At 41.0% G+C, this 144179-nt stretch overlaps 6 protein-coding genes and 1 non-coding gene across 9 annotated transcripts; all 7 read right to left on the bottom strand.

Annotated features, from left to right (window-relative positions):
- Positions 1 to 33101: 33101 nt before the first annotated feature.
- fndc4a (fibronectin type III domain containing 4a) lies at positions 33102 to 56164 on the bottom strand. Its single transcript, XM_020091668.2, has 6 exons — positions 55385 to 56164; positions 47378 to 47493; positions 46095 to 46299; positions 39820 to 39909; positions 37481 to 37614; positions 33102 to 34405 (listed from the first exon to the last, which is right to left on the bottom strand). Exons 1-6 carry the CDS (start codon positions 55458 to 55460, stop codon positions 34364 to 34366), a joined length of 663 nt encoding a protein of 220 aa, XP_019947227.1. The 5' UTR covers positions 55461 to 56164; the 3' UTR covers positions 33102 to 34363.
- A 7762-nt stretch (positions 56165 to 63926) lies between these two features.
- On the bottom strand, positions 63927 to 71249 carry blk (BLK proto-oncogene, Src family tyrosine kinase). The gene is made up of 14 exons (XM_069515595.1): positions 70996 to 71249; positions 69919 to 70016; positions 69724 to 69820; positions 69315 to 69345; positions 68838 to 68931; positions 68653 to 68751; positions 68452 to 68555; positions 68200 to 68346; positions 67672 to 67824; positions 67397 to 67576; positions 66544 to 66620; positions 65513 to 65663; positions 64902 to 65033; positions 63927 to 64716 (listed from the first exon to the last, which is right to left on the bottom strand). The coding sequence occupies exons 3-14, from the start codon at positions 69817 to 69819 to the stop codon at positions 64511 to 64513; spliced, it is 1470 nt and encodes a 489-aa protein (XP_069371696.1). The 5' UTR covers position 69820; positions 69919 to 70016; positions 70996 to 71249; the 3' UTR covers positions 63927 to 64510.
- A 4684-nt stretch (positions 71250 to 75933) lies between these two features.
- On the bottom strand, positions 75934 to 95503 carry rp1l1b (rp1 like 1b). Of its 2 annotated transcripts, none has more exons than XM_069515266.1 (4): positions 95311 to 95503; positions 92659 to 93274; positions 89971 to 90136; positions 75934 to 89406 (listed from the first exon to the last, which is right to left on the bottom strand). In XM_069515266.1, the coding sequence occupies exons 2-4, from the start codon at positions 93127 to 93129 to the stop codon at positions 76784 to 76786; spliced, it is 13260 nt and encodes a 4419-aa protein (XP_069371367.1). In that variant the 5' UTR covers positions 93130 to 93274; positions 95311 to 95503; the 3' UTR covers positions 75934 to 76783. The 2 variants fall into 2 exon arrangements, with proteins under 2 accessions (XP_069371367.1, XP_069371368.1); XM_069515267.1 differs by lacking the exon at positions 95311 to 95503 and adding an exon at positions 94079 to 94188.
- Positions 95504 to 99004: 3501 nt separating this feature from the next.
- trnal-cag (transfer RNA leucine (anticodon CAG)) lies at positions 99005 to 99087 on the bottom strand. Its single transcript has one exon. It is a non-coding gene; the product is annotated as a tRNA-Leu (tRNA).
- A 6571-nt stretch (positions 99088 to 105658) lies between these two features.
- sox7 (SRY-box transcription factor 7) lies at positions 105659 to 109354 on the bottom strand. The gene is made up of 2 exons (XM_020091867.2): positions 108878 to 109354; positions 105659 to 107980 (listed from the first exon to the last, which is right to left on the bottom strand). Exons 1-2 carry the CDS (start codon positions 109107 to 109109, stop codon positions 107004 to 107006), a joined length of 1209 nt encoding a protein of 402 aa, XP_019947426.1. The 5' UTR covers positions 109110 to 109354; the 3' UTR covers positions 105659 to 107003.
- Positions 109355 to 111998: 2644 nt separating this feature from the next.
- Positions 111999 to 131903, bottom strand: pinx1 (PIN2 (TERF1) interacting telomerase inhibitor 1). Its single transcript, XM_020091868.2, has 7 exons — positions 131820 to 131903; positions 130685 to 130794; positions 130495 to 130587; positions 129608 to 129689; positions 128897 to 128986; positions 124746 to 124828; positions 111999 to 113515 (listed from the first exon to the last, which is right to left on the bottom strand). Exons 1-7 carry the CDS (start codon positions 131836 to 131838, stop codon positions 112817 to 112819), a joined length of 1176 nt encoding a protein of 391 aa, XP_019947427.1. The 5' UTR covers positions 131839 to 131903; the 3' UTR covers positions 111999 to 112816.
- A 5116-nt stretch (positions 131904 to 137019) lies between these two features.
- On the bottom strand, positions 137020 to 142999 carry tdh (L-threonine dehydrogenase). Of its 2 annotated transcripts, none has more exons than XM_020091956.2 (9): positions 142820 to 142999; positions 140815 to 141006; positions 140406 to 140448; positions 140233 to 140303; positions 139345 to 139494; positions 139063 to 139235; positions 138864 to 138954; positions 138320 to 138589; positions 137020 to 138099 (listed from the first exon to the last, which is right to left on the bottom strand). In XM_020091956.2, the coding sequence occupies exons 2-9, from the start codon at positions 140996 to 140998 to the stop codon at positions 137960 to 137962; spliced, it is 1122 nt and encodes a 373-aa protein (XP_019947515.1). In that variant the 5' UTR covers positions 140999 to 141006; positions 142820 to 142999; the 3' UTR covers positions 137020 to 137959. The 2 variants fall into 2 exon arrangements, with proteins under 2 accessions (XP_019947515.1, XP_019947514.1); XM_020091955.2 differs by lacking the exon at positions 142820 to 142999 and adding an exon at positions 141787 to 142156.
- Between the last annotated feature and the right edge of the window lie 1180 nt (positions 143000 to 144179).

The following is a 144179-nucleotide window of genomic DNA, read 5'->3' as shown; positions in this document are numbered from 1 at the left end:
GAGCAAGCAGCGCAGAGTTATTCCAATTAATCCCTAATATGGGTTAGGGTTGCAATTAGGGTTAGGGTTAGGGTTGCAATTAGGGTTAGGGTTAGGGTTGTGATTAGGGTTAGGGTTAGGGTTGCTATTAGGGTTAGGGTTAGGGATGAATACCCATTGGAGCTCAAGATATTCTTCAATAACTTTTTTTCTGTAGGTCATAGAGACTTGGAAGTTGGTTCCATCTCCACTAATGTGGCTATGCCCGATCCATTGGTACCACCCCCGAGCTTCTACGACCTTTGGAAGGGGTAGGGTTAGGGTTGTGATTAGTGTTTGATTTTTTGGTTGTGATTAGGGTTAGGGTTAGGGATGAAAACCTATAGGAGTTCAAGATATTGTTCAATAACTTTTTTTCTGAAGGTCATAGAGACTTGGAAGTTGGTTCCATCTCCACTAATGTGGCTCTGCCCGATCCATTGGGACCATCCCCGAGCTTCTACGACCTTCGGAAATGGTGGAACCACCAAATCTATAAAAAAAAAGTACAAGATATTTTTGAATAACTTTTCTTCTGAAAGTCCTAGAGACTTGTGCATTTCATGATTAATAAAGGGTGGCCTGCCACACAACCACACCGAATTTCAGCACATTTCGAGCAAGCAGCGCAGAGATATTCCAATTAATCCCTAATATGGGTTAGGGTTGCAATTAGGGTTAGGGTTAGGGTTGCAATTAGGGTTAGGGTTAGGGTTGTGATTAGGGTTAGGGTTAGGGTTGCTATTAGGGTTAGGGTTAGGGATGAATACCCATTGGAGCTCAAGATATTCTTCAATAACTTTTTTTCTGTAGGTCATAGAGACTTGGAAGTTGGTTCCATCTCCACTAATGTGGCTATGCCCGATCCATTGGTACCACCCCCGAGCTTCTACGACCTTTGGAAGGGGTAGGGTTAGGGTTGTGATTAGTGTTTGATTTTTTGGTTGTGATTAGGGTTAGGGTTAGGGATGAAAACCTATAGGAGTTCAAGATATTGTTCAATAACTTTTTTTCTGAAGGTCATAGAGACTTGGAAGTTGGTTCCATCTCCACTAATGTGGCTCTGCCCGATCCATTGGGACCATCCCCGAGCTTCTACGACCTTCGGAAATGGTGGAACCACCAAATCTATAAAAAAAAAGTACAAGATATTTTTGAATAACTTTTCTTCTGAAAGTCCTAGAGACTTGTGCATTTCATGATTAATAAAGGGTGGCCTGCCACACAACCACACCGAATTTCAGCACGTTTCGAGCAAGCAGCACAGAGTTATTCCAATTAATCCCTAATATGGGTTAGGGTTAGGGTTGCAATTAGGGTTAGGGTTAGGGTTGTGATTAGGGTTAGGGTTGCTATTAGGGTTAGGGTTAGGGATGAATACCCATTGGAGCTCAAGATATTCTTCAATAACTTTTTTTCTGTAGGTCATAGAGACTTGGAAGTTGGTTCCATCTCCACTAATGTGGCTATGCCCGATCCATTGGTACCACCCCCGAGCTTCTACGACCTTTGGAAGGGGTAGGGTTAGGGTTGTGATTAGTGTTTGATTTTTTGGTTGTGATTAGGGTTAGGGTTAGGGATGAAAACCTATAGGAGTTCAAGATATTGTTCAATAACTTTTTTTCTGAAGGTCATAGAGACTTGGAAGTTGGTTCCATCTCCACTAATGTGGCTCTGCCCGATCCATTGGGACCATCCCCGAGCTTCTACGACCTTCGGAAATGGTGGAACCACCAAATCTATAAAAAAAAAGTACAAGATATTTTTGAATAACTTTTCTTCTGAAAGTCCTAGAGACTTGTGCATTTCATGATTAATAAAGGGTGGCCTGCCACACAACCACACCGAATTTCAGCACATTTCGAGCAAGCAGCGCAGAGATATTCCAATTAATCCCTAATATGGGTTAGGGTTGCAATTAGGGTTAGGGTTAGGGTTGCAATTAGGGTTAGGGTTAGGGTTGTGATTAGGGTTAGGGTTAGGGTTGCTATTAGGGTTAGGGTTAGGGATGAATACCCATTGGAGCTCAAGATATTCTTCAATAACTTTTTTTCTGTAGGTCATAGAGACTTGGAAGTTGGTTCCATCTCCACTAATGTGGCTATGCCCGATCCATTGGTACCACCCCCGAGCTTCTACGACCTTTGGAAGGGGTAGGGTTAGGGTTGTGATTAGTGTTTGATTTTTTGGTTGTGATTAGGGTTAGGGTTAGGGATGAAAACCTATAGGAGTTCAAGATATTGTTCAATAACTTTTTTTCTGAAGGTCATAGAGACTTGGAAGTTGGTTCCATCTCCACTAATGTGGCTCTGCCCGATCCATTGGGACCATCCCCGAGCTTCTACGACCTTCGGAAATGGTGGAACCACCAAATCTATAAAAAAAAAGTACAAGATATTTTTGAATAACTTTTCTTCTGAAAGTCCTAGAGACTTGTGCATTTCATGATTAATAAAGGGTGGCCTGCCACACAACCACACCGAATTTCAGCACGTTTCGAGCAAGCAGCACAGAGTTATTCCAATTAATCCCTAATATGGGTTAGGGTTAGGGTTGCAATTAGGGTTAGGGTTAGGGTTGTGATTAGGGTTAGGGTTGCTATTAGGGTTAGGGTTAGGGATGAATACCCATTGGAGCTCAAGATATTCTTCAATAACTTTTTTTCTGTAGGTCATAGAGACTTGGAAGTTGGTTCCATCTCCACTAATGTGGCTATGCCCGATCCATTGGTACCACCCCCGAGCTTCTACGACCTTTGGAAGGGGTAGGGTTAGGGTTGTGATTAGTGTTTGATTTTTTGGTTGTGATTAGGGTTAGGGTTAGGGATGAAAACCTATAGGAGTTCAAGATATTGTTCAATAACTTTTTTTCTGAAGGTCATAGAGACTTGGAAGTTGGTTCCATCTCCACTAATGTGGCTCTGCCCGATCCATTGGGACCATCCCCGAGCTTCTACGACCTTCGGAAATGGTGGAACCACCAAATCTATAAAAAAAAAGTACAAGATATTTTTGAATAACTTTTCTTCTGAAAGTCCTAGAGACTTGTGCATTTCATGATTAATAAAGGGTGGCCTGCCACACAACCACACCGAATTTCAGCACGTTTCGAGCAAGCAGCGCAGAGTTATTCCAATTAATCCCTAATATGGGTTAGGGTTGCAATTAGGGTTAGGGTTAGGGTTGCAATTAGGGTTAGGGTTAGGGTTGTGATTAGGGTTAGGGTTAGGGTTGCTATTAGGGTTAGGGTTAGGGATGAATACCCATTGGAGCTCAAGATATTCTTCAATAACTTTTTTTCTGTAGGTCATAGAGACTTGGAAGTTGGTTCCATCTCCACTAATGTGGCTATGCCCGATCCATTGGTACCACTCCCGAGCTTCTACGACCTTTGGAAGGGGTAGGGTTAGGGTTGTGATTAGTGTTTGATTTTTTGGTTGTGATTAGGGTTAGGGTTAGGGATGAAAATCTATAGGAGTTCAAGATATTGTTCAATAACTTTTTTTCTGAAGGTCATAGAGACTTGGAAGTTGGTTCCATCTACACTAATGTGGCTCTGCCCGATCTATTGGGACCATCCCCGAGCTTCTACGACCTTCGGAAATGGTGGAACCACCAAATCTATAAAAAAAAAGTACAAGATATTTTTGAATAACTTTTCTTCTGAAAGTCCTAGAGACTTGTGCATTTCATGATTAATAAAGGGTGGCCTGCCACACAACCACACCGAATTTCAGCACGTTTCGAGCAAGCAGCGCAGAGTTATTCCAATTAATCCCTAATATGGGTTAGGGTTGCAATTAGGGTTAGGGTTAGGGTTGCAATTAGGGTTAGGGTTAGGGTTGTGATTAGGGTTAGGGTTAGGGTTGCTATTAGGGTTAGGGTTAGGGATGAATACCCATTGGAGCTCAAGATATTCTTCAATAACTTTTTTTCTGTAGGTCATAGAGACTTGGAAGTTGGTTCCATCTCCACTAATGTGGCTATGCCCGATCCATTGGTACCACCCCCGAGCTTCTACGACCTTTGGAAGGGGTAGGGTTAGGGTTGTGATTAGTGTTTGATTTTTTGGTTGTGATTAGGGTTAGGGTTAGGAATGAAAACCTATAGGAGTTCAAGATATTGTTCAATAACTTTTTTTCTGAAGGTCATAGAGACTTGGAAGTTGGTTCCATCTCCACTAATGTGGCTCTGCCCGATCCATTGGGACCATCCCCGAGCTTCTACGACCTTCGGAAATGGTGGAACCACCAAATCTATAAAAAAAAAGTACAAGATATTTTTGAATAACTTTTCTTCTGAAAGTCCTAGAGACTTGTGCATTTCATGATTAATAAAGGGTGGCCTGCCACACAACCACACCGAATTTCAGCACGTTTCGAGCAAGCAGCGCAGAGTTATTCCAATTAATCCCTAATATGGGTTAGGGTTAGGGTTGCAATTAGGGTTAGGGTTAGGGTTGTGATTAGGGTTAGGGTTAGGGTTGCTATTAGGGTTAGGGTTAGGGATGAATACCCATTGGAGCTCAAGATATTCTTCAATAACTTTTTTTCTGTAGGTCATAGAGACTTGGAAGTTGGTTCCATCTCCACTAATGTGGCTATGCCCGATCCATTGGTACCACCCCCGACCTTCTACGACCTTTGGAAGGGGTAGGGTTAGGGTTGTGATTAGTGTTTGATTTTTTGGTTGTGATTAGGGTTAGGGTTAGGGATGAAAATCTATAGGAGTTCAAGATATTGTTCAATAACTTTTTTTCTGAAGGTCATAGAGACTTGGAAGTTGGTTCCATCTACACTAATGTGGCTCTGCCCGATCTATTGGGACCATCCCCGAGCTTCTACGACCTTCGGAAATGGTGGAACCACCAAATCTATAAAAAAAAAGTACAAGATATTTTTGAATAACTTTTCTTCTGAAAGTCCTAGAGACTTGTGCATTTCATGATTAATAAAGGGTGGCCTGCCACACAACCACACCGAATTTCAGCACGTTTCGAGCAAGCAGCGCAGAGTTATTCCAATTAATCCCTAATATGGGTTAGGGTTGCAATTAGGGTTAGGGTTAGGGTTGCAATTAGGGTTAGGGTTAGGGTTGTGATTAGGGTTAGGGTTAGGGTTGCTATTAGGGTTAGGGTTAGGGATGAATACCCATTGGAGCTCAAGATATTCTTCAATAACTTTTTTTCTGTAGGTCATAGAGACTTGGAAGTTGGTTCCATCTCCACTAATGTGGCTATGCCCGATCTATTGGGACCATCCCCGAGCTTCTACGACCTTCGGAAATGGTGGAACCACCAAATCTATAAAAAAAAAGTACAAGATATTTTTGAATAACTTTTCTTCTGAAAGTCCTAGAGACTTGTGCATTTCATGATTAATAAAGGGTGGCCTGCCACACAACCACACCGAATTTCAGCACGTTTCGAGCAAGCAGCGCAGAGTTATTCCAATTAATCCCTAATATGGGTTAGGGTTGCAATTAGGGTTAGGGTTAGGGTTGCAATTAGGGTTAGGGTTAGGGTTGTGATTAGGGTTAGGGTTAGGGTTGCTATTAGGGTTAGGGTTAGGGATGAATACCCATTGGAGCTCAAGATATTCTTCAATAACTTTTTTTCTGTAGGTCATAGAGACTTGGAAGTTGGTTCCATCTCCACTAATGTGGCTATGCCCGATCCATTGGTACCACTCCCGAGCTTCTACGACCTTTGGAAGGGGTAGGGTTAGGGTTGTGATTAGTGTTTGATTTTTTGGTTGTGATTAGGGTTAGGGTTAGGGATGAAAACCTATAGGAGTTCAAGATATTGTTCAATAACTTTTTTTCTGAAGGTCATAGAGACTTGGAAGTTGGTTCCATCTCCACTAATGTGGCTCTGCCCGATCCATTGGGACCATCCCCGAGCTTCTACGACCTTCGGAAATGGTGGAACCACCAAATCTATAAAAAAAAAGTACAAGATATTTTTGAATAACTTTTCTTCTGAAAGTCCTAGAGACTTGTGCATTTCATGATTAATAAAGGGTGGCCCGCCACACAACCACACCTAATTTTAGCACGTTTCGAGCAAGCAGCGCAGAGTTATTCCAATTAATCCCTAATATGGGTTAGGGTTAGGGTTGCAATTAGGGTTAGGGTTAGGGTTGTGATTAGGGTTAGGGTTAGGGTTGCTATTAGGGTTAGGGTTAGGGATGAATACCCATTGGAGCTCAAGATATTCTTCAATAACTTTTTTTCTGTAGGTCATAGAGACTTGGAAGTTGGTTCCATCTCCACTAATGTGGCTATGCCCGATCCATTGGGACCACCCCCGAGCTTCTACGACCTTTGGAAGGGGTAGGGTTAGGGTTGTGATTAGTGTTTGATTTTTTGGTTGTGATTAGGGTTAGGGTTAGGGATGAAAACCTATAGGAGTTCAAGATATTGTTCAATAACTTTTTTTCTGAAGGTCATAGAGACTTGGAAGTTGGTTCCATCTCCACTAATGTGGCTCTGCCCGATCCATTGGGACCATCCCCGAGCTTCTACGACCTTCGGAAATGGTGGAACCACCAAATCTATAAAAAAAAAGTACAAGATATTTTTGAATAACTTTTCTTCTGAAAGTCCTAGAGACTTGTGCATTTCATGATTAATAAAGGGTGGCCTGCCACACAACCACACCGAATTTCAGCACATTTCGAGCAAGCAGAGTTATTCCAATTAATCCCTAATATGGGTTAGGGTTGCAATTAGGGTTAGGGTTAGGGTTGCAATTAGGGTTAGGGTTAGGGTTGTGATTAGGGTTAGGGTTAGGGTTGCTATTAGGGTTAGGGTTAGGGATGAATACCCATTGGAGCTCAAGATATTCTTCAATAACTTTTTTTCTGTAGGTCATAGAGACTTGGAAGTTGGTTCCATCTCCACTAATGTGGCTATGCCCGATCCATTGGTACCACCCCCGAGCTTCTACGACCTTTGGAAGGGGTAGGGTTAGGGTTGTGATTAGTGTTTGATTTTTTGGTTGTGATTAGGGTTAGGGTTAGGGATGAAAACCTATAGGAGTTCAAGATATTGTTCAATAACTTTTTTTCTGAAGGTCATAGAGACTTGGAAGTTCGTTCCATCTCCACTAATGTGGCTCTGCCCGATCCATTCGGACCATCCCCGAGCTTCTACGACCTTCGGAAATGGTGGAACCACCAAATCTATAAAAAAAAAGTACAAGATATTTTTGAATAACTTTTCTTCTGAAAGTCCTAGAGACTTGTGCATTTCATGATTAATAAAGGGTGGCCTGCCACACAACCACACCGAATTTCAGCACATTTCGAGCAAGCAGCGCAGAGATATTCCAATTAATCCCTAATATGGGTTAGGGTTGCAATTAGGGTTAGGGTTAGGGTTGCAATTAGGGTTAGGGTTAGGGTTGTGATTAGGGTTAGGGTTAGGGTTGCTATTAGGGTTAGGGTTAGGGATGAATACCCATTGGAGCTCAAGATATTCTTCAATAACTTTTTTTCTGTAGGTCATAGAGACTTGGAAGTTGGTTCCATCTCCACTAATGTGGCTATGCCCGATCCATTGGTACCACCCCCGAGCTTCTACGACCTTTGGAAGGGGTAGGGTTAGGGTTGTGATTAGTGTTTGATTTTTTGGTTGTGATTAGGGTTAGGGTTAGGGATGAAAACCTATAGGAGTTCAAGATATTGTTCAATAACTTTTTTTCTGAAGGTCATAGAGACTTGGAAGTTGGTTCCATCTCCACTAATGTGGCTCTGCCCGATCCATTGGGACCATCCCCGAGCTTCTACGACCTTCGGAAATGGTGGAACCACCAAATCTATAAAAAAAAAGTACAAGATATTTTTGAATAACTTTTCTTCTGAAAGTCCTAGAGACTTGTGCATTTCATGATTAATAAAGGGTGGCCTGCCACACAACCACACCGAATTTCAGCACGTTTCGAGCAAGCAGCGCAGAGTTATTCCAATTAATCCCTAATATGGGTTAGGGTTAGGGTTGCAATTAGGGTTAGGGTTAGGGTTGTGATTAGGGTTAGGGTTAGGGTTGCTATTAGGGTTAGGGTTAGGGATGAATACCCATTGGAGCTCAAGATATTCTTCAATAACTTTTTTTCTGTAGGTCATAGAGACTTGGAAGTTGGTTCCATCTCCACTAATGTGGCTATGCCCGATCCATTGGTACCACCCCCGAGCTTCTACGACCTTTGGAAGGGGTAGGGTTAGGGTTGTGATTAGTGTTTGATTTTTTGGTTGTGATTAGGGTTAGGGTTAGGAATGAAAACCTATAGGAGTTCAAGATATTGTTCAATAACTTTTTTTCTGAAGGTCATAGAGACTTGGAAGTTGGTTCCATCTCCACTAATGTGGCTCTGCCCGATCCATTGGGACCATCCCCGAGCTTCTACGACCTTCGGAAATGGTGGAACCACCAAATCTATAAAAAAAAAGTACAAGATATTTTTGAATAACTTTTCTTCTGAAAGTCCTAGAGACTTGTGCATTTCATGATTAATAAAGGGTGGCCTGCCACACAACCACACCGAATTTCAGCACGTTTCGAGCAAGCAGCGCAGAGTTATTCCAATTAATCCCTAATATGGGTTAGGGTTAGGGTTGCAATTAGGGTTAGGGTTAGGGTTGTGATTAGGGTTAGGGTTAGGGTTGCTATTAGGGTTAGGGTTAGGGATGAATACCCATTGGAGCTCAAGATATTCTTCAATAACTTTTTTTCTGTAGGTCATAGAGACTTGGAAGTTGGTTCCATCTCCACTAATGTGGCTATGCCCGATCCATTGGTACCACCCCCGACCTTCTACGACCTTTGGAAGGGGTAGGGTTAGGGTTGTGATTAGTGTTTGATTTTTTGGTTGTGATTAGGGTTAGGGTTAGGGATGAAAATCTATAGGAGTTCAAGATATTGTTCAATAACTTTTTTTCTGAAGGTCATAGAGACTTGGAAGTTGGTTCCATCTACACTAATGTGGCTCTGCCCGATCTATTGGGACCATCCCCGAGCTTCTACGACCTTCGGAAATGGTGGAACCACCAAATCTATAAAAAAAAAGTACAAGATATTTTTGAATAACTTTTCTTCTGAAAGTCCTAGAGACTTGTGCATTTCATGATTAATAAAGGGTGGCCTGCCACACAACCACACCGAATTTCAGCACGTTTCGAGCAAGCAGCGCAGAGTTATTCCAATTAATCCCTAATATGGGTTAGGGTTGCAATTAGGGTTAGGGTTAGGGTTGCAATTAGGGTTAGGGTTAGGGTTGTGATTAGGGTTAGGGTTAGGGTTGCTATTAGGGTTAGGGTTAGGGATGAATACCCATTGGAGCTCAAGATATTCTTCAATAACTTTTTTTCTGTAGGTCATAGAGACTTGGAAGTTGGTTCCATCTCCACTAATGTGGCTATGCCCGATCCATTGGTACCACTCCCGAGCTTCTACGACCTTTGGAAGGGGTAGGGTTAGGGTTGTGATTAGTGTTTGATTTTTTGGTTGTGATTAGGGTTAGGGTTAGGGATGAAAACCTATAGGAGTTCAAGATATTGTTCAATAACTTTTTTTCTGAAGGTCATAGAGACTTGGAAGTTGGTTCCATCTACACTAATGTGGCTCTGCCCGATCCATTGGGACCATCCCCGAGCTTCTACGACCTTCGGAAATGGTGGAACCACCAAATCTATAAAAAAAAAGTACAAGATATTTTTGAATAACTTTTCTTCTGAAAGTCCTAGAGACTTGTGCATTTCATGATTAATAAAGGGTGGCCCGCCACACAACCACACCTAATTTTAGCACGTTTCGAGCAAGCAGCGCAGAGTTATTCCAATTAATCCCTAATATGGGTTAGGGTTAGGGTTGCAATTAGGGTTAGGGTTAGGGTTGTGATTAGGGTTAGGGTTAGGGTTGCTATTAGGGTTAGGGTTAGGGATGAATACCCATTGGAGCTCAAGATATTCTTCAATAACTTTTTTTCTGTAGGTCATAGAGACTTGGAAGTTGGTTCCATCTCCACTAATGTGGCTATGCCCGATCCATTGGTACCACCCCCGACCTTCTACGACCTTTGGAAGGGGTAGGGTTAGGGTTGTGATTAGTGTTTGATTTTTTGGTTGTGATTAGGGTTAGGGTTAGGGATGAAAATCTATAGGAGTTCAAGATATTGTTCAATAACTTTTTTTCTGAAGGTCATAGAGACTTGGAAGTTGGTTCCATCTACACTAATGTGGCTCTGCCCGATCTATTGGGACCATCCCCGAGCTTCTACGACCTTCGGAAATGGTGGAACCACCAAATCTATAAAAAAAAAGTACAAGATATTTTTGAATAACTTTTCTTCTGAAAGTCCTAGAGACTTGTGCATTTCATGATTAATAAAGGGTGGCCTGCCACACAACCACACCGAATTTCAGCACGTTTCGAGCAAGCAGCGCAGAGTTATTCCAATTAATCCCTAATATGGGTTAGGGTTGCAATTAGGGTTAGGGTTAGGGTTGCAATTAGGGTTAGGGTTAGGGTTGTGATTAGGGTTAGGGTTAGGGTTGCTATTAGGGTTAGGGTTAGGGATGAATACCCATTGGAGCTCAAGATATTCTTCAATAACTTTTTTTCTGTAGGTCATAGAGACTTGGAAGTTGGTTCCATCTCCACTAATGTGGCTATGCCCGATCCATTGGTACCACTCCCGAGCTTCTACGACCTTTGGAAGGGGTAGGGTTAGGGTTGTGATTAGTGTTTGATTTTTTGGTTGTGATTAGGGTTAGGGTTAGGGATGAAAACCTATAGGAGTTCAAGATATTGTTCAATAACTTTTTTTCTGAAGGTCATAGAGACTTGGAAGTTGGTTCCATCTACACTAATGTGGCTCTGCCCGATCCATTGGGACCATCCCCGAGCTTCTACGACCTTCGGAAATGGTGGAACCACCAAATCTATAAAAAAAAAGTACAAGATATTTTTGAATAACTTTTCTTCTGAAAGTCCTAGAGACTTGTGCATTTCATGATTAATAAAGGGTGGCCCGCCACACAACCACACCTAATTTTAGCACGTTTCGAGCAAGCAGCTCAGAGTTATTCCAATTAATCCCTAATATGGGTTAGGGTTAGGGTTGCAATTAGGGTTAGGGTTAGGGTTGTGATTAGGGTTAGGGTTAGGGTTGCTATTAGGGTTAGGGTTAGGGATGAATACCCATTGGAGCTCAAGATATTCTTCAATAACTTTTTTTCTGTAGGTCATAGAGACTTGGAAGTTGGTTCCATCTCCACTAATGTGGCTATGCCCGATCCATTGGGACCACCCCCGAGCTTCTACGACCTTTGGAAGGGGTAGGGTTAGGGTTGTGATTAGTGTTTGATTTTTTGGTTGTGATTAGGGTTAGGGTTAGGGATGAAAACCTATAGGAGTTCAAGATATTGTTCAATAACTTTTTTTCTGAAGGTCATAGAGACTTGGAAGTTGGTTCCATCTCCACTAATGTGGCTCTGCCCGATCCATTGGGACCATCCCCGAGCTTCTACGACCTTCGGAAATGGTGGAACCACCAAATCTATAAAAAAAAGTACAAGATATTTTTGAATAACTTTTCTTCTGAAAGTCCTAGAGACTTGTGCATTTCATGATTAATAAAGGGTGGCCTGCCACATAATCACACCGAATTTCAGCACGTTTCGAGCAAGCAGCGCAGAGTTATTCCAATTAATCCCTAATATGGGTTAGGGTTAGGGTTGCAATTAGGGTTAGGGTTAGGGTTGTGATTAGGTTTAGGGTTAGGGTTGCTATTAGGGTTAGGGTTAGGGATGAATACCCATTGGAGCTCAAGATATTCTTCAATAACTTTTTTTCTGTAGGTCATAGAGACTTGGAAGTTGGTTCCATCTCCACTAATGTGGCTATGCCCGATCCATTGGTACCACCCCCGAGCTTCTACGACCTTTGGGAGGGGTAGGGTTAGGGTTGTGATTAGTGTTTGATTTTTTAGGTTGTGATTAGGGTTAGGGTTAGGGATGAAAACCTATAGGAGTTCAAGATATTGTTCAATAACTTTTTTTCTGAAGGTCATAGAGACTTGGAAGTTGGTTCCATCTACACTAATGTGGCTCTGCCCGATCCATTGGGACCATCCCCGAGCTTCTACGACCTTCGGAAATGGTGGAACCACCAAATCTATAAAAAAAAGTACAAGATATTTTTGAATAACTTTTCTTCTGAAAGTCCTAGAGACTTGTGCATTTCATGATTAATAAAGGGTGGCCTGCCACACAACCACACCGAATTTCAGCACGTTTCGAGCAAGCAGCGCAGAGTTATTCCAATTAATCCCTAATATGGGTTAGGGTTGCAATTAGGGTTAGGGTTAGGGTTGTGATTAGGGTTAGGGTTAGGGTTGCTATTAGGGTTAGGGTTAGGGATGAATACCCATTGGAGCTCAAGATATTCTTCAATAACTTTTTTTCTGTAGGTCATAGAGACTTGGAAGTTGGTTCCATCTCCACTAATGTGGCTATGCCCGATCCATTGGTACCACCCCCGAGCTTCTACGACCTTTGGAAGGGGTAGGGTTAGGGTTGTGATTAGTGTTTGATTTTTTGGTTGTGATTAGGGTTAGGGTTAGGGATGAAAACCTATAGGAGTTCAAGATATTGTTCAATAACTTTTTTTCTGAAGGTCATAGAGACTTGGAAGTTGGTTCCATCTCCACTAATGTGGCTCTGCCCGATCCATTGGGACCATCCCCGAGCTTCTACGACCTTCGGAAATGGTGGAACCACCAAATCTATTAAAAAAAAGTACAAGATATTTTTGAATAACTTTTCTTCTGAAAGTCCTAGAGACTTGTGCATTTCATGATTAATAAAGGGTGGCCTGCCACACAACCACACCGAATTTCAGCACATTTCGAGCAAGCAGCGCAGAGTTATTCCAATTAATCCCTAATATGGGTTAGGGTTGCAATTAGGGTTAGGGTTAGGGTTGCAATTAGGGTTAGGGTTAGGGTTGTGATTAGGGTTAGGGTTAGGGTTGCTATTAGGGTTAGGGTTAGGGATGAATACCCATTGGAGCTCAAGATATTCTTCAATAACTTTTTTTCTGTAGGTCATAGAGACTTGGAAGTTGGTTCCATCTCCACTAATGTGGCTATGCCCGATCCATTGGTACCACCCCCGAGCTTCTACGACCTTTGGAAGGGGTAGGGTTAGGGTTGTGATTAGTGTTTGATTTTTTGGTTGTGATTAGGGTTAGGGTTAGGGATGAAAACCTATAGGAGTTCAAGATATTGTTCAATAACTTTTTTTCTGAAGGTCATAGAGACTTGGAAGTTGGTTCCATCTCCACTAATGTGGCTCTGCCCGATCCATTGGGACCATCCCCGAGCTTCTACGACCTTCGGAAATGGTGGAACCACCAAATCTATAAAAAAAAGTACAAGATATTTTTGAATAACTTTTCTTCTGAAAGTCCTAGAGACTTGTGCATTTCATGATTAATAAAGGGTGGCCTGCCACACAACCACACCGAATTTCAGCACGTTTCGAGCAAGCAGCGCAGAGTTATTCCAATTAATCCCTAATATGGGTTAGGGTTAGGGTTGCAATTAGGGTTAGGGTTAGGGTTGTGATTAGGGTTAGGGTTAGGGTTGCTATTAGGGTTAGGGTTAGGGATGAATACCCATTGGAGCTCAAGATATTCTTCAATAACTTTTTTTCTGTAGGTCATAGAGACTTGGAAGTTGGTTCCATCTCCACTAATGTGGCTATGCCCGATCCATTGGGACCACCCCCGAGCTTCTACGACCTTTGGAAGGGGTAGGGTTAGGGTTGTGATTAGTGTTTGATTTTTTGGTTGTGATTAGGGTTAGGGTTAGGGATGAAAACCTATAGGAGTTCAAGATATTGTTCAATAACTTTTTTTCTGAAGGTCATAGAGACTTGGAAGTTGGTTCCATCTCCACTAATGTGGCTCTGCCCGATCCATTGGGACCATCCCCGAGCTTCTATGACCTTCAGAAATGGTGGAACCACCAAATCTATTAAAAAAAAGTACAAGATATTTTTGAATAACTTTTCTTCTGAAAGTCCTAGAGACTTGTGCATTTCATGATTAATAAAGGGTGGCCTGCCACATAATCACACCGAATTTCAGCACGTTTCGAGCAAGCAGCGCAGAGTTATTCCAATTAATCCCTAATATGGGTTAGGGTTAGGGTTGCAATTAGGGTTAGGGTTAGGGTTGTGATTAGGGTTAGGGTTAGGGTTGCTATTAGGGTTAGGGTTAGGGATGAATACCCATTGGAGCTCAAGATATTCTTCAATAACTTTTTTTCTGTAGGTCATAGAGACTTGGAAGTTGGTTCCATCTCCACTAATGTGGCTATGCCCGATCCATTGGTACCACCCCCGAGCTTCTACGACCTTTGGAAGGGGTAGGGTTAGGGTTGTGATTAGTGTTTGATTTTTTGGTTGTGATTAGGGTTAGGGTTAGGGATGAAAACCTATAGGAGTTCAAGATATTGTTCAATAACTTTTTTTCTGAAGGTCATAGAGACTTGGAAGTTGGTTCCATCTCCACTAATGTGGCTCTGCCCGATCCATTGGGACCATCCCCGAGCTTCTACGACCTTCGGAAATGGTGGAACCACCAAATCTATAAAAAAAAAGTACAAGATATTTTTGAATAACTTTTCTTCTGAAAGTCCTAGAGACTTGTGCATTTCATGATTAATAAAGGGTGGCCTGCCACACAACCACACCGAATTTCAGCACATTTCGAGCAAGCAGCGCAGAGTTATTCCAATTAATCCCTAATATGGGTTAGGGTTGCAATTAGGGTTAGGGTTAGGGTTGCAATTAGGGTTAGGGTTAGGGTTGTGATTAGGGTTAGGGTTAGGGTTGCTATTAGGGTTAGGGTTAGGGATGAATACCCATTGGAGCTCAAGATATTCTTCAATAACTTTTTTTCTGTAGGTCATAGAGACTTGGAAGTTGGTTCCATCTCCACTAATGTGGCTATGCCCGATCCATTGGTACCACCCCCGAGCTTCTACGACCTTTGGAAGGGGTAGGGTTAGGGTTGTGATTAGTGTTTGATTTTTTGGTTGTGATTAGGGTTAGGGTTAGGGATGAAAACCTATAGGAGTTCAAGATATTGTTCAATAACTTTTTTTCTGAAGGTCATAGAGACTTGGAAGTTGGTTCCATCTCCACTAATGTGGCTCTGCCCGATCCATTGGGACCATCCCCGAGCTTCTACGACCTTCGGAAATGGTGGAACCACCAAATCTATAAAAAAAAAGTACAAGATATTTTTGAATAACTTTTCTTCTGAAAGTCCTAGAGACTTGTGCATTTCATGATTAATAAAGGGTGGCCTGCCACACAACCACACCGAATTTCAGCACATTTCGAGTAAGCAGCGCAGAGTTATTCCAATTAATCCCTAATATGGGTTAGGGTTGCAATTAGGGTTAGGGTTAGGGTTGCAATTAGGGTTAGGGTTAGGGTTGTGATTAGGGTTAGGGTTAGGGATGAATACCCATTGGAGCTCAAGATATTCTTCAATAACTTTTTTTCTGTAGGTCATAGAGACTTGGAAGTTGGTTCCATCTCCACTAATGTGGCTATGCCCGATCCATTGGTACCACCCCCGACCTTCTACGACCTTTGGAAGGGGTAGGGTTAGGGTTGTGATTAGTGTTTGATTTTTTGGTTGTGATTAGGGTTAGGGTTAGGGATGAAAATCTATAGGAGTTCAAGATATTGTTCAATAACTTTTTTTCTGAAGGTCATAGAGACTTGGAAGTTGGTTCCATCTACACTAATGTGGCTCTGCCCGATCCATTGGGACCATCCCCGAGCTTCTACGACCTTCGGAAATGGTGGAACCACCAAATCTATAAAAAAAAAGTACAAGATATTTTTGAATAACTTTTCTTCTGAAAGTCCTAGAGACTTGTGCATTTCATGATTAATAAAGGGTGGCCTGCCACACAACCACACCGAATTTCAGCACGTTTCGAGCAAGCAGCGCAGAGTTATTCCAATTAATCCCTAATATGGGTTAGGGTTGCAATTAGGGTTAGGGTTAGGGTTGCAATTAGGGTTAGGGTTAGGGTTGTGATTAGGGTTAGGGTTAGGGTTGCTATTAGGGTTAGGGTTAGGGATGAATACCCATTGGAGCTCAAGATATTCTTCAATAACTTTTTTTCTGTAGGTCATAGAGACTTGGAAGTTGGTTCCATCTCCACTAATGTGGCTATGCCCGATCCATTGGTACCACCCCCGAGCTTCTACGACCTTTGGAAGGGGTAGGGTTAGGGTTGTGATTAGTGTTTGATTTTTTGGTTGTGATTAGGGTTAGGGTTAGGGATGAAAACCTATAGGAGTTCAAGATATTGTTCAATAACTTTTTTTCTGAAGGTCATAGAGACTTGGAAGTTGGTTCCATCTCCACTAATGTGGCTCTGCCCGATCCATTGGGACCATCCCCGAGCTTCTACGACCTTCGGAAATGGTGGAACCACCAAATCTATAAAAAAAAAGTACAAGATATTTTTGAATAACTTTTCTTCTGAAAGTCCTAGAGACTTGTGCATTTCATGATTAATAAAGGGTGGCCTGCCACACAACCACACCGAATTTCAGCACATTTCGAGTAAGCAGCGCAGAGTTATTCCAATTAATCCCTAATATGGGTTAGGGTTGCAATTAGGGTTAGGGTTAGGGTTGCAATTAGGGTTAGGGTTAGGGTTGTGATTAGGGTTAGGGTTAGGGATGAATACCCATTGGAGCTCAAGATATTCTTCAATAACTTTTTTTCTGTAGGTCATAGAGACTTGGAAGTTGGTTCCATCTCCACTAATGTGGCTATGCCCGATCCATTGGTACCACCCCCGACCTTCTACGACCTTTGGAAGGGGTAGGGTTAGGGTTGTGATTAGTGTTTGATTTTTTGGTTGTGATTAGGGTTAGGGTTAGGGATGAAAATCTATAGGAGTTCAAGATATTGTTCAATAACTTTTTTTCTGAAGGTCATAGAGACTTGGAAGTTGGTTCCATCTACACTAATGTGGCTCTGCCCGATCCATTGGGACCATCCCCGAGCTTCTACGACCTTCGGAAATGGTGGAACCACCAAATCTATAAAAAAAAAGTACAAGATATTTTTGAATAACTTTTCTTCTGAAAGTCCTAGAGACTTGTGCATTTCATGATTAATAAAGGGTGGCCTGCCACACAACCACACCGAATTTCAGCACGTTTCGAGCAAGCAGCGCAGAGTTATTCCAATTAATCCCTAATATGGGTTAGGGTTGCAATTAGGGTTAGGGTTAGGGTTGCAATTAGGGTTAGGGTTAGGGTTGTGATTAGGGTTAGGGTTAGGGTTGCTATTAGGGTTAGGGTTAGGGATGAATACCCATTGGAGCTCAAGATATTCTTCAATAACTTTTTTTCTGTAGGTCATAGAGACTTGGAAGTTGGTTCCATCTCCACTAATGTGGCTATGCCCGATCCATTGGTACCACCCCCGAGCTTCTACGACCTTTGGAAGGGGTAGGGTTAGGGTTGTGATTAGTGTTTGATTTTTTGGTTGTGATTAGGGTTAGGGTTAGGGATGAAAACCTATAGGAGTTCAAGATATTGTTCAATAACTTTTTTTCTGAAGGTCATAGAGACTTGGAAGTTGGTTCCATCTCCACTAATGTGGCTCTGCCCGATCCATTGGGACCATCCCCGAGCTTCTACGACCTTCGGAAATGGTGGAACCACCAAATCTATAAAAAAAAAGTACAAGATATTTTTGAATAACTTTTCTTCTGAAAGTCCTAGAGACTTGTGCATTTCATGATTAATAAAGGGTGGCCTGCCACACAACCACACCGAATTTCAGCACATTTCGAGTAAGCAGCGCAGAGTTATTCCAATTAATCCCTAATATGGGTTAGGGTTGCAATTAGGGTTAGGGTTAGGGTTGCAATTAGGGTTAGGGTTAGGGTTGTGATTAGGGTTAGGGTTAGGGATGAATACCCATTGGAGCTCAAGATATTCTTCAATAACTTTTTTTCTGTAGGTCATAGAGACTTGGAAGTTGGTTCCATCTCCACTAATGTGGCTATGCCCGATCCATTGGTACCACCCCCGACCTTCTACGACCTTTGGAAGGGGTAGGGTTAGGGTTGTGATTAGTGTTTGATTTTTTGGTTGTGATTAGGGTTAGGGTTAGGGATGAAAATCTATAGGAGTTCAAGATATTGTTCAATAACTTTTTTTCTGAAGGTCATAGAGACTTGGAAGTTGGTTCCATCTACACTAATGTGGCTCTGCCCGATCCATTGGGACCATCCCCGAGCTTCTACGACCTTCGGAAATGGTGGAACCACCAAATCTATAAAAAAAAAGTACAAGATATTTTTGAATAACTTTTCTTCTGAAAGTCCTAGAGACTTGTGCATTTCATGATTAATAAAGGGTGGCCTGCCACACAACCACACCGAATTTCAGCACGTTTCGAGCAAGCAGCGCAGAGTTATTCCAATTAATCCCTAATATGGGTTAGGGTTGCAATTAGGGTTAGGGTTAGGGTTGCAATTAGGGTTAGGGTTAGGGTTGTGATTAGGGTTAGGGTAAGGGTTGCTATTAGGGTTAGGGTTAGGGATGAATACCCATTGGAGCTCAAGATATTCTTCAATAACTTTTTTTCTGTAGGTCATAGAGACTTGGAAGTTGGTTCCATCTCCACTAATGTGGCTATGCCCGATCCATTGGTACCACCCCCGAGCTTCTACGACCTTTGGAAGGGGTAGGGTTAGGGTTGTGATTAGTGTTTGATTTTTTGGTTGTGATTAGGGTTAGGGTTAGGGATGAAAACCTATAGGAGTTCAAGATATTGTTCAATAACTTTTTTTCTGAAGGTCATAGAGACTTGGAAGTTGGTTCCATCTCCACTAATGTGGCTCTGCCCGATCCATTGGGACCATCCCCGAGCTTCTACGACCTTCGGAAATGGTGGAACCACCAAATCTATAAAAAAAAAGTACAAGATATTTTTGAATAACTTTTCTTCTGAAAGTCCTAGAGACTTGTGCATTTCATGATTAATAAAGGGTGGCCTGCCACACAACCACACCGAATTTCAGCACATTTCGAGTAAGCAGCGCAGAGTTATTCCAATTAATCCCTAATATGGGTTAGGGTTGCAATTAGGGTTAGGGTTAGGGTTGCAATTAGGGTTAGGGTTAGGGTTGTGATTAGGGTTAGGGTTAGGGTTGCTATTAGGGTTAGGGTTAGGGATGAATACCCATTGGAGCTCAAGATATTCTTCAATAACTTTTTTTCTGTAGGTCATAGAGACTTGGAAGTTGGTTCCATCTCCACTAATGTGGCTATGCCCGATCCATTGGTACCACCCCCGAGCTTCTACGACCTTTGGAAGGGGTAGGGTTAGGGTTGTGATTAGTGTTTGATTTTTTGGTTGTGATTAGGGTTAGGGTTAGGGATGAAAATCTATAGGAGTTCAAGATATTGTTCAATAACTTTTTTTCTGAAGGTCATAGAGACTTGGAAGTTGGTTCCATCTACACTAATGTGGCTCTGCCCGATCCATTGGGACCATCCCCGAGCTTCTACGACCTTCGGAAATGGTGGAACCACCAAATCTATAAAAAAAAAGTACAAGATATTTTTGAATAACTTTTCTTCTGAAAGTCCTAGAGACTTGTGCATTTCATGATTAATAAAGGGTGGCCTGCCACACAACCACACCGAATTTCAGCACGTTTCGAGCAAGCAGCGCAGAGTTATTCCAATTAATCCCTAATATGGGTTAGGGTTGCAATTAGGGTTAGGGTTAGGGTTGCAATTAGGGTTAGGGTTAGGGTTGTGATTAGGGTTAGGGTTAGGGTTGCTATTAGGGTTAGGGTTAGGGATGAATACCCATTGGAGCTCAAGATATTCTTCAATAACTTTTTTTCTGTAGGTCATAGAGACTTGGAAGTTGGTTCCATCTCCACTAATGTGGCTATGCCCGATCCATTGGTACCACCCCCGACCTTCTACGACCTTTGGAAGGGGTAGGGTTAGGGTTGTGATTAGTGTTTGATTTTTTGGTTGTGATTAGGGTTAGGGTTAGGGATGAAAATCTATAGGAGTTCAAGATATTGTTCAATAACTTTTTTTCTGAAGGTCATAGAGACTTGGAAGTTGGTTCCATCTACACTAATGTGGCTCTGCCCGATCCATTGGGACCATCCCCGAGCTTCTACGACCTTCGGAAATGGTGGAACCACCAAATCTATAAAAAAAAAGTACAAGATATTTTTGAATAACTTTTCTTCTGAAAGTCCTAGAGACTTGTGCATTTCATGATTAATAAAGGGTGGCCTGCCACACAACCACACCGAATTTCAGCACGTTTCGAGCAAGCAGCGCAGAGTTATTCCAATTAATCCCTAATATGGGTTAGGGTTGCAATTAGGGTTAGGGTTAGGGTTGCAATTAGGGTTAGGGTTAGGGTTGTGATTAGGGTTAGGGTTAGGGTTGCTATTAGGGTTAGGGTTAGGGATGAATACCCATTGGAGCTCAAGATATTCTTCAATAACTTTTTTTCTGTAGGTCATAGAGACTTGGAAGTTGGTTCCATCTCCACTAATGTGGCTATGCCCGATCCATTGGTACCACCCCCGAGCTTCTACGACCTTTGGAAGGGGTAGGGTTAGGGTTGTGATTAGTGTTTGATTTTTTGGTTGTGATTAGGGTTAGGGTTAGGAATGAAAACCTATAGGAGTTCAAGATATTGTTCAATAACTTTTTTTCTGAAGGTCATAGAGACTTGGAAGTTGGTTCCATCTCCACTAATGTGGCTCTGCCCGATCCATTGGGACCATCCCCGAGCTTCTACGACCTTCGGAAATGGTGGAACCACCAAATCTATAAAAAAAAAGTACAAGATATTTTTGAATAACTTTTCTTCTGAAAGTCCTAGAGACTTGTGCATTTCATGATTAATAAAGGGTGGCCTGCCACACAACCACACCGAATTTCAGCACGTTTCGAGCAAGCAGCGCAGAGTTATTCCAATTAATCCCTAATATGGGTTAGGGTTGCAATTAGGGTTAGGGTTAGGGTTGCAATTAGGGTTAGGGTTAGGGTTGTGATTAGGGTTAGGGTTAGGGTTGCTATTAGGGTTAGGGTTAGGGATGAATACCCATTGGAGCTCAAGATATTCTTCAATAACTTTTTTTCTGTAGGTCATAGAGACTTGGAAGTTGGTTCCATCTCCACTAATGTGGCTATGCCCGATCCATTGGTACCACCCCCGAGCTTCTACGACCTTTGGAAGGGGTAGGGTTAGGGTTGTGATTAGTGTTTGATTTTTTGGTTGTGATTAGGGTTAGGGTTAGGAATGAAAACCTATAGGAGTTCAAGATATTGTTCAATAACTTTTTTTCTGAAGGTCATAGAGACTTGGAAGTTGGTTCCATCTCCACTAATGTGGCTCTGCCCGATCCATTGGGACCATCCCCGAGCTTCTACGACCTTCGGAAATGGTGGAACCACCAAATCTATAAAAAAAAAGTACAAGATATTTTTGAATAACTTTTCTTCTGAAAGTCCTAGAGACTTGTGCATTTCATGATTAATAAAGGGTGGCCTGCCACACAACCACACCGAATTTCAGCACGTTTCGAGCAAGCAGCGCAGAGTTATTCCAATTAATCCCTAATATGGGTTAGGGTTAGGGTTGCAATTAGGGTTAGGGTTAGGGTTGTGATTAGGGTTAGGGTTAGGGTTGCTATTAGGGTTAGGGTTAGGGATGAATACCCATTGGAGCTCAAGATATTCTTCAATAACTTTTTTTCTGTAGGTCATAGAGACTTGGAAGTTGGTTCCATCTCCACTAATGTGGCTATGCCCGATCCATTGGTACCACCCCCGACCTTCTACGACCTTTGGAAGGGGTAGGGTTAGGGTTGTGATTAGTGTTTGATTTTTTGGTTGTGATTAGGGTTAGGGTTAGGGATGAAAATCTATAGGAGTTCAAGATATTGTTCAATAACTTTTTTTCTGAAGGTCATAGAGACTTGGAAGTTGGTTACATCTACACTAATGTGGCTCTGCCCGATCCATTGGGACCATCCCCGAGCTTCTACGACCTTCGGAAATGGTGGAACCACCAAATCTATAAAAAAAAAGTACAAGATATTTTTGAATAACTTTTCTTCTGAAAGTCCTAGAGACTTGTGCATGTCATGATTAATAAAGGGTGGCCTGTCACACAACCACACCGAATTTCAGCACATTTCGAGCAAGCAGCGCAGAGTTATTCCAATTAATCCCTAATATGGGTTAGGGTTGCAATTAGGGTTAGGGTTAGGGTTGCAATTAGGGTTAGGGTTAGGGTTGTGATTAGGGTTAGGGTTAGGGTTGCTATTAGGGTTAGGGTTAGGGATGAATACCCATTGGAGCTCAAGATATTCTTCAATAACTTTTTTTCTGTAGGTCATAGAGACTTGGAAGTTGGTTCCATCTCCACTAATGTGGCTATGCCCGATCCATTGGTACCACCCCCGAGCTTCTACGACCTTTGGAAGGGGTAGGGTTAGGGTTGTGATTAGTGTTTGATTTTTTGGTTGTGATTAGGGTTAGGGTTAGGGATGAAAACCTATAGGAGTTCAAGATATTGTTCAATAACTTTTTTTCTGAAGGTCATAGAGACTTGGAAGTTGGTTCCATCTACACTAATGTGGCTCTGCCCGATCCATTGGGACCATCCCCGAGCTTCTACGACCTTCAGAAATGGTGGAACCACCAAATCTATAAAAAAAAAGTACAAGATATTTTTGAATAACTTTTCTTCTGAAAGTCCTAGAGACTTGTGCATTTCACGATTAATAAAGGGTGGCCTGCCACACAACCACACCGAATTTCAGCACATTTCGAGCAAGCAGCGCAGAGTTATTCCAATTAATCCCTAATATGGGTTAGGGTTGCAATTAGGGTTAGGGTTAGGGTTGCTATTAGGGTTAGGGTTAGGGTTGTGATTAGGGTTAGGGTTAGGGTTGCTATTAGGGTTAGGGTTAGGGATGAATACCCATTGGAGCTCAAGATATTCTTCAATAACTTTTTTTCTGTAGGTCATAGAGACTTGGAAGTTGGTTCCATCTCCACTAATGTGGCTATGCCCGATCCATTGGTACCACCCCCGAGCTTCTACGACCTTTGGGAGGGGTAGGGTTAGGGTTGTGATTAGTGTTTGATTTTTTAGGTTGTGATTAGGGTTAGGGTTAGGGATGAAAACCTATAGGAGTTCAAGATATTGTTCAATAACTTTTTTTCTGAAGGTCATAGAGACTTGGAAGTTGGTTCCATTTACACTAATGTGGCTCTGCCCGATCCATTGGGACCATCCCCGAGCTTCTACGACCTTCGGAAATGGTGGAACCACCAAATCTATAAAAAAAAGTACAAGATATTTTTTAATAACTTTTCTTCTGAAAGTCCTAGAGACTTGTGCATTTCCTGATTAATAAAGGGTGGCCCGCCACACAACCACACCTAATTTTAGCACGTTTCGAGCAAGCAGCGCAGAGTTATTCCAATTAATCCCTAATATGGGTTAGGGTTAGGGTTGCAATTAGGGTTAGGGTTAGGGTTGTGATTAGGGTTAGGGTTAGGGTTGCTATTAGGGTTAGGGTTAGGGATGAATACCCATTGGAGCTCAAGATATTCTTCAATAACTTTTTTTCTGTAGGTCATAGAGACTTGGAAGTTGGTTCCATCTCCACTAATGTGGCTATGCCCGATCCATTGGGACCACCCCCGAGCTTCTACGACCTTTGGAAGGGGTAGGGTTAGGGTTGTGATTAGTGTTTGATTTTTTGGTTGTGATTAGGGTTAGGGTTAGGGATGAAAACCTATAGGAGTTCAAGATATTGTTCAATAACTTTTTTTCTGAAGGTCATAGAGACTTGGAAGTTGGTTCCATCTCCACTAATGTGGCTCTGCCCGATCCATTGGGACCATCCCCGAGCTTCTACGACCTTCGGAAATGGTGGAACCACCAAATCTATAAAAAAAAGTACAAGATATTTTTGAATAACTTTTCTTCTGAAAGTCCTAGAGACTTGTGCATTTCATGATTAATAAAGGGTGGCCTGCCACATAATCACACCGAATTTCAGCACGTTTCGAGCAAGCAGCGCAGAGTTATTCCAATTAATCCCTAATATGGGTTAGGGTTAGGGTTGCAATTAGGGTTAGGGTTAGGGTTGTGATTAGGTTTAGGGTTAGGGTTGCTATTAGGGTTAGGGTTAGGGATGAATACCCATTGGAGCTCAAGATATTCTTCAATAACTTTTTTTCTGTAGGTCATAGAGACTTGGAAGTTGGTTCCATCTCCACTAATGTGGCTATGCCCGATCCATTGGTACCACCCCCGAGCTTCTACGACCTTTGGGAGGGGTAGGGTTAGGGTTGTGATTAGTGTTTGATTTTTTAGGTTGTGATTAGGGTTAGGGTTAGGGATGAAAACCTATAGGAGTTCAAGATATTGTTCAATAACTTTTTTTCTGAAGGTCATAGAGACTTGGAAGTTGGTTCCATCTACACTAATGTGGCTCTGCCCGATCCATTGGGACCATCCCCGAGCTTCTACGACCTTCGGAAATGGTGGAACCACCAAATCTATAAAAAAAAGTACAAGATATTTTTTAATAACTTTTCTTCTGAAAGTCCTAGAGACTTGTGCATTTCATGATTAATAAAGGGTGGCCTGCCACACAACCACACCGAATTTCAGCACGTTTCGAGCAAGCAGCGCAGAGTTATTCCAATTAATCCCTAATATGGGTTAGGGTTAGGGTTGCAATTAGGGTTAGGGTTAGGGTTGTGATTAGGGTTAGGGTTAGGGTTGCTATTAGGGTTAGGGTTAGGGATGAATACCCATTGGAGCTCAAGATATTCTTCAATAACTTTTTTTCTGTAGGTCATAGAGACTTGGAAGTTGGTTCCATCTCCACTAATGTGGCTATGCCCGATCCATTGGTACCACCCCCGAGCTTCTACGACCTTTGGAAGGGGTAGGGTTAGGGTTGTGATTAGTGTTTGATTTTTTGGTTGTGATTAGGGTTAGGGTTAGGGATGAAAACCTATAGGAGTTCAAGATATTGTTCAATAACTTTTTTTCTGAAGGTCATAGAGACTTGGAAGTTGGTTCCATCTCCACTAATGTGGCTCTGCCCGATCCATTGGGACCATCCCCGAGCTTCTACGACCTTCGGAAATGGTGGAACCACCAAATCTATAAAAAAAAAGTACAAGATATTTTTGAATAACTTTTCTTCTGAAAGTCCTAGAGACTTGTGCATTTCATGATTAATAAAGGGTGGCCTGCCACACAACCACACCGAATTTCAGCACATTTCGAGCAAGCAGCGCAGAGTTATTCCAATTAATCCCTAATATGGGTTAGGGTTGCAATTAGGGTTAGGGTTAGGGTTGCAATTAGGGTTAGGGTTAGGGTTGTGATTAGGGTTAGGGTTAGGGTTGCTATTAGGGTTAGGGTTAGGGATGAATACCCATTGGAGCTCAAGATATTCTTCAATAACTTTTTTTCTGTAGGTCATAGAGACTTGGAAGTTGGTTCCATCTCCACTAATGTGGCTATGCCCGATCCATTGGTACCACCCCCGAGCTTCTACGACCTTTGGAAGGGGTAGGGTTAGGGTTGTGATTAGTGTTTGATTTTTTGGTTGTGATTAGGGTTAGGGTTAGGGATGAAAACCTATAGGAGTTCAAGATATTGTTCAATAACTTTTTTTCTGAAGGTCATAGAGACTTGGAAGTTGGTTCCATCTCCACTAATGTGGCTCTGCCCGATCCATTGGGACCATCCCCGAGCTTCTACGACCTTCGGAAATGGTGGAACCACCAAATCTATAAAAAAAAAGTACAAGATATTTTTTAATAACTTTTCTTCTGAAAGTCCTAGAGACTTGTGCATTTCATGATTAATAAAGGGTGGCCTGCCACATAATCACACCGAATTTCAGCACGTTTCGAGCAAGCAGCGCAGAGTTATTCCAATTAATCCCTAATATGGGTTAGGGTTAGGGTTGCAATTAGGGTTAGGGTTAGGGTTGTGATTAGGGTTAGGGTTAGGGTTGCTATTAGGGTTAGGGTTAGGGATGAATACCCATTGGAGCTCAAGATATTCTTCAATAACTTTTTTTCTGTAGGTCATAGAGACTTGGAAGTTGGTTCCATCTCCACTAATGTGGCTATGCCCGATCCATTGGTACCACCCCCGAGCTTCTACGACCTTTGGAAGGGGTAGGGTTAGGGTTGTGATTAGTGTTTGATTTTTTGGTTGTGATTAGGGTTAGGGTTAGGGATGAAAACCTATAGGAGTTCAAGATATTGTTCAATAACTTTTTTTCTGAAGGTCATAGAGACTTGGAAGTTGGTTCCATCTCAACTAATGTGGCTCTGCCCGATCCATTGGGACCATCCCCGAGCTTCTACGACCTTCAGAAATGGTGGAACCACCAAATCTATAAAAAAAAGTACAAGATATTTTTGAATAACTTTTCTTCTGAAATTCCTAGAGACTTGTGCATTTCATGATTAATAAAGGGTGGCCTGCCACACAACCACACCGAATTTCAGCACGTTTCGAGCAAGCAGCGCAGAGTTATTCCAATTAATCCCTAATATGGGTTAGGGTTAGGGTTGCAATTAGGGTTAGGGTTAGGGTTGTGATTAGGGTTAGGGTTAGGGTTGCTATTAGGGTTAGGGTTAGGGATGAATACCCATTGGAGCTCAAGATATTCTTCAATAACTTTTTTTCTGAAGGTCATAGAGACTTGGAAGTTGGTTCCATCTCAACTAATGTGGCTCTGCCCGATCCATTGGGACCATCCCCGAGCTTCTACGACCTTCGGAAATGGTGGAACCACCAAATCTATAAAAAAAAGTACAAGATATTTTTGAATAACTTTTCTTCTGAAAGTCCTAGAGACTTGTGCATTTCATGATTAATAAAGGGTGGCCTGCCACACAATCACACCGAATTTCAGCACGTTTCGAGCAAGCAGCGCAGAGTTATTCCAATTAATCCCTAATATGGGTTAGGGTTGCAATTAGGGTTAGGGTTAGGGTTGCAATTAGGGTTAGGGTTAGGGTTGTGATTAGGGTTAGGGTTAGGGTTGCTATTAGGGTTAGGGTTAGGGATGAATACCCATTGGAGCTCAAGATATTCTTCAATAACTTTTTTTCTGTAGGTCATAGAGACTTGGAAGTTGGTTCCATCTCCACTAATGTGGCTATGCCCGATCCATTGGTACCACCCCCGAGCTTCTACGACCTTTGGAAGGGGTAGGGTTAGGGTTGTGATTAGTGTTTGATTTTTTGGTTGTGATTAGGGTTAGGGTTAGGGATGAAAATCTATAGGAGTTCAAGATATTGTTCAATAACTTTTTTTCTGAAGGTCATAGAGACTTGGAAGTTGGTTCCATCTACACTAATGTGGCTCTGCCCGATCCATTGGGACTATCCCCAAGCCTCTACGACCTTCGGAAATGGTGGAACCACCAAATCTATAAAAAAAAAGTACAAGATATTTTTGAATAACTTTTCTTCTGAAAGTCCTAGAGACTTGTGCATTTCATGATTAATAAAGGGTGGCCTGCCACACAACCACACCGAATTTCAGCACGTTTCGAGCAAGCAGCGCAGAGTTATTCCAATTAATCCCTAATATGGGTTAGGGTTGCAATTAGGGTTAGGGTTAGGGTTGTGATTAGGGTTAGGGTTAGGGTTGTGATTAGGGTTAGGGTTAGGGTTGTGATTAGGGTTAGGGTTACGGTTGCTATTAGGGTTAGGGTTAGGGATGAATACCCATTGGAGCTCAAGATATTCTTCAATAACTTTTTTTCTGTAGGTCATAGAGACTTGGAAGTTGGTTCCATCTCCACTAATGTGGCTATGCCCGATCCATTGGTACCACCCCCGAGCTTCTACGACCTTTGGAAGGGGTAGGGTTAGGGTTGTGATTAGTGTTTGATTTTTTGGTTGTGATTAGGGTTAGGGTTAGGGATGAAAACCTATAGGAGTTCAAGATATTGTTCAATAACTTTTTTTCTGAAGGTCATAGAGACTTGGAAGTTTGTTTCATCGCTACTAATGTGGCTCTGCCCGATCCATTGGGACCATCCCCGAGTTTCTACGACCTTCGGGAATGGTGGAACCACCAAATCTATAAAAAAAAGTACAAGATATTTTTGAATAACTTTTCTTCTGAAAGTCCTAGAGACTTGTGCATTTCATGATTAATAAAGGATGGCCTGCCACACAACCACACCGAATTTCAGCACGTTTCGAGCAAGCAGCGTGGAGTTATTCCAATTAATCCCTAATATGGGTTAGGGTTGCAATTAGGGTTAGGGTTAGGGTTGCAATTAGGGTTAGGGTTAGGGTTGTGATTAGGGTTAGGGTTAGGGTTGCTATTAGGGTTAGGGTTAGGGATGAAAACCTATAGGAGTTCAAGATATTGTTCAATAACTTTTTTTCTGAAGGTCATAGAGACTTGGAAGTTGGTTCCATCTACACTAATGTGGCTCTGCCCGATCCATTGGGACCATCCCCGAGCTTCTACGACCTTCGGAAATGGTGGAACCACCAAATCTATAAAAAAAAAGTACAAGATATTTTTGAATAACTTTTCTTCTGAAAGTCCTAGAGACTTGTGCATTTCATGATTAATAAAGGGTGGCCTGCCACACAACCACACCGAATTTCAGCACGTTTCGAGCAAGCAGCGCAGAGTTATTCCAATTAATCCCTAATATGGGTTAGGGTTGCAATTAGGGTTAGGGTTAGGGTTGTGATTAGGGTTAGGGTTAGGGTTGTGATTAGGGTTAGGGTTAGGGTTGTGATTAGGGTTAGGGTTACGGTTGCTATTAGGGTTAGGGTTAGGGATGAATACCCATTGGAGCTCAAGATATTCTTCAATAACTTTTTTTCTGTAGGTCATAGAGACTTGGAAGTTGGTTCCATCTCCACTAATGTGGCTATGCCCGATCCATTGGTACCACCCCCGAGCTTCTACGACCTTTGGAAGGGGTAGGGTTAGGGTTGTGATTAGTGTTTGATTTTTTGGTTGTGATTAGGGTTAGGGTTAGGGATGAAAACCTATAGGAGTTCAAGATATTGTTCAATAACTTTTTTTCTGAAGGTCATAGAGACTTGGAAGTTTGTTTCATCGCTACTAATGTGGCTCTGCCCGATCCATTGGGACCATCCCCGAGTTTCTACGACCTTCGGGAATGGTGGAACCACCAAATCTATAAAAAAAAGTACAAGATATTTTTGAATAACTTTTCTTCTGAAAGTCCTAGAGACTTGTGCATTTCATGATTAATAAAGGATGGCCTGCCACACAACCACACCGAATTTCAGCACGTTTCGAGCAAGCAGCGTGGAGTTATTCCAATTAATCCCTAATATGGGTTAGGGTTGCAATTAGGGTTAGGGTTAGGGTTGCAATTAGGGTTAGGGTTAGGGTTGTGATTAGGGTTAGGGTTAGGGTTGCTATTAGGGTTAGGGTTAGGGATGAAAACCTATAGGAGTTCAAGATATTGTTCAATAACTTTTTTTCTGAAGGTCATAGAGACTTGGAAGTTGGTTCCATCTACACTAATGTGGCTCTGCCCGATCCATTGGGACCATCCCCGAGCTTCTACGACCTTCGGAAATGGTGGAACCACCAAATCTATAAAAAAAAGTACAAGATATTTTTGAATAACTTTTCTTCTGAAAGTCCTAGAGACTTGTGCATTTCATGATTAATAAAGGGTGGCCTGCCACACAATCACACCGAATTTCAGCACGTTTCGAGCAAGCAGCGCAGAGTTATTCCAATTAATCCCTAATATGGGTTAGGGTTAGGGTTGCAATTAGGGTTAGGGTTAGGGTTGTGATTAGGGTTAGGGTTAGGGTTGCTATTAGGGTTAGGGTTAGGGATGAATACCCATTGGAGCTCAAGATATTCTTCAATAACTTTTTTTCTGTAGGTCATAGAGACTTGGAAGTTGGTTCCATCTCCACTAATGTGGCTATGCCCGATCCATTGGTACCACCCCCGAGCTTCTACGACCTTTGGAAGGGGTAGGGTTAGGGTTGTGATTAGTGTTTGATTTTTTGGTTGTGATTAGGGTTAGGGTTAGGGATGAAAACCTATAGGAGTTCAAGATATTGTTCAATAACTTTTTTTCTGAAGGTCATAGAGACTTGGAAGTTGGTTCCATCTCCACTAATGTGGCTCTGCCCGATCCATTGGGACCATCCCCGAGCTTCTACGACCTTCGGAAATGGTGGAACCACCAAATCTATAAAAAAAAAGTACAAGATATTTTTGAATAACTTTTCTTCTGAAAGTCCTAGAGACTTGTGCATTTCATGATTAATAAAGGGTGGCCTGCCACACAACCACACCGAATTTCAGCACGTTTCGAGCAAGCAGCGCAGAGTTATTCCAATTAATCCCTAATATGGGTTAGGGTTAGGGTTGCAATTAGGGTTAGGGTTAGGGTTGTGATTAGGGTTAGGGTTAGGGTTGCTATTAGGGTTAGGGTTAGGGATGAATACCCATTGGAGCTCAAGATATTCTTCAATAACTTTTTTTCTGTAGGTCATAGAGACTTGGAAGTTGGTTCCATCTCCACTAATGTGGCTATGCCCGATCCATTGGTACCACCCCCGAGCTTCTACGACCTTTGGAAGGGGTAGGGTTAGGGTTGTGATTAGTGTTTGATTTTTTGGTTGTGATTAGGGTTAGGGTTAGGGATGAAAATCTATAGGAGTTCAAGATATTGTTCAATAACTTTTTTTCTGAAGGTCATAGAGACTTGGAAGTTTGTTTCATCGCTACTAATGTGGCTCTGCCCGATCCATTGGGACCATCCCCGAGCTTCTACGACCTTCGGGAATGGTGGAACCACCAAATCTATAAAAAAAAGTACAAGATATTTTTGAATAACTTTTCTTCTGAAAGTCCTAGAGACTTGTGCATTTCAAGATTAATAAAGGATGGCCTGCCACACAACCACACCGAATTTCAGCACGTTTCGAGCAAGCAGCGTGGAGTTATTCCAATTAATCCCTAATATGGGTTAGGGTTGCAATTAGGGTTAGGGTTAGGGTTGCAATTAGGGTTAGGGTTAGGGTTGTGATTAGGGTTAGGGTTAGGGTTGCTATTAGGGTTAGGGTTAGGGATGAATACCCATTGGAGCTCAAGATATTCTTCAATAACTTTTTTTCTGTAGGTCATAGAGACTTGGAAGTTGGTTCCATCTCCACTAATGTGGCTATGCCCGATCCATTGGGACCACCCCCGAGCTTCTACGACCTTTGGAAGGGGTAGGGTTAGGGTTGTGATTAGTGTTTGATTTTTTGGTTGTGATTAGGGTTAGGGTTAGGGATGAAAACCTATAGGAGTTCAAGATATTGTTCAATAACTTTTTTTCTGAAGGTCATAGAGACTTGGAAGTTGGTTCCATCTCCACTAATGTGGCTCTGCCCGATCCATTGGGACCATCCCCGAGCTTCTACGACCTTCGGAAATGGTGAAACCACCAAATCTATAAAGAACATTACAAGATATTTTTGAATACCTTTTTCTCTGAAAGTCATAGAGACTTGGGCTTTTCATGATTGATAAAGGGTAGCCTGCCACACAACCACACCGAATTTCAGCATGTTTCGAGCAAGCAGCGTGGAGTTATTCATCCTATGGTGAATATGGGTTAGAGTTGCAATTAGGGTTAGGGTTAGGGTTGTGATTAGGGTTAGGGTTAGCGTTGTGATTAGGGTTAGGGATGAGTACCCATTGGAGATCAAGATATTCTTCCATAACATTTTTTCTGAAGGTCATAGAGACTTGGAAGTTGGTTCCATCTCCACTAATGTGGCTCTGCCCGATCCATTGGGACCATCCCTGAGCTTCTACGACCTTCCGAAATGGTGAAACCCCCAAATCTATAAAAAAAATTACAACATATTTTTGAATAACTTTTTCTCTGAAAGTCATAGAGACTTGGAAGTTGGTTCCATCGCCACTAATGTGGCTATGCCCGATCCATTGGTAGCATCCTCGAGTTTCTACGACAGGGGTCACCAACCTTTTTTAAACTGAGATCTACTTCATTGGTACTGAGTCATAGGAAGGGCCACCAGTTTGATACACTCTTGTGAAAAAACAAATTTGCTCAGTTTGCCTTTAGTTATATATCATTATTAACGATAAATGTATGGCATGCCGTTCAGGAAATTAAACTTTTGAATATATTGAATGAAACTTTGAATATATGGAGTGAACCTTGAATATAGTGAATGAAACTTTGAATATATGGAATGAAACTTTGAATATATTGAATAAAGTCTTTGTGAAGACACTGATGATGTTAATAATTTCTCACAATAATTATCAACAATGACTTAACAAGGTGGGAATCAGATAATATCAATATTCAACACTTTATTTCTATTAATCTCAGCAATTGTTTAAATTTTCAGATGATCACTTCTATAACATGTCATAAGAAAAATATCCCATTTTCACTAGCAAATCATAGTCAATAGTCAACTTCAATATGAGAATAAAGATTTGACAGTATAAAAAGTAAATAATTACATTTAATTAGAAACGCATATCAAATTTTCGACCCAGCTCACTGGTGAGTTGTGTTATTTTTAGAACAGGCCTGGGGGCTACCTGGTGCCCGCGAGCACCGTGTTGGTGACCTCTTATATGGGGTGTAATCTGGGTGATGTGGCTGCAAGGATTCACTTTTACTTTTAATGCACTGTTTTCATCTTTACCTGAAAATGAAGGTTTTACAGTCATTTTAACTCTTTTTTTTATCATATTATTTATTTGGAAATTACTTCCTGCATTATGCTTTATGTGATGTATATTGTGCATGAAGTCCAGTTTTCCAGCAAGGATTTAATTCATCGTGCACACACATGTAGGTGATTAATGTGTTTCAGAAAGAGAAATCTAGTTTCATGAGCAGCAACTTAGTAATGGCACATTCAAAAAGAACCTTTATTTTACACTTCAGGTAATACAATTTCCTGGGAAATGTACAAGATCTAAAATGAAACACTGGATGATAATAGATGGTGTCCTGTTTCTAAAGGCAGAGAATAAAACATTAACAGTATCACGGAACAGCATCAGAATCAGAACAGAATCGCTTTTATTCCTCCGTTGTTGGCATCTAACTTAGAACGCACATCAATTGCTATTCTACAGGCAAATGACCTGCATGCAACTTTATTTAGCAAATGAATGGAATATGTACAGTCATGTTTGTTATGTATGAAATATTTCATAAATGTATGTAATAGTTTTAAAGGTGCAGTGTGTAAGATTCTATTGACAGAAACTGAATATAAAATAATCCTAGTGATGATTTCAGTTGTGTGTTTTATCTAAAATTCATGAATTGTTGTCTTCTTTACCCGAGAATGGGCCCTTATATTTAAATACTTTTTACATCAAGAGCGTGTCCTCTCCATGGCAGCTGCAATGCTTTTTTTTACAGTAGTCCAAACGACGAACTAAACACCTTTTGAGTTTTCATGAAAACTGAAGGCTACCACAGTCACTAAATTCTACACACTGAACCTTTAATTTGAATGCTAGGGGAGACAAATAAATTAAAGTGGCTGTAGTTATTACAAATTAATTTCAGATGCTTTCCCTCCTGAATAAAAATCTGTAGTCAGCCAATATTATACATTTGTGATAGGAGAGTATCTATATGCTAATTTCATGGGGAAAAAGTTGATTCATATAGAGCTGCGTTGTCTGTAACAGGTGAAAGTGGCTTCTCATTGCTCATGCCAATATCAAAAATACACGTAAGGTTGTGAAGACCGGCCGTCCCAAATATGGTCAAGTTGCATTGTGTGTTTTTGTAATGCAATAACATCCCAAGTACCTGGTAAAGAGATCACTGTTAACTGCTCTGTAGGTTAACATAACTGATGCACTGTGGTATTTCAGCTAGAGCTACCGTAAGGTGTGTGTGTGTCTGTGTGTGCCTGTGTGTGTTGTTGTGTATATTCCTACTGGATCGTTGGATGGGTTGTCGCATCAGTGTTTTTCTACAAATCTTATGTACATGCACATGTGTCTTTTGTAAGACAGTCTTTGCCAACCTCCCTCACTAATGTTGACTCAGAGAAAGTTAGTGTTTCCTCGATCAGCTTGGTTTTGGAAAGGTTGAGGATGAATTGATGATGAGACGAGAAAGGTCCAATCTTCCGTCGTTCTTCTCAAACTTCGATGATGTTTATAGATGGCACAGAGGGATGAAACTGCAAAAGACGAGAAGGATACAAATCACAATTATTGGTTTTTTAGAACAAAGAAATACTTCAATTCTATAGATGGTAAAAGCACAGCATCTGCCTGAGGAGATTGAGTAGAGCAATGAGCCTAGTAGTGGAATTAAAATACATGAACTGTATTTTGGTATAGTCAGTATGAAAGCTGCAAATAAAAAGCTGGATTTATTGTAAATTAACTGTATATTATACTCACATTGGTTTATGCTATGTAAACTCACACTTAAGTGAAAAATATAAAGAATATTTTTTACCCAATAATATTTTGAAATGGTGAAATATATATATTTTAAAAGGCCTGGTAGAATTGCAGTTACTTCTTATAAAATTATTCAAATTTAAAATGAAAACTTCTAATACTTCTACATACCTCTAAATATCAAAAGCACTGTGTATTACATTGAGAGTAGAGGTCAATCAATTTATTTCTTAGTGGTTTCATAATCATGCAATCATTTTTCGGTCCTCTAGATCAATAGTTAAACATTTAAAATATTTAATTAAAATTGACAAAAATGTGGCCCTAAACGGATTCCATACACCCTCTCTTCTTTTTTACTGGAGCTTGAGCTGAGTTTATTGCACTGACTTAGACCAGTAACAGTCTTTAACAGAAACCTTACATCAGCATCAGACCACCTAATGAGGAGCGGAGAGATAAGACTTCACAGTGAGAAATGTCGACCGGACCTCAGCTAATTTAAACCACAGAACTCGATAAGTTGCTTCTTTAAATCCGAGCCTGCACATTGACCTCAGTTATCGATCGGTTTTGGCCTTTATGCATCTGGCTGCTGCTCTGTGGTACTTTTCAGAGGAATGTTGCACACATGCTCAAAGCTCCACCAGTTACTTGATTTGATATTTTCCAGCAGCACCTACAGGATTTAGGTGGAGCAAGCAATTCCTGCGATTATATCTGTAGGAGTAATATAATAATAACCTTTATTCATCTAGAATCTTTCAAAACACACTAACAAGAAAATGAGAAATGTAAGGCAAACAATTGGAAATAGTTTCAAAGCAAACAAGAGGAAAACAATTAAAAAGAAAGATAATGGTAATAAAATAAAACATTACAATTGAGCATTAGAAATGATTAAATAGGAAATCATAGGTTTTAGCATAACAGTTTACTAGAGACTGATAAATGTTTCTATAAAACAAAGTCTAAAGTAATATTGTAAAGTTAAATCATCCAAAAAGCATTTAAATGCAAAGGATAATATGAAGGTTGGTTTTCTTTTTCTTTTTTCACCTCCACATGCAAACTGCATTTGCTACTCAAATAAATGTAAATGTATGTTTTGCATTTTAGTCAAGGAACAGCTGCTTGCTGTTAATCTAATTTATAGGAGAATCTGTAGAAGAGTAATCTAATTACAGGATAATGTGTATAAATAATAAAACACTGGAGAGGAGGGTCTGAGAGCTTTATCCTGAGCCAGTCCAGAGGTGTATTTTAGACCTGGTTGTGCAACACACTGACCATTGTTTCTTAAAAAGCTTTTTCAATCGAGCTGGCAGCACACAGCTGTCCCAGAGATCCTTTGTCACAGCTAAATGCCTCCTTTCGAAGTTAAATTGATTTGTTGCAAACACCAGACGCTACCAACACTGTCTGGACAATATTGGGCATGGCTGCACAATATCTTGGTTTTAGTATTGATTGAGTTTTATATCAGAGATGTGCAACATATCCAGCGTAAGCAAGTTTACAGTTATGAGGTGCCAAAGAGGTGGATGCTTCACGGCACCATTTCATTACATCTAATGTTTATTTGACAGGGAGAGATGCAGTGTGTATAGAGAATTGCAGAGCATTTATTCAATGAAATGCATCAAAGCCTTTGGCTACAGCTAACTTTCATTGCCCAACCATTGAAAGGCCTTTAAAACTAAATATAAACATTTTTACAGACAGATTTATTTTGTTTGACCTTATAAACAGTATATCTTGCTGTAATACACAGACACATACACATATAACCTACATGCACATATATATGTATGTATATGTGTATGTATATGTAGGTTATATTATTATACATACATATAAGTTATATGTGATTGTTTTTTGAAAATTCCCACAGTTTAATTTTAAACTGCAGAAATATGTTTATATCCATCAGTTACAGTTTCAGGGGTTATAATAACCAGCATGGTAAAATAGGGATTCATTCTAAGTTTACTCTTGTTGTGATGATGAATATGAACCATGTGTCTGCTTTTTACACAATTCTCGTGTGCTTCTCTGTTCCAGGAGGTAGAGTGCGTCGTCCACTAATCAGAACCTTGGCTTTTTAATCCTGTGTACCTCAATTACATTTGCCAAAGTGTCCTTGGGCAAGATACTGAACTGATCACAATGTGTGAGTGATGTGAGTTAGAGGAAGTGTTAAACTGTAGTGTAAAGCACTTTGAGTCATCAAGACGAGAGTGCTATATAAATAAAGACCATTTACTTTTCTCACGTGACGTCTTTCCAGCCAATACTCATCCATCCAAATATTGGCTGTTTTCTGAAAGTTTTGTTTTCTTAGATGTGACTCATGCATGATCATTTTTCCCAAGTTACGATAATCTCAAGCCTCTGGTAAGATACCTTTAACTTTTCCCATCTCAAATTGCTGGTTACTAGTTGACGATCCAGAGGCCACCATGTAAAGATTTACATGTGCTCAGCATGAGGTGTCTTATCATGCCATCGATTAGGAAACTTTAATGCAGGAAATTGATTCTGCTGTAAAATGTGTTAAAAACACCACATAATCCTGTAGAAGTGACGGAGAGACATTTAGCCGTCCTTCAACACGAGACACATTGAACACATCTACATGCAGAAATTGATATAAATGGTAAAAGTGCTGTCGCATACAGACTCTGCTCATGAGCACAGACAGCTGCTTGAAAGAAACCTGCTCTGGACTCAATCTTATGTCAGGGACGCGTGGATGGCGCATGTTTTCAATACGAAAGTCATTCCTGCAAAATTTCTAAAAGTGCTTGTGTGACGTGAGCCTGCGGTGAGGTGGTCTCACTCACCTTGCTCCTCAGCAGACCTCCGCTGTGATGCTCTGGCGTGCTCCTCTCCGACGACGGCTTGGCCTTCTCCTTATTGTTGCTGGAGTCGTTGTCCTTGATGATGTCATATTGCCGGCAGAACAGGGCGATAACGGCTGCCATGGCGGTGAGGGATGGGCACATGTGCAACACACACACACACACACACACACACACACACACACACACACACACACACACATACACACACACACACACACACACAGGGAGAAAGATGGGGAATCAGTCATGAGGCAGCAACTGTCACTCAAAGACGTGTCGCCGCTTCCTCTTGCTGCGCACGTTGAAAGGCCTTGTGGATAATGGAATTCTGCTCCCGAGGGAGTGTGATGTCTGAGCCTTTATCTGAAAGTTAGGAAGACAGTAATTCTCCATGGAGTCCGCTTTGCTGCGTTTTGCAATCTGCCTGGTGCGGTTCAGCCTTCAGTTTGGATGAGCACTCAATGCCCACAAACATTTCTTTGCTCCACTGAGGTTATTAATTTCTATGGGGACATTAAATATTCAGAAACTGTTGTGTAGCTCTGGTAATGAGACCCGGGGAGCAGTGAGACACACCAAGAAGCGTATAGGGTAATTCATTCATTAATCATTATTCATGCATCATATAAGAACTCTGCAATCTTGCAGCTGCACTGTCTCTGTAGCTGAGAGCATGTTGGTGTCAGCCACATGTTCACTGGTTTGTTGGTTTCAGGGTTGAGTTACAGCAGCATATGTGTAATTTTCGAAGTGATTTTTCTGCGTTTAAGGTTTATTGTGATTTTGTTTTAATGTGCGAGTGAAATAAGCTGTCACTTCCCTCAGGATATCAACATAAGTTTTGCAAATAAAGTGATGTTTTGAAGCTATTCAGCACATTTCAAACTGCTTAATACTCAGAAATATTAGCTGGTGAGATTAGATCATATGTTACTTTAATTACTTTCCAGGCAAGAGAATATAAGAGAGGAAGTGAAAATAAGAGAAGAACAAATAAAAATGGAAATAAACCAACTATAATATGTAGATTATAAACCTTCAAAGGTGATGAGAAGTACAATGCATGAAGTGAGTTAAATTGGTATTCAAACTGGGACTGGCTGCAAATGAGCAGTAGGTTATGAAAAACGCCACATGTGGTGTTTTCATCGTCCCACTCCTCGCTGCCTCCGCGCTGCTTTGCTTTCTCTCATTAGTATTATTTAACATCTCACTCTCGGGGCTCGGGGGCGGGGAGGCTCTGCTCCTGGCTGCCTGTCAGACACGCCACTTCTGATTGTGCCTCAACACTTCATTAATCAGCGCGCTCCCTCAAAGGAGGAGACGCTCGCTCTCAGATGGAGAGCTTAGATTCTATGAAAAGAAGTGTGATGCTGCTTCCACACCGGCGTTGTGAAAGGAGCTTTAAAGGGACGGGATGTGTTGTGTTGTTCGGGTTTTAGGGACTTCCACTCAATAAGGATCCTGTTGGTCCTGTTTATAAGTGTCTTATTGACTGGTGCATCAATGTATTGACGCAGCAACAAGATCATCTACAGTGTGAAACCTCCGTCATGTGTGCACCATTAGTCTTAATCACTGAGGTTGACAGTAACAGTTCCAGTGGACAGATCCCATTATCTTTGTGCTTATACAGCAGGATTTTAATGTCATTGCACCAATAACAGCTTATCAATAACGTCTAAAGTTTCACATTGGATTTATAGTTATTAGACTTGAATGGATCTAAAAATCTGTTAATTAATAATCTTTGAAAGAGCATGTGTCACCCTGAAGGACTACAGACGTATGGTTGCTATAGAGACAGCAGCATCAGTATTGCACATCACATCATTTTAATAATGTGGCTAAGATGGAGAATTCAAAAAACTAAGCTGATCAGTTTCATGAAGACTGTGGGTCTGACCAATATGGATTTTGTGGGGGCCAATACTGATATAAGGAGGTATTAAAAAACCTGCTACTAATTAACATTTAAAAACATATAACTAAAAATTGTCAGTGATTTCTAAGATGTCTTTATTACACCCTAATCACAAAGAAATGTATTTGAGACTTGATATTTTACAGTCTCTTATAAAAAACTAAAAAAGAAAACAAAAATACAACCAAATATAAAGAGGTCGTCTTTATTGTTCATTCAGCCGTAAAATAGGTTTTCATACTGGCGTGTATCGGCAAACACCAATACTGATCCAAGAAGCAGTAGCTCCCAATGCACTATGATAAGATGATTTTACCAATCATTGCACATACTAAGAAGCTGATTGTGAAAACAGGTTGTCAGTGTTGTTTAAAAACAGAGTCTAAAAACATACCTGCCCACATGACCAAGACCACCACGATTATGATCATCTCTCCCGTTTGTAGATGCCGTGACTTGTCCAGGCCTTGCACAGTGGGGTCATCTGGGAGAGAGGACAGACAGCTGCAGTGAATACAAATCTCCGAACACTAAATAATAAGTGCTGAATAATTTCCCCTTTATGAGCTCTGTAAAATAAAGTTATGTCATAAACAATGGCACCAAACATTATAGAGTTGAAATAGCACCCATACATCTCAGTAAAGGCTGAACATTTCACCCTTCACAACAGTAGTGCAAGTTAGAGCTTTTTTCTAAATGTATTTTCTGATGAATGTAGGACATTAAACTCACATTCCATCAGTAAGAACTGGACACCATCTTTATCTCTCATGACAGTTATGCCTTTTAACAAATAGTGTAACAGTCAGTGGTGGGAATTACCACGTTTCAATCTTATAGCATTAATCCTCCTTTAAGTGGATTGACTAAGGGCCCATTTCCACTCTCCAAACTATCTCTTAACCCGCATAGATGGAACTCTTCCAGAGCAGCACTCTGCCCAATTGCCTCATTTGTGAATCAGCTTGTCAAGGAACTGGCTCCGAATGCCAGACTGTCAGCTCTCTTCACATGATTACAGAGTGGGTTCGGTATCACCATGTTTTTTTTTAGTCTTGGTAGTAGTGCGGATAGACATGAGAGTAAAGAGGGAAGGGGTAGACGCACGTGAATCTGGAAGTTAAAGGATCTCTAATGGAGAATCACACGGCTGCTCTGCTACGCCAAAGACTTTGTGTTGAGATAATTAGTCGACTGTCTCTCAGCTCACCCCGAGTCCCGTGATGTTTGTGGCCGCGAACTGTGTCAGGGAAGCATGTAACTACACACCAGGGGTGCATCAGCTGATATGCTCTCGCATTGTGTTTCCTTGAGACGATTTATAACATCGTAAAACATTTTAAGCTGATTCAACAGAAAATATGCTTTGAAGGATGCACAGGAGGTAAATTGAAACTGATCTCAAACAAACCTAGAAACCAGTGCAATTGAAAGCTGTTTTGCTTGTTCTACCAATCAATCTACCAGCTAATTGTTTTCATTTTTTAATATCTACTCGAGATTTGCAAATCACAATGCTATACTGACTTATTACCTCTGTCAAGGAAGTTTTCATCTGTTTGTGTGGTGTCATTCTAGTTATATAATGTTCGGCACTTTTGCTTGAAAATTCATTTGAACGATTAATTGATTATTAATGATTATTTGCAGATTTTTGGCAATCAATCAATAAGTCTTCAAATGTGTCCACTATTTTCAAATCACTGTGAACCCATTTGTCTATAAAATATGAATCATTAAAGGGACATTATTCAGGCCGCTAACAGTGAGCAGCAGACCTTAGTCTCAGTGCTGTTAATGGGAGGCTGGTGGAGGTGTAGCTTCTGACTCAGCAAAGACAGCGTGGCACCTCTTTGAAGCATCACAGTAATTGTGTCTGAGGGGAGCACCCACCTAGTTAGCTCTGACAGCTCCCAGCATCCGGCCTTTGAAATCTTTCTTTTCTGTTCTCCCTCCCTTTGACAGGTTAGTGGCACCAGGTAACATTTTCATCTTCTCTGTTTATCATACTTCCTAAATCCATCCATCCATCCATTATCTATAGGGGCGCCAACGGGGGAGCTGGAGCCAATCCCAGCGGACATTGGGCAAAAGTGTGGGTATGTGTTGGACTGATCACCAGTGAGGCAAACAACCATTCACACTCATATTCACACCCATGGTCGATTTAGAGTCTCCAGTCAACCGAACCCCAATCTGCACGTCACATTTGGACAGAGAGTGTAAACTCAACACAAACACATTCAGTGCTAACCACCACACCACCATCCAGATCCTAAATCTTTCTCTGACAATTTCTCCTAATCATATTGAGAACTCAAATTACATTGTAAATCTACCCTTTTTTTTTACAGTCATGTGATTATTTTCATACAAAATCATATCCTTCAAGAAATGTCATAATCGTCTCTATTATAGTAGTTTATCCACAGTTAATCTCTCCCCCAAATATAGGCGTTTGGCCCCAGAGTGCAAAGTCAAATGATAGCCAACAAGCCTTGAGATTGATACTCTGCTGTCGTACGATAATGTTTACACCACATTGAACTATTCAAATACTCAAATCAAACCTTGTCCCTTCAACTAAGTGAAATAAATTCTATTTTCGTTCTTTTCATTTTGCAAATGTACAAACATCTTAACTTGCGGAAATTGCTTGAATATCATTCAACATTGCAGACAGACAAGTTTTTCAGTCAGAAAGCCAGACTCACTGCACCACATACCTCACTGTTAAAGGGCAGGCAAGGCACATAAATATATATCTGATTAAAAGCTTTCCGTGGAACTAATGGAATTGAAATAGACTCTGGAAAGACATATTGATCCTGAAAAGAAAAAAAGATCCACAGCTTGCTGCTTATTTAAATTCAAATTCTCCAGCAACACACGGTTCCTATCTCCTCAAATCTTGCCAGGCCAGGTTTACATTCAGAGGCATATGTACGCACTGTAATCACATCAGAGAGAATTTATTTTAGGAAAAAAAATAAAAGCGTTATTGATTCACGGGTATGATAGCTCCGGCTCTTAGAGCTGTCTGGTATATGGCCAACTGCAAATCAATTGTAGTTCCAATAGGAGGCACTTGGCCGTGACCGAGGATCTGAAGTGGGTCAGCTCAATCAAAAAGTATTTTTCATGGAGCAATGGTTAGCCGCAAGTACCACGGAACAGAATATCACATGAAATGAATGCATATTAAGCTTAATGTAGTTTGTATTTGAAAGAGGGATCATTAACATTTTCTCCAAGTGGGTGAGAGTTTGCCAAAAAAACTGAATTTTTTATTTTTTGAAAACTGAGAATGAATGTAGTGGCTAACAAAAGGTGTCTCAAAGGAGTGTACAGGAGAAAAGCCTAGTTTCTCATGCTGATGACTTCAGAGCCCACTAAAGGATTATAATATCTGTTATCTTAATAACTTAACATTTTCTCCCTCCCTGGTGGTAATCAGATGTCCCCGCAGGTCGTTAATGGGCTCATTTATTTTGTAATGTTGAGAAAATTCAAGTCTGAACAAGAAAATCTGTATAATAGCCTAATTAAAGGCCATCATCACAACCAGACAGGCTCATTCTGGGTCACTTTGCCTCTGCAAAAAAAGTATCTGTACTATTCTATAAAAAGACATTGAAACATTGTGTCTTTGGATATATGCATATTGAGCTATGAGATATCAACAGGTTAACAATCGGTGCCTATTATGTCAGTTGCTGCCACTGAAGCAGACAGTGTTTGTTTGTGAGGGTCAGAAATACTCAGTTATTGGGTTTATGGTTTATCAACTGGTATATTAACTTAACTCTTTATGTCAGAGCCAGTGTCTTCATTTCACATAAATACATAAATCCTCTTGATTTAAAAAAAAATCCAAACCTAGAAACATGAACCAAATATTTTTTAACACTTCATAAGTTATTTGAACCATGTACATTTTTCTAGTCTTTGAGATAGGAACATTTTTCTGTGCACCTCTTGAGACACCTCATGTTATTCAAGCTCCACGGCTTTAGAATTAGATTACATGACCTCTGTAGATGTTGGATCAAACTACAGGAAAACCAGCATTGACTTTGTTCTGTTATTTGACGGAATTTGCCTCCACAACGAACAGTCCACCTTAAATAAATCTACAGTATCAGAGTTAAAATGTACCTGGAGCCAAATATGATGAAAGAAGCTGGATAATAAACTTGACATTAAAAAACTGATGTGTACTTTGAAAATGGGACATCAGCAGTGCTGCAGTTAGATTTACAAAAAAGCTGACGTTGATGGCTTCTCCACTTACAAACACAAACTCCCACAAATTAAGCTCATCCATTGAATTGGCTGTTTCCCTGACCCACTTGGATGACTCAGGAGAGGGGGGGGCTACAAATCTTGATTAATGTTGCACAGACAAGGCAAAAGTAGCGAGACCCCTGCCAGGATTCTCCTCATGCTCAGCACTTTGTTCTGATATTGATGGTTCGCCATCGCTTTATAAATTCCATCCCTTTTAACTTCAAAAGTGACCACGGAAAATCATTGGGCCTTTATATTGTGCAGCAGCAGGGAGGGAGTGTGTAATGCCAGTGTCTGTATTAGCTTAATGGACGGTGCATGCAGGCTCCTGTGTTGAACTAGAGCTTGAATGAGTTCCTCTGGCTCTGGCTGATCTTGCCAGCTTAACTAATGGTACCTAACCTGAGTCAGCTTATAAGAGAAACATTTATGATTCTCACGCATCAGCACTTCCTGTATTCACGACCTCGGCCGGCCCATAAAATAACAACGTATCGCACCTCCTCTCCTTTTCAGTCCAATGTCAAACCCAAGTATTTAAAAAGAGTTTGGCTGAGCTCGTGATAATCGCAGAGCAGATTACCGCTGGAGTTTCCTCTGAAATGTAAGCCGCTCCCCAACTGCTTTTGATACAAAGCAAACAGCTTTTTCTCACTTTTCCCTCGTCTGTACTGCAAGAAACTCTGACTAAACCTATTCTCTACTGGTCACGCTCCTCATGTATTCCTCAGGCCCCGCGAGCCGAGGCCCAGACATGGAGTCTGAAGTGTTTTAGAGCGTGTGTCAGAATCCTGATTAGGCCCCCGGAGTGATCTAGAGTTGCATAAATTCAGGGGAGCTCACCCGTAGCCACGCTCGGAGAGTCTGTCAATAATGTAGCGGCGGCCGGGAGAAAATAAACCAGGATGAAGCACATAGAGCAGCAGCAGAGTCCCCTCCCCCTCCTCTGGAGAGAGAGAGAGACACTGTGAGAGGAGACTTCAGGTTACCTGCACTCGTTTCACCACTGGCCTTTGCTGCACCTCATTTTCAATGTCAGGGTGCTTAAAAGCATTCAACAGCCAGAGGAGGTTTTCATCTGGGATGGGTCGCTGCCGGCCGCTGGCAGACCATGTAGAGTTAAAAGCAAAGCAGTATGTTACATAACGGCACTGGGGGACCAGAAACTATAGTGCAGTTACCTGTGGTGACCTTGACAGTTTAGCTGCATTTGGACAAACTTCATTTCAGCTTGTTGAGTTGAGGAAAGATTCTGAAGTTGTACAATAAAGTCTTTCAACTGTATTTTTAAAAATTCTAAAGAGAAGTTCACATCAAGATATCACTTGCTCAGCTAGTGAAGGGGAATGTTCAATAGGCAGTTCAATGGCTCAGTGGGTAGAGCGGGTCGTCCACTAAGCAGAGGGTTGAGCTCCTACAGTTTTCATGCCAAACTGTCCTGACGGTGAACCCCCCTCCAAATCCCCAAATTACCTTGACGGCTGTGTGACAGTGTGTGAATATGATGTCATAGATACATAAAAGTGTGTATACATGTCAGCCATACTGTAAAATATGTCTTTCAGTGGTCGCTATTTGCTATATAGATATAAAATGCTTTATGAATGCAGTCCATTTACTATTCCGTATGTGAGCCAGTGCAGCCAGATATGTTTTCTATTTTTAATGGTGCTTTGTCATTGTTTGTCTGCCTGTCGGTTGCTCCACCACTTTGTCACAGACTGTTGTATCTGATGACCTTGGTAATCTCCTGATTTTTTTTGTCTAGAGCGATCAGTAGTGTTTTAGTTTGTGACTCATTGCCAATACTTTTTTCGTTGTTGTTTTTAAAGAATTCAGAACATTGACAAAAAGATAAAGCTTTGTTGTTTCATTACGTTTTGAACAAAAACTGCTGGATCGATTTCCTTGAAACTTGGTGGAAGGATGAGGCATGAGTCAGAGTTGAACCCATTTAATTTTGCTGCTGATCTGGGTCAGGAGGTGGATTCAGGAATTTATTTCCACTTTATTCAAAATTGTGAGAAGAAATAATGGAGAGATCTTTATTTTTAAACAGGTAAAAGTTGGTGTGGATCCAGATAAAGATTATATTTTGTGAGTAAAAATAAAAAATGTTACGGTGGTCATTTTTATTCAGTTACTGCTTTCAGCCAGAGAATGGATCATTTTTCCTGTGTTTACATGAGCATTTTGCAGAATATCTTTGTGTATATTATATCTGATCACAATATCCAGTTTGGTGATAATGTAGCCTCGATGGAGATATGTGTTCTCTGTATTTGGGGAAACACAGTCACCCACTTGTCATCGTCCCTGAACACAGACACAGAAATGGTAACTTTGACATTTATGCGTCTCAGGACGTATCAGTACCTTGGTTGGAGCTGTTGGACGGGAAACGGTCAGATTTCTTGAGGGTGCGAAAATGCACCTTCTTGCTGGCTTGGCTCTCCCCGTAGAGGCCGATTGACTGGACCTGGATGATGTAGTCTGTCTCCTCCTCCAGGTCCCAAAGGACACAGGAGCGACTGGTGGTGTTGACCTCCCGAATGAATCGCTGCATGTGTCCCTCCTGCCTCTGGGGATCGAAGAAGAGATCAAAATGAAAACAGGGAGCCAAAGAGGTGATGAAGGTGACCACCCACAGATGTCTCCATAAGGAAGACACTTCCATTTGAAAATAAAAAGAATCATGTACAAAGGGCATGACAATGTGAGCTGGAGGAAAGCAACCGGACGTGCAGGAGAAGAAAACGCTGAGAAAATGAAAAACTGCAGAGTCAATATTCAGACTAATTTGGACTCCTCCACACGCAAGCTCTCCAAATTTGTCTCTGACCTTTCAAAATGTTAGCGGAACAATCAAGACCCAGAACTGCTGCAAAAAAAAAATCCCCCTTTTTTTATTCTCCTGCACATCTGCACTTCAAGGACCAGATGTTTTCTTATGTGTTTTTATGGCGCTGCTCAGCTGAAAGATGTGATTACAAAAGAAAAGCTTGTTATTCTCTGTGAACAATGAATTATGTAATAATTAAACTGCCCTATATGCTGAATGTGTTCATTTGCACTCTTTGCAAGCATCAACATGATTACAGCAGCACATGGCTCTCCATCATTCAGTTTTGGCATTCTTGCTTCTCTCCTCTTTTCATCCTGAAAAAGAAAAAGCAGTCTGACAGCCTCGCACACTTCTATGCATTCGCGCCACATCCTCGTTTTCTCTTTACAAATCCACCGTGCCAACTTTTATTCCAACTCCGGGCCTGAAGGCACGATTTAGTCTCCACGCTGAGCAATGATTTAAAAGTGGGTTCTAAGAATAAGAATCCAAATGAAAACACATCTTTATCCACCCAGGAGCTCATGCAAATGTGTTACTACTTGCTCTGTGTGCGAATTCACAAATTCTCCTCTGTAAAGCCATCAAACGCTCATTGTCTGAGAAATATTCACTGCAGTGCATTCCACAGGAATGTGAAATGGCAGGAAATTGATTTCAGGTGCAATTCATTGGCTGCCAACACAATTTGAATGGGACAGCAGAAGAGGGCCACGTGCCAAACCACAAATGGCTCAAGCTGGTGTCATCCTCTCATTTAGAATTGTTCTGCTGACCTTTCTGATTTACATCAGGAGTTCAGGACTGAGCGTACCTGTTGCGAGATGGAGAAGCCGATAATGATGTCTCCCTCCGGAACCTCCCAGGAAACAGTTGCCGAGTCGGCCCGCAGGTGCATGACAGACACGTTGACGGGAGCTGGTGGCCGGTCTGGTGGAAAGAGACGGAGAGATCAGTTATTCCAGCTGTTCTCACCATGTGTGACCACAATGCACCTGGCTCCAACTCACCGCAGGGGTTTGGATGTACAGTGCATCGCTGCTTCTGATTCTTCACAATGTCAAAGAATGTTTTTCAACAGCTGTGGATATGTTCGTGAATGGAATTAGAAAATTACAGTGGAAAAAAAACAACTATCCACCCTCAGCCAAGCTGCATGTGTTGTGATGGTTGGATATGAAGTCTTATGTGATCAAGGAGGGATTCAGACCTTTGTGTAGTTTTTCTAGCGACTACTTATTTTCATTAGTGATTAATCGGTTCAATTATTTTCTTTTTCAAACATCCATTAATTATTTTATTTGTCAAATATTATCAATTTCAAAAATACCTTTCACCAACATTACTCACCCGCCAAGCAGGTTGTGAGGTTTCTTTAGCATCGTGAGGTCGGACATTTTTCATCCTTTTCCATGGCAATAATTCATAGATCTCGTTTCTACGAGTGTGTGAAATTTGGTCATGCTTGATTGAATTTAAGTGGACTGTTGAGCCTTGGCGGAGGTCTGTGCTCGCTACTGAGCACCATTCCAGTTTTCTTATTTTGTTTGACCAACAGACCAAAACCAAAATAAATAAAATATATCATCACATGAAACTATAAACATCAGCAAATCCTGACAACTGATGAGTTGAAACGAGGAAATGTTCAGCTTTTGTGATTTTCAAAAAACTGCCCAAGCATTTTTTTTTATCATCAAAGTAGTTTCCAATTCATTTTCATCCCTGACACACTGGCCTTTTCAAAATAACTGTCTCCATTTCCTGTCTGCCACCCTGGGACGGAATCGTCTCATCCTGTCCCTTTGCTGCCATATATCACGATTTGGTTGCTGCTGTGACGCTCTGTTGTTTGCCAAGTGGAGACAAAAGCCTGGGAAGCAAGAGGCCGGAGAAACAGATGGTGACAGATCTAATAGAAAGATCCGCGTGGCTTTACGGTCCCTGAGCAACCGCTCAGGTCGGATAGAAAGGTGAGAGAGATGGGATTGGCCGGGCAGATGGGGACCTGGAGGCCATCCACACTTCTTTTGTCATTAACGTAGGTATAAAGGACTCTTGTGTGGAGATATCTGATGCACTGTGGAGGGAGACAAGTGAGTGGAAATGTCCAGCGTTGCCAGAGATGTGAAAAATAATCAGAAAAGAAGATGATACTGCTTTAGTTTGTTTTTTCACTGGATTAAACAACTATGAATTAGTGTGGGTTAGATGAGGATGAACCCAAACCATTTTGTTGTGGATCTGGAGCCTTTTTTTTAACAGTGTGAGATATGTTATTCAACATTTCCCTGATTTCTTAGAGAATAATTCATGGATCTTGATAAAAAAAGATTTGGTGCAGATCCAAATACTACTGAATGCCATTCTAGTTATATATGTATATACCTGTATACCTGCTGTCAGTCAGACTCCAACACTCTCTAAAGCATTTCAGACTCAAAGCCTCACAAGCTGAAGAAAGTAAGAGTATATTTCAGCCAAATTAACCAAAAACGTTTTTTACTCCTTAGATATCTGCATCAACCCCTAAAAATTGATTGACACTACAGATCATACACGGATACACTTTGCCTAATGACTCTTATAAGCGGTAAAATTTCTCCAGTAGTTTACATCTTTCTGCAGCAGTTCCCCACAAATTGAGGATTAATTGACGGTTGTACATTTCACATCCTTTTATTAACTCTTGGGGCATGGATGTAATAACCCATAACACAGTTGTCTTGAGATGACAGCCAGAAGCGTGTGCTGTGGGAGGACAATATGTCATTTGAAAAGCACACTTGAGAGGGAGAGATGAAAGACAAAATGATGAAATTGGGAACCATTTCAAATGATTTGCCATTTCCTATTTCAGGCCCTCTCACATCCCTCCCCCTTTTATCTCGCCGTGTCCTCGTTTATCTCTCTCTTGCTCTCTCTTTTGCTTCTTGCTCTCCTGTCTGTTTTTATCTAGGAGACAATCAACAACGGTCTCTGTGTTCCGTGTTAAAGGTGACATTGAGGCAGATCCGAAAGACCCCCGGGTCAGACATGGGCCACCAGTCTCACGGTCTGCGGCGCTCATGGAAATATGAACCACGGGTCAAACCCGTGTGTGATGCTCGGCTCCATCTGGGCTCGTCGACGCGCTCGGAGATTGTTTTGTGGAGGGGATGGGAATGAGCTGAACAAGAGGTATTTAGTGGGTGAGTGGACATGAATGCTCCAGGCGTAGAGAATGCGGGGAGGAGAGGGGCCTTGGCTGTGGCCAACACTGTCGGTAACACCTCTCAGGAGGTTAAGAGGTGATGCCTCTCATTTTGCTCATTTAATGTGAAGCTCCTTCATGGAAGCAGGTGCTGTAAAGTGTTGAAAGAGACGTACAGAAGGTTAAGAGTGAAGGCAAGTCACCTATAGTTTAAATTGATCTTTGGAGAGCTGGAGGGGGAGATGAGTTATACATACAGTGCATTTACAGTAATGGTTCCTGTGTCCTTGTGCCATGGTCGTATCTAAACCACCGCTAATTTTGTCATGAACATTTGATGATCATGCTAATGATCCTGTAATTGAATACACAAGTGCAGCGACTCACTACGAGAACCAGTTGTTGTTGTCGTTATCAATCTCAGTTATATTGATGAGTCCCAGCAGCCACTGCTACAGGTCGCTGTTTTTTCAAAGATTAGGAATATTGAACGTATCATGTGTTGAAATTGCACCAAATTTGACACTGCACTGTGAAGGCGACAAAATGAACAATTATCGAGAAATGCGTTCCACATACAGACGGTCAGATTTCTAAAATTGGGTAGACTATCAGGAAACATCACTCACTCTTCATATACACACCTAACAAATCCGTCTTTATTTTATTTTATTAGATCTCATTATCAAATGCTCACAATGAACAGACTCGAATATATAAAAGCAGCATAGAGGATTAGTGTCTTTGATTCCAAACAGCAAAGAAGTCCACTTGTCTCTGCTCATCAACTAATCAAATTTGTCCTTTAAAAAGCAAAAGCTATCGAGCCTCCATCAGCGTCAGGTGCAACATTTATCTAACACAGGTCACATTCGTTTCTCTTGAAGCTGCTCGTCCTTTAGGTAATGGGGGTTACAGACGGCCACGTATGAGCAAAAAAAAGAAAAAGCAGCCTGTAAATGTGATGGATTGTCTGTGGATCATTTACTGGTGATGGTTCAGCTGACAGACGCTATAATTCATCACTAATGTAAAAGTGCCCTCTTCCTGTATGGCGTTATTTTGTCGTGGCGACGAGTACATTTCCTGAGAAGATAAAGAAATTACAATGGTATTCTTGTTTTCATTAATATATTTTATAAGCTAAGATCTGGTTTGATGTTTCCAGGAATGTAATCACTTCCCCTCTCGCTTGTTGGATGTTCTACTTCCATATTTACTATCGGCCACTTGTCCTGAGTGAAGCCGCAGAAAGCATTACATAAGATCTGAACTCAAACGGCTGCAGGTCACAGCGGCCAAGGATCGTGTCAGTGCAAATGAAAGATGTGACCTCTCTTAGGACGTGAGCGTGTTGCTGGGATGAATCATATAAAAAAGCCAAGGCCCTGCACGTGAGCCTCTCAACGTCTGACCAGCGTGCACATAAAGAGGGATTGTAAAAGTGCTGCTGAATCTATGAGCGGCTTATGAGCCACGTGGAAAGGAGCCAGGTACGACCACAGCATTTATATTTTGATCTCTGTATTTGCTTTCTTTGCAATATAATCTGATTTACACAGTTTGTTGAGTCGCAGCGTGAGATAAGACTTGTTACCTCCGCTAAAAACGTTTTTCAGTTTGAATTATGATTTCTCTAGAAAAAACATACCTGCCGCCTGCTTTCATGGAGTACATTTTTACCCCTACCCATACCTGTGAATTTATAAAAATATATTTACACAACTTTTTCTGTTGACATTTCACACTGCATGGGCAGCTTTTTATCATCGCTCATTTTACATAACCGCAACATACATGACTTAATAGAGGAAGAAAAACAAGATACACGCAGGGAGCTGGAAATCATGTCACCTGTTGAATTTACTGAAAACACAATTTGACAGGTGACATGTCCTTTCCACTTTACTGTCGCGTTCAATCTGATTCTGCCTGAAGTAAAAGCATAAAGATGGAAATGTTTAGCCAGTTCAGAATATGATATAGCTGCCTTTATGTGTTTGGTTTTTGCAGGGAGCTACGATATTAAGTCCTTGCTAACACTGTTTTGTAAATACTGTAGATACTGTATATGGATGCCAAACATCATAATTTCATTCATGTTTGCAGAGCATTATGTATTACCTGCATTACCTCTTCTCATTGGGAGAAAAATGAGATATTATCTGTCAAATTTACTGCAGACACAATTTGGCAGGTGACATGTCGTCTCCTCTGCTGCGTTCAATCTGATTTTGCCGAAGCATAAAGGTAGAAATTTACAGTCATTACAAAATGTCATGAAGCTGCCTTTTCCTTTTGTAAGTCACTAGAAACACTACTTTTTAATAGATAGTGTATCTGGATGCCTAAGGTCATAACTCCATGCATTTTTGCAGAACGTGTGTGAAAGTAGAGGCATTGACCTCTTTTCAATCACCTGATAATTTCACGATTGAGTCGTGTGTTGACACTTTTGAATTCTGCTTTATGATTTCTTTGGAATGGAAACATTTCAGAGACAATTACAAGATATTTTTAAAAGCATAGGTGCTCATTTAGGTTTTGGAATGTGATAAATTGAAATGTCCTCTGTCCTTTCTACACAGAGGCTGCTACCACATCATTTTTCAAACAACCTCAGGTCTGACACGAGCGAGTGCTTAACTCATTATTTAGTGGACACAAATGATTGATCTGTCCACTAAAGACTTAGTTAAACTCCCTGAGGAGCATTATTCATATTGCTTCATTTAAAAGCCAAAACACTGTGGTTCACCAAGATGGGGGTCTCCGTATTCCTGCCTTATTGATCATATTTCAGTCTTAATTACCTCACGCTCAGTTTGAAGGGCTGCGTGTAATGTAATCCTTTTCGAATACTCATTAAAAAGCCTGAAATAATATATATTCACTGACATAAACAGCTTCACCTGGATGCGTCTCGGAATCAGTTGAGGGAAAACGTTCTCCTTTACACAGCGGGTGGTTGTTGCACAGCTGCTGGCAGGTTGTAGCGTTGCAAATCAACTGATACTCTTAAGCAGTGTCATGCTGGTTTGTATTTCAGCCCCGGCCCACGTATTAACCCTTTTGAGGACCGTTTTCTCGTGTAATCTCAGGATTTGTCCCCTTCTTTCACATTTGGAGCGAGTGGTGACTTTGTGTGATCTTTGCCTTAATCTCTGCATACATGAAGTGCAGCAACAACAGCAGGAAGTGCCCATGTAGGAGAAGATGGGGAGATTTGTCCAGCCAGGTGTGGCTAAGTCCTTTTTCCTGTACACTTCAGAAGCTCTTTACTGTCATGCCACTTACTGTCCCTGGCTTTAGGTTCATCCTGTCGTCCTCACACACACCCAGAGGCTGTGACACAGCAGTGAAACCAGATGGGACCAGGTGCTACTCTAAGGTTAATGCAATCACTGCAGTGAAACCCTGAGGCTCTGCAGCTGCGAGCTAACATTACTTCATCATCCCAAAACCGTGAAGGGTCGAAGGCAGATGCAGATTTGTTTACCAGGTTTAACTAGTGATTGAAATCTAAAGTCTCCAACAAGTGTGATCTACTGATGTGAAACCTCCAGTTAAAAATCCACTTTCTCCCCCTCACACTGTCTTTTATTCGCAGAATTTTTGCAATGCCAACAGATGAAATTATGACAGCATGAGCAAACATTGGCTCTTGCTCACCAGTCGTCTATTTGTTGAGAATGTGCCATCAGAATTATGAACAGCAGATTGCCAATTTGAAGAATAACACAAGCCTGGCCATCCAAATAAATTCAATAAAACTCTAATTGGCATTTGTTTAGCGTCAGAAGCTCTGCTGAGATGTCGTGCTGGATTCGTTTTTCCATCACAGAGCTTGTTTTCAGACCGAGTAAATGCAAATACCTGGGCACACGTTCCAGTATTTCTCAACGTTAGAGTGAGAAAACTCAAAAACAGTTTGTGGGTTTGCTCCATGAGGGATTTTTCTCAATGACGTGCAAATATCAGATGCTTAATCCCCAATTTAATACATAATAATTTACTACAAGTATCATTTCTTCTGCTAAACTGCAATCTCTCATATTCTTGTGTAATCCTGCCTCATGCTGAAAAGTACAGTGATGTGTATACACCATTTAAGGCCGCTTTTAAAAGATTTAACTAAATGTCACTAATCGTGTTGCCTTGGAGACACTTCTCCCACTGACTGTTTTTATCGTAATTGAAAACCTCACCATGACCCTAAGGCTTAACAAATAATTCAGACCTTCCTCTGAATAACCCGTCACCATGAATCCCACAGTCTCATTGCATGCATAGGGATGGCAGTGATGAAGTCGCTGTTTATTTTTGTTCACTTTAATGCTCATTCAGATTGATATTTATATTTATGAGCACCACGTCTATTATTATTTTAATACCAAAGCCCATCTTGCTCTTGACAGACCCACATGCAGAGCTCCACTGAGATCAGAGATGCTTCTTGCTTCTCGCATGTAATCGCAGTACGTGACAAAGGCTCTGTGTGTTTGTTTCAGTGTACACACCCACATGAAACAATGGAGTGCCAGTCTGATTCTCTCAAGGAGCTATCACATGTAGGACTCTGTTCCTTTGAGAGAACGGGGGAGGAAGTGATAGAAGTAGACAGATAGATAAGACGCAAGCACACTGAGGCAGCAAGAGAGGATTTCTGTGACAGACCGAGACTTGAACAATACAAGTCTGAATCCAGGCGTGTAATGATAATGGTGCAAAACCATATCCATTGCAGAAACAGTGTAAATGAAATCATGCAGCTTAAAGCACAGGTGACCATTTTAACAGGCTGCCACTGCAACTGGTATTTCTGTGGCGCATTGATTTAGAAAAGTGACATGACTCCGATTTCAAATTGGGGCTGTACCCTCTTATGTATCTGGTTCTTATGGCGCTTCCAACTAAAAACCCTTTTCTCTCATATCAAATAATGATCTGATATGCATCTATTCAAGAGATGTATTTTTTCAGGTTTCATGTTGTATAGATACAAACTTTGTTTTTCTATATACAAGTGGGCATATTGATGCATTTTTTGGGGGGATGTGTATGTATATATGTACATGTCTTTAACTGGGTTTTGGATGTTTTGTTTCTTTCTTCGCTGTTCCAGGTTAATTTGATATACTCAAATTAATCTGTGAAGATTTTGTCTGATGTGGAAAAATAATCACAAATGTTAATGGTAATGATTCCCATTGCCAGACTTTATTGCTCTGCAGTTGCTTTTTATATTAGTTGCATTAGTAAATCAATCTGCTAAGTTTTTTCTATAGTTTTCAATTCAAAATAAAGCCAGTGGATGTTTAATTAAGGACAGTGACTTGTTTTTGATTCACAGAAAGTTAAGAAAAGTCTGAATAATGGTTAAACAAGTGCATGGTGGAGCTGCATATAGGATCAACGCTGGTTTACAAGTGAATAGACTTGACGATTATAATGAGTTTGCCATGATTGAATGAAAATGTAGATTTAAGAGAATCTAGTTGTGCAGAGGAAAACAGATTAAAAGCCTCGTTGAACCCTAACAAACACAAAGACTTGCTCAGGTTCTGTTTTTTAGTGTGTGGCCAATGACGCATTTTACAAGGTTTTTATAAGGTGACTGACACTTACTTGCTCCCACCAAGAACACGTCGCTGCCGAAAAGCAACAGCACCACGGAGTTGACCATAACAAGCAGACGAGCCATGTCTTTGTGTACGTCGTTGCTCTTCTCGTTAAAAAACCCAAAAGAAACTAACAAAAACGCAGGTCTCCTACGCTTGAAGGGCAGTGAAGCTCATTTTTTTTATAACATGTTGACGAAGGAATCGGTCAGTGGCTGAATCCCGAGCTGCTCACATCAATCAGCCCTTGCAGGAGCATTATTCGCTGCATGAGGTGTTTTTTTTTAAAATCCACAAGTCCTTCCATCCGTCCATCATGCGTACTGAGAGACGAGGTCCGAGACGACTCCCATCATCCTCCAGCTGCAGGTGCGAACAGGGGGGAAGGAGGTGGAAGGAGGTGACGCTCACGTGGAGGTTAAGGTCGTGTGTCCCCTCCGTCATGAGCAGAGGGGACGCCCGGGCGGCGGTTTCAGCACCATGGACAGCGCCTCGGAAGTTTCCCCTGCCTCAGACTGGCTCCATCCGCGTCTCCTCCAGACTGTGCGTGTGTGCGTGTGTGCGTGTGTGCGTGTGTGTGTGTGTGTGTGTGTGTGTGTGTGTGTGTGTGTGTGTGTGTGTGTGTGTGTGTGTGTGTCGGTCATCCTGCAGTCGCCTCCTATTCGGTAGCCTCACCCCCAGCTAAGCCAGACCCTCGATTAATCCCCTGCTCTCCATTGGACGGCTGTGCGTGCCTGTACCTGGTGCCGCCGTGCGCCAGGCACGCACACGCCTCTCCAAAGTGCTTTCATATTTCAGCAGGTGATGATATTTACCCGCAGTGTTGTGGTGAGGAGCGATGTCGTGCAACAGGGAGTGAATTGTGTTGTGTTTGAGGGACTGAGAGAGATGCCATCATCAAACACAACATTTGACGCCCTGTTTATAGTCACTGAGCTGGTAAATGATAGATGCTTGTATAATAAGCCCGGAGTGTTTTATTCAACACCCTCCTCCTCCTCCTCCCCCTCCTCCTCGCCCATCATACACTGTGCAGCTCCCCCAGACACACCGTGTTATCAGGAGGATGAATCATGTTGATAAGCTGAGAGCATTGCCTCGTGGGACAGGCGGTTCACGTCAGATTGGAACTCTATACATGGGACCAGCTCCCAGCACGTGCAGCCCCACTGCAGTCTGACACATGAGTAAGTCATCATCATCATCATCATCATCATCATCATCATCATCATCAACAACATCACCGTCACCATCATCATCATCATCATCATCATCATCATCATCATCATAACCATTGTCATCATCACCATCTTCATCATCATCATCATAACCATCACCATCATCATCATCATCATCATCATCATAACTGTTGTCATCATCACCATCCTCATCATCATCATCATCATAACCGTCACCATCATCATCAACAACAACATCATCACCGTCACCCTCATCATCATCATCATCATAACCATTGTCATCATCACCATCCTCATCATCACCATCATCATCACCATCATTATCACCATCATCATCACCATCATCGTTGTCATCATCATCATCATCATCATCGGTGGAAGGAAATCAGATCTTACAATATAGTTTTATAACTTGTGTGTGTGTGTGTGTGTGTGTGTGTGTGTGTTTGCAGCTGAGTCTAACTAAATGAACCTCTCCAAACCTTTTAGTGGTCAAGAAAAGACCCCCCCTCTGAGTTGTTGCCATGGTTTCTATGTGCACATCGGTCCTCAGTGAGCCGGAGCAGACACACACAGAGGCTTTAAAAAAAAAAAGAGAATGAGAGAGACGTTAAAGCAGATATTAGATATTGGAGTTACCATGACAGCTGCCTATTTGTAGCTGACATTTCTGTGGCATTTATCTCAATAAAAGCTTTTCAGTTGTCCTCAGCACACACAGGGAACTCTGGGTTATTGTGGCTAGCACTCAGTATATTGACTGTATTCGTTTATATATGTTTTGTCCTGAAGTTAAGAGATATCGAGGTTCAGTTGTATATCAAACATAACTTCCTTACAGTCAACCAATGATCATAATGTAAAGGTCATTCTACAGTTCAATAATAGTTACATTATAGCTTGTTTCATTGCAAAGGAAACCCATCTTTAATTGGTTCTTATGTGTGTCCAGTTATTCCAGAGGCTTAAACCTGTCAGAGTAGTCGCAGGTTGGAATACAACATGACTGAGGATGTGTCCCATGACTTTCTTCAAACCTCTCAACACAAATATTTCAGTCAATAATAATAAAAATAAAGATAATAATAGTAATAAACTTAATTTGTATAGCACCAGTGAGAACACTGTTACAAGGTGCTTCATGAAGGATAGGAATGGATAGATGTGGTCTATGAGATCTACATTATGAAAAAGTTGTCTTTCTCCCTCAAATTGCATAAAGATAAGTTCTATCAGATCTTGTCAAAATGGACTGAGTATTTAAAAGCTGTTCGATTGGACTTCATATGATTCGGTAATGATATTGTGCCTCAGTGTCCTTCCGCCATTTGTTTTATTTCATTTTCTTTAGTTTTATCTATGGGTCTCTAACTCATACATCTCTCCCTCACTCCTATGTGGGAGTGAGGTCAAATGAAGGCTGCTGTACGTTGTTAAAGATTAACAGTATGGGGTGTATTTTATTATTTAAAGTTATTTTAAAGGGCCTGTGAAAGAAAAGAATAGGATGGGATGTGAGAAATGAAAGTATTTCACAATTGATCAAAGCAGTGGAGACTTTGAAATGATTTATAGCGGCATTAAAAGGAAAATGAGTAAGTGCGTGTAAGATAAGTATGAAACTTCACATTACAGAAAATGTGCTTTATTGGATTAATTGAACAACTTGCAATAAAATAAATTAATCTACACAAGCAGCATTCAGGTTCATGGGTTGTTAATATTGCATAGCAGCACTCAACATGCTCTGCATCTTTCCTGCTTCATTCTAAATTTGGACCAAAGTGCTTGTTTTCGACATAATTGCTCGACTGCACCACCGGCCCCTGTCGCTTGGCTGTTTATTGCACAAGGGAGAGTTTACTTTTATTTGGTGCGTCACCTGGTTAAGGGCAGTGTCCTGCTTGTGTAACTGAATTCAAGCTGTGGGACTCAAATATACAGTTCACCATAATGAATTGATTTTTATTCTCAGTGTGGGGAGACCAGTTTTAACACTGCGGGCCTCATTTATGAAGAATTAGGTTCGGGTAAGGGTAAGGCATTTAGTTGTGATCGTTAAGGTTAGGGCAAGGGCCTCGACACACATACACACACACACACACTCTGCTTGTTATTTTAAAAATCCCCCTTAATCTCATTGTTCATGTTGTAAACTTGTCCTGAGAAATGAACGAGCGTAATGAAAATCAAAGGGATCCATTCTTCACTGTCTCACTATGAGGGTAGCCAGCGATATCACACCTATACCTCCCACTGTATACATTAAGGAATGTGTCACCTTCTGGACTGCCGGATTAATCTCAACCACTGTGGACAACGCGAGGAACAATTTAATGCAGGCGGTGCCTTAAAGAGCTCGGTTTTAATGAATAAATTAGTCGAGTGGCGGAGTGGGAGACCTTTCAAAATGAGTGGGGGGGTGGGGTTGGGCGAGTTCACATTAAAGCCTCAATCATGAATTCAGTTTAATACTTTCCAGCAGGATCCAGAGAGGACGGGGTTAAAAACGCCAGAAATAACTTCACCTCGTGTGAGACAATGTTAATTGCTCAGTGTTCAGAGTCCAGTGAAAGAAGGTTGTTAGTAATGAGAAGGCAGAGAGACGACAGGGTTTTAATAAGTTCAGGTGGACACAGACAGGTTAAAGTTCTACTGTTCTTCCCCCTGATGACTCCCAGGTACTTACAGTGTAAGATTGGAACATTACATTCGATGACATCACTCCTAAGTTTACAAATCAGAGACTGTTTTTCCCGGGAAACTATACTATAATGTACTATAATGTTATATGATATTGTCCTGTCCATTTATTGTCAAGTGTCATTGTGCCATGTCACCGCTGATTCAACGCTGTACTGAAAAATAATTCCACCGACCATTCTGATTCTGATTCTGAACATTGTAGAAGGTCCCCTTGTATTTTTTCAATCTCAGTTGACAGAAGACCTTCTCTCCACTTCTTCATTTCTTTTTTGATGTCAGATGAAAAGAATAGATGAGACAACTGCTCAAGGTCAAAGGAACATATATGAATATTTGCGTTGACATTCGATACACAGACCGCCAGGAGAAGGGAGACGGTGACAGCTGGGCTCTTGGAGCGGGCAGGAGCACATGCAGCGCTGCATACTGATCAGGGATGATGAGCTGTCTTGTTTGGGGTGGGGTGGGGGGGGGGCCTAACAGAAGACTCACACGAGGCGGGCCCTGACTCGAGGTGCCAGGTGTTACAGCTGTGTGAAACGTAATGAAGATGAGTCTTTTACTGTCCAGTGAAAGGTTTATGTGACTGTGCCCGGAGTTCATTTAGCTGAGAGATGCATCTTCGTGCACGCACTGTGGGATTCCACAATTGGTCCAATTCTTCATAAGTGGCCGTTCTCTTGAAGCTAATCAGATTCCATCCCTTAACGCTTACCAGTGGAGACGTAGAGTCTAAAGACAGCACTGGTCGGCCATATTTCAGCCCACATTGCGTAGGCCAGCAGTATCCTTCAGTACTTTTTTACTGCACCAGCGCACATATAATTAGATTTCCCCGTAGTTACCGGTGCCCTTGGCTCATCATTGAGCACAACCATAGTAGTCAATTACCAGATACAATTGGAGCGTGTGCTGGGCTTCTTGCTACCTCAAATGGCTTTAAGGCTCCCTTACAGTAGATGCACATAGAGAGTCATACATCAGGGGAATCAATCTAGTAGATGGTTTCCTAAAAACCTCCCAATCAGCCCAAAGAAAGGTGGCAGGCCTCCAGAAAGTGTACGCTCAGATTTCTTTCACATCTGGCTTCATCACAGAAAATACCCTTAACACACAAAAGGTCATTTTAGTAAATGTATGAATGTAGACGTCCCGCCCTCTTTCTTGTCTCCATCGTTTTCCTGAGTTTTATGTTCAGCATGTGGTTGGTGTTTGATCAGGAAACATTAACATACTGCAGAGTCAAGGACACTTGTGTCAGCAGTAACATCCGTGGAGTCGCCGAAGAAGCTTTACATTTTCAGCATTTGACACAAAGACTGACACAGGCCTGATCCCGACCGCTTCAATCAATCTCCAGCAGAACTCAGGAGACCGGCAGCCGTGTTTATTACATATTGATTTCCCTGTGAGTTCATGTACAGTGCAGAAGTCTGGCCCAGTGACTCAATACTATGGAAATGATGTGTACTTTAGAATGGAACACTTTCAGTATATATCGCTTCATAAAATACATGTTTTTTGTGGTTGCGTCAGTGGTAGAGCAGTTTATAAAATAAATTTTTTCCTGTTGTAGGTGGATTTGTACTAAAGCCTGAAGCATTTGGCAAATCTGATTTCATAAAATTGTGGATCTTTAAATAAGCAATAACTTATCATGTGCATTACTTGTCATGAGAGAAATGTAATGTTGTTATGATAAACCATAGGCTGTGTATAATGGTGGACAGTGCATCTCCACTGACGCTGCCATCTTGTTCATTTGGAGTCAGTATTGACACTTCACCCTGTTTTATTGGCATCAAATATTAAATATAAAATTAAAGACTCAAATTAAATTGTCTTAGATTATTTGAAGTGCAGTTTGACTTTTTAGTTTTGTCCATGTCCCATCCACTACAGATCAAGATGCTTTGGTTACTTTATCTTCAGTCCATGTGACAAACATTTTAGAAAACAGTTGCCTATTTGAGGGTTCTGTGGACATGGAGCATCATTGGTATTCATTTGTTATCACGTGTCTGTGAACCGAGGTCCAGCACTCACTCAACTTTTAATTTAGTTTGGTATAGATAGAAAAAGTTGCTCCACTATTCACCAGGTAGTCGCTAACTTTGTGTGCTTTTTAGTGCTGGACTGGTAGCATGCAGTTATCCTGAGCTGTTATTAACAGCTTCCTGCTGGACTTGATTACTCAGTGCGTCTTAAAAAAACAAGACATGACCTAAATTGCCTCTGTATACATGATGTAAATGACTTCACAATGATATTTTGATATTTTACAGACTTTTACCTCTTTACCTCTCTTTAGAGGATAACTTTATCAAGTGTGATTAGTTTAGTTTAGTTCTTTTAGAGTCTGTGTCAGAGAACAGAGTCATTGATTTTGTACAATATGAGATGATGTCATATGAAATCATGAATCATGTGACAACCCCGACAGATTTCAATTCCCTCCAAAAAAACATCTTCCCTTTTGTTGCTTATCTACTTTAGCAGCTCATTTTGCAAAATGTTGTGCGGACATCTCCTGTCACTGTGTCAAGAGTCCTCACATCTATTGGACCAAACACTCTGCTTGATGGACTCCATTCATTTAATGACATCAAAGCCCAGGAGAGAAAGCCATGTTTTTGAGGAGCAGGATGTCAAGCAAACACTATTGAAAGCAGCAGCTTCATCCGGAGATGAAAGCGCATCTCTTTTCATCTGTGGTTGATGTGCTTGTTTTTTTTTTTATCCCAGAGGACAGTGTGGGGTTTACCCTCACAAGATGCTAATGATGTGTTGCCTTCTGCGAAAATCAGTCATCAATCTGTGTACGAGCCGGCGTTTCCCGTCATTATTCCTCTGTGAGGCAGCCGTGACGAGCAGGAGGAGGAGAGAGGGTGATCAGGCCTCCCCACCTTTACCCCACACGTCTTGTCATCTGGTGTTAACATCCCAGCTCCTGACAAGCGGAGCTGCTTATCAGTCATATTACACTGTGAGGCGTATTAATGGTCATTCCCTCAGATTGGGCCTGTGTTCTTTTGAGAACAGTGATTCAATTATTAGGTGTATCCCTTAATTCCTACCTTCACTTGCTCGTGCTCAACAGATGGATTCTGTTATACAGATGGATTATACAATCAATCACTGCTCCTTTTGGTTAAGCTGCCAGAACTAGAAAGTCAAGTAACTCATGCAATTGGCTGAATAATTTCCTGAAACTTTTAGGTTTGGAAGAAGCTGCATCATCCCTGATATATCCAGATTGGGGCGGTGATGGCCTGTGAGTCACAATAAGATCTTTCACAACATGCTCTCCTGTATTTGTTGGATTCAATATTTCAGTCCTGGTTTTATCAATTTTTTGTTAAGGAATGATACTTTTGCTTTTTTGTTAATTTGTCTGTATGTTATAATTACAATAATAACTAGATTTATACAGCACTTATCAATACAAGGTTACAAAGTGAGTCACAAAATACATGGTAAAAAAAAATACCTGTGCTATGAAAGCCATGTGGATCAGAAGATCAGATATCATAACCTCTGTGACCCAAATACACAAATTCCTGTCAATAAATGGTCCAAAACATAAATAATAGAAATAGAAATAGAAATAATATCCCTGTCAGCCATATTCTAAATAGGAGACATATGTTTTGTTATCTATGACTGTAAAAAAGCTCCACTCTTCTCCTTTCTAAATAAGCAGTAAACCAGTTTCATTGCAGTTTATGATCCTCTGCTTACATCATCTAAAACTGTATAACACTGACCTCTGCAGGACGATAGGAGTATAGTTACTCCTGTTTCGACAGCATATGCTTCAAATGCTCAAAATGTCATTGGTGATATATATATAAATAGGAGTCATACTACAGATAGTGATCGTGCAGGCTGATATCTGATGCTGGGATGCAGAGAATTTGTTTAATAATATAAGAAATTAAAGATGCTCCACTTTCTGTTGATCCAGCTGATGCTCAGGTCATTTATTTCAAAACTAATTTTCATCCTACTCACTTTATATTATTATTAAATATATCAAATAACATAAAACTCTCTTTCCCGCTCACAATTCAAAGGCGCTTTATCAACTATATCAAGTGATACAACTTTTTCATAATGTCTTTAAACTACCAAAAAAAGATTCTTGTGTGAGTACGTTCCAGCTGTGTGGCATTTGGGGAATGCTGACTCACACTTCCTGTTTCCGCTCGTTTCAGGAAATGGCAGAGTTTAATCCTTCCCCTATGCAGCTACTTCACTCTCTTATCTCGAAGACGCTGTCTGAGCCCCAGGGAGGGTTTTCTTCAGACCATCAAACCCACAGTCATTTAGTAAAGTCAGCCGATGGGTTCCTGTATGCTGCTGTTCACTCTCACACTCTCTGCTGAGATGAACATGCATTGTAAAGTTTGTGTTTTCTGCTAAGCATTCAGGTGTTCCTCTTTTCTGTAACTTTGTGTTTGAAAATCTTCCAAACAGAAATTAGATTAAAAACACATGGTGTCTATGCTGGAAAAGTGATATCTGAATGTTGTATTGTTGTTCATGCAGACCCTCTTCAGAGTGTCGCCGTCTTCATAATCTCACTGACTTTTTGTTGAGCACAGAAGTCTTAAAAATCTAAAATGTTCTGTCAAACACACATTTTTTTTAAGTGACTAAAATTCTTTAATACAGTTATTGAGATAGTAGAAATGAAATTCAAAAATTCTATAAATTTTGAAAAACACTCAATATAAATTCTCTTTTTAAAGTCTGTTTCTTTATACATCCACTGAATTGCTGGAATAATAAAAAGTGCAAGTATTGTGCATGTAATCTCAGGCTGGTTATCTCTGTATCATGCCTGTAATTTCAGGCTGGTTATCTCTGTGTTATACAAATATTAAGCTGTTTATGCTTATTATTTTGTTATTTCTACTTATCCATTGTTTATTAGTCATATTGTGTCTTTATAACTTTCAGTGGAATGGGAGCCATCAATACCAGGGGGACAGTCAGTAAATAAAACGTCTTCTGAATTTGACTCTTTCAGTCTCATAGTTCCTAGAGACGGAAGGAGCCATAAATAAGAAGCTTTACTATTCACTCATGAAGTAGAAGAAAAAAAATGTGTCCACTCGAAATGTAAAATAAAATTTGATCTATCGTGAAGATGTTTGTTTGATCATCCACGTATTCAAGTCTCACTTCTGTCTCTATCACCAGGAAACATTTTCTCTCTGCTTTCATCTCGGCTGCATCTCATATTGTCCCTCGGTGGCGACGTAGAAGTCATACAGCGTGTTCTGCAGGTATTCAAAAGTGGGCCTGTCTTCAGGCCTCTCTTTCCAGCAGGTCATCATTATGTCGTAGAGTTCCTCGGGACAACCCTCAGGACGAGGCATCCTGTAGAAACTGTCCAGGCTCTTGACCACCTCCGGGTTAGTCATCCCTTATTATAAAGAAAGAAAATGAAGCTAGTGTGAGATCTTAATAAACTGAGTTGAAAAGGTATTTTGCAACAAACAAGACAGCGATGTTGCACTTGGATTACTATATATTTACTATTTATACGTTAACCTACTATTTATGTTCTGCATTACAACTATATATTAATGTATTTCTCTGGTCCTTTACCTGGGTATGGTATTCTTCCATAGGTGACTATTTCTGTCAGGAGGATCCCAAAGGACCAAACATCCGACTTAATACTGAATGTGCCAAAGTTGATGGCCTCTGGAGCTGTCCATTTGATGGGAAATTTAGCACCTAGATGTCAGGAAAAAAGGTGAGAGAAAGCAGATGGTATAAAGCAAATGTCTAAATAGTTCTTGTATGTATGAAAACACAATATATATTGAGAGCATATCAGAATGTAAAAATAAGATCAGTCTTTATAAGTCTCCCAACTGAGAAATTTGCAGTGTAACAGCAGCAAAGCAATTTTAGATTCTGCATTCGGATGCCTGGCAAACAACTGTCGATGTGTCGTCGAGATTACAGTTCGACACCACGTGCTTGTAAGGTACTTTCAACAAAGCTCTCTCTTTAAAGCTTATAGTCGCTGATGCATTTCAGTAATAAGTGTAAGACACCTTTGGCAGATCTTTGCCACATTAATGCATTGTTATGTAATTTAGACCTTTATAATGTTGGGGAAGTAGTAAAATCTAGAAAATGTGAAGACTTTTTTAGCTCAAAGCCTTTTATTTATTGACCGTGTTTGAAAGGCTGCAGGCGTACTGTACCTTCCTGAGCTGTGTATTCTGACTCGATGATCCTGGCCAGGCCAAAATCTGCTATCTTACAGTGCAGGGTCTCACTGACCAGTATGTTGGCCGCACGCACGTCTCTGTGGATGTAGTTCTTCCTCTCGATGTAGGCCATACCCTCAGCGATCTGTCATGTAGAAGAAAACAGGAAAAGAGCATTAGAAACAGGAAATTAACATATCGAATGCAAAATTAATATATGACAAATACACTTTATAAATACAAACTAAGAAAAGCTGTCTAATGCGAGTATCAGTGTTAATGCTAATTTGCTAAACCCATCCCTAGAAGGGCTTAATGACATTTTTGAGATAAATAGATTAGAGTATTAACTAAAAATAAATAAATTAGAAAATTGCACTTGAAATATATCAATTTTAGAGAATATGTAGAATAAATTGAGTTTTTGTGAAGACAAAGTGTGTATTTCTTCTGGTCACTGTGTAGGGTAGATGAGCACATGCAACAGTGCAGCCACAGTGTGCGTGTGTATGCATGGTATTGTGTTTACATACTATAGAGTAATGGCACTAAAGTGGGCTTAACAGGATGTGACAACTCTCAGGAAGTCAAAATGCTGGGTTTTTTTTTTTGGGATGGTTAATAGTTCTGAGGGAGCTCAGTGTGGGTGGGAAAATAACACCACTTCCTGTCCGGATGTTAATAATTGATGCAGGGTGAGGCTTCAAACCAGACGAGCAGAAGGCACCACCAGAGAAACCACATAGCTACTGCTGACAGTTTCCACGTGTAGTTACATCCTGGCCGGTGTCAAAGTTTACAAAACACAACAGACATTCACTGAGAACAGCTCACGTTTAAAAACGTTTTTGTTTGTGGTAAAGAATGCAAAAAATCTGTGCCGTCATGTCGCCACAAATAAACACAGCAGCAAAGAAAAAGCACAAAAGATTAACCAGAAATGTTTTGGGTTGGCGATGATGAATAAATGAAAATGTCACATACATTATTCAAAACTGTAAGATTTTAATGAATTTATTTTTAACCTGCGCTGACATGTCTATCAGCTTTTTGAGCTTTTGTTTGTTTCCGTCTTCTGTTTTCAGAAAGTCCAGAAGACATCCTGTGAATAAGAAAATAAGAATAAGAGAAGTGACACCATCAGATAAAAAAATGAAAGGCAATCAAACGGAAACTAATGTATTTTCCATTCCTGTTATGCAGATAGGCAAATTGTAGGTAGAGGAATCAAATTCATATACACAAACATCCGCTTGGTATAAATATCGTTGGAGGAGTTTTGTGAGCCAAGGAGGTTATGTTTTCACCCCTGTCTGTTTGTTGGTTGGTTTATTAGCAAGATTGCACAAAAACAACTGGATGGATTTCCTCAGGGAAGAAGCCATTACATTTTGGTGCAGATCTGAATCGGGGGCAATTGACATTTGATGGAAAAAAAAAAAATCAGACATGCTAAATGCGACTGATATTTATGAGTGTTTGAAAATTGGTGCAAATCCTAATAAGTTTAAATATGGCATCACGGGACTGGTGGGCCTGGTTGGAGTTACACTGTCTACTGAGTGACATCATAGTGTTTGAATCTGTAGTTTAAGAATGTTTAAATTAAAACGACTGCAACAAAACCTATTACAGAACAAAGTGAAATAGAATAATACTTCAAAAATATGAAACTTTTTCTGCCTCTCATTTTCAAGGATTTGCTGCTTTTCTTTCGTGTATTGGAATGTTTAGATTCATAGATTGAACCTTGTAAAGATGACAAATTTTTTTAAATATTTATTTTAATTATTTATAGACAGAAAGAAAATAATAGTAAAATTCGAAAGCTTAAAAACTGAGTTGTTTGTCCACCCACGTGTTTATTTAGCGTCTTACCATTGATCATGAACTCAGTGACGATGAGAATGGGCTCTTTCGTGACCACAGCGTAGAGACGCACCAGTCGTTCATGCTGCAGCTGCTTCATGAGGTTGGCCTCCTGGAGGAAGGCCTCAGGCGCCATTGTTCCCTCTTTTAACGTCTTAATGGCCACCTTTTGGGTGTTCTTGTAGAAACCTGTAGCAAGGATTTTAAGCAGCGTTGTTACAGTGACACACTTTAATGTCTCTGTTCATTAAATGTCTCCGGTGACATTAGTAGCTTTCTCTCACCCATCCACACTTCTCCGAACTGCCCAGCTCCCAGTTTCTTCACCATTTTCAACGTCTCTCTGGGAATCTCCCATTCGTCTTGTGCCCATGTCAGCTGGGGTTCTTTAGGTATACAGGGGGCATACAGTCTCTGACACAGACCATCAGACATACCTGAAACCAGAAATGCAAATATAATAAACAGGTTTTCCTCCTGGTTTCATTGCTGCTGTGATAAATGTTGTCACTGAAGCACAGCAGGGCTGGTGAGCTCTTCTTTCCTCAATAGTCTTGAGAGGGTTTCTGTTTGTGAGATTGCTTGCGGCTCATAAGTTGCTGCGCATTCGTAACTATTCTAGAGATTCTAGAGAGACCTTATTTTGTGGTGGTATAGATGCAGGAGAGGAAAGACATACAGGAAATGCATGACACACCACAGGGGTCTAACTTCTTGGTGCAGACATCTGTTCTGTGCATTCTGAGCGTACACTACTCAAATCAAGTCATTCAGATTGTCATCATTTTCAGTTTTGTTTTTTCTTTACTCACGGGTGTAGTATGTAACCAGCTCCTGCAGGGATGGGAACGAGCAGGAAGGAGAGATGTAGAAGCCACCTTTATCCAGAGTGCGGATCTTGTAGTGTTTTACATCATCTCCTTCTGGTCCATAATCTCTGATTGACAGTGAGAAGGACCCTGAAGGGTAAAACACACAGATTGTAAAGTATCTGTACCCTGAAATGTGATGCCAGTGATATTTGTATTTGTGTTGGAACACATAAAGAGACTGATGGGAGTCACCTTTAGCGGTCTCGCTCTCTCGAACTAGAAAAGCACCTGGTTTATTGCCAGGCGCCAAAAGCAGTCGTTCAGTCTCTCTGCGACTCAAGTCCTTGAAATACCATCTAGGCAAGAGACAAAACAAAATTTACTTCAACAATCTCTAAAGCGTTTGCAGCGGTGCTGAATTATATCGGCCACGTGTTTGAATGCATTGCTTACTTTTCCACCTCCATCGTATCTGCTCTGGCAACATAATTACTCGGTATGAAGCCTTCCTGTCCTGTCGCCAACAATCTCGCCCGCCACCATTCTCCATTTCTTCAAATAAACAGGGGATGATCAGTTTTTTTTCACTGTTGCTAGGTCAACACTGAATCGTATTGGGACCATATGATGAGACTTACTCTTGCAAAACCTTAAGTTTGTCTCCCTTCTTGAAAGGCAGATCGTTTTTGCTCTTGGCTTTGAAGTCGTGTTGTGCCACAAACACAATGTCATCTAAAGTCAAGTGGAGCGAAGAGTTAAAGGAAACGAGTTCACAAAGCAATGTCACTTTATTATACTCAATTTATGTTTTTTCTTTTGGCCCCTTTCTCCCTTTCTCACGAAAATAAGTTTATTTAAATTACATTGTTACTCGTCTTCTTAACGCAATATAATTCTCTTTTTATTTACACTGTCTGCTACATTAAACTGACTTTCTCCTCATCTTTCACAAATAATCTAATTTTAGTCCCAGAAGAGGACAGAGGAAATCTAACTGAGAACTCTAACACTAAATGTAACCTCCACATTCTTGCACAGCAACAGTCAAAAGCATTAAACGCTGTCCTGTTATTTCAGAAAGTGTAGAAATGCTGTTATGTGAGTTCAGTCATTACCATTCAGCAAATAGCTATTTCGACTTCTTGCCTAAAGAACAGAAGAAGTACATTATTAACATAAACATTCACAGTGAGCAGGAAGTCAATGAAAAATGATACAAAGTCAGTAGAGATTATTTTCAAATCACAGTAATTATTGTATCAACTCCACCAGAGCTGGAGAGCTGGTGTTTTCACCCGCTTTGGTTTTGTTAGTTTTGTTAGTTAGCAGGATTACATCACATTTGACGGACAGATTGTGTGAGGACTTTTTCAATGATTTCCTGGGTAACGATACGTGAATCTTGATAAATAGAATTGGGCGCATTTAAAGGACTGATATCCTTGGCGGAGGTACGTGTTCTCTTGAGTGCAATTCAGTTCTTAACCACAGTGAATAAAGTTTTTGTCCTTGTGTTCTACTTACAATGTCACCCAGCAAGTGGGGGGCCTGAGATCTGTGCTTTCCTTTGTAGAAGTCACCTTCGTTGACTCGTGTCTGGTCACTCCAAGTGCAGCCCATCCTGAATATATATCATGGAATTAATAACCTTCTACAGCTAAACCAAATACTAATAAAAAGACAGGTACAACATCCATGCTGGTTTGTTTCTGTTGATACCTGATAAAGCAGATGTTTTCAGTCTCCACTCCTCTCACTGCAGGGCCTTGTCTCTGAGTTCATCCCCGGTTCAAAAAATGAATTCAACTCACTGTAAACTGCAAAATAAAATTACTGAAGTCTCTGTTGTTAGTGTGTTTATCTAAGAACATAACAAATAAGCCCTCGTATGAGGAAGTGGAAAAATAATTTTACAGCTTTAGATGGTGTCCTTTGCATATGCCGTTAAAGCCACAGTAGCATTTCAGAGTCAAAAATAGAGGAAGGGTATTGTGAATTTGTTCATGTTTAAGAGTCAATGTGAAAGTACCATGTTTTTCAGAGCTGTTTCTGAGTTGTTGTTTATGATAAATAGTGATCAGAGTTTCAATGAAATGGTCCAGAGTTGTGAGAGAACATTTCAGTGTTTTAATACTTAGCAGAAATTAATCTGATTTACCACAAAGTTTAATTTAAACTTAAATGTCAACAATATTCAGCACAAACCAAACTTGCTTGGACTTCATACTGGAGTCACACGTTATTTGTTTCTGTTCATTGACGGACTTTTGATGTCAGCATCTATGTGTCAGCACCATAACAGGAATAATGTAAAACTATATTTTTTATTTTATTTATGTGCCATAAAAAAGCCACTGTGATGAGGACAATCTTTTGTTGTACTTTCATTGTCTTAACTATTCATTATTGTGACTAAACTATGGTGGTCATATTATAAGTGGCACTGCTGTTGAGAAATTACAATTTAAAATATCTGTATTTAAGTGTAACACTAAATGTTTAAGTGTGTCTCAATTTTTTTACTGACCTTTGCTGCATCAGCTTTATATTACAAATATTTGAATCGTGCTATTTTCACACACACTAGGAATTGTGTTTCTCTTTCTCTCTCTCAATTTATTTTCACGTATAAAACTGTGACAGCTTGTATCTCTGATAAACACTTTTCACACGTGCACCTTTTGTCCCCAAAATTTTACATTATTTCTCTTCTGTTCCTTTTACCACCATATCATTACAGTAACCCTACTTTTACTCCCTGTCTGCAGTCTGTATTGTGAGATAATTGTACAGTACCTTGAGACCCCAGGCTTCAGTCGTCAAAAGTACTCCACATGTTAAAATGTCTTCAAGTTCCTCATCAAAAAATTCTTGTCAGCCTCTCTCTCGCTCTCACTCTCTCTCTCTCTCTGTCTCTCTCTCTCTCTCTCTCTCTCACTCACTCTCTCTCTCTCTTTCACTCTCAGGAGAACTACACTCACGTTACAGTAAAGAGATAACAGTTTGTTTATGTTGTCTGGTCATTCCTTCTCTTGCCCCCTCCTGCAGATCTTCTAACAAACTGACAAACCTAAATGACTGACCAAACCTTCATGTGTGAAATTAATGAATATTGTCTCATCTCAATCAAATTCCAAAGAGGAAGAAGCTTACAATTGTTGATTTGTTATAAACAGTTGTATTTCAAAATGTTTGTGTGTGGACAGCATATAATTTGTGTTAATATACAACTTGTTTATTACTTTTACTACAAGTCATTTTGCACGTCACATGCGATCGCAGTGGAAAAAGGGGGCTGTGCTGTGATGTGTGTAAGTGTCTGAGTGATTGTTGGCGTGTGTAACACAAAGATAGAATAGTTTCCATGGCGTATGTCTAAGTTCCTCTTTTCTGTTTGTGTCTACAATTAAACTTACTAATAAACCTCAATGCGTTCACAATACTTAGAAAAGCAGTACATATCATCACCACTAGATGGACTAGTGGACTAGTAATGAGTCAAATTGGGAGCCAGTGTGTACTCATGGGAAGAGAGGACGTATTTTTCTCATATATGTGCAATGTCAAAAGTTGCAGATATTAATGCAATTTAAATGATTCTTATCCTTACAAACCTGCTTTGACCTTTATTACCTGCTGAACATAGACTATAACATCATGTAGAGCTCTTTATTATACACATAGTTGCATGTATAATCTGAAGTAATACTCAAATTACTCTGATACTCTAACTATAATTTATTAGTAGTACTAAGTAGTAGTAAGTAGAGGTCGGTTCAGCATAATCAATATACATATACTTTGTATTATTATTATAAGAGCTACTGTACTTTATTGTAAAGGACAGACACCATTAATATTTACTTTCAAATTGAATTGAATTGCTTTCAAATATTTTTTTTAGTATCACTATAATATTGGGAAACTTGCAAATCCATTAATTCTCCACAAGTACTTCATACATAATACATGCATTTTAATGCAACAAACACATGTTAGTGGTGTGAATATGTGGGCAACAGATCAGTTTCTGTCAAGTATTTGTATTGAGAAGACGTTGTGTATCTAAATACTCACTCCTTTTTTTAATGCTCCATGAGAACGATTCTTATAAGACAGATCTGGTTTATTTCCTCTTAAGCACAAGTGCTTTGATTTGTATAATTTATGTGGAGACTGAATTTACCTCCAGGACCATTAAGCAGTCCACAGGTTGTCTGGTTTCTGAGGTTCCCTTTACATGACACTAGATGGCACTGAAGGTCACATTTTATTCCGTGACTCCAAGTTCCAAGTTCAAGACACTTTTCCCTGAACTCACACCATGTCCATCAGTGAATAATGGTTCACTAGTATTACAAACAAATTGACCCTACGATAAAGAAATGATTCAGTAAAGTGCAGCACCATCTGGATGTGGAATCGAGCTGATGCTGTGCGATCAATCTATCAAAGTACAACAATGCTTTGGTTTTTCATACCAGCTAACCAGCTCTTTCCTATTGTCACCGTGAAATGCAAAGGCAGAGGGAATTCACCCATGACTCATGCCCCGGAGTATTTATGAGTCCCCCCCTTGTTTGATATCAAATGAATGAAACAATTTTATAAGGAAGATATCATTCAGAGTAAGTTGTAGCCTATAAGTGCAGAGAACAATAAATCTTACAGCACCGGAAGTGTTTGTTTCCTATGGGGGGGCTTTATAAAAACGCAATGTGGGGATATTACTCTCTGGGCAAGACTTCACAGGTTTTTGTTTGGACCACCTGGGCTGTGTGTGGGGACCCTGTTGTGCTAGTTCTCTGAATGAACAACCTCACTTCACTGCACACACACACACACACACACATACACAGGCTGCAGGTGCATGGTGATTGTTATTGAGTGCGTCCTGGTTACTAACTGCTGTTTCTCTTTATGCTCCCTTCTTCTGGTTTTCCATCAGCCCTTGTTTTCTTCCCAGGGCTTTGCGGATGCTTGTGTACAGCTCTGTTGGGGTCCCCAGACATTGCATCCTGCCTGCAGAAGGGTCATAAGTGGCCCCACAGGATAACCTGAACAACAGTGGGAAAGAAAGGGAGCGTGGGTCTCCTTTACTAACGCGGTCCTGACCACCCCTGTGCCAAAAGCATACATGGTACCAACGGCTGCTTTCAGCTCCCATTATTAATGTGAGTGTGCAGTGCGTGTGACTCAAAATGTCTGTACATGCGCTTGGGTGTGTGTTTTGCATTTGGGTGTGTGGGTTGAGCTTTTATTATATTGAACATGAAGATTAGAATTTGAATATAGAAGCTGTATTCTAAGTGCTAGTTAAAGCATTAGAAGTGTTGATTACAAAGTGGACACACCACACACACAAAGAAACACACACATGCGCGTCTCTCTATAGTTTTGAGGACACTCATTGACATAATGCATTCCCTAGCCCCTCACCCTGACCCTTTAATTTGTGAGGGCCAGAAAAAATGTCCTCACAATGATGCTATTGAACCAGAATTTTCCCTCATAACTATTGAGAGACATGCACACATACACATACCCGCACATAACCTTGTACTTCTATCTTAGTTAGGAAACCTATTGGTATAATGCATTCAGCCCAACACCCTCACTTTCCCAAAATGTCCTCAATCCGTGGCATTTGTCCTCACAAAGACATACACACAATAGCACACATGCACGCACGCACACATCATCACAAACACACTTTCCTCAATTTTGATCCCCCTCTGCATCACAAGAGGCCCCTATTCGACTTCCTGTCTCTGTGGGAACCGTTTCTATCCTCTGTCACACATGGAGTGAGAGACGGTCTCGCTCCTGCATTTGCCCCAAAAAAGACAAAGTGATTGTCAATAAACAAGGAACAATTGAATCCCCTCGATGTATTCAACAGTTGCTGCAGCTCTTCCTCAAGGGACTCTTCAGGTGAGCTTCACTTTTCCTCCATTAGACTGTCGGACACGCTAGAGCTTAATATGCAGGATAATTTCAGTGTTTCCTGCATATTTATATATATATATTTTATTTTATTTGTGTTTCTTTCTGCCATTAACATGATCTGCATAAAGTACAAAACCCTACATGCTCCCCAGTTACATGCTACCTGTAAGACTTATTTGTTTAAAGCACACATTAGCAGTTGGGTTAATGTAGTTGGGAGCAAACTTTCACGCAGCTGTTCCAGTGGCAAGTTGCTCCGGGGTAAACATGGCTCCGGGAAAGCCCCTTATTATTGTGCTCCGGATGACGTTCCTCACTCCTCCAGTGTTTACCGTGGAAATAACTCTGTGCCAGCAAGCAGGTGCTTCCTCGAAAAAGCACTCTACTTTTCCACAAGACTTGAGGATTACAGTCATATCTCACTAAATCAAACAGTAAGCTTTATTATTAAAGAGGTTTTCATAAATTAAAATAAGAGGTATCATATATCGTATATATATATATATATATATATATATATATATATACATGTTTAACCTTTACAGGTCTTGATTTAAGCAATAGTCATATTAAGTACTGTTCCTCCCTGAGCAACAATGTCACATTATGATCACAGCAAACTCTAGTTTATTCAAGCCTGTTTATTTGAAAGTTAGCCTAGTTTACATATAAAATATCCTAAGAGGGATTTCTGAGAGTAAACAATAATCTAGGATGAAAATGATACGAGAGAACGGACACAAATCATCCCTAAATCTGAAACACCAAACATTTATTTTTACACCATACATTGCCTAAGTTTACATGTTCTGTTATTTTTATCCAGTTTGAGTCTGCACATTTGTCCAATGACAAGGTTTGTGTGTGTTATGGGTCAGTGCGAGAGAGAGAGAGAGAGAGAGAGAGAGAGAGAGAGAGAAGAAGGGCAGCTATGAAGAAAGATTTTATTAATTTAAGAAAAGTATTGATCATTATGTGGGAACCGGTGTTGATATTGTGGCGTCATTCAAACAAACGATTAGACGCTCTCGCCTCGATGCAGAAGCCTGAGACGAGAGGCCTGCACCTCGGCCTGGTGTTATGCAGTCAATCAGAGTGACACCAATTATGTGTGTCACATGAGCACAGGAGACTGCAAACGGAGACTGGGAGAGGACCACATCCATCAGCTCCATCTAATGGGGCTCACTGTAGAGGGAGCCTGAAGGAAGTCTCAGCAGACGGCCTCACACACCCATTCACACACCTTGACACCGCAGTTGATTGTACTTGTGTTCGGGAATTCTATTACGCTTTCAGTTATCTTGGAAAATTCAGTAAATAGTAAAGACTGAAGTGACTCGATTCATTCTTGTTCCAATCACAACCCAACCCTCCATAAAATAAAACATCATAATGTGACTAGTTCACTGACTTCAAATACATATATGTAGTTTTTAACCCCTCCATGTCGCTTCTGGTGAAAATATTGATATATTATATATATTATATACATTATATTTTACATTTATATAAAAATAAAATAATTGTTGTGTTGAACTGGATTATTTACTATTTTAATTGTTATGATTCTGTTTATCATCCTTCCAACATAATATACTGTTTTAACAGATTTCCATCTACGGTAATTCAAGAAGAATATCTTTTTTCACCATGATGACACACTTTACACTGACACAGTTACTTTCAACTGCAAACTTATGCTACAGCTTATGACGGCGTGTCAGTGTCACACTTTTGATTCGTGGGAATCTGAGGTATATTTCCAACAAAACGACACAAGAGTTTAAAATACATTTATTTTTATTGATAATTCATACAGTACATTCAGCAAAGGTAATAATCTCTGTACCACAGAGAATAATGCATTTTCTTAAATACTTTTGAAATATACCAAATGGGAGAGCCAGTTATTATACAGAGAAATCCTGCCATGACCATACAGAGAGGTTCATGTTCATCTCATGGAAATCAATTAAAGTTGAAATGCAGTTATCTAATTGAATTGTGATGATGTGCACAATGATGTTAACCGTTATCCATTTTTTTTAGATCTAGCACTAAGATACTGCCCTGAATACTGCATCTGCACAAAAGTAATTTAAACATTCAAAATGAATATTATCAGTATTTTCTGGCTCTCCAGAAGAGTACAGTATTAACTACAAAAATATATACTCCTTTGATATATTTTAAACATTAACATCTTCAAACCTGCAATGTTGAGCAGCAAAAATGATAAGTATATTGCAGTAATTTGAAGAGAAAACTACAGTATATATATGTGCATGTATGACAGTACATTCATTAAGTAATTTCAAAGCAAAATGTCATTCGTGAACTTCCCATGTTCTGTCTGAGGATTTGAGTAGATAACGTGTAAGAAATAATCTATGGTTCATAGTTCATGAAAATAAAAGCCCTGTTTATTTGCATTGAACTATGCAAACCTGCTACATAAAGTATTTACAATCAAGTTTTAAGATTTATTTTTAGTGTATAATGTAGTGCATGTGTTCAATCTCAAGAGTAGAAATGCTGGAACAAAGTGTTTGCATTTCTTGCAGACTCACTCTCACCTTATGTCAGTCAAGCATATGCAGAGTCACAGCCAACTTATGGTGAATTTCTTTTTCTAAGTCTTTGACCCGAAGCTCGTGACTTCATCTCGGTTGTTGGTTTCAGTCTCAGAATCTTCAACATCAGCGAAAGCACCATCATCAGATTCTGCCTTCACTCTCCCTAAAGTATCAAGAGGAATTAAAGTTGTTGGTTCCAGAGCGGCACTGTTAGCTGCCTCTCGATCATTCATCTTGCTTGGACCCAAATTTTGCTCTGCGTCAGTTTCTTCCTCTGATTCCTCCTCATCTTCCTCAGCCTCATCTTCTCCATCAGCTGACTCTCCCTGGTTTGCTCTCCAGTCTGGATTGGGTGTCTCACTTTCCTCCTCCTCTTCTTCGAAGGCATGGACGTTGTCTTCATCATTACCATTGCTTCCATTTGGCATGTTTGCACTTTCACACTGTGTTATATTTGTCTGTCCATCATTATCTTCATCAACATCTTCCACTGGTTCATTTTCTTCATTCTTCTCTGATATTTCCTCCACATCTTCTTGCTGCTCTGCAGCAATGTCACTTTCTTCTTGTGTTTGTTCGGCTTCAACAGGATTTTTGTCTGTATCCTCCTCATCTTCTTCACCAGTAATTTGTCTGCTGTCTGGTGCAGATTCATCCTCAGTGTTGTCTGCAGTTTCTCCAACCTCTTCTCCTGCAGAGTCATCGTCTGCACCAGATTCTTCTCCGCCGTTACCTTTAGCAATCTCATTTCCCACTACTTCAGTTTCTCCCAAGTCTTCCTGCGCTGTTTCTCGTTCTCCAGTCTCATCTGCTGTTGTTGCAGCCTCTGTGCCATCTTCACCTCCAGACTCCTCTCCACTTTCAGCTGATTCCTCCCTTTCATTCTCAGCCTCTTCAGACTCCTCACCTTCTTCTAGTTTTTCCTCATCTTCATCTTCACCTTCTTCTTCTTCTTCTTTAACAAAGTCTTCAGTGGCACTGTTTTCTGCATTTTGTTCAGATGCTTCTGTCTCTTGAGGCTCTTCAGCCGATGCCTCTTCAACTTCACTTGAATTCTCATTTTCATCTGTAGCCACTTCATCCTCTTCTCCAGCCTCGTATTCTTGTGCCGTTTCATCTGCAGTCTCATTATGATATGTTGAAGAATCCTCTTCTCCTTCTGTATCATTTGCATCTGTTGTTGCATCATTTACTGATTCATGATCGCCTGAGGCTGATTCTTCGTTCTCCTTCTCGGATTCATTTTCAGTTACAGCTTTGGAGCTTTCCTCTTTCGTTGATTCAGCATCAGCTTCAATATCATCTCGCTCTTCTTCAAGTTCTTCTCCATCTTTGCCAGCTTCCGCTTCGTTATCAATTTCCTGTGAAGTCTCATCTTCCTCCTCCTCGCCACTAGCCGCAGTTTCCTCCACATCTTCTGTTGTCCCTGCTTCCTCGTCAGATTCATGACCACTTGCCTCTGCCACATCTGCTGCATTTTCCTCTTCAGCTTCTGTGGTCACAGCAGCTTCTTCCTTCATTTCATCATCTTTTTCTCCTTCTGTATCATTTGCAGTCGTTGTTGCATTGTTCGATTCATGATCGTCTGTGGCTGATTCATCGTTCTCCTCCTCTGATTCCTCCTCTGCTTCCTCGTCAGATTCATGATCACTTGCATCTGCCACATCTGCTGCATTTTCCTCTTCTGCTTCAGTGGCCACAGCAGTTTCTTCCTTTGTTTCTTTTTCTCCTTCGGTATCATTTGCATCTGTTGTTTCATTGTTTGATTCATCATCATCTGTGGGTGATTCATCGTTCTCCTCCTCTGATTCCTCCTCTCTTCTAGATTCAGCATCAGCTTCAACATCATCATGCTCTTCTTCAAGTTCTTCTCTGTCTTTGCCAGCTTCAGCTGTGTTATCTATTTCCTGTGAAGTCTCATCATCCTTGTCCTTCTCCTCACTGCTAGCAGCAATTTCCTCCACATCTTCTGTTGTCCCTCCTTCCTGTTTGTCAGATTCATGGTCAGTTGCGTCTGCAACATCTGATGCATTTTCCTCTTCCGCTTCAGTGGCCACAGCAGCTTCTTCCTTAGTTTCTGTTTCTCCTTCGGTATCATTTGCATCTGTTGTTGCATTGTTTGATTCATCATCATCTGATTCTGATTCCTCGTTCTCCTCCTCTGATTCACTTTGAGTCACAACATTGGAGCTTTCCTCTCTTGTAGATTCAGCATCAGCTTCTGTATCATCATGCTCTTCTTCAAGTTCTCCTGCATCTTCAGTTGTTTGGCCAGCTTCAGCTTCAATTTCCTGTGAAGTTTCATCATCATTTGTAGGGGCGTCCGTGCCCTCTGCAGAATCCTCTTCACTGCTGGCAGCAGTTTCCTCCACATCTTCTGTTGTCCCTGCTTCCTCAGTTGTATCTGCCACATCTGTTTCCTCTTCAGCTGCAGTGGTTTCAGCTGCTTCTTCCGTCATTTCATCTTGTTCTCCAGATATCTCATCTTCAGATTCTACTTTTTCAGCAGTGTCAGACTCATCTCCACTGGTGGCTGGAATCTCTTCTTCTTCCACTGCTTCATCGTTGTCAGATTCGTGTACAACATCAGCCTCCTCTTCTGCGCTGTTATCCTCGGCTTCATCCTCACTTTTGACAACACTATCTCTTTCAACAGCACTTTCATCTTCGGCTGGTGTTGCCTCACTGTTGTCATTAGCTTCATCTTCATCGTTTGTGCCAGCAGTCTCTTCTCCATCATCAACTATCTCCGCTTCAGTGGCCTCATCCTTGCCAGATTCATCTTCAGATGTTGCAGCCACATCAGCTGATGTTGCTTCATCATTGTCTGTAGCTTCATCTTCATCACTTGTACAAGCAGTCTCTTGTCCATCATCAACCATCTCTGCCTCAGTGGCCACACCTTCAGATGTTGCAGCCACATCAGACTCTTCTGCAGGATTTTCATCTTCAACCTCTGCAAGCTCTGATGTGACTTCTGCCTCTTTTTCAGTCGCAGACTCATCTTCAGTCGCTGCCACTTCATCTGCTTCCTTTGAAATTTCGTCACCTGCAGCATCATTCTCGGCTGTGGTTTCTTCATCATTTGTGATGGCATCTTCAGCAGAGTCATCATCATCACTGATGACAGGAGTCTCTTCTCCATCGTCAACCATCCCTGGTTCCACAGCTTCTGCTTGATTTTCATCTTCAGTGGTCTCTAACTTTGAATCATCTTCACTGATGATTTCTTTTTCTACAGCCGGCTCATCTTCAGTTTCTGCATCTTCAGTTGGTTCTCTTGATAAATCGCTAACTGCAGCTGTGTCATTGCTCTCATCTGCAGACTCATCTGCACTGGTGGATGCAAACTTTTCTTTATCACTTTTTGTTTCCTCCTCCAAATCCTCATTTTTTTCCTCTTCTGCATTTTCTTCTTCGGCTGTGGTGGCCTCTTCTTCAACTTCATCTTCACTTGTAGCAGCAATCTCCTTTTCTACCTCAAGCTCATCTTCTGTTGATGCTTCCATAGTTTGTTCCTTTAGCAGATCATCATCCGTGGCTTCATTCTTATTCAATGCAGCTTCGCCTTTACATATGGTGGCATCTAAATCTTCTGCAGAATCATCATCACCACTAGCGGCAGCAGTCTCTTCCAAGTCTTCATCTGCCTCTTCCACCACAGCTTCTTCTTTGTCAGATTCATGTTCGTCTGCATCTTTTTCTTCTGTCGTTATGGCTTCAACAGTCTCTTCTTTCAGTTCATCTTCACTGGTGACAGCAACCACCTCTTCATCGTGCTTGTCCACAGCCTCATCTTTGTCAGATGCATGCTCAGCAGTCTCTTCTGTTGTAATTTTATCTTCAGCATTCTCATCAGTGATTTCATCTTCACCTGTGACAGCCATGTGGTCTTCCAGTGTTGCATCTTCATCTGGTTCTTTTGATGATTCGTCATAGTTCTCTTCTACAGATTCATGAGTTGTGGTGGCAGGGATCTCTTCATCATCGACTGTCCCCTCTTCCACAGCCTCATCTTTATCGCATTCATGTTCACTTGTAGCAGCTGCAGTGGTCTCTGCTGCATTTTCATCTTGAGCTGTAGTGGCGTCTGCAGTCTCCTCTTGAAGTTCATCTTGATTTACGTCTGCAATCTCATCTTTAGTTAATGATCCTTTTGCTGATTCATGGTCTGAGGCTCTATCATCGTTCATATCTGCAGATTCTTTGTCAGACTGGTGTTCAGTTTTTGAAACATCTTCACCTGGCTGGCGAGACGCATGACCAGGTTCTTCCTCTTCTGCAGCTGCAAGGTTTTCCTTGGCAGCAAGGTGTGCTTCATCCCCCTCCACTTCTCGTACAGCTTTGGCAATAACATTTTCTACAAGTGTCTGTGCATCCTTTGAGTCAGTATCATTATCAGAGTGATTTGCACAGTTGATTGCCTGTGTGTTGCCAGGAGCATTGTTCTTCATCACCAGAATCCTCTTCAGATCAAAGTCCATGGCAAGGGGTGCGATATTCATAACTTCTGCAGGAAGTGGTGGCCTAAATGTCATTTTTTTGTTAATGCACGTTTCACATGGACAGTAATCATCACTCTCACTGCGCTGGTCACTGTACGATGTGCCTGTTGCTGAATCATCACTTCTTTCTGCTTGTTGATCAACCGATTGTTTGAGCATAATCTTCAGCCTCCGTCTTCTCTCTTCTGCTTGTGACGTCGAAGTACGTGACATCGCCTCTTTAGGAGGTCTCGGGAGGCCTGCTCGACCTTGGATTTTTCTCAATTCTCTGTTTATACTGGTTTGGATTCTTCTGTGGACCTCTGTTTTAAGTTCACTAATCATCATGTCAAGCTGTTCATTATTATCCAAGTTCCATCGAACCTTGAACTCTCTCATTGCATTGATATAATGCATCATGAACTGCTTCTCTATTTTATTTAATAAGGTTAGGACCCAAACAGGATCAGGATCTTGAGAAATCCTCTTGGCTAACTCTGCTCTTTCTGTGAGGGGAGGACTACCAGAACTGGAGTCCTCTTGGCAATCTGTTTCAGTTTCCTCAGGGACCTTTTGGCCATTGCTGTCATTTCCCGAACTCTTGCTTGAGGAGGGTGGTGTTTCAGGTAGTTCTCTTGGACTATCATTATTTCTAATTGTGTCATCTGTTTCTGGATCATCTTCCTTTTGTTTTTCCTCATATATCCCCTCTATGTCTCTCTCAGGTGTACATTGTGGACATTTGTCGGCTTCACCTTCACAGACTTCTTGTACTTTCCTTGCATTCGCACCATCGCTACTCTTCCCAGAGCCTGTGGAGCCACTGTTGACGTCCACACCAGAGGAAGACGCATGATTGAACTCATCATCCACAGAATGGTGGTCATCCTTCTTTAAAATATCTTCATTTTCTGGTGGATCACAAAGCCAAAGAGTCTTAAGAATATTCATCAGCTCTTGGTATCGTACATCCTTTTCATTTGCATTTTTTGGATCGTGGTCGATTAACTGTAACTTCACAAGACTGTCCAGAAGACCTTTGGCTGAAGTGCTTAGTTTACGTCCATACACTGGAGAAACTTCTGGTAAGCTGTTACATCTGTCGAGCTTTGGGCTTAAAAGTACTTTCATCACATGTACAGAAGAGTGGAATATTTTTGAGCCATCATCACTTTGAGTACAGTTCGTATTTGCATTTGGTGCCTCTATGCTTGTTTGGCAGTCGTTGTTCATCCCTTCATTTGTATCGTTTGCAATCTCAGCCACAGAGTTATTATTGCTCTCACTATGCTCTATTCCATTGATTCCCTCTGTGACACATTTCTGTCCATCGCAGTTCTCATTTAGTTCCTCCATTTCGTACATATCTCCATCTGTAGTTATTGATTTCAGCCATTCGTTGACAACCTCAGTTGGGGATGCATTTGGAAGGCTAGATGGCACTAGTTCAAACTCATCTGCATTCTTTGACCTGCTTTTGCTGCTTTTGTCACTTTTGTTGTCTGTGATGCTCCTGCTACCAGAGGGTCCTTTCTCTGGATGTCTGGATTTGTGATCACTCTGACATGTTACTACAACATCCTCTGCGATAGGAGTTTTTGTGTCTGCCCTGCTTGACTTGCTTTTCTTAGATTGGCAACTCCTTTTATCGATTGTAGCTTGTTTTTCGTCCCCGTGAAAACTAGATGTACTCTTGTTTTCAGGATTTACCATGTCCTCCTCAGGAATATCTGTTGGCATGTTCAGTTCCTCTTTATTTTCCACATCTTCACCTGTTAAAATATCAGTTGTTTTGGATCTTTGAGATTTATTGGACAGATTTGACTTGACAGATAAAGAACTGTGAGGCCGACTTTTATTTTGTTTGACTTCAGATGTTGTGGACATTTTTGAACGAACTGAAACCTTTGACTTTGTTGATGATGATCTGTCTTCAGTTTCCTCAACCGTCACAGCCGGGAACTCGGACCTGCTTAACATTTCGGATTGATATGATTTTGTAGACACAGAGCTGAGTGTTCTGCCCTCCTTTTCACTGGTATTTTCATCAGCTGTCACATCAGAGGATTTTGATATTTTGGATCTCACAGACAAAGCTGACTTCCCTGACGTGGCAATTGATGCTATCTCCGATTTCTCTTCACAATTTTCTTCATTGGGAACCTCAGGATTTTCAGCAGGGAGTAATTTGTTTGACTTTGAAGAATTATTGGATTTTGCTGATTTAATTGACATGACACTATTTGTTCTTTCGTCAGCCTCTTCATCTTGCCTTGTCCTTTCACTAGAGGTCATGTTGGACATGTTGGACTTAATGGTTCTTGCAGAAATGTTTGACTTCATTGACAAAACACTTGGTGTCCTCTCTACCTCTTCGGTGTGCGTTTCGGCTGCCTGTTCAGAAATGTTAGATTTCCTGGACCTCAAAGACCAATCAGACTTTGATGATTTGATTGACATTGAACTTTCTGTTCCCTCGTCAGTGTCTTTGCAATCAGCTGCACATTTTTCATCTGAAATTTCAGGGGTTTTTGACAGACTTGACTTTCCATTAGACTTCAGTGATTTATTTGATCTGACACTTTGTGCCCTGTTTTCAGCATCACTTGCAGCATCGTCTTCATTGTTAACATTTTCAGGACTGTTGTCTTCAGTAGCACAATCCTCAGCAGGAACCTCAGAAGCTTTGGATTTCTTTGATGCTGCTGAAACATTGGACTTTTCTGACTTTGCTGATTTGATGGAGTTATTGCTTGGAGCTCGCTTCATATTCTCCTCATGATTTTCTTCCCCTTGAGCATTAGAGGCTTTCGAGTTACTGGACTTTGACTTGCTTGAAATATCTGTGCGTGTTGATTTTACAGATCTGGCTGATTTAGCTGACACGGTACTTGCTGGTCTTTTCACAGTTTGCTCCTCATTGGTGCTATGTTCTTCACATGCAGTACTTCTTGATGATACTGAAATATTTGATTTGACTGACATTTCGCTGGATGACCTCTCCTCACTTACTTTGGCATTTTCTTCATCATGATTGTCGGTGGAAACCTTAGAAGCTTTTGCAGATGTGTTTGACTTGGCTGACATTGCGCTTGAAGCTCGCTTTACAATTTTTACAGCATCATCAGTGTTTTCTTTGAAAGTCACAGATTTGATAGTAATATTTGATTTGACCGACTTAGTTGACAAGCAACTTGATTTTACAGACATGTTTGACTGTGTGGATTTATCTGACAGTGAACTTTGTGGTCTCACTTGACAATCATCTTCACTATTCACTTCATCAGAGTGGCCAGCATTTTTTTCAGAAGAAACTTCAGAGGCTTTTGCTTTTGCAGAAGCATTTGACTTTGCTGATTTAGCTGACAAGGCGCTAGCTGCTCTCTCAGTAGATGTAGCTGTATCATCAATATTAACACCAGAGGTGTGAGACTTCATCGATCTCTCAGATAAATGTGACTGAACTGATTTTACTGACATGCTGCTTGCAGCTCTTTCTTCGGTTTGCTCTTTGTCAGCAATTTCAGTGCTGTGTTCAGAACAGATTTCGGAAGCTTTTGATTTCTTAGATTTATTTGAAATATTTGACCTTGCCGATTTAACTGACATATTGCTTGAAGCTCTTTTTACATCATCAGAATCATGAGCGTTTTCTGATTTTTCAGAAATATTTGACTTTGCAGACATTACACTCTCTGCTCTGTTTTGAACTTCTTCCTCATCATTAATCCCATCAGGAGTATTTTTATCAGGATTTTTAGAAGCATTCGATGTCATAGATACTGTAGAATTATGTGACCTGGGTCTGGCAATGCTTTTGTCAGCTGAGCGTTTCGACCTACTTGATCTTGCGGAAACATTTGACTTGAGTGAATGAATTGACATGGAGCTCACTGATCTGCTTTCATCTGCCTTGTCTTCATTTACCTCTTCTGGAGTATCGGTATTGTTGTCAGAGGGAATGTCCGAGGCTTTTGATTGCTTAGATACTACTGAAACATTTGACCGTGCAGACTTTGCTGATCTGACAGACATATTAGTTGGAGCTCGCTCTTCGTGATCAGATGTATTTTCTTCAGGTGGACCATCCTGTCCTTTGGACTTGTTGGATTTGTTAGAAACAGTTGACTTTACAGATTTAGCTGACGTTGCGCTCTGTGCTCTTTCTTGAGTTTCCTCTTCACCATCTTCTTCATCAGGACAGCCATTAGTTTGGGCAGAATGAGCTTCAGAAGCATTTGATTTGACAGATTTTGAGGTTGCATGTGACTTTGCTGATTTAACCGACAAAGCACTTTGTGCTCTCTCTGCAGACTTAACAGATACTTTTGAAACATGTGACTGAACTGATAAGACAGACAAGCTGCTTGCTGCTCTTTCCTCAGTTAGTTCTTTGTCAGTTTCCTCATCAGATTTCTCAGAGTGTTGTTTTGCAGGAACATCCATAGAACATTTTGACTTATTTGATCGAGCAGAAATATGTGACTGGTCTGACATTGAGCTCATTGCTCTCTCCTCACTCTCCCCTTCCACAGTTATCTCTTCAGAATGGTCAACACCATCTTCCAAAGGAACTTGAGAAATAGTTGATCTTTTAGATGTTGTAGAAACATTTGACTTTGCTGATTTCACCGATTTAACAGAAATATTACTTGGAGCTCTCTCTTCAGCTGGGCCATCCAGTTCATTAGACATTGTGGATTTGGCTGACATTGCACTCTGTGCTCTGTCTGGAGTTTCCTCTTCACTGTCTTCTTCATCAGGAATGCCATTAGTTTTGGCAGAATGAGCTCCAGAAGCAGTTGATTTCACAGACTTTGTGGACATATGTGACTTTGCAGATTTCACTGAGAGTGCTGTCTCTGCAGACTTGTTGGACCTTTCAGAAACATGTGACTGGTTTGATATGGCTGACATGCTGCTTGCTGCTCTCTCTTCAGTTTCCTCTTCTTCAGCTGGACCTCGAGCAGAACATTTTGACTGACTTGATGTTGCAGAGATGCATGACCCAGCTGACCGGGCTGACACTGAGCTTGCCGCTCTCTCTTCAGCCTCCTCAGTTTCTTCAGAGACATCACCACAGGTTTCAGAAGGTGCTGCAGAACCTCTAGATTTCTTAGACCTTGCTGTATCATTTGACTTTGCAGATTTAACAGATGTAGTTGACAGATTGCTCTGAGCCCTTTCTCCATGCTCTGCATCATCCGTAGCATTTTCTCCAGCTGAAACGTCACTGGGCTTCGACTTGTTGGATTTGGCAGAAGTATTTGATCGTGTTGATTTGGCAGATTTGACTGACAGAGCACTAGTTACTCTCTCTTCCTCATCTTCTCTACCTGAACCGTTGTGGGACTTTGAGTCACTTGATCGTGCTGAAATGTTTGACTTGGCTGATTTATCTGACATGCAGCTTGGTGATCTCTCACTAGTAGCATCTCCTTCATCACAAACATCATCATTACATTTGGGAAGAACCTGACTAGTTTTAGATTTTTTAGAAGCTGCAGAGACGGTAGACTTAGTTGATTTTGCTGACATTGCGCTTGTTGCTCTTTTTGCAATTTCTTTCTCATGGTTGGTTTCCTCAGACTGATGTTTAAAGGCGTTTGACTTGCTTGACATTGCAGAAGATTTTGACTTGACTGATATTTCTGAATCGGCACAGGATGCTCTTTCCTCAGCATCATCATTTTTGTCAGGACTTTCCTCAGCTGAAACACAGGAGTTTTCTTCTGCCTCATTGTTGCAGCTTGATGCACTTTCTTCAGTTTGCTCTACATCATTTCGATCCTCGTGATCATTTTCTTTATTAGGAACTTCAGAAGATTTAGATTTTGCAGAAATGTTTGACTTTGCTGATTTTGCTGACTTGACTGACAATGTGCTTTGTGGTCTTCCTTCAGATAAATTAGACCTAGCTGACATTGCACTAGTTGCTCTTACAGAGTGCTCATCTACATCCTCAGTATTTACTTTACTCATGTCCTCGCAGGCCTTTGACTTTCCTGATGTTGCAGATACATTTGACTTGACAGACCTTGCAGACATTACACTCAGTGCCCTTTCACTTTCCTCATTTTGAGCAGACACTGTTGATTTTTCAGATGTATTTGACTTTTCTGACATGCTGCTTTTGGATCTGTGTTGATTTTCCTCTGAATTTTCGTCTGCATTTTTAAGACTTTCAGAGGTTCTAGATTTTCGGGAGCTTGCTGATGCATTTGACTTTATGGATTTTGCTGATATTGTACTTGGAGCTCTCTCCAAGGTCTGCGCTACTTCCTCCTCATCATCAGCTTTATTCGAGGACACTCCTGATAAATCACTAGTTGTTCTTTCATCTGCATTTTGCTCTTCGTCAGCTATTTGTTGAGCCTCCTTATTAGAGTGTTTCGATTTCGCTGATTTTGATGACATGGCACTCAATGCTCTGTCTTGAGTATTATCCATTGCAGTTTCTTCATCTTTAGGCTCAGATGCTTTTGAATGTGTAGATCTTGCGGAGGTATTTGATTTAGATGACATGACACTTGGAACTCTGTCTTGATCTCCAACAGCCTCTTCAGCTTCCTCTTCTTCCTCAAGATTTTCATCATTATCTTTAGGTGGAGCTTCGGAAGTTCTCGATGTTTTAGATTTAGCAGAAACATTTGACTTCACTGACATTGCACTTTGTGCTCTCTGTTCAGTTTCATTCTCATTTACTTCAGCTGGATTCTGAATGCTCTCCTCTGCAGATTCTTCTAATTTGGATTCCGCCGATTCTTCCTCATCTTGTTCTTTATCTGGTAAAGGAGAGACTCCTGATCTCTTTGATTTATTAGAAGCTTTTGATTTGGAAGACATGGAACTCAATGCTCTTTCATCATCAGAAACCTCTGATTTACATTCTTCAGCTGTCACCTCTGACTTCAATGATTTTACAGACATGCTACTCAAAGGTCTTGCTTGTGTTTCGGTGTCACCGTGAGATGTGGACTTTGTTGAGGTATTTGATCGAACTGACATGGCACTTTTGGATCTTTTCTCCACTACATCCTCGGACTCTGTATTCTGTTTTTCTTCAGACCTATTTGATATAACAGACATGGCACTTGACTGATCTCTTTGCGTCTCATCTTCTTCCTCATCCTGGGCCTTGGTTTTTCCTTTTGTATCATTCTCTGATACTCCACAATGACAAGTGTGTAAGGTTTTTGAGTCACCTGATTTGTTAGAGGTCACTGATGAATTGGTTGATAACTGCTGGGTTGGTGAGCCTTCATCTAACCCTGCACTCTCAGTGGTCTCATCCATTGCAACATTACTATTCTGAGAAGATCCTCTTGATGCACTTTGTGGGACATCATCAACTTCATCATTTTCAGCCTCCTCATGGTCTGTTAATATTTGTGAAGAAGCACTAGGAGCAGATCCTGCTCGTTCTTCTTGCTCTAAGGATTTGACCTGATCATTTGGGGAACCATCAGCACACTCGTCACAGTTGTCTAATGTGGAAGATTGCTCATTGCACTTTGGTGAGCAAGTGCCTCTCCTGATGGTGCAGTACTCTACAGTTTCAGCTGCTTCAACAGTCTGGGTTTCCACCACTTGTTCCGCATGGTCATCACTTGATCTAGACACAGTTTGCCTTTCAACCACCATCTTTCTAGAGACCATTGTATGCGAGGATGCACTCGAGCTGGATGTTCGAATGCAGCGACCCGCTCCATGCATACCTGGGATATTTTTCCAGATGTCATAATCCTGACATTGACTATAGCAGTGAGGGCAGTGAGGTTCCTCTGCATGTCTTTGGTAACGCCTGGTGAGGTAACCCGCATCTTGTTCAGCAGCAGAGAGATTTTCTGACTCTGAATAGCTTATATCACTAACATGTGCAAAATATGAGTTATTGTGCCCTTGGAGGAACTCACAGGGTCTGTCTGGCTTCTTTTTTACTCGTGTTGACCAATGTAATGTTTCATCATTTTGGAGTCGGAATCGCACTTTCATTTCCATAGACAAACTCCCGTCTTTATTGACGCGAACCTTTTTCTCTATATCATCATGTCTCAGTCCATCACCAGTGGGTGAATCCACATTCTCTGGAGAATTAGTTTCATTTGGTAATGACTTATCAGATGACACTGAGTGGCCGTTAGATCTGTTGTCAGATTCCAGGTTTGAATTGTTGACACTTGTCATTGTTGGTCCTTGATTTACCATTTAGTTAATGGATAGGAATAGAGACAGAAAAAAAAGAACATAGAATTAGATGTCTTTTGTTCATAGTTTACCATAAAATTATGAAACAATAATCATTTAGATATAGCTTAAGAAGCACTAAGTCAGTTCTACCAAGTAGGTTATGTTTTCATTGTTGTTTGTCTGTCTGACTTGCAGCAAGATCCCACATGGGTAGAGAGAGGAGGGGTATGACGAAGAAAAAGTGGATTCAGATAAAAAGGGGAATGCAGGAATATTACTGTCAAAGCCTATCTCAAATTATCAACAAAAATGATATTTACTGTGATGGGAGTTTAGTACTAGAGTTTTTTTTATGCAATGACACTCTATGGAGTGCATACCAGTGCCAACAGTTTCCTTAAAGTCAATGAAGCCGTACCAGATGTCACACACTTAGAAATCATTTATAATCAAACAAACCAATGGTCAGGGGCGAAAACATAACCCCTGTGGCAGAAGTAACAATGTAGAGGAATTTGTATCCAGAATTATGTCAAAAATTAAATTAATAAATGAATCTTTTCTCTTACCCTCATGTCCTTCGTCGCAGCCATGGGCGCGTGACCTCCCACTCAATTTCGGAAGTTTGTCATTAGATGTTTTCCTAAAATTCTCCATGATGGAAGGATGAGAAGGCTCACGTCCCACACATACAAGGACGCTGGGGCACTGAAGGAGACTCTGAACATTGTCGATCTGAAACAAAAGAACAGAAATGAATGAAGAGTGAGTCAGTTTACTGAGTGAACAGGAACAGTCTAAATGTTTTCACACATTGCGGTTTGAAGCAGTTTGGATTAAATACATTTGACTTGGCATAATTGAAGCAGTTCGGGGATTTTAGAAGGAAGATTGCTGGATAATGTTGTGGTCATATAAAAATGCAGACATTCCCAACCTCGCACTATATTTTTTTCAGTCTGTATAAAGTTTTTCTTACAGAGACACTGCTTCACCAACCTTTGAAAAAGTACCTTGTCAGCATATCTGGGCACACCGTGTGAGCGAACTGAATACAGAACACTAAGGAAGTAAAAGAAACACCTATTTGTAATGTAAAAGGGGTGGTCAATAGTCAAGGTCACTGTTTTCTTATGAAACATGTTTTTGGCCTTGTGAAAACCCACATCTCAGAAACACTTTGAGATAATTATTTTAAATTTGGCACAAATGTTTACTTTCAGGAGTCAAAGGTCAAAGTTCACTGTGACCTCATATTATTGTCAATCCAACATGTCAAGAACACCTGAAAGGACTGAAACTGCACCGGTTGGCAGAGGAATACAACCGCAGGGCTGTAATTCTATAGTTTATTACCCAAATAGCATCAATTAAAGCGTTAATGTTTTTTTATGTGTCTAATAATCAACTTTTAGTCTTGTTTGCTTCATAAAACATAGGACTAACATACAAGGAACATGTGTTATGAGGCCAGTATGTTGATTTAATCGAGGTATTGTCTTCTCATTTGTGCTGTTGAGGGCTCTAAATCCCTGTAGAGGAAGGCTCTGAGTCAAGCAGTGAGTCAGGACCAGATAATCCAGGATGATCTCTCTGCAACTTCACCAGATGACGATGCATTCTTTCTCCATTGTCACTAGCAGGAGCGGTGGGTATTGCTCAGTGCTGCAGCAAGCTTGCAAGCGTGAATGTGTAAAATTAGATGACTGAATGTGACAGACAAGGAAACACTGTGGTCTGAAAATTGTAACAGCATATCACATTGCTTTATTTTTGCTTTTTCGACAACTCCTACTCTCACAGTTTATAATACAACAGAAACAAAAGTGGATTACTGACATGCAGGAGGGAAATGAGTCTCTTTCAATTATCATGCTGTCCAACTGTTCATTTGTGTACTGACTTGTTTCTTTAAAGTCTCCAAACATTTGCCTAATAAAAGTATCTCTGTATTTTGCCTCCATGCTTAAAAACATATCCATCCATCCATTTCTAGACCTCTTATCATTTAACGGTTGCGTATCTTCGCTGTGGGTGATTTTTTACATTTTCAGATGCTTTAAAAGAACATGCCACCTTTTTTGTTCTAATATTAGTACACTTTTTTATTAAAAATTGATATATATAAGAATTACAGGAAGCATAGATAATCAAACATTAAATAAAAATGTTCGTATAATTTCAAACTTGTGTGTATAAAATACTGCTATTTCTTTTTATTTCATTTATGTAAGTTTGTGTTCATTTTGTCATGACACTTAATATTGAATACTATTTTTTTCTACTGACAGCTCTGAAACACATACAGAGTAAAAATATTGATAGTTCTGTTGAAGTGATTTCGACGGTGAGTATTCAGTTTTGATGATGGTGCAGTTTTTGAATTTTAAATCCACTGTTGCTAAAGGCAGATGAATGGCTTCACCCTGGGCTTTGTGTGACCACGGTGAACATAATTAATTACCACTGTGGAAGACACATTTCTAAGACACCTCTGGTATCAAAGCAGGAGAGTGGAGTTTCAACATTGACCTGTTTCTTCTCCCTCAAAAATAGCTCTGATTTGACCAAGATTAATGGGATTTTGAGAGATACCCACAATCTGAACGTGTGTGTATTTATGTGTGTGAGATGGAATATCCCTGTTTTATCCCCTCATGCACACACTCAAAATATTTATCCAACTAGATTTACATTATAACAAAGTACCAAGTGAAAACGATATGAAACATGTGTACGTATGAGTGTATTTCTTGCGAACATGTCTGAAGATGGCGCAGAAAAATCATGTAGATTTTGATGGTGTCATAATAAGGTGTTGGGATTTTAGAATATAATACCTAAATATTCCAGCAATGGTTTTACACAGTTTTTTTTTAAATATGGTGTATAAATTGTTTAGGGACAAAGCTTTCAAATAGTTTTTGTTTTGTTTTGTTTTTTAATCTAATTTTCAAAATCAGGCAGCAACAGTAATTAATACAAATACTTGAAAGTAACATACTTTTTAGTGTTAAAGCTAAATTATTTAGATAAACGAAACTCATAGTACTATTTCAGATTTCCTTCCTTTCCAGTTCATTAAACCACGAGGGAAGGTTTAAACTTCCTCCCTGAAAAACAAGTTTCCTGATCATTTAGCTGAATAAAATGTCATTCAAGCACAGTACTCCCAAACTCTGCAGGAAGAGAACATCAAAGTACATGCCAGCATATCTTTATATAGTACTACTAGTTCCGGGTGTTAATGACCTCACCTTGCGGCCCTCCGGAGTGTAGAGCTTCCTGATGTGGTACTGCATGAGCTCAGAAACTTCCTCTAAGAAAAGCCCGAAGCTGCGTATACTCCTGTGGTGCAACACGATGGTCTTCCTGACAGAGGGGTCGCTGTTCTTCACCAGTATCACCCTCTTATTGTACCTGTGATGATGACTATGTCGGCCATGGCCTGAATGCACCTCATTGGGCCTGGCTGGCCTCCCAAGAACACACCGGTGTGCGTGGTGGTGATGCGGCGTGTGAGTTTGATACAAAGGTAAAACCTGCGTCTCCAGTGCCTCCAGGGCCTGGGCGTGTCTATATTCAGAGCAAAGGCCGCACATTTCCAGAGGTTCATGGTGGGCCACCATGCCATGGTGGGGGATCCTGGGGAGGCGGGTACCAGACTTGTGGACACCTTCACCACCAACAGCGTTGAAGCACTGAAAGCTGCGTTTGTGGGAGGACATCGTGAAAGGAAGCGGCTCTGCTCTCAACGAAGGATCTCACGTGAGCAGACGTAGAGGGAGGTGAAAGGAGGTTGTCATGTTTCTCCTGAACTGCCTAGGGGAAGGTGGTGCACCGCATATCTGCATGGCTCCCATTCATCCCAGGCTGAAAGAGATTATAAAAAAACAAACAAAAGATTCATGGAAATCCATTATATTTGTGTAACCTTGCTCACAAACCTACAAACAGACAGGGGTGAAAACATGACCTCTTGGCGTTTTTAATTCAAAAAAAAGAAAAATGTGTTGAAAATCGCCTCGTTTTCTCAACATGCAACTTTATCCTTGGCTAACCTGTGCAGGCGATCAACTTTCATTTACATTTAATGCCCAGTTTAGCTTTTCCTGGTTGCTCAGCATGGCTCCTGGGCTTCTTCTCCAAAGCACTTAAGTCTAAAGTAGCACCATGACATGTTTGATCTGGGCTGAGATAAGGCTCTTCTGAAAAAGAACATCCAACAGACTCCGTTAAGGCTGTGGCTGGATTTGCTGTTTTATTCTTCAAATTCCATGAATCAGTTACATCATCAGATAACGTCTAATTCTTATCCTACTACCTAAATGCTTATGGGTAATCATTTTACTGGGATTATGTCAGACACTTGCACATTCAAGTAACATTTTTCATACAATTTCTATTTTTTTTTCTAACCCACATTTATGAATAGTTTTAGTTTAGGACAAAAATAACCAGTCCAACAATAATCTCTATTTTAACAGCTGTTGAAATCACATAAGCATGTTTAAGAAGAGACACGTCTGACATGGTTATTACATATGTACTGACTGCTGTGAAGATCAAGAAGTAAATGGAGACAGGGATAATGAGGATAGAGCCCCAAATAAATCCTCCAAGTGACTTTAAATAACGAGCTTAAGTCTCTGCTATGGCAGCGAAAGTGGACATTACCTCAGTGATTGTGGCTGTCACTGGAGAAAATGAATCCTTGGCCAGTTTGTTTTTATTCCTGCAGTCAATAATGCAGGGATTACGTACAAAAAGCAGAAATGTCTACAATAAGCATGATGTATTCTTCTTCTGTATCATTGTTGCTTGATGGAAGGGGATGCAATCCCAATATGAAGCACAAGCAGAAATAGGCCAAGCTTGACTGACGCCTATAAAGAACTGGTTTGGCTGTTTTCCTTGTTCTTGTATTAACAATATTGTCGCTGTGCAGGAAGTATTTTTTTAGCTGAAGATTTTGACGGCGCAAACATGTAAGCAATTGATCATTACAAATATTCTTCTATGTCATTCTGCCAACTTTTATCCGAACGTCTTAAGTTGAACCAATACCGGTTTAGTCTGTAAATGCATTTTGATGATCTTAGAATATAACTAAGTTTATTTCAAACAACATAATGCAAGATCGTGCGGGTGAATTATAAATCAGTTAATCAGCTTTGAATACATTCTTTGGCATAATATAAATCATATATTTAATATCCTACAGTAAATAAGCTCTGACCTGTATAACCCGCTGCACTTGAACTTCCTACACTGAATACATGAAGTTGTTCACATGGATTATGACCCTAAGTACAAGTGAGCCAGACCACGGCAATGGATATAAAATTGCAGAAATGCATAGGTACAAATTGTAAAGACAACAAACTTATATGTAAGAATATGATCTTACATTTTTTATGCAGGTTGTCAATTTCATAGGTGCCAAAGGAGGAGTTGGGTAAATAATGAAAGATACAGGGAAGGTTTTTACTGCTGTTATTCTGCAAATTAGCAGCTGCCATAGAAATTAAATTGCTTTCTCTACTCTGTGGATTTCAAATGCAAAAAGTATCATGCGTTATTCACCAGAACCAGGAAACATATGTGTCCTTGAATCCTTAGAATAATGCTTTTTATCCCTGAGGTGTCATGTTTGCCAACCGAGGCTCCTAAAAGAGTTCAAACAAGGAAAATAAAAATCACATCCTGCATACAGGCCAGCCTGAGTTCATCCAGTTTAACACAGACTACTGTATCCTTTTGTGCGTGAGTCAAATGAACAAGCTACTGCACAGGAGCTCGAAACTGTCATTTCATTTGTGGTTTGTCAAGTGCAGGTAACAGTTTCAACAGTTAAAGTGCAGAGATAAAGCATCCTAAAGTTACAGTATATGCAGTCTGATACTTACATGATCCAGAATGATGATCCAGAGAATAAGAGCACCAAAGGGAAAATGGTTACTTCCAAAGCCACACAATGTATGAGCTGTAAACTCCCACGGAAACACGGCAGCAATCGCAGGCTGAGAAACGAGAGAGCAGTTCAAAAGCCTCCCAGCAGAAGCGGGCCTATACCTTCTAATCAGGTACATGGGAAGCTAAGGATAGACTGAAAAGCCTCGCTAATCACTCAGAGATTGGACTGAAATCTGCTGAGGCTTTGGACACATGACTTGGACTTCACCATTGCATAAAGGGAGTTAAACACACTTTTAGAAAGCAGTGGAAGACAGGGACATTCTATGACTTGGCATAATGCTCCTTCTTTTAGCTGCAACCTTTTGTCCTTTCCCTCGTCGTTATGTGGCTGTAGTTATGGGTTTGTCTCTAACAGTACATATCAGTTAGGCTGTTGGTTTATGTGTTTGAGCAACATATTACAACATATGATAAAATCACCTGGTGTTTTAACAAGAAAAATACTTTTTACAATTATTATTTAGTAACTGATTTCCTGCATTTCCCACAAATTTTACTGCACTTTTTACATCTCAGGTTTTGTTTCTGAAGAGAGCCGGAACCATAATAGTAGAATAATAAATTTATTTGGTTTAACATCAAGAAAATCAACTCATTTATTATTATTATTATTATTATTATTGTTGTTGTTGTCATTGTTGTTATTGTTGTTATTATTATTAGTAGTAGTAGTAGTAGTAGTAGTAGTAGTAGTAGCAGTAGTAGTAGTAATAATTATATTTATAAGAAAACCCTTCTTTCTAGTTTAGCTTTTGTACTTCTACTTGAGTCTTTTTATTGTAATGCACTAAGAAAATTAGCTTTTCAAAGTGCTATATGAATCAAATGTACTAATATATTGTTTTTTGTTGTTATAATTATTATTAATTGTAGTGGTAGTAGAAGAAGTAGTAGTATCATTATTATTGTGAGTTGTTTGACTCCTTCCCACAATATGAAATGTCATATTGTGTTCGTGTTCCACTCAGTAAAACCTGCTGTTTTGTTAAGTGGGGATATTTCACAGCCTCAGTCATGTGCCTGATTGCTCAATATGTTGTCAAACCGTCACTTTCACATTTTCCACTAACTCTTCTGATTCCTGTGTCATGTCTTGTAATCATCATCACAGAACAAGAGCAGCTACAATAGAGACAAATAATAAGTAAGTTGTGACAAGGATCAAATCCACAAGGCAGCTTTAAAACTGCCTGTTTTCATATTTAGGACACTATGATTCTAACAAGAGAGGCACTGCCGTCATTGGCCGACTTCAAGTCAGACAGATTGTTGAGGCAATACTCATAAGGTCAAAAAGGCCTAGTCATATATCTTACCCGCACTTTTGTACTTGTGTAAGGTATTTCATAATGTGCTTTCCGTTTCTGAATATTACTCAGGGTCATCTCAATCTTTTCGAGCACAAAAGAGCTGCCACGGAATCCATGAGGGGACGCCCTTATCAGGGGTTTACAGGCGGCGTGCCCACCCCTCCCCGGTGATGCAGGGTTTCAAGAAGTGCTTAATCACAGGAGCACCCACTCCCACCAATCCAACACACACATGCAAGGGGTGAGCTCTCATGCTGCCATCTCTCTTAAGCCTTAAGGAGCTTGAAGGTCATGGCGGGGTGGAGTTGACTCGAGTTGGACGGATTTATGGTGTCCTGACTCATGAGCGAAAAAAGCATAGACCCCCCCCCTGCCCCCTGCTGAGTCATGACACTGCAAATGAGTCAGAAGAAATGCTGAGGACGTGGTACGGTGATCAGACTGTTGCGTTTTCCTGTGCAAGGAAGGCCCATCCCCCCCTTAGGAGCAAACTTACAAGAGCTTATGATCAGCGTGAGTCAGCTCTGTGCAGAGTCGTCACGAAGACAGAAATTACTAATCTTCCAATGAAATGTCTGAATATTGATATAGGTTTTTTTCACAGGAACTCTTTATGAATACACAAACAACCCCACCATCTTCTGCAGCCTCTCAGAGCTTTAAATGCCCACACTGACATAGTTTCTCAAAGACTGATTCGTATTTTTGCCTCCTGTCAGCAAACCAACCTGCACCATGCGGAAGCAGTCTGGATCACAGTCACAGCAGGACACCCCCAAGCTCATCATCTGCTCGCACGTGTACGCTGATGCTCAGGCTTAACACACCCCCCCCGGCTGCAGTTAAAATATCAGGGCTTATTAGAGTGCAACCTGCTTTGCCATGTTAAGTCATAGTCATAAGCAGTCGAATGTTGAGACCTTGATGGATGATTTTTAAACCCAAGTTGAAAGTTGGATATAAGATGTGATATTAATGTGTGAATCCTCAAATTTAAAGGGCAACCTACACTTATGGTCACACAATTACATTAGGCTGCATACTAGAGTACCACCTAACATAATTGGCTATCGATTCAGTTTGAGGTTTTGAATTATCATTAAATTTATAGAAAGCAATTACACAAACACCAACTATTTCCATTGTTGTAATTAAATGTATAACATTAAGGTTCTATGAGTTAAAATTACTTCACGAATACAATAATTTTTTTTATCTGACACCAACTTATATTTTCACCCTTTACTGCAGCTATCCTAATTTCATGAAGTCATTTAAAAATGTGACTTATTTTAAAAAAAGAAAGAAAACATCCACCAAAAAATAGGAAAAGACGTGCCCCTCCATGTTAAATTAGACATCCTGAATAAATATAAGAAACAGTTCATGTCTCGTGTGCTGTGCCATGGGAGGGTAATGCGTGTCCAGACAGGCTTTGCTTCCTATAACTCTTTAACCTTAACCTGGCACAGGGAAGTCACAGCTGAGGGAGTTTAAATATAAACCAAGAGAAGGAGCACTTACACACAGAACACATTTATTTCCATCCCACAGCAGCAGGCCCACACTTTGGACACCTCCTGATCTACTGCTGCACAAAAACTATGGAGAACCCCACATTTACTGATCTGTCGTGTTTACCTATTTGCAGGTTTGTTTAACTTATTCTTCAAGATTAATACATTCAAGCTGTCAATAACCCATTTACATTCATCCATTTGGTTTTGTGTCACATTAAGTTTGAAAATGTAAAACACAGAAAATTAAAAACTTGTCAGAAGTGGGATTCGAACCCACGCCTCCAGAGGACGGACGCTTCAGCAGCCAATCGGATTCGCAAGTCCAACATTCAACGACCAATCATTTCGCCAACATTTGACCAATCACAGGGCGGAAATGTTGGACGAGAATTGGATTCGTCGTGGCCGACAGGGGGCGTTTAGAGCCGTGAGTACGGCGCAGGAGCGGTGCGTTCAAAACGAGAAGGAAAAAGATCACGTCTGTTCAGTCGACATGGTGAGTATTTGTATTTACACATCTAATACACTTCTGTTCACGTTATAAGACGTCAGTTTAAGCCTAGAAGGGATTTCACCTCGTGTGTGTGTGTTGTCACGTCGTTTGAACGAGTAGTCTGAGTTGGGACTGCTCCGTTATCTGTCTCCATTTCCTCTCATACTGTTAGTCCAGTAGGTTTGTTTAACTTATTCTTCAAAATTGATAAATTCAAGCTGTCAATAACCCATTTACATTCATCCATTTGGTGTTGTGTCAGATTAAGTTTGAAAATGTAAAACACAGAAAATTAAAAACTTGTCAGAAGTGGGATTCGAACCCACGCCTCCAGAGGAGACTGCGACCTGAACGCAGCGCCTTAGACCGCTCGGCCATCCTGACAGGTGAAACTAATAGGGATCGATTGTAGGTCATATAGTGTGTACCGGTGTGTACTGGTTGGCATGGCAACGCGTCAGGACAGGTAGCCCGGAAGTAGGAGCAACAGGAAGCGGATGTTTTTGGTTGAACGTGAGCTTCACAGGCGGATTTCTGTGTGAGAGTACAGAGAGACAGACAGAGAGTACACAGCACAGACTGCGCGTGTTGTTCCTCAGGGAAAAAACAACATGAGTCAAAGTCAGTCACAGACATTTTATCTGCTGACTGTGGTCACAACACGTGTCTGGGCATTAGCTTGATGCTAATTTAAGAGAACAGAAGGCTGCTGTACCTGTCGCAGCCGCTAGGTCCGGAAAAGTCAAACTATCAAGCTCAGGCAATGTTGTCGTTTATTGTGCTTTAACACTTTGTCACCAAAATTGTATGACTTTAGAAAATAAAACAGTTTTGAGCTTTTACATTTTTGTAAGCCTGTAAAATTTAGCAGCCGTACTTTAATGTACAAAAGTAAAAATAACAAAAGTATTCAGTCACTGAAAAATATTACCAGTACACTTTCATGTTATTGTTGAGGCTGTGTTGTTTGTATGTTTCAGTGACATTACGTGGCATTATTAAAAATACGTACAATATGACGGCTCCCAAAAGTGAATTCAAAGTGTCGGCTCCATGTTAGCAGATAGTTAATAGACCAAATTAAATATTAGTTAATATAAGTAAATGTAAAAATCTCGATGAAGGTTTCTATCATTTCTGGTAGTTCTTATTGTACTGTTCAAGTGTTCAGTGTGTTCAGGGTAATATTTTTAATCTTTAATAATGATTTCTTAATGTCTCTTATTTTGTGCTGGTTAGCTAATTGCTCATTTCATAGGTTGATGAAAGTAATAGTATATATTGATTTAGTAGCTTAATTGTATGGCACTCTTGTATGGAGAATTGTTATCTCACTACTAAGTTAATAAAAGTTAACCTGTAAGGATAAGTAATTAATGAGTATTTATAGAGTCTTAGTTCTAGAAACCTAGTTAACTGCCCTGTGAAAGTGCAGATATGTGTAATATTTGCAGGAGCAGAATTTACCAAACGGTGGGGTCAAGTCTCACAGTGAGTAGTCTGCTGAAAAGAGTTGTGATCTGGAAAATGATTTTCTTACACGTGCTGCATTGCTGCTGTTTTGCTATTTTAGGAGGGGAGATGTCCACTTATCTGTTTGCAAGTCAGTATAATTTGGTTGCTTCTTTTTGGTTGTTAGAGCTGAGTAGTTCTCACATAAGTTAGCACTAATGGTATGTGAGTTTAGTCATTGTGTGCCTGCATGTAGGTTAAAATGTGGATACGTGACTGTTGCCGCTCGATTTGCTTATCAGAGCTTTTAAGTTGTCACTGCTCTTAAGTATTCCGCCATCTGTAATAAACATAGGCCCATCCAGCTTATATCCTGTTTTGAACCTGTCAACATGGTACTTTGGTTGAAGTGTCTGAACTCTGGGGACGACAGTGTGAGTCATTTCCATGTGTCTCATTTTTGATGTTGAGTCTTTAAGGAAACTGGGCCGAGCATCCAGCAGGAAGGGATTCCTTCAAGCCCCGACATCAACAACATCCCGAATATTACACCCATAACGTAAGGGTCAGAGGAATGGGAGTGAGCATGGAAATTATGCCAGAGTGACCCGTTGCCAAGGTCAGTCAGGAGCATTCTTACCAGAAATTTTGAGTGTAAACAGAACACATCAAGGCAGCGGAAATGGTGTGTGTCATGGCTGACGTACTTTATCTCTGAATAAGCAGCAGTAAATGAGCTGTGTTGTTCCTGTATGAAGGAACTTGCATCATTGTAAGATCTTACACAGTCTTACAGTTCTCAGAACATGCGTGATTGAGATTTTGACTCCAGATATGTGGGAACAATACTGTTAACTAGAGTGGCACTCAAAATTGCACACTCAGAGATATTTGTACTCAAAATATGGCAGATTTTTCATCATCATATTCCCTTGGAAATCAGTGAAAACGTCAGAAAAAGGTTTCATAACATTAAAGATAGTACCTGTCCATTTTTCCACATCTACGCCAGAATGTAAGGAATCTCAGGACGTTTGCTGAAAATTTAAATTTGAATGACTCTCAATATGACTCAGAAGCTGTCATCAAACGACCGGGTGGTTTGCTTTGTCTATCCTCCACAGTAGCTGTTAAAAAGGGGCTCTCTCACTCCGGCGAACTTATAACATCACTCATCTAAATCATTAGTGCGTCTGCTTTAGCAGGATGCATGCTGAGTAAAGTCTGCTGGTGCAGGGCAATGAGGCCAGATCCGTGAAGGCAGTATGTAACCACACTAAAATGGAAAAGAACAGGAGTGACTAATGATCTAAGCCATTTTAAAAGAGTAATGTGTTAACTTTGGAATGTGGTGTTTATTAAACGTACAATATGCAACTTAGGCCACTAGGGGTCTCTCAGTCAAAATAATAGAAGAACATACCTAGTTTGATGAAGTTGAGTAGCAGCATGTTATCATGGGAATTGTTGTCATCACCTCTATTGCAGATGAAAATCTAATTGATGTGATTTATAAGCAAACATCAATGATTGATCTTGATCCGTTACGAGTGACCAATACAAACAGTGGAAGGAAAAAATAGCTAACTGGCTAAAAGTGTGTTTTGCTTTCATCAATACCTATATAAAAATAAAAAGGTGACAAAAATGAAGCATCCCATTATCTTAAATTAAAAGAGATTTTTCTAGGTCTAATATTAAGTACACAAATCAACACAATTCATTACAAAGGTCTTACCCATGTCTTACCGCCTTTAGACATTTTAATGAAGAATTGTTACATATTATATCTTTCAGCAAAAAATAAGAATTGATTAGTAAAATGTATAAAAACGACATCATCTCAGGGGACAACTAAAATTAAGCCCCGCACACTTTGCACGTTTTAAAGCGTAACAATGATTAAACATCGCTGCCAGGATATGGAAACATTACATCAAATATTGTAATTAGCTCAATTAAAACATGAATCAAAATAGAACAATGGCTCTTCCAGTTATTCCCACAATACAAGATCACACACGGACCAGATAAGGATGTTCTTTCTCTTAAATGGAGCCACCACATCGCAATTAGGAAGCACAATAGGAGCATCCTCCTCCACATTGGGGTGAAGAGTTACACCACCCCTGGGAGAATCTAGAGCAGTCAAAAACAAGCCAAATAGTGCGGCAGCATAGTGGAGACTGGTGCAGGCAATGCTATCAGAAAAAGAGAGGGAGACCAATGCAGGTCAGGCTGTAAAAATAGGACATGCACTGTGATTTTAAATCATTTGTTTTAAAAATAGTTAACCAGCCTAAATGTTTTTATAAAACTTTTTAAACCCAAGTTTTTCAAACTGTTTTCAGTTGGGGTTAAATTAATGCACAACTAGACAGCTGTAATTGAAGTGTTTACATGGGGGAGTATACCAAAATGCACTTGCTTCTGGAAGAAAGCAAATTTTTCAATCCTATTTTGTACATTCTGCTGCAGAGCACAAGCTTTCCTGCCTGCACTGGTTTGGTAATCAGGGTGCGCTTATGGGCAAATGGAAATCTAGCCTTCTCCTTCCCCGGGTTGGCAGCCATGTGCTGGCCTCCCTCTGTGCCTCTGCCGGTCGCCTGTATCTGCTTAGAACAGGTGCCGGATCCCGTTCAGCTGCAGCATTCACAGCACAGGTACGGGTGGGAGGCCCTTGGCCGCTCGCACAGTCCCCCAAGTTTTCCAGGGGTCCCCATCTGCGTCCCCGCACATCCTCTGCCACATGGCACCTGTCCCTCGACGAGTCTGGTCCATTCTTCGTCCGGCGACGTACACGCCTGCCCGCCACCCCACACTCTGCCTGTTGTTGAGCCACAATGAGATGAAGAATAGCTGCACTCCATAATCCCTTGCTGTGAGTGTGTGTGTGTGTGTGTGTATTTCGCTGTCTTTTCCCTCCATTGGCCAGATTCCGGGGCCAAGTACAAATTGTAAACAGGTTATTATGCTGCTGTAACATACTCCAACTGGAAATGCACAGTTTTACTGATGTAAGTGTGTCTTCATCCGTCACACACAGTAGTTTAATTTGGTGTAAAGTTCACTGCTCGTAGGGTGATGAGGATGTTGTAATGGGTTTGTTGTTTTCTGTTTGCCGGGCTTCACAGGAAAAGGTATAATTAGAGTCACGTTGCTGCATTCAGGTGCAAATAGTTATTTATGATATGAATGCAGCTTCAATATAGTGTCTTCATAATGCAGCAGCTCAGTCACACACACCATAGCATATCTATAGTTTGCAGGTTTAAAGGGCATCTCTATCATATGCACTGATAGGCCTTAGTCACGTAGTTCAAATCAGCCACTTCCTTTTGACCCACAGTTAATACGCAAAGAACGTCATGTAGCCCGAATGGTCAACCAGTTATATGACGTGATTGGACGCTCCCTCGCCAGCTACACAATAGCATACGGGACCAACCAGACAGTCGGCCTCCTCCGTGCCTCCGGACGACACGATATTTAAAGTGATCACTGCTCACCTCAGTCCAGGCAGATGGATAATACTTTACACAGCTGTGCAAGTTCCGGGCCCCCGTCCACACAGACCGAGCCGTACGCCGCTACTTTGACAGTTGGTGTTGCGTTAGACCGCCGACTTGTTTGTTTGCCGAGGGAAGTGACATGACTGCAGGGGAGGAAATAGGAAACATAACAGACTACCTGACAGACTCATTCCACAGGCTTGACCTGAGACTGGAACTGCGCCAGCCAGCAATCAGAGAGAAATAACAAGAGGTGGCTCTTTTGTTTGTTCAGCCAATATCCTTACATACGCAAATATTGGAAATCTTTGGATCCTGCAAGCATGTAAAAGACTCAATTCATTAAATTGAAGAGAATATGTGCTCCCTTCACATGGAATTCCTGCAAATGCCCATGTGTGTAAAATGTTAAGTTTATGTGCAAAATAATGTCACAGCGCTGCTTGTTGACACATTATTTTCTCTTTCTTTTCTTCTTGATTTATTGCAGGGAAAAGTGAAGCAACGGCTGCAGTCTTTGGTTTTCATTAGTAGAGTCTGAGGTTAAGATGACAATGAGTCAACTTCTAGGGAGGAAAGGATTGAGGCTGACATGAGTGTTTTGCCCTCACTTCCCAAAAAGGAAAAAGTCAGAGGATCAGCAAAACTCTGTGGAGCTCATTTGAGCATTTCAGATAAAGAATTTTGATGCTATTACCAAAGACAAGTATTATTAATTAATGTACGAGTCATTAGTTAGTACTCTTTTAATGGAACCTGCTGCGTATATATATTATAGCTACTATTACCACTGTTAAATATATCTTATATTTGTGAAATTATAATTTATACTGCTTCATTGCGTTTTGTCTGGTCGAAATATTTTGTCCTTGTCTCAATCTCCATAGTGACCTTAATGATTTTCTGAGTTGTGTGGATGAAAAGTACTGTAAAATATAAGATCAAATAGGAATTATGTGATATGACGTTGGCCTTTTCAGCTCTTTATGTTCAGGTATAGCACCTCAACCCGTGCCCGACATGAGGTTCTTGTTTTGCCGTCTAACGTCCGTCCTTGTCACAGTTACCATGTCCTACCCTGAGGAGGTGGACGTAATTGTTGAGACATCGTAGAGCGTCTTTACCAAGGGAGTCTGCAGCAGCGCCCTAACCTGACCCCCGACATCTCTCGGGCTGATGCTGCACTGCAGAGCACTTGCTCACCCTTCGAATGCCTGGGGCACCACCCGTTCGACTCCCTCATCCAAAATATGGTCGCGCTCAAATGGACCCTCCGCAGAGTTTCGAACCCCTGCAGGCACAAAGGGTAATGATATAACCCCAAAGACAGAAGCCCAATATGCAGCCTGCTGCTAACATTGGTACATGATAGATGTTGTCATTCTGTTCAGTTTAATCACAATCAGTGTCGAAAGGGGCTTCAAAGCAGCATGATCATGCTTTGATATGAAACCACAGAAAGGTCATTTTTGTGTACATTTGTTCACAAGCGCTGTTTTCAGAGAAAGAAACGTATTTTATGTTAATTACTGTGGATTTTTGTGATTTTTGTAGTCAAGATACAGCAGGCCAGGTTGAAAAATTCTTCCCTGGTGGGTTAGTAAAGACAGTAAGTAAGATGCTAATCAGCACAGCCCGTGTTTCCTCCCGTTCACTGAACAGCGGGTTCCCTTCCCTCACTTTGGCTCTTTAATGCAGGGCCCAGCCAGGGCCCAAACATCCTGACGGAGAGAGGCTTTTTCCTTATCAGCCAGGAAACACCGCTCCTCTGCCACATCCTTTTTACAAGAAGCACGACTCAACCGTTCCCAAAAAATGCAGGAAGACCAGCCAGACTCCAGGATTTGTCAAAAGCCCCCCGAATTCCTTTTATCAAAAAAGAAAAATTCAAGAGAAGAGAGCGGGTGAGAAGGGGAGGAGTGGAGAAGGAGAGTCGTGGGGGGAGAAAAAAAAGGAGAGAAAATGAGGAGCATGTAAAACAGTCAACGAAGGCCCAGGATTTATTTTATTTATTTATTTCGCACAGATTACGAAAGGTCTGCATCAGCAAGATATAACATGGGATGAAGGGGTGGGGGTATAAACGGGAGGGGGGGTTCCAGGACTCCTAAGAATGGCACCCAGAATAAGACTCTGGAAAACAAAGGACGGTGGAGACGGAGGCGGCAGTGGCGGCGGCGGCTGTCCCTGTTTTACACTAATCCTCTGAACCGGGATGAAATGAAAGCGAGAGGAGACGGATGGAGAAGGATGATGTGATGGAGGGTGGAAAAAAGCGAGCAGGGGAGTGGGTGTCAAATACTAGACAGAGCCCGAAATAGAAGAATACGTGGTGTGACACTGGATTCAAAGACGGACAAGTAGCACATGCCACTTTTCAAAAACTACTAAGCAGGAGTCCTACTTTCTTTTATTGTTTTTTATTAAGGAATGTGATTGTATCAATTAAGTATCTGCTCCTGCACAATGACTTTTAAGTTTATCAGTTATCATCAATATTCGGGTAAAATAGTGAAACAAAAAAATGATTTGTAGTGTTGTTTTGTCTGTGGGAACATTATCCAAGCAGACCTGCAATAATATAAAAATTGACCTTTATTTTAAATTATTGTCTTTCACAAACCTAAATCAGCATACAGTTATAGTTACCATTATTATTTTTCATCATAGAGGTTATGATTATATATTATTAAGTACTTGAGAAGAAGTATAAACGCCTTTTTTTTCTTCATTATACACCATCTTGTTAAATTGCATAAGAAATGTCCAACTAAAACCTCATTCAATTACAACTACTGAGGTAAGACTCCCAAACTAATGAGAGCGAGAACATAGAATACAAACATTCGAATGGAAAACGTTGATAATAGCATTACAGTTAGCGTTTAAGCGAAACATCGAAGGACTTAAATTAGCTTCAAAGGAGCATCTGTACACGTCCAGGCGGCAACAGTAACTGGTGACATTTACAAGTGGACAACAAGTCTTTTTTTTTTTACGATTGTTCTTCTGGTTTCGAAATTTCTCGACAACAGGAGGTGGCATACGATAGTTTTTGTGTCTGCATCCCTGAGGTGTCCATCTCCCCTTCTTCATATTCCTCCGATTGCTCTTTGTTCTTTCCTCGGCTCTGGACAATCATATTGCTCAGTAATCAGTTCCGGTTTTAATCATGGTGGAATGAAGTTGCCCATAGATGCTAATAACGAAATGACTTGTATGAGCTCAAGAAATCTTTATCAGCACCCAAGTGCAACATTATCCCAAATGTTCTCACCCATTTCAAACCCTGTAGTGTCTGATCAGTCACAAGTATGATGGGTGCTGTAACTAAGCTTACGAGATGCCATAGTTGTTGTAGTAGGCCGCTGTTGCGTCTGCCAGCACAGAAATGAGACTGGTTTCTGCGGTGCTACTGGGACAGGCAGAAACGGAAGCAGCCGACGCCACCTGAATATGTCCCGTAAGAGTCATGCTGCCGCCCTGCTCAGGGTGGAACCCAGGCCCAGTGGAGTTCAGGTACTGGTCAAACTCATTGCGGTCCACCTCTCCCAGAAGCTCGGCCTGGCTCAGCTGGTCCAGAGTCTCCAGGTGGCCCTGTGTCTCTGGTGGTGGGGACAGCTGACCCAGATGGCCCTGGTGGAGCCCGTGGTGAAGCTGGGGGAAAGATGAGGTGCTGTAGTAAGACAGTGGAGGGCCCTGGATCAGTCCACTGCCGCCTCCAGTCTGGGACAGGTGAGGGATGTGACCTATGCGTGGGCCTCCACAGTGGATCTGGGTCTGAGAGTAGTCGGTGTGGTAAGGGGGTGGGCTGCCCATGTGTGTCTGATTGTGATGATGCTCATCAGGACAGGAGGCTGAAGAGGAGCAGGAGACAGAGGAGCTACCAGAAGTTGAGTAATAAGAGGGGGGTACATGCTCGTGGTCCATGGCATCCAAGGGGGACATCTCTGGAGGAGTGGGCAGGCCATATGGGTAGGTGTCGAAGCTACTGTTTGACCCGGCAGGGTCTCTGAAGCTTCTGACGCTGGGCAGACTAGGGCTGGGGATGGAGAAGCCGTGATTAGGGCTGCCCTCATCTTTGTCGAGGGGGTGACAGAGGGCTCGCTGGTCGGGCAGGGCATTCTGATCGGGAGCCAGCCCACTCAGTAGGAAGCCGGGGTCCACCCGCTTGCAGATGCGTTTCAGCTGCTTCTTCCGGCGAGGCCGATACTTGTAGTTGGGGTAGTCCTGCATGTGCTGCACCCGGAGCCTCTCTGCCTCCTCCACGTAGGGCCTCTTCTGCGGGGGAGTCAGGGCCTTCCAAGACTTGCCTGGAAAGAGAGGAGACAGATATATATATTTTTTATTTGAGCTAAAAATCCTGAATATGATTCAACAAATGAATGCAATTTCATAAAGCAGTCTACTACTTTATTGAAAATACTAGTAAAATTATTTTCAGTAATAACTCAATATTAAAATGAATACAAAAAATTATCAGTCTAATAATTTATATAAATCGTAAAATAGAATATTACAAATAATGTTTTTGCCTCATACTTATTAATATGAATAAAGGTGGGATGACAAAGATCTCCTATTACTTTAAAACGGACTTTACAAAAAAATCTAAACTTATAAACTTTTTGGGAATTATTACCAAATAGGATAGAAAAACGAAAACATGGTCTTAATCAAAACATTTTTTATAACTTGATAATCCCAAGATGATCACAGATAGTTTTTTTTTTTTTACGCGTGAACTTTCATTCCATGTCATGTTTTCCTGGCTCAGGCTAAAGATGATTTCCGATTTGCGCAAATGCCAGATTTAGAACATAACAATAAACCCGAATCAAATTCAACACAAGACAAATTCATTTTATTCTCTTCTCTGTCGCCTAAAACTGAGACCTTAACGAATTTCACGCTGCGGTGGCATTAACTTTTAAATTCAAGGGATTTTTAAGGCTGTGAACTAATTCCAGCAGCAAGTAAAAGCTTTGTTTCCGATGTTTTCTTTTTATTTATCATTTAAGAGGTTTGCTTTAATTTAATTTTGCATTTAGGCGTCGGAAACTTAACTTAAAAACTTTTGTAAAACAACCGAGGCCTGATGGTAATTTTCAAGTATGAGCATGGAAAGCAGCGGCTGCAACAATAATAATAATAATAATAATAATAATAATAATGATAATGATGATAATATTAATAATAATAATACTCACCCAACATCTTGCTGAGCTCGGCGTTGTGCAGGTCCGGGTTTTGAACCGCCAGCCGTTTGCGCTCATCTTTGGCCCACACCATGAACGCGTTCATGGGCCGTCTGATCCGCGGCTCCGGCGCCTTGTCCGCGGGGGTCCTGTGCGGGCCATGCGCGTCGGGCACGTCCCCATCTCCTGGAGGACACTCGAAGGACTCCGGCCACGACGAGTACGCGCTGATGAGGGCTGCCATCTGCGCTATCCAAAAACTTTTAGGATGCGCCTCGCACTTTTCTGTTGGACAAGTTGTGATTCCCTCTCTGAGCTCGGATTTAAAAAATCTGGAAAACTACTCACACAGCTTTTTAAAATAAAATCCAGCGGTGTTTGACTCACTGGAGCTACAGGCTGCAGTCAGATGGGTTTTTGTGCAGGTTGCAGCAGAGACGGGCTCAGGCAGCGGCTCCTCCTTGTGCGTAATGCTTCAGTCGTTCCTGGTGGATGCGGGGGGAGCGCTTTATATTTGAGGAGCAGGTTCCAGGAGAAACCCCGGAGGACTCTCAGCTCCTCCTTGATTGCAAGTTGAGCCCCGTGAAAGAGAAGAGAGGAGAGAGAGAGGAGAGAGAGAGAGAGAGAGAGGGGAGGGAGAGAAATTTCAACACTAACTACTAAAACTGACCCCACAACAAAGCAACACTCTCAGATCAACTACAACCAAACATCATAATCCAGAGCAGTTCATGATTCTTTTAGAGCTGTCAAACATCAATTACTTTTTATTAAAAACATTAAACATAATTGAATCAAAGTTTGTCAAACAAGAAAACATAGAAATCTTTTGCTAAATAAAGTTAAGCTCTTGTGGTGACACAGAGGAAATCTGCAACTTAATTTCAGTCTCCTTGTCAACAGGAAACTTCATCTGACAACTTATCCAACCTGTTCTGCAGTGCACTCAGTGACTGCACATTTCCAGGTTCTCACTCACAAGTGTGTCATGGTCTCCACAAACAAGCAATAACACTCCCATTCCTGTTAAAACACTTTTTTCAGGCATTTTAAGCCTCAACTCTTTCTTTCATTCAATGAAAAAACACGTCAGAGAACCAAAATGGCTTCTGTATTTAACAGTTTGGGTGCAGATCAATTTCTGGAACACAGCTCCGGTGAGAGAAGAGATAAAACTGAACACTCACTACAAACAAATCAGTTTCCTTCTGTGGCCATATCAAACCCAGGAGTTCCTGTTGACAGGATACTCTTGGGCTGTAGCCATGAAGTAGCTCACACACACTCAGTCTCTTTCTCTCTTTTGCACACACACATGCTCCAACCCTTGCTTCTAATCACTTTTCCCACTTATTCCACCACCATCATGCATCTGGGCTGTAATACACATCTTTGGTCACTTGTGCCTCCAGCACCCATCAAACTGAAGTGTCAGCTCCAGCTTTGTGTGAGACTTGCCCCCCCACAGGAAGAGGATACGGCACCTGAAGCCACAGATTGTGCGTGGAGCAGCCACATCAGTGATATATAGGGCTGCACTTCCTCTTGCTGGGTCTGACGTGGGCCATCGGGCGATGAGCCGTCAGTGAAAGTCAGCATAACAAGAGGAGTGAGCAGAAAAGTCAGTCAGACAGCAGACTGAAAATATGTGTGAGTTTCACATGGTATTTACAATTTGGAGTCAAACACATTGCAGCTCAGTGTTGGGGGGTTCTGAAGTGACTAGTGCCTGTATGTGTTAATCACTGTGTGGGTGTGAGTTGTATCTGCCTGCTGTTATTCAGCTTTTCAGTCTAGAAGACATGTGGCTACTGGAGTTTTGAAGAGGAGGGTGATCTTCATCTGCATGCTGTATGAAGAGAAATTTCACAAGCATTTAGAAAAACGTTCCTTTTTTTAGGATAACTTTATTCTGTCGACATAGTTTTCAAAATAAAAGTGAGTCAGTAAATGGCAGTGGTAGTTGTGATTTTAAAAGGATTGATTGATCAATGCACTTTATTTTAGCAAAATATAAAGGTGGAGATTCTCAAGCCATTTAACTGCAGTAAATATATGTTCATTAGAAATATCTAATCCATCGTCTACATCTTTTTCTTCTCAATCTCCGTTGAAAACAATGTGGATGCTTTCGTTCATTGTGTTGATCTTATGGTTTGTTACCGGCAACGTCACTGTCTTTTACATGAAATGGTTCAAAGCACATCACTGCTTCTAAGAAGAACCCCCCCAACTGTTGCAAAACCTTTACTGGGCAACACAATATTTATCTATTCTGTAGTCACTTCGTACCAATACATGATCATCGGAGAATATTCTCACAGTCATAAATACAGAAACTTAAAATTAACTAAAAATCTTTACTCTTTCTTGGCAAGTTTAAAATCTTTAAATATCAGTTTTCATAGAACAGTTTCAGTGGGTTTGACATGTGCTTTTCATTTCATAATTTATTTTAGCTACAGATTCCTTTGTTTCTATGCACGGTTGTTGTTTTAAAGGTTTGCTGTGTATTAGTGTTTTGTGGGTTATTTGTCCCTGCTTGTTATATTTGAAACTCTTTCACTTGATTGTAAAAGAGATATTGTATATCCATAGGACCTTCCCATTAAAATATAGGATAAATAAAAACAAAGCATGGACTAATGAGTCCAGCGATTATTTGATGGTTAGTTATCTCCGGCTGACTATAGTGTATACCAAGACGGAAAACCAGCTTCACACGTGAGATGCATACAGTGACAGTCAGATTCCATTGTCGTCACACGATGACGAATGAACCGGTCTAATCCCCCCATGTTATTGTCACTGAGAAAACCCCAAATAGCAAAGAGGAATGTTGTGCTGTTTCAAATGTGCAAGACTGGATGGCTATAGTTTCCTTTTGACTCACACCAGCCACTGTCGCTGCTGAACATGACTGGTTGTTAGAGTTTGTCAAGTCAAACATTTCATAACCTCAACCACACTGAAGTTGAAATGGTGATTGTTGTGAAAGCCGGATACATTGATATACAGTATGTGGGCCTACTTGGAATTTGTATAGATTACATTTACACCTGCTCAGCTCAAGTATTTTTCTTCTACATATTCTTTGAACATCTACATGTAGAGGGGGAGAAAAAATCAAACATTTACAATCATTTGGATTTATTTAAAAGTGGATTTGCCTACAGTTCATGAATCTGATGAGAGGGCAAAGCACCATCACATTATATCTGTTCATAACATAACATCAAATATTCATTTCAATGTGCTTCTGCTTCAGTTTTTACCAAAGCTGAAAACTCACTGTGTTGCTTTAACAATATGAAGAGATATCTCTTGATTCAAGAAATTGACAAAGACATAAAAACATGCTGGCAAAAAAAGAAAAGAAAGATGGAAGAACAGTTGGTAGAATATTAGAAATTTTAGTTTATTCAGATGACGTATCACAGATTTTTATAAAATTGTCTGCGGGATTATGTAAAATCTACTAGACCAATTTCTACAAAACTTGGTGGAGGGTTGGGACCTGCACCTGAAAGTAACCAATTCAATTTTGGTGTGAATTTGGATTAAAGGGCTGATCCGGAATTTTCTTAACTTTAAGATTGTTCGGCCTTGACAGAGGTTCTACCGGGTGCCATTCTAGTTTTAAAGACTGTTAAATATCTGTCAGTCTCTCTATTAATATAGTTTAGACATTACATTACAGAAATAGGCTTGTTGAAAATTTAAGGGATAGTTCAACATTTTAGAGGCTTGTTTTCTGTGACAGATGAGAAAGGCACTGCCATGGTGTGTCCACCAGTACAACTTAGTGGCTTTACTGGGTATTGGGATCAAATATCAAACCTTTTTTCTTCATGTTGGTTTAAATTAAACAAGTTTTTAGTTTCGATTAGATCATAAGACATTTCCATAAGTATGAGTTTGGAGACTACTAATCCATACCCCTGACTCCACCTATTCTTGGCGTTTCTTCTTCTTTTTCTTGTTTTTTTTGGGTTTCTTCTCCTCTACCACTACAACATCGCCCTCCTCCTCCTCTCTGTTTTTCTTTTTTGGAACAACCTCTGATTTTACAGTTTGATCCTCAGATGGCTCGTGGCCGTTTAATAGCTCGGTTTCCTTTTTGTGCTTTTTAAGCTTTTTCTTTTTGGAGGGAGGCCGCTCCTCACAGTTCTGCTCCTCAAAGTTCTGCTCCACACCAGAGGTGGAGCTGCAGTTCTCATCTGTAGTTTCTTTGTTTTCTGCCATTTTCCTCTTTTTCTTCGTCTTTTTCTTTAAACGTTCCTGCTCTTGGTTCTCGTCCTCTTCCACTACAATGGGAGAACTACAATTGTCTTCTACCACTTCCAACTCATTCATAGCCTTTTTCTTTTTCTTCTTCTTTTTCTTCCTAGGCTCCTCCGTATCATTGTTAGTACTGTGGATGGGTTCCTCGGATGGAGTTGACGTCTCGCTGGTCTCTGCGTCCGCCCTGGATGTTGCACTTGGGTCCTGTCCCCGAGCCTTCTTCAGCTGAGCCATTCGCTGCGCAAAGTACTCCTGCATAGTGAGAGTGCTGGTCACAGTGTTGGCGATGGACTCCGTATCCAGTTCGGTAGCAGCAGGAGTCACCTTCTCCTCCGTCTCTCCCTGAGAATCACTGCTGTTGCTCTCCTACACCAAAGACACAGATGACAATACAGAGTTAGGATTTAATGCAGCATCTAGAGAATCTACACAGAAATAGACAGCACACAATGGTTCGCCCAGAAGCTTAAGTGATCGTCAATCAACACAAAAAAGACAAACCAGTGAGTGAAAAGAGAAAAAGGATGTTACTGTAACAAAGGGTGTTAAAAGGATCGACTTAAAATAAGCATCAAAGACATTTCTCATCTTATTCTTGCAGCGCTGAAGAGTCCTACACATGCAGCTGTGTCCTCGCACATTAATATCTTAAGTGGCGTCCGTCTGTAACTGCTCCTCAATAGTAAAGAAAGCTACAGCTGAGACTTTCCCATCTGAATGAAAATATATATATTTGTCTGTTATGGAGTATGAAAAAACAGGTACGAGCCAGTTTTCAGCTTCACTCACTCTTACGTAGATCGGAATCAGCAAATTACTGAATCCTATAAAATATTCTCCATTAACACAGTCTGTACACAAAATCTGCAACCTGGTTGTTAAACACAAACAGACTAGTCACTCCCAACATTTCTACAATAAATATCAAATAGGAGTTTTTAAGTTTATTTTCTTTCAATGTTTATTTTGCAGTTTCTTTTTTAATAATTCTATTTTACAGTGTTGGCAGTTTTATATACACTATATTTTATAGGCGAAGGGTGGCGTCTGGGTAGAGCATGCATGAACATATAAATCCTGCTGCGGAAATCGCACATTTGACACCGGCGTCAGCTCTTATAATCAAAAGCTCTTCAATCTCGACGTCTTTCCTAATCTTCTACCTGAGCGACACCTTGTTTACATATTGAATCTTGATTTTTTATTTTTTCATTTTCAGGTTTTGCCTCCGTCATGTGTTAGAAACATCAACACAACCTCTGGCTTGCTGTGAATAATCTGGATATTTTCCTGCCCCATTCTCAAATTGGCTCAGTCGGACATTCCCCTGGCCATTTCTACTAGGTGGCTGGCAGGAAAAACTGATTTGGACATTCGCGTTCTCATGTACAGCCTCTCTGGATAATTGCAGGAAAATATTCTGACTTCAGTGCATGTCTGAAAGCATGTGTCATCATGAGATCTCTCCCCAGATAACGTGACTTGATTGTGCAATGTCACTTTTTCACCTTTGTTTTGGAGAAAATAGTCTATGCTGTTTTAAAAGTGGAAGCTCTACAGTCTGGAGGCGATCGCTACGCTGACAGTAAAGGTTGAAAAGAGAAAAAGGCTCTGCTCAGTCCTTTGGTTAAAATGTGTCCAACCTGGGGACGTGAGTTGTCTGTTGCCCAAATCATCTCTCCGACCTTTAGGCTCCACATTTAACAAGACCAACTTTACAACTATGAAGCAGAACATGATCCAGATTTTAACTCTACAGCAGGAACAATTTGTCACGTCGCCCCTGCGACCCATTCGTCTTCATTTTCCTAATGGCCTACTCAATGCATAATGATTCGTCCAGAAGAATACAGAGGCTCCTCCTGAGAATCGCACTAAACAATGCGGCTGCTCTGTGTATTACCAAGATGACCAAGTGGATGGCATTTTTCAAACTATACAATTGAGAGAGATAAATTGAAAAATGCTGTCGTGTCGAAGTCACCCGGTGGTTTGGCCTTTGAACTTTTACATAGCAGATTACACTACTTTGACCCTCAGCGCTGATTGAGATTGACAAGCTGACTGATGGATGGGGAAAACAATGTGGATCTGTAGATGTAGATCTGAACATGTCTTGTGGGACACAAACAGACTTAAATAGAGATTTTTGCTTTATGCCTCCACCAGGGCTTTCAGGACACTTCATTGGATTTTGTCTGATAAAAAAAATTCTTATAAAAAGAAGTCGCCAGGGACATCCCTGAAACCTTGTTTCATAGAAGCCATTTGTCTTAACCCACTAGAAGTCAATACATTTCCATAAGGAAATTAACCATTGTTTTTGCTGGATAATATATTGATTAATATGATCTTTAAAAAAAAGGTTGTTCTGCAATATAAAAGGCATAAATTATCTTTCTTTGAGCTTTAATTTACACAAGAAATATAAAGAAAAAGACTTGAACTGATTTGACTGATTACATGACATGATAACATATATAAAGCAGATAGATTCAGAAGCCTCACACTGTTATGAAGGACACAACTAAGTTTTCTTTAGAAAGTACCTCAACTTCTAACAAGGGGGACGAGGCCCTTCAGGTGCGGTGCCATTAAACAAAACTCTCCAACTTCCCAGAGAAAATCTATACTCCCTGTTACGGCACAATGGCATCCACTCTGCTAGGGAAAGTGGCGATGGGGCTTAGAGCTGACCGCGCCAAACAACATGTAACTGGGATTTGGGAAGATGGCCGGGGGCCACTTTAGAGCTGCCTGTGAAATTACTCTCAGGAGAGGCAGAGGGTGAATGAGAGGAAAGTGACTGAGAGAGAAACATCTTCTTCATTTGGGGAAAGTGGCTGGAACTTGGTATGTGGCTCATCCTCACTGCCTGGGGATCTCCATTAGACTCTGATCCGGCAGAGGTAAAGTGCTGTGCTGAGCACAGGCTGGTCACACACATGCAGTGTGGATAGAAAGCTACAGATCCAGTCAGTATTACTCGCAACCCTGGAGAGTTTTGTTTGGCAAGTGCCGAGGGCAACGTGTCACTAAGAAACAACTCAGCAGTAATGCTTCAGATCTTGTTTCTTGATTTCCAAAGAGGTGTGGGTGTGTTTGTGTGTGTGTTTTGTTTTCTGCAGCCTGTTATTATCAGTCACTATTACTGTTGGCGTTAACTGACTACAAGCCATTGCATGTTGAATGCAGTAGATAAGAGTCGGAAGAAATTAGCATTATAAGCTTCATAACACAATATTTACATAAGAAAATGGTTTAAGAGTTTGGAAAGTAATACTGACTTTAACCTCCTGCAGAATAAACACAGGGCTCTGAGTACAGGAGGTTAAGCAGTTTTCATTTAGGAAAGCAAAGCAATTGCTTGATCAGAACGTTGACTACTTTGTCCCACCCACTAAGCTGTAATACGACCGAATGATGGAAGTGTTGTCTCTGTATCAAACGTGCCAAACTGTGTGGTGAATATTAACGTTTCCTCTCCTAATGTTAGAGATAAATGCTCTTTTTTAACTACTCTAAATATTTTTAACTGACGTACAGTTTGACTTTACTTGTTAAGTTATGCACTTATTATGGTTGATCATTCATACTCACTAAAGTAACAGTGCAAGAAAAGACTGGGAATAAAACAGACACTTTACTACCTATTACAAATCAGTGTACCATCAAAAGTATTTGATTTGAAGTTGTTATTTGAGGTAGTTAGTTGCTTTGGGTATTCAGACATAAACAAAATATGAGTAGATCAATCAGTCACGTCTTCTTCTCTTCTTGTGCCGTTTCTTCTGTGCAAACATTGTAATGACACACCTGTATCGTATTTACACAGCTTAGTTGTTGATGCACTTTTAAAGAATTTGAAACTCCCATCTACATCTCAAAAAAAACTTACTAAAAATCTGTTTACATAATTGCTGGAACAAGAGGAGAATGAGTGGAAAAAGACAGTGGGGTTGACGAGTGGAGGGTTGGAGAACACACCTATATCCAGCCGTGTCTACTCCTCCTCCTCCTCGCCCTCCCAGACCCAGAACCCCAGGAAAAGGATGCGCTCAGTGCACTGTGTGCAGGTCTGAGATAAGGCTCCTTCGGCAGAGGAGAGGTCTGGCTGGCTATCGGGCCCTTCCTGTTCTGCTCTCTCCCCTGGCGGGGGCTGGGCAGGGAACACAGGGAGGGCCCGCAGAGGGTCCCAGAGAAAAGGAGAGGGTGGGAAGACATTCAACAGGACGCCTCCTTCAAGACACTCCAGTTCTATCTGTCCCTGCTAATGTAGCCAATGGAAAGCCAATAGTGAGACATGTGCCAAGGTGCCAAGACACGAAGGCCAACACATTCAGGAGGAGAGTCAGTCAAGCCAGCAGAGGGATGATGGAGAAGGTTCTCAAGAGTGCATGTGAAACTTTTTTGATACAACAAGCTCGGCAAAAAAATGTTTGAACTCAATTCAACTGATTACTGACTAGATCCGAATGATCTGATGAAATTTATAGAGCAACCAAAACTACTTTTTACTGTTAATTTTTAAAGAGAAAACCCTTTTTTGCTGAAAATTTTGAATTTTAGCCAATAGATGGGTTTACATGCAAAATGTTGCCAAAAAAAAGGTGTATTAATGTAGGTTTCGCAAATGTAGTGCTTTGTAGGACTAATGCTGCAATCGGGTGCCATTGTTGGTATTTTTGCAGCTTCCCATTGAACATGGTAAGAGAGTAAACTGGGGCATTTACGACGATCTGCAGTATTAGAAGGTTTTTATGTCTAACATAACTGACAGGTAATACCTTACTCATTTATAAAATAAACTGAAAATAATAACTCAGAATTTGACATTTCATTTAAAAACCAGACTAAAGCCAAATCAAATAAGAAGCACTTGAAGCACTAATAAGTGTCTTGAAGAAAATTGTATAAAACCTGACAAGACTTAAATACGAGATTGGGAATTTAACTTAATAAATCTAAAACAAGTCATTAAAAATAAATATGAAGAATATGTGCAACTAATCAGTTTTTCAAGGTATAAAAATAAATAAATAAAAAAAATCAACCCCTGGCTCATATGTTAATTTGCATCTGACAAAGCTGCAGTTGCTCATTTATTTTCTTAAAAACTGCCTGTTTGCATTACTTGTTGTTTGTTTTTTTTCCAATAAATTCTAGCCAATATTGGTTGGGTCTGTAATTGCACAAGTGTGCCCTCATTGTCCTGCCACAATAATAAATTTGGCTATACTCGAGGTCTATGGATCAGGCCCTGATTAGCCAGCTGTCTCCCCCTGATGAGTGCGCACAGGTCCAGCAGCCCATCCTTCATGAGCCTGACGTGGGCGGACAGAAAAACAGGTGAATACCTCATTCCCTGGTAAATAAGCAAAATCTACATTTGACCATCCAGATTGTTAAGTAACATTACTGCCGTCAGAGCCATTCTAAAATGTATCTTCCTTTTCTGCAGAGATACTGACGAAACAAGGAGGAAGACTCTAAAAGGATGCACCATAAGTACATATAATACCACACATGGAAGCCTCTGCAAAGCAATGTATTTGCTAAAGGCGTACTCTCTCTGTGTAGTTAAGACAAACACAAAAAATGGGTTTTGAAAAATGTGCCGAGTGCGAGAACGTTTATCATAAGTAACAAATGAAGACAACATTATGCATGCAGCTTGACTACGCTGCGCTTGTTCAACACCACAAACGCTTGCCGACAAAATCCTCCTCAAGAGCGCAGGGGTCCCCCTCAACCCCAAACCCACAGCGGGAAGATACAGTGATTATTTTCCCCAGCTGTGATTTATTAGATTAAAGAGTCAGTGATTAAACGGTAGTCGGTGGCTGTAAACAGCCGAGAGGACTGGAAAATCTTTGGGCGGTTAGCTTCACTAGGCGGTAATTGCTCTGGCCCCATGTATTCTCGCACAGGCCCGTAACTAAGAGACGGACGCGCTCTTTTTCTCTTTTTTTTGTCCTGCGCTAATCTGTAAGTGTCAGCGCGCTGGCATGGCCAGGAGGGAGCAGTCCACACAACTGCCAGGGTGGTAGGTGGTAAATGTGTGAGTGAGTGTGTGTGTCGTTGCAGCAGGGAGGGGGGGGGGGGCTTGACAGGTCTTGATATTTTCAACAGTAGAAGCAAAAGGGCCTGTCAACAAATGTGCTCAAGAAAGGGAGAGCTTTTCGCTTGAGGCAATTAGATGTTATCTGAGAATGAATTAGCGCTCCTCAGGTTCACAATGAGCCCCGCTCCCTGCCACGACCACATCGAGAAGACGCATGTTTACACCAGTATCTCCTTTCAACAGATCAACACTGCAAAGTAATGGGCTGAGATAAAAACAAAATCTCCTTCTGTGCCATATTCTATTTATACTTTCAATTATACTGTGCAGTGAAACTTAACAGTAAGTGAGGAGAATTCTCTCAGTGTGGACAAACAGGACAGACACTGGGACTACAAGCTAAATGGAATAAAGCTAATAAAAGCTTGAATAGATACTTTACTAACATGTTTAGCTTGGCAACAATTATCAGCTTACATCCTCATGATAGAAGTCAATGCATGGGAATGGGTTTTAAAAAATTGTCGTCTTTAATTTGTATAAAATCCAAGTGAAATCAAAAATGTCTCAAGAATAGAACAGCTATTGCCATGGCAACATATCTTTGCTTTTGACACACTAAGAAAATTCGACACTACCTCAATCCATTGTTCACCTCTCATTATCAGCCTTCAAACTGTGTATTAGACACTAGAGTCACAAAACATTTTTAAATCCAAAAACGCATTTTGCTTCTGCACTGTCAGCAAAGCACAGAAGAGGCCTTGCTGACGGATCTGCCAAACGCTCTGGCCCCCAACCTGCGTCGCCCCCTTCCCCATATTCCATAAGATGGTGGTATCGGGGGAGCCCCTGCTGACGTGTGATCCTTCATGTGGATGATGCGTGGGCAGGAAAAACTTGCAACAGGTGCCACCCGAAGAGGCTTGATCCTCGGCCCTTTGTGCCTGAGCAGGAGTGGGAGTGGGAGAGGGCGCAAGGGTCACACTGACCCGGGAGCAGGGTGCGCCATACCGACTGTCTGACTGGAGGGTTCAGACGTCAAAACAAGGCTTGCGCCAAATTATGCTCGACCATTTTTCTTTCCTGACATGTTAAGGGAGTACTAAGCTAACAGGATGGTTGATTCAGTAATAATAATGAGGTTTCTAATAGTCGAATAGTTTTAATTTTACTTAACTTAATATACTGAACTGATGAAGGAGTTCAATCTAGTCTCCATTTAGAGTTTACAAACTGAAGATAGTTCAGTGAAGTCAGCCCAGATAAAAATATTGATATAGTGAAATCTAATTTAATCTTCTTTAAAATTAATTATCACGTCTGAGTGAGAAAGTAATCATCTGATGCACGGCCATTCAATACTCAAATCATCTCAATTTCAAATTTAAAGATGTTACACATAATGATGTGTTCTATACTCAAAAGGCGACTACAACAAAAAAATGAATAAAAAAAGATAACACTGAATTTTGAGATGTGAAAGAAAATGTGGGTGGAAAAATAAAACTATGGCTTGTTTCCCACCTTTCCTCTGAGCTGGCGGCTTTAAAAAATGACTAACTTTTGTTGATGTATGAATCGGCGGGGAGTCTATTTATCAGCAGGCCCTTTGCGGTCGCCCGCTTGGGTCCCTCAAGTCACAAGCCGCGTCGCTCCCCTTTGACTGATTAATTAGCCAATCAGAGGACATTTTTCACTGGGCGGCAGAATGGTTTATTTCAGCTAATGCCGGGCTCTAGAGCCGAGGCCCGTTGGAGCCTCGTCGGCTCTTTCGGCCTGCCTGAGTGGCCGGGCAGAGGGGCAAGGGAGATAAATCAAGCTGGGCTGGCCCTCCATGTGGCTCCCCTAACTAAACCCCCTGAGGAGGGCACTGAGAGCCGGGGGTGGTGGAGGAGGAGGAAGGAATGGGGGGGACGCAGGACGGCCAGGGGCACTGCTCGCCCGCCGATAAGCACAGGGAGCACAGGGCTGCCAAAGTGCCTTCATTTAGAAGTGGCCGGGGCTTTTTGATATCTCGGCAGAGAGGGCCTGTCGTTTGTCATGTGGTGAGTAATTGTGTTGAGGGGCACAAGAGGAGGCAGGAGAAGCAGGAGGCTCGCAGGCGTGGGATAGGTGATGGATAACAGAGACCTGTGTAGATGGACAGGTGTTCCACCGCAGCGTGATAACCCTCAGCGGTCAGGTTTAAAGCATACATTTTCAGGTGGCTACATGAAAGGGTGGAAAGTCTGTCATCCAATAAATAATGTTAGAGGAAGGAATTCATAAGAAACAACAAACTAAATTTAGTAAGCTCCTCCAGTATTTCAACATGTTAGGTTTATCAATATTGCTTTATATCATTTATATATAGATTTATCTTTAATTATCTTATGACGAATAGAATAGCAGTGTAACCAACGATAAGACATAACCTAAAAAGGAACTGTGTACAGAACAATAACTGAAGTCTGGTCTTAATTTGTCTTTTCTCTAAAGCTTTCACACCCTGTGTGCACCTACATTAACTTCAAGACAAGTCACACACACACGGTCATCTCTACAACCCAGCCTCTCTTCTATTCATATTCACTTGACATCTATAATTGCCCACAGTTCATGTTCAATTATTCAATTTAATTTAATGAAATGTCAGAAGAACATTCATCATCTAAATATATCAAGATGTTAAACTTGAATTTGAGCACAGAGTCAGAACATTAGTTTACACTGAGGATTTTGATCTAATGTCAGAAAAGAGGAATGTTGGTTTAGTTTCGAAACATACATTTTTAGAAAAGACTGAACTATGAATTATGGAGTTATAATATAGACATAATTTTTGTGTTCAAACATTACACAGTGACCATTTCTACAGATTAGTTTTGTCAACTTTGATTGGAGACAACTGCTATTAAAAGTATGATGTGATGAAAGGAGCCTAACCACCTATCTCCCTACTGGGCTTTCAACCATTGTCGGCAGTTTCAAGTCTTTTTGTGTAAAACGGCAAAAATGAACTAAGGGACAGCTCATCATCCCAGGAAGGTGTAAAATGAATGTTGGTACCCACCACCATCAAACACGTTTTGGCGTTTAAGACAATTAATGAACCTTCAAGTCCTTCAGGGCCTTCAGCAGACCCAGGTGGTTTCGAGTAGAAAATACTGTAATTTATTTTTATGATTTTGAATATTATTAATTATTTGACATACTGGCTGATTTTTTTTAATTGATCAAAGGTGGCTGGGGGGTTAATAACACGCTTTCTGTGGTGAGACATTTTACTGCCTTAGATTGAACACGACAATAGATGAGAGTTAGTTGCCATCTAAATATAACTAATTTATACAAAGGGGTTTATAATCTGTCCCATCTGCTCATATGTTCTTTTCAACACATCCAGTGCTGCCTTTGATGAACAGAGGCATGTGGGACTGCTGAGAGTGTGAGTGTGTGCGTGTGTGTGTGTGTGTGTGTGTCTGCATTTCAGGGAGCGTTGTGTGCAGCGATAAGAGGCGAACAGGAAGCACATCACTGCAGAGGAAGGAAAACCCCAGCAATGGAGGAGGGGGGGGTGGCCAAGGTTGTGGAAGGGAGGCAGGAGAAACAGTAGTGGGTGGTAGGTGAAGTGGTGGAAGTTTCTTTTTTTTTTTGGGGGGGGGGGGGGGTTCGAGTCTCCTGAACTTAACTAATGTGTTCATTTGAGTGGTGGCAGTTTGTACAGACGCCAAATTAACTTGTCCAACAAACCACAGCTCGCAAGTTTTATTCTTTATTGCATGTGTGTTCTACTTTGTCTTGGAGTAGTATGGCGGACGACTGTAAGCACAGATCAGTGTGAGCCGAGGGTTACAGCAGAGTCATGGACTTGCCCACAGAAGATCCTGCACAATGCCTAAAGCTTGATTGGTCCATCACCCTCCCTACCTCTTCCCAGCAACCTCAGATGTTGCTGGGCTTCAGCACGAGGCCTCGAGGGAAGCCATTGCAATTGTGTTCAGTGTTTTCGATATGGTCAATGGTGTCCCTCCTGGCTGAAAAATAACAACCCATAACCAAACGATTAGGGAGAAAATGATGGTGTGTATTGCCTGCATTTCCAATGTTAATCAGCTGGGGAGCAGTGGCCATTGTGATGTTATGGCTCGGCACCTGCAGGGGAATAGAGAAGGGTTTTTCCTTTTTCCGTACAATTTATGGATCTTAAGATGCCAATTTCTTCATGCCAAATGCTGGAGATAAACAGAGTAGGCCAGCAAGAGGCTTTTCTGTCCCTCAGTCCAAAAGCTACATTTATCATTGTCCTTGTTTACGTGGACAGCAGAAGTTTTCACAGCAAAAATAAAGGATATATTTATTCATAAACCTGTGTTTATGTCATGTCTCGTGTCTTTACAATTAACATTCCACAGTTTATACGAAAGCCAAAGGAAAAAGAGTCTCATCTGTTATGCATTGGTTTTTGATTTTAAAGCCAAAAGGAACTTACTGGGCTCAAATTCAACTTGCACCTGTCTGAGCCTTTAAGCTTTATTTCAAAAGCAGGAGGGCCAGCACAACACCAAATGGCAAAGTGACATTTGAAGTGACCAATCAGCGATTGCCAAGAGCAAAAAAAGAACAACTTTTCTTTTTGCAAGCGTCATCATTTCCGATTTCTGCACACCTCACCGCAATTTTGATTTGTCTCTAATAATGCCTGCTGGCGTGTGAACGCTCCAAGACAAGAAGCAGAGAAGTGGGGAGGAGTGTGAAAGAGAGAAGTAGGGGGTGAGAGTGCAAATCCTTTAACTGGATTTAGGTGCTCTTGCCGCCATCAGTGGCCTGCTGGCTGTGTTAAAGCTGCATGCTGTGACATGGCTTATCTGGGGCCACGGGCTGCTCAGGAGCTGCGCCCTGTGGAGGCAGGAGGATGACATGATGCTGCAGCAGAGACTGATGGAGGCAGCAGCACTAGCGGTGATCCTTAATTACCAAGACAGAGGCAGATAAGCTCGAGCCACCTGGCCAGAGGTATGCCGTCTGCTCCCATGATGCATGATTTGATTTTGACTCCGTTAAAACACATCTGATGCCTCCCTTCAAATTCTGACAAATACTGTATCAGTACAGAGACAGTAACTTAGATCTTGGATTAGAAATACTTTGTAAAATTCATTTGTAACTGGACACAATGCATTTTGGCATATGCACTAAATCAAGCATGACATCGATCACTTCAACTCATTGAGGAATCATGGAAATAAATTATTTTAACAGTTTCTTTTCTTGTCATGCTTCAAATATTTTTGGTTTTCCTTTTTAAGCTTCATTTTTTTTAAATATGTTTCATATGTTTCCATTAAAATCAAGTAAAAATAACTAAATAAAATATGAATTAAGTAAGCGAGCACTGTACAAGTGATCAACATTTCAGAGAATTAGTTCTTGCTTAATGTGAAAATACATTTGCAAGTGTATAACAAAATATATCTTAGACTAAAATTTGGATAATTGAAATAGCTTTTACCAAGTGCAACTTTAGAGGATTTTTTGTGTGTCTTTTACCTGCTCTTGTTCTTTGCCAGATTGGGCTCTCTTTCCAAAGATGCAATTCAGGTCTGTTTCACTGCGGGAGGACAGGTCCTTTCCTAAAAGAAGAAAATTACAGAACCACACACAAATAATAATAATAATTAATTTGGCACATTGGATGAAATGTAAAATGATGTGAAATCAGTACCGATGTATCAAAGAGGGAATAGAAAGTCACATTTTCTTAAACACATCCACCCCCCCTCCAAAAACAACCTCTAGGGGTGCAACTGTTTCAACCAGTGTGTGTGTGGTGGTGAGGGGGGCACATGGTAAAGACAGGGGAGGTTTGCGTGGTTCGCTTCTTGCTCCAGGGATAAAAAGGTAAAGAAAAATAAACCAAAGACAAGGTCTGTCACGCCACGCCTCTGGATTCCCATTTTCAAGGCAGGCCTCAAAGACTCCTGGAGCACACAGTCGCCTGTCTCAAGCCCAGGTCCTGTTCGTACAGCTGCATCCTCTTCCTACAGCAGGGCTCTGATAACATTTGGTTATTTATTGCTTTTAAACCTCTATCTCACCAACTCTTGGCTTTGAAAGTCACTGCTCATGCAGGTCTGAGAAGTAAAACCAAGAAAGTTTGCTGGAAACTAAAATAAATGGGGGGGGGGGCCTGCTGTGTTTGTCGTCCACCGGACTGAGGTCAAACATAAAATTATGCCCAACGTGACTTTTCAGGAAGGACTTGTCAAAATTCTCAGGCTTTCAGGCGATAGTGTAAATAATGTTCTGATTAAAAAGAACTCAACTCTACTTTCCTCTTTAATGTTCAGAGGTGGCTGAACGATATTCACGCTGCTGAAGTGTTACTGAAAACATGATGGTTTCCACAGTTGCTGCCGTTTCAACTGTAACTGTGGAAACCATCATGTTTTCAGTGAAACCAGACTAACCAGTGAAACTGTAACTGACAAATACATAAATGTCATAAGTAGATAAACACTCTAATTCCTTAGCAGAGCACAGAAAATTGATGGTGTTGAAACGTATCAATATCTCCTATGTTGAACACAACAATGGAGGTAGATGGATAGATGTGGCGTTTCTGGGGGAACCAACGGACAACAAAAGCAGTTTAACCTGTATCCATGTAATGTAGATATCTGTTTAGTTAAAAGCACAAAAGGTGCACGGCACAGCGGATGGAGAGCTGTAGTTAAACTCTGCATCAACCGCCCTCGCTGGCCTGACAGGTGATAGATGGAGGCAGCAATTAAAACTGGGTTACTGGTTTATGTTGTGGGCCCCCGGTCCTCAGCAGTGGAGAATTTGCTGCTTTCCCCCACAAACAAAGGTCATCAATCGTCAAGCTGGCAGTCAGGGAGCCGGCGTGAACAGGATATCAATAAAAAAGCAGAAGAGAGTGAGGAGGAGGCCTGCACCAAGATTCACAGTGATACCTCAGTGCAATGCTATGGCAGCCACAATATGTTTTTTTGCAGAGCTAATTTCAAGGGGAATAAATAATTGGAGTAAAATATGAGACAAATATTTAAGGAAGAAATTGAGGAGGTTTGTCAGCGGTGGTTTGTTTGTAAGCAGGATAACACAAAAACTACTTTACCGATTTCCATGAAATGTCGTGGAGGAGGTGGGGCAGGATCCATTACATTTTGCAGATCCGGGAGTTTTTAAAGCATTTTTTAACTTGGTGAGATGCTGCTCTTTGGAAGTCTATTCATGAGTGGTTGCAATATGGAGCAGGTCAAATCTGGATCGAGTGAATTGAAATGTGGACACTATTAAAAATTGCTTGTCATTGCTTATAAACTACACGTTCTAATCTTTTTAATCTGAGAGACATAACGGTTGCACTTTGCCTGCTCATGGTCGAACCTCTGCACATGCAGAAGTATGAGGGTAGTACCTGACTTCTTCCATCTCTCATGTAACCAGCTTAGCAACACTAAATCTATTACCAATCCTTAACTTGGCAACAGCTTCACAGGAGAGGAGCCAGTCAGGGGAAGCATGCAAACAGGCGTGGCAGGTTACTTGTTGCTGGGTAACTCTTTGGTGACCCAAGCTGATCCAGACCGCAGACCGCAAATAATAAAAAGGATCAAATAAAATAAAACGATAACTAGATACGGTAAGTCTGACTATTTGGATAATACATTTCCATTTCTCACATCTGAGGTTCACAGTCAAAGTTTAAGCCTGTCAGATCACATAAGACAGGCGGAGAACTGAACTCTCGAGTTTCCAATTCAGTTATGAGTCGTTTATGGAAAAACAGGAAGTGCCAGCGTCCCTTCTGCTGCATGACAACTGTTGCACGCATCTTTGAGTGGAGACAGGTTAAAGTGGTGTTATGTTGCAAAACAGCCAAATTGACAGGTCTACAACTGCCTGGATTTAATTCTTGTGAAAACATTCCTACCTGCGTTTCCCCTCTAAGGTGTTTCACTCTCTGCTTTCTAACACTATAGAGTCATGAAACAGCAGCTTCAGATGCTACTTGCTCAGTTGGTGGTGATAATGGGAGGGATTAGAAGTTAAAGCCCGTGGGATCAGACTTTATTAGTTGGTGACAGGATTGAGTATAAGTGCTTCCTAATGCAAAGTTGATAAAACGCCTTAGTGCACAGTCGACACAAAAAAGATCGAAGGTGAATGACAGACAAAAGGATGAACAGGGATTTGTTTGAGCCACTGTTGTTGTTGTTGTTGTTTGTGACCACTTCATGCTACATTATATATTATTCCAGGATTTCTGCAAGTTTCAACAAACTAATAAAGAAATCATTTGAAAGCATTTGAGTGTTGATGTTCATGAGCATAACAAACCTACCAAAGCATATTCAAGATATAGTACTTAATATTGTCACATATTTAAAACTTTAAGGACTGAAAGTCAGATTATTTAACTTTTTTTAGGATGTTTAAGATTCCACAGAAGGAGATTCTGTGCAAAACTTTGTCCTATTGAGTTTTACGAGAGTGAGAACGGGAAGGGTGTCAGTCGGCACAAAATAAGAAAAACAAGACGTCATCTTTAAACCCCTAACACACACACACTTCATGTCTTAAATGTGACTTGGTGCATCTCATCTGTCAGTAAGATTCTTTTTCTGGCTCCTGCCAAATTAAGATCACAAAAACAGGGTTAGAGGGTTTTGGGGGGGTGGACCGGGGCCACGTTTTATCATGCAGGGTCATCTAATGGCTTGTGTAGCCCCTGGGAGGTGTTGTTTTTGGGTAAACGGACAGCAAATGGACATGCCAGATGCCCCAAACAGGAAACAGGAAGTTGCTGTTGAATGACGTAAATATTAAAAGCGCTTCCAGGTAAGGCAAACGTTGAGATATTCCGTTTTCCCATCTAAGCTGAGCTCATTAATTCTCATAATTTACAGAGGAATTACTTTAACACATATGCATATTTGATCAAGGCTTTGCAAAATTAACGTCATTTAAAAAATAGGTTGGAAGTTTAAAAAAAAAAACGCAAATGCAAGTGCAAGAAATAGCAGATGCACAATCCGACAACCTTACGAAGACATTGCTCATGTAGTCACTTAACTATATTGCAGGCTCAAGTAAAATTCAGCAGTAAAAAATGGGCTTGTGGTTTTTCATTTTGCTCTCCAGTGGTCCTGAACACCAAATTCCTCCTCGTGCCTATCGGTGTACAGGCCTTGACCAGCAAATCTTGACTTCCTGACGTGTAAAGGAGTAATGAAAGTAGAAGGGAAGAGTTATTAATAACCCCCCTTAGCACTGACCGGGTCAACTGACCCAGCGCAGGCTTGACAGGGCTCTGATCGGGGTCTGTGGTCAGAGCCAAGAGCACAAGGTTCAACAAGGAGTAGAAGGAGGCTGTCTGTCCGTCTGTCTGTGTGGGCACATGGTGCGTAGGTGTGTATGTGTGGAAAACCAGAAACAGCGGAGGCACCTATTTGAGTTGGTGGTGGAAGAAAAAAAAACTAACGCAGCTCTCAAATAAGTTCCTTGAAACTGGTTTAGATGAATAAATAAAGATCCAGTCTGGTTGAGTTTGTTGCAGGATGCTACAGAAATGACTTATCAGAGCAAGAAACATTAACTCTGCATTTAGCATCTTCCTAATCCATGTTTATCCCCCTGATCTGTCTTCTCTCAGCTGACTAAGACAAACCCACCTTTGGTAAACTTCATGTAATGGACCCTCTTTTTGGAGGTCTTGGATTTCTCTTCCAAGCTGAAGCCTTTTTGTTCATCTGGTGGAGGCTCTGTGGATAATAACGAAATTTAAACATAAATCACACATGCAAATTTTAAATGTTCAGTATGATCACAACAAACCTCTACCAGCTCCTGTATAACACAAGTCTGTATGTGATTTGCCGACAGGAACAGCAATGATGATGATATTTATTATGTGAGTTATTACCAAACCTTTGCTCAACTAAATGTGGCAGTGTGGCGCCCTCTACTGTTCAACACAAGAACCAACCATACAGAAGAAGTGGCACATGTCAGTATTTCGGTGTTGAACAAATACAGAATGATAAAGAGTAACAATCTGAGTTACCCTTTGCTCTGGCATCACCGTCCAAGCAGGGCATTGTTTTCATCCCTGTCTCTACACAACACCACAAAGACGTATCTCCACAAGATTAAGGAGAAGATCAGTCAAAGGTCAAGGTCAATAAAAATCTGGTCCAAAAAACACCTTTGCCAAAATATCTCTGCAAATAACAGAAAGTCAAGGGCGCTTGAACGCTTCACAAGTTCAAAAACTACAGTCGTGTCCTCACACACATCGCCACATGGAATTAACACCGCAAATAAAGCAGCCTGTGCTCAACAGTGAATAAAATAGATACATTAACCAAACTGTGTGTACACACCATTGCTGTTATTTTGACCATGGCAGTTGTTCAGCTGAGCAAGCAGCTCATTGAAGTCATCTTGGTGAGCAATCCAGTTGTCCTGGCAACAACAGAAAAGAGATGTAATGTGACTGTTAAGTTTTCGTTTACAGAGAATTTCAGACCAAGTAAAACTGGAGCTAAATGTTGATTAATAGATTTAACTAAATTACTGCATCCATACCCAAAGGCTTGGTTTAAGGTTCCCACACAAGTTGTCAGATTGATGCTAATGCTAATGAATGACAACAGTGTTTTAACCAAGGACAATTGGGTGGAATGATGGTGGATGTACATTGGGCTTTATATTATACTGCCACTGATGTTGTTTTATGTGAGCTTGTGAGTGGGATGTATGACAATGTGTTAAGCATTCTGTTGAGTTTCATCTTCATGTCTATGTTTCGCCCGACTGAGACAAATTTCCCCTTGAGGACAATCAAGTCACCGTTAAACAGCTTGTGAGTGGAACTGCCATACGTCTCATAAAAGCTGGAGCACTGAGCTGCGAGTACGCCGGCTGTGCATGGTGCACAGTTTCTGGTTAAAATGTTTGTGCAATTAAGTTCTGATAGCAGCAAGAGAAAGAAACAACACAGACGGAACTGCTGCTGTTTGCATGAAATAAAGTCCCAGTAAATATTTTGGAAAATAATGAACTTGCACTATGGAATCAGTCCTGGAGAAAAAACTATTTTAATAAAGGTGTAATATTATAATGGTGTTTTTACGTCAGGTATTAACCAAAATATCTTAGTATCTGTGCAGCAAGAGGGTCATTCAAATTCATACTGATTTATCGTAACGTTAAAAGGAAAACAGAAATAAACCTAAGACGATAGTAGGCATTCAAGAATTGTGCTCACCTCATAGCTGGCACTGGTTCCAAACCCATAGCTGTTGTTTTTAACTTTTACTTTGATATGGTCGGTGGAGCCTTGCTCAGTCCTGCCCAGGCCCTGAATATAAAAAGGACAAGACACAACATGTGACATGAACGTTCACTAAAGGCACCAGTGTTAGCCCAGCAGGAAACAGCACAGATCCACAGTTTACCTTGCCCTTGGACCAGCCCATTCGCTCCAGCATCTTCTGGCCAAATTTGGAGTCATCGTTGCTCCAGGCGCTGTTCCTGGGGTCAACAGACCACTTCTGCTTCCTCCGGGCTGGAAAGAAAGCCGCAATATTATTACATAACAGTCAGCGAACACAATATTACATAAAGTATCCAGAAAACAAACTCACTGCAAGCTGACCATGATGAGACCATGAACACACACACACACACACACACACACACACACACACACACACACACACACGTGATTACTGTGCAGAATCAAGATAGGGCACACATATGTTCTAAATGTCATAGTCAGTGTACACAGACTGACTAAAGCGACTACACACAGGGATCAGAATCAGCCCTTACACACAGCTGTTACACTCCCACTGTTATATAACCCTGTGTCTCAATCATTTCAATGAACCTGTGTTGCTTTATTAAACCGTCATAACGTTCACACACACTTATTTTAAGTGTTTCAACACATTTGTGACCAAAATAAGTATTTACAGTTTAAAGCATAATCAAAACATTCAGACTCTGGTGTGTTTTTCCTTTATCCATGTTTATATCTGGAAGCTAGACTGCAATTAATGGTGTAGAATGATCCTCAGGATATAGATTATATAATCAGTTTGTGGAGGACCATCACATTTAGGTGAAACACCGGGTTTCACTGGGTCGGTACCATAGACTGTATATAAAGAAGGTCGGTACGAAGGGTCCGTGTGAGAACTGTGTGGTGTCGTGTATGTAAACAGTGACTGACAGCTGTCATCCTCTCGTGAATAAGAGAAGATGCGATGAGAAAACAAAGCGACACAGCTGCAGGTTTGTTTAAAAGAGCATTCAGCCATTCAGGACAATGCGTTTAGCTGAAAATGAGCTACAGTGGATAAGATGGACAGCCACAGGAAACACGTGTTCACTCAGAGCGCTGTAGCTAGCGCTAATGCTAGCTACCCGGATACTATACAAACGAGTAAATACTGAATGTTTTCGGAGAAAAGACTATTGACAGCGAGTAGCAGCGGTTTTTAAGAACACGTAACATCGTATCAAACACAATAACTTTGAAGGAAAACAGGAGAATATGAATGAAAACTCTGGAGGAAATTTACGTACGCTCAGCGAGCATGGACATCCTGGGGTCCTTCACCAGCTTGAAGCGAGGTGAGTAGGCTTCCTGTAAAATGCCTGAAGATAATGTTTGACCACGCGGGGTTTTTTTGTGGCAAACATTTCCTTATGAAATACGATCCAACCTGTGATATGTGACACACAAAAATACACGTGTTTGTATTTTTTTTTTATTACAATCATTTATGTTATTGCTGTTGCTTTTATTTGCAGCGCTGCAAGTCATTATTTTTGCCAGCAGAGGACGCCACCTGCAAATTAACACGCACACACACAGGGTCACTCAGGTTCAATGAACTTCAGAGATCTACAATCTGACACTGTAACATTATACAGAAATGAAGAAAAATATGGAAAATAAATTGAGCAATATACTTTTTACTCTATCATTAAATCTGACCCTGACCGTGATACTGATGTCAGCCCACTGATTTATCAGTCACGCTCCAAATCTAACCAAACTCAAACAAAGCATGGCAGCGTTGCACAATGAGTTCTTGCATAGAGCATGGAGCTAGCCAACAAAGAAACAACTTTTTTCACCTGACGCATGTGACAGATTGATGCTTCAAGTACTGACAGAAGTATCACAACCACTCGGGCAGAGCTGGGACATTGCTTTTAACTAAGCATCATTTGATCTGAAATACTGACTAACTCTATTCCACATGAATCTAAAAGTCTTATTATCTTGAACCTGTAAATACCATGAAAATCAACACACTGACTTAGTAAAGAAGCAGCAACTCTTAAGCGATGGTAGAAAGATTTAATGTCCAGATAACAGGCGATAAAAGCTGCCTGAGTAAAATCAGCTGAGGTAAATAGTTGTAATGGTTGTAGTGACAGTTTCTTGGATGTTACTGGACAGTGGCTGCAGGGTTTTCAGGTGTGTAACCCGGAGCAACCACATCTATCAACTTAATTATCTGACTTTGATGAAACAATGGTTCTCTCCAAGCGCTTTACAGTAGGAATGTCGTTTTACAGGTTTAAGTGAGGACTTGGACTGAATGTTCTTGAGTTACGAAAGCTTTCTGGCAACATTTCTTAAAATCAGACTGAAAAAAAACCTTCAGTTCTTTTATGTTGACAAAATGTTTTTTGCCTGAGATAAAGAATAAATATGTTTTTTATTTATGCTATATAAATATTACCTTTGAAATTATGCCCTGGAGAACACCTGACTCAGGACAGAGTTTTTGTTTTCATGGGACAGAGCCAGTGTACAGAGTTAGTATTGTTTTTTAATACCTCTACGAGATGCATCTGCTTTTACTTTTTTTTTTTTTACACAAATCTTAGTCCAAGCTACAGATATAGAAATATAATAGTACCCTTAAACACAAATTTAACTCAAATCACTTATGTTTTGTCAGCTATGAAAAATGAAGATATTAAAGTTTTATGATTCCAAACACACTAAATACTAATAAAAATACAAATAATAACAACAATATTAAAAATAGTAAAAGTAATATTAATAAATGTTACAAAGTCTATGGCAACCAGAAGTAAAACCAATGACATTTAAAATCAAACCATGCAGTTAAAAGGACAGTGGCCACATAAGAGGTAAAGCTACATACAAATAAAATCTGCATAAAGGTTGTAATGATTAGGATTAATCTAAAACAAGCACTATTTACTGTCCATCACACAGATCCACTTGACTTTATGTGACGTCCCAGACCTCAACATCGTTTCTTTTCTAAAACGGTGAAGGACTAAGTTGTGTGAATCTCTAATCTCACACTAAATCTGTGGTTAAAGTTACCACCTCAAGCACGGGATTAAGACAAGGTTGTGTAACAGGAGACTGGAAGGGATCAGTGACAACTTAATGCACTTGGTCGACCTACAAGGAAGCTGCCAACAAAGCCCCTTCTATTCTGTGGTATCACAGCACCTCAACCTGCCGTACCTGTTTGTTTTCATTATTATTTCCACTAACCTTTTTATTTCCACCAAGCCCTTATGTTAAAGCCATCGTGGCTTAATTTGAAAAAATAATGTATGGTTGCAAAAAGATTATTTACAGGTCACATGCACACACAGTGTATAGGTCAGGTCAAGCGCTTCATTCCAAACTCATAGCCCATGTAGAGATCAGTGATTTAAAGAGCTCGTAAAGGTGACCGTGATCCCAAAGTCAAAATTGATTTGTTCCAGACTGATAGAGCGGTGAAAAGGACATTAGATGTTTGGATAAAGCATTTCCTAACTCAAGCTGAGGTCATTTTGCAGCAAGGCAGCATAAAACCACAGAATCACTAACAATAAAAATAAACAAGAAAAATTGACATTAAAATCATATTCACACATGAATGGAACATAAGAGCATATTTAATGAGGGTCCTGTAAATGAAATTACATTTGTTGACATGTCTTGGTGGTGTGAACATTGAAAAACATAAAATCTTAAATTAGACCTTTTGGTTTGTTTGTTGATTGAACAGTCTCCTGTCTGTCACACGTGTCCTCACATGAGGACCACAGCAGACTGCACCAGCTGAGCTGCCTGAGCCTGTAGCTGTTGAGTGAGTGATTTAATGTACAGCATTGGTCAGTACATTTTTCTTGGGGCCCGAGGGCGGGAGGTTGGTGTTTGGGTCTTGGCCTCCATCCCTATAGCAACAGGAGTCCATGTGGAATAACAGCTGTTGCACAGATTGTTATGGCGTCTGTGGCCCATTGCCCAGCAGCAGCCCCTCACCCTCCCTCGTCTTCTTTATGTCTCGTGTGCAAGCAGCTGCACGCTGTGAGCGAATCTTATTACAGGACGGCGAACAAAACACTGGGGCCCAGGCAAATGAGGTGGCCCTCTGATTGGTCAATGAGAGATGGGCCTGCTGCAGCGTGTGCACACCCAGCGAGGTGTCTTACATAAGAGAACCAGGTCCCCCTTACGAGAACATGGAGTAAAAAAGTGCGGGGCCTCGTCAGATGGCTCTTTGTCTCTGTTTCAAAACAACCTCCTTCCTCCACCACCCTCCCGTGTCTCTTCTTGGAACGTGCACACACATGTTCAGTCACATTCACATGCATGCATATGAAAATATTTCTCCTCTACATGTGAAGTATGCATTGCACGTGCCTGCACATGCCTTTGTGTTGTAAATTCTTACACATATGTTGAGTTTGCCTCCGTACACTGGTGCACAGTGGGTTACACTCTCAGTTTTACACTCACTGCTAAATGTCGACTAAAAGAGACTCTTGTTTCCAGCAGCAGGAAAACTGAATTAGATCTACATTCGGCAGATTGTAAATCCAGTGCAAATATTGATTTTCATTTGCAATTCAGCATTTCTGTCAAGCGCCTGAAGGCAGAAAGCAGAAAGCAAGGATCTCACACTCATATACACCAGGGAGGACATAAATGACATAAAAAGAGGATACTGACAATTGAAATTGAAAATGCTGCAATCTGATGAACAAGGTTAACTAACGGGGCTTTCTCATGAGGTGCTGACATTATTTTGTGGTCCCTCTGCTGTGGAAACTGCAAAAACATTATTGCTAATGTTAATTTGATGCATCCTGAATCTATTCTTACTTGTTGGAGGTGTGTGAAAAAGCTTGCACACAATTTCTGTAGAGTTGCATTTGGAACATTATGACTTTTCATGCTTGCCGTAGAGCACACTCTCGCAGATACATTCATTCACAGGAGGAGAGGGACTAATTAGTGAGGATTGCTGATGCAGTGTTTGGCTGAGAGAATGCCCTGCACGCTCTCCTGCAGGCTCAGTGAACAGAAAATGTGTTTCACCTTACTCTGAATTCAGCTGAATGAGGTGAAACGCAGACGATCCATCTGCTCTTTCTCTCTGCGGCACAACTGCGACACAAAACCCCAGAGCAAGGTCACCTGGAGCGGCTGCAAATTACTGACACAGAGAAATTGAAGCGAGGCCATCGGGCGTGCAGCTGAAGGACACCGCTGTCCTCGGGGTCACACTTTACAATCCCATTTGCTGAGGGAACTACAGAAGCTTTGCTTCAATCTATTATTGATGGGCTGATGGGGGGACCTTCCTCGGCTGGGATGTTGATTTGCCCATTTGTTCCTCTGTTTTAATAAACATAAGGTTTGCAATGCCTGTTGCTTGGTCACTGTATTTCCTCACTTGCTTTATGACACCTACTTCCCTCTGTGACATTTGACTGTGTTGTTGCATCAGTTGAGTCCTGAATGAAACCGAAAGCAGTGAGTTGTTCATAAAAGATTTGAGTCGGTCAGTGCAGCGGCTGTGTTTGTATGACTCAGTTGCCATGAGTGAGTGACAATAGAATGTATATAAACTGTGCATATACACAGAACGTGTGTAAAGCTCAGATCTCTAGAAACTTTAACACCAGTCCATTCCTTCCCTTGTTTCCTCAATCATAACTTACTATTTCAAAGTGGACATTTCAGGCTGCAGGAGTCACAAATTGCATGTGTCCTACTGCATTGCTACATAACCAGAGACTTTTGGCAGGAAGCTTCAACCCTTTAATCAACAGCAAAGGTGGGTCTCTATCAAGCAAAGCAGGTTTGTGCTGAAATCTTGACAGCTGTGTTTTCTCAAAACTCTGCACAGGCTCATCCAAACTCTTGGATTCTCCACTTGTGGACACATAAAGTTATTTTTAGATTATATCTCATCTCTCAGCTGCAAACAGCACAAGATCAAACTTAAACACACGCGGCGACTTGTTCATGAAATGTTGAAAATCAATTCCAACAGTCAAACTTATGGTGAAGCTGATTGATTTGTTGTCGAAGGTGCAGATTATTGCACTTAAAGCTTTACTCCACGAAATGACTATTAAACTAATGCACTAATTTGACCTGTAATTCTGCATAAAACTGTCCACATTGAATGACTGGAAATAAATGAATCACTATTTGGATTCTGTGGATCCATGTATCCACAGAGTTGATGTTTTCAGTCTGACCGTGAGAACATTTTGTTCTCAAATGTTGGTCATGGCTTGGTCTCCACCGCCCTGTGGTTATAACCAACGTAACACTCGCTGTTTGCCAACAGTTTGTTTAAATAAGAGAAAATAGATACAAATTGTGAAATTGAAGTTTCTTCATTTTGGGAATGTGTGAAAATGCCTGAACAGGGAAAACGTATGTAAGTTTAAAGGTTTAATTGTCAAAGCTTGTTGTGTAAATTAAAGACAGAACTTTCATAGAAACAAATATTTATTTTACAGAAAGTTGAACAGAAACCACAAACTGTGGCTGAATGTAAATGTGGTGTACAGTATCATATTTCCCTTTTGTGTCAAAAGAAATCACAGTTGATGGAGGGGAAAAAATATAACAAAAAAAATGCACAGAAACTTAGAAAAAATGTTTTTTAAGAAATACTCAATGAAGCTCCCACACATTAAACACCAAGAGACAGAATAAATAATATTACGTGGAATAAACAGAAGAACAATTCTTAAGAATTACCATTCCGCGCTGCTCTAAACACAGATGCACAGAAACTGCCCCCACAGGCTCATTTTACTCAGTCAGACAGAGATTCATCTAAAGTGCAAGAAAACAATTTGTGTATTTGAATAACCCACAATCAAAAGTAACTTGATTTAACCCCCAGGAACTTTTAGTCGCTCAAATGTAGATTTTCTTACATCCATGGAAATTTAGCAAGACGAGGACCCTGACTTTTTTGTTTTTCTGAAGAAAACAAATACACAATACAACATTTCCTGTTTGACTTGCTTCTTTTTCTACCCAGAAATCATTCACAAACATCTTTGACAATTCATTAACATGCAAAGCCATCATTTATCCATACAAGCTTTAACAGGGGATGTCGATACTGGATGTTGCTGTGAAGCTTCCGCTGACAAGACTGCTCTTCGTCCAAATGTCCGAGCAGAAAGAAGGGGAAGGAGAGCGGAGCAGGGGTAGATAGGCAGGAGCAGGGAGGATTGTCTAGCCTGCGTCGACTTCTACATTCTGGAGACACGATAGCCTTGTGCCAGGCAAGCAGAGCCCTTCTGATTTTACAGAGAGAAGTGAGAGAGCAACTATGTACAAGCCACGTTCCTCTAATTCTCTTTGGTCAGTCTATATTCTCTGTTCAAAGAACACTCAAAGACCAATGCTGCGCTCAGTTAGCACGAGCCATGAGCGTGTCTGCGCCTAAGTAGTTGAGCATTGTCTGGACGAGTTCCGGGAGGTCGTAGTCGTGTTTCCAGCCCCAGTCCTTCCGCGCGTTGGAGTCATCGAAGTTCATTGGCCAACTGTCAGCTGGAAAACAGAGAGGGGAGATAATATTTATCAAAAATTTGGAACTAAGATTTGACATTTATCGACAGATTTCGACAGTTTTCTTTTATAAACTTTACTTGTGACTAGAACATTTTAAAAGCAGATGCCTCAAGACAAATGCAAGGAAATTAAATCAAATTCAATATTAATTTGGCCACAGTTTAGTTTCATAATATCGCAAAGTTGAAATGTGACTTACCGATTGCCTGTCTTACGTGGTCGACATCATACGTGACCTCCAGCTCAGGCATCTGCTTCTGCAGCTCCTGGGCCAGCTCCTCGGGGGTGAAGCTCATGGCGTTGATGTTGTATGTCCTCATGCTCAGCGTGTCAGCCGGCGCCTCCATCACCCCCAGAGTGGCGCGGAGGCAGTCGTCGATGTACATCATGGGCAGCCTCGTGTCAGCTTTCAAGTTGCACTCAAACTTGCCGCTTTTGATCGCGTCGTGGAAAATCTGGACGGCGTAGTCTGGTCAGAGAGAGACCATAAACGTTACTGGGCTAGTTCTGGAATAAACCCTAGTGCAGCGCAGTTCAGAAAGTGTTTGAATTAATGTTATCAAAGTTGTTCAGACAAGTAAAAATATGGAGATAGTGTTCCACGTATATCTGCAAGCCTAAAAATACAACGTGCAACGACAACTCTGCAACAAGTCGGTTACACAACTAACTTGTGACATGACAGGAATAGACATTCATTAAAATTGAGACCTTGTACACGGTCTGGATTTCATCTGCCTCACCTGTTGTGCCACCTCCAGGGACGGAGTCAGCAGAGATGATTCCTGGGTAGCGCAGACAGCGGAAGTCTAGTCCGTAGCGGTGGTGGTAGTACTGAAACATAAAAAAAACAAATCATTTACTCAGGAAACCTAATTTCGTGATAACTTCTCAATGAACCCAGGATAATCATTTGACTGTGGTACTGATCTGAGGCCTCACCTCTCCCATCAGCTCAGCGTGAACTTTGGAGACGCCATAGATGGTGCGGGGCCTCTGCACACAGAGATCTGGCGTAGGGTTACGGGGTGAGGTGGGACCAAAGGCTCCGATGGTGCTGGGGACAAACAGGCGTAGGCCATGCTCCGCTGCGATGTCCAGGATGTTGTGAAGCCCTTAAAAAAAACAAAAAAATAAAACACAGACCCCTTTCAAATTAGCACATTATGAGGACTAAAAAAAAAAAGAGAGAAAGAGATAAACAGAAGTCACAATATCTCTCACCGGTGATGTTCACAGAACGAGCCAGGGCCACGTTAGCCTCGCCGACAGCGCTGAGGAGAGCGCTGTAGTGAAAGAGCCAAGTGATGCGATTGTTCACCACGATTTCCCTCAGGTTCTTGTAGTCGAGGATGTCAGAGTAGATGAAGGGACCTATGGGCGACAGACACCGCAGAATTAAATTTCATAAATCAACTTTCTGATTCGTCTATTAGAGGCATCAACTCGTGGAACTATTTTTCCAGGATGATTGCCAAGCTTCTGATCGGCTGCACATCTGTCTCTCATCATGACAATGTGTTTTTCTTTTTAAAGATTCACCCACATAGTATTTTAACGTTTGTTTCTTTCTACATGTATTGTTGTTGACTGCTACATCCACTACGTCTTCCCAGAGAGCTCATTACTGCTGCCACTGGGGCAGCACCGTGTGTCACATATTGATTCGGGGAAAATTTAACTACAGCATTTTTCAGGGAAATGTGACGTCCTCTTAAGCACATATAATTAAAATCAATATGAACTGGAGAGGCCTCAGCTGCTGGTTCCTTATCTCGTGTTTTCAGACAGAGACATAAAAACACTGTTGTGTTCCACCTTTAATTAACTCTTCCATGTCCTGTTTTTGCAACATACATGAGATTTTAAAGTGTCTGTGGTATTAGTCATGAATTCATGCAGCAGAGGAACTCACCGTTGTCCTACAAAGACTTTGAGTTGAAGTTTTTGCATAAAAAGCAAATGGCAAATAAATGAAAATTGAATCTGACAAATCCTTGAAAATCTGACGTCACTTGAACGGAAAAACACTTTGAAAGCTTACTTCATCTGCGACAGATTAATTTCAGACGGCAGAGATCAGATGACTGTACGGTATTTGGATTCACTCACCGCTGTGGAAAACGCTGCTCGGAGGTTTTCTGATGTCAGACAGGATGACGTTGTTCTTTCCAAACCTCTTCCTATGAAGAAGGAAATTGTTATACAGCTTGAAATTGGATCAGAAAATTCTCTACAGTAGGTTAACAGATTTGGATGTCTGGGAGGAAAATGGCTCTTTTTACCTTAACAATTTGGCGAGCCCCACCCCGAGCTGACCGAGACCTCCTGCATTTGTGGGAGAGAGAGGGAGAGAGAGAGAGAGAGAGAGCGAGAGACACGGTGAGCATCATTACACATCAAGTCATCAGTGCTGGTTTCCAGGGAGACTGGAATAAGTGAAGAGAGTGGGCCATAAGAAAAGAGGTCACAGCACTTGACGCCTACACTCGTTTTTTAAAACTGGCATCACATTCTGCTTTCTTTGCCAAACACTGCTGCTTCTCGAGCCCCTGTGGAGCACATTCTAAACCAGATAATGACTTCATTTCATAAGAAAACACTTTAAATTACAAGGCATTTTCAAAAAAAATGCTGTCGGGCCTCTTTTTAGAAAATGTTCAGCAAACTCCCCAAAAAGGTGACGTTGCCTACCTGTAATGAGCACCTTGGGGTGGTCTGTTTCCGAGAAGGACACAGAGTGGAAACTGGCGTCGGACGTCACCTGACGAGGGGAGAAGCTGATGTTGCGCACGGCCACCGTCAGGGGCTGACAGCTGCACCCCGGGGTGCTGAGGGCCTGCTTGGCCACCTTGCTGAAGAGTCTGATGACAGGCATGATGGTATCTGCGGGAAAAGAAAAGATAGTGTTAAAGGTTTGGTGTGGAGGAATCCATAGGCCTCAGGAAAATCTAGAGCTTTTTTCCCCTTATGTAACATGAAAGAAGCTGCACTGGTTTACTAGAAGAAAAAAAACACTTTGGGTGTAGATTTAAATGCATTTGACTGGCACAGTCTGTTGGCCTCTTGCTGCAACGTTTTTGGCCAAAGCATAAAGATCTGTGTGAAGAGAGTCTGGCTCCTCTCCAGCCCTCAGGCGCCACGAGACAGGACCAGAAGGAAGAGCTGGTGCTGAGGGAAAACACTCGATGCGCAACAAATGTACATTCATCTGCAGCAAAATGGTTGAAATCCACAATTTCAAGCAGTAAAAAATCTCCCATTCAAGAAAACGCGTCGGCAGGGAGGACACGTAGGCTTCAGTCACAATAGATGCAGTGGCTTTTGTTTCCAAATAGGCGCAGCGCGGCAATCCAGCTCATGGCAACACCAAACACTTCTCCTGTGCCTCAGTCTGCTCAATGTTACAAAACTTTAATTGGATGTTGCTGCAGACTAACAGTTCATCATGCAATTATTCTTTTTTTTTTTTTTTTTTAGAAACGTACAGGACACATACACAAACACCGTAGGTATGCAGCACTTAAAAATGATAACCCCTTTTCCTTCAGAGAATCACACTAAGTTTCCTCTGAAGCAGAACAAATTGATATTCAAGTTTTTAATTTCTTCGTCTCTGAGCTGCTTCAACTTTTGCACCGAGTACCTATTCACAGATGGACTTACCGAGCGTGTTGGGAGCTTCCAAAAAAGGGAGGAGGAGAGTGACTTGAGTGTATTTATACTGCCCTGCCTTCGCATCGAACCAATCAGGACGAGAGGGCGTAAAGAGCCATTCAGCAGCAGGCGCTAAATGTCACTATCAGCTCCACGACCACAAGGACGGAACATGGGATTCATTTCTTTGTATTTAAAGATGACTTAGGAAATATTTAGCCTTGGACTCCTTACAGGGGACTGACTATTCGGAGTCAGGAACACGGGTCTTTTAAAACTCACGTGTTATTATAAGAGATAACTCAAATTAAGCATTGGCTGTCAACTTGATCCTTTCGTGCGTAAAAGGGTCAGTGCCACAGACGATAAGTGACGTGGCACTGACCCTTGGCTCTGGTCACCGCATGTGCAGGTCATTGTTGTGCCAACACGGTGTTACGTAGACACCATGTAAGCCAATGGAGCGGAATAAGGAGGGGGGGCTCAGCTTAGAGGCGCCCCCTGGTTTTGCCGAGGTGGCGAGTCAAGATGGATCTGACGAGAACTGTGAATCATTTAGTTTTTTAAAAGATGTCGATCTCCATTTAGTTCAAGCGGCTCGACCACGTGGACCTCGGGGTGCTGAGGGTGGGGATGGTGTGCACGCGTGAAAGGACGATTAACAAAAAAATGCGAATGACCGAGAAGAACCGAGGGATTTATATGATTTGTTTTAACACAGGCGCGTCTGCAAAACCGGACAAATGAAACCAGGCCGGCGCGAGGAAGAGGAGCAGTCCTGGCACAGACCGGCACATTTAGATAAGCTGCTTATTATAGATGAAGTGTTTCCTCTGGCGCAATAAGTGTTAACGTGATATTTACGTTAACACTTTAATAATACTAATAATAACCACAACAGTAAAACACATTTCAACCAAATCCAATAAGAAGCAGCACGTGTTCATCGACCCCGGCTTCTAAAGATGGATGGATTCATTCATTTGAATCTTCTCCACACGAGCGGACTAGTTCGTGAAATGAAGGTTGGAAATGTACTCACGTGAGAGGAAGCAGCCACAAAGAGAATCCTGAGCGTGGGTCCTGATGCTGTTTCGTCCTGCGAGCGGCTCCTCAGCTTGTGACCTGATGCCGGTGTTATCTCAAGCAAGTGTTGCATCAGCTGCTTCTATATATCAGCGGCCATCTGGTGTCAGCGGAAGCCGGTTCTCCGCGGATTGGTAGAGCCCCGGAGGTGCGGTCCTCCCTCTTAGACCACGCCCCCCCCCCCCCCCCCCCCAAAAGTCTCAGGCTGTGGTCTCAGCTCAGGAACAAGAATACGTGTTTAACGTGATCTCTCCACAAGACTCACTCCATGGAGACATGAGACTGTGATATATAATATAATACACATACATTATACATAGAATAACATCTGATTTCTTTCATGAGCGTTTATTCTTCCAATTACTCCCTGATAGAGCCTGTAATGTCCGAAAATAGTAAGTATAGTAGGTTTGTTCAGCAGCTAGAATTCAGGTTTAACATGATTTCTCCACAAAACTCACTCCAAGTTACAACATGGAAACACAAGACTGTGATATATAATATAATATTACAATAGATTAAATTGTATAACATAACATAGCATCTGATTACTTTCATTAGTTTATCCTTCCAGTTACTCTCTAACAATATAGCCTATAATGTCAGAAAATATGAAGTGATAGATATCAGTTCCCTAAATATGCCAGAACTTTTTTCCCATCCAGATCGATATATCTTTCCCTGGTGAATGAATACAAGTTTTGAAAAAAACCCATTTATCACTCAATTAATTTATCTCTTATATGAGGTGCTACATATCTAATTTATATATATATAATATCTAGTTTCTAATAGGATTATACATACATACATATACTGTACTTCTAACACATTATACAAAACTCCTGATCGCTACCAGATATCATGAAAAAAAAAAAAAAAAAAAAAAAAAAATATATATATATATATATATATATATATATATATATATATATATATATATGTATATATGACAATCTCAAATTGATTTAACTCCTTCACATATAGTTGTGCAATTTCTCTCATAAATAACCTGAACATTGGAGATAAAAAATCGTATTCACAATCTTCCTGGCAAAATACACATACGCAATCACGAGATACTTTTTGTAAACTTGGAAGATTTGATCTGTTGGTTACAACATTTGGGAATTGTTTAAAAAAATTGCACCATAGCAAAACAGAGGACGTCCTCAAGTACATCAGCAACACGTAGGAGGACTCCTTGAAACACATGAAGTCATGTGTTTACGGCCACAGGAGACCTTCATAAATACTGAGAGTAAAGTCAATGAGCGATTTAAAAGTAGCTGGAGTCCAGATAAAAAATAGAAATA

The sequence above is a fragment of the Paralichthys olivaceus genome, chromosome 19, assembly GCF_024713975.1.
Source record: "Paralichthys olivaceus isolate ysfri-2021 chromosome 19, ASM2471397v2, whole genome shotgun sequence".
Lineage (NCBI taxonomy): Eukaryota > Metazoa > Chordata > Actinopteri > Pleuronectiformes > Paralichthyidae > Paralichthys > Paralichthys olivaceus.
This window is presented reverse-complemented; position numbering and strand designations above follow the sequence as displayed.

Excerpts from the sequence above, each read along its gene's own strand:
- fndc4a (XM_020091668.2), bottom strand. The coding sequence starts at position 55,460 with ATGGCTCGTCTGCTTGTTATGGTCAACTCCGTGGTGCTGTTGCTTTTC. Across the intron at positions 46,300-47,377 it reads GCTTCTCCATCTCGCAACAG|AGGCAGGAGGGACACATGCA; the intron begins GTACGCTCAGTC and ends TTCGATCCCCAG. Across the intron at positions 34,406-37,480 it reads GAGGTCTGCTGAGGAGCAAG|TTTCATCCCTCTGTGCCATC; the intron begins GTGAGTGAGACC and ends CGTCTTTTGCAG.
- blk (XM_069515595.1), bottom strand. The coding sequence starts at position 69,819 with ATGGGCTGCACTTGGAGTGACCAGACACGAGTCAACGAAGGTGACTTC. Across the intron at positions 68,932-69,314 it reads AAATAGCTATTTGCTGAATG|ATGACATTGTGTTTGTGGCA; the intron begins GTAATGACTGAA and ends ACTTGACTTTAG. Across the intron at positions 68,347-68,451 it reads AGAGAGCGAGACCGCTAAAG|GGTCCTTCTCACTGTCAATC; the intron begins GTGACTCCCATC and ends TTTACCCTTCAG.
- rp1l1b (XM_069515266.1), bottom strand. The coding sequence starts at position 93,129 with ATGTCCTCCCACAAACGCAGCTTTCAGTGCTTCAACGCTGTTGGTGGT. Across the intron at positions 90,137-92,658 it reads ACACTCCGGAGGGCCGCAAG|ATCGACAATGTTCAGAGTCT; the intron begins GTGAGGTCATTA and ends CTTTTGTTTCAG. Across the intron at positions 89,407-89,970 it reads CTGCGACGAAGGACATGAGG|GACCAACAATGACAAGTGTC; the intron begins GTAAGAGAAAAG and ends TGGTAAATCAAG.
- sox7 (XM_020091867.2), bottom strand. The coding sequence starts at position 109,109 with ATGGCAGCCCTCATCAGCGCGTACTCGTCGTGGCCGGAGTCCTTCGAG. Across the intron at positions 107,981-108,877 it reads CGAGCTCAGCAAGATGTTGG|GCAAGTCTTGGAAGGCCCTG; the intron begins GTGAGTATTATT and ends CTCTCTTTCCAG.
- pinx1 (XM_020091868.2), bottom strand. Across the intron at positions 129,690-130,494 it reads GAACCAGTGCCAGCTATGAG|GACAACTGGATTGCTCACCA; the intron begins GTGAGCACAATT and ends TGTTGTTGCCAG. Across the intron at positions 113,516-124,745 it reads CTGGCAAAGAACAAGAGCAG|GAGAGCAACAGCAGTGATTC; the intron begins GTAAAAGACACA and ends TCTTTGGTGTAG.
- tdh (XM_020091956.2), bottom strand. The coding sequence starts at position 140,998 with ATGCCTGTCATCAGACTCTTCAGCAAGGTGGCCAAGCAGGCCCTCAGC. Across the intron at positions 138,955-139,062 it reads ACGCTGAGCTGATGGGAGAG|TACTACCACCACCGCTACGG; the intron begins GTGAGGCCTCAG and ends TTTATGTTTCAG. Across the intron at positions 138,590-138,863 it reads CCCTGGAGGTGGCACAACAG|ACTACGCCGTCCAGATTTTC; the intron begins GTGAGGCAGATG and ends CTCTCTGACCAG.